Source organism: Myotis yumanensis, unplaced genomic scaffold (assembly GCF_028538775.1).
Source record: "Myotis yumanensis isolate MYYU_CA2020_CCGP unplaced genomic scaffold, mMyoYum1.0.hap1 SCAF_22, whole genome shotgun sequence".
NCBI classification, from domain to species: Eukaryota; Metazoa; Chordata; class Mammalia; order Chiroptera; family Vespertilionidae; genus Myotis; species Myotis yumanensis.
In genome coordinates, this window is record NW_027223773.1 from 1,306,832 (window position 1) to 1,449,964 (window position 143,133).

A 143,133-nucleotide genomic window follows, 5' to 3' on the forward strand; every position below is an offset into this window, starting at 1 on the left:
AGGCAGATATTTAGCAAGTAAACGGGGCATAGTAAATACACAGTCACTAAATTATGGCTTTTGGTTCCCGCGTTTCTTACATGTTCACATGTAGAGAAGCAATAAAGTTGAGTCTTTCCATGGCCTATGTTTGCACGAAGCAACGTGAATCCGAATGGGAATCGCCGATGACCGAAGCAAACGAGCAAACAAAAACAAAATTATTATTATTTTTTTATTATCTGGAGGCATCATTTGTAAAATGACATAAACATCCAGTCGTCGTCTGGACTTCATACGTTTAAAATCTCGCCATCAAAACGAAATTGCTGTACATAAAAAACCGGGAAAACAGAAGTATTATTTGGAGATCGAAGACACTGACATGAGTTTAGAGGAGACTAATGTTGGGAATTTTCTCCCTCATTTGACACAGGACAGGAAATCTTTTTGGGGAGGTTGGAGGCATTTTTGTTATTTTAAGACACGACGGGTAATTATTAACCTCTGCTTCAACCCCGAGTGACGATTGGACAACCGTTGTCCTTCAAACACAGTCTTCAACCTTCTTTTCCATCATTTTCCATGTGATTTCTTTTTTAAAATGTTTTTATTGACTGAGAGAGAGAGAGAGAGATCAAACGTGGATGTGAGAGAGAAACATCGATGGGTTGTCGCCCCGACAAACCCCCCCCCCCCCCCCCACACACACACACAGGAAGGAGGAAGGAGGTCAGGTGGCGGCGGTTGAAACTGGCCCATGTTTGGGGGCCGGAGGAGCCGCGGTGACCGAATTGGAGAGCAGGCGATGAGACGCGACAGCGTGTTGCACCGTCGAGGAGGCCCGGGACCGGAGACCCTGGGCATCAGGTGGACATGACCCTGTGGGTGGAGACGGGAGGCGGGGAACCAGGAGGGTCTTCGAGCAGGAGAAGGACAGCCTGGAAATGGTGGGTGCTCTGCAGAGAGAGAGAGAAAGACTCTACAGAAATACGCGTCCCACGGAGTTGGGAACCGAGACGAAGGTTTCTCCTGCAAGAGACAATTCAACGGGCAGAGCGTTTTGGCGCCCAAGTCGCTAACACGACGAGGAAAAGGCTTTGCAGGGCAGCGATTGAAGGCGTGGCTTCAGCAGGAGAGCAGCTCAGGGCGGCATGACGGCCGCTCCGTCTCCTCTGGCCTTGGACGGCGTCCCTGTTTGCCTCCCTCCGAACAACAGCCAGGATTTTCTCCAGGAACCGCCTGCGTGTGATGCACAGATCGCACGTAGTAGGACAAACTGCACCTCACAGAGCTTCGGGCGCTTTCTGGGAGTTGGGCGTCCTTTTCCGTGCCGTGGGCGAGGGCCGTGGTCGGCAAACTCATTAGTCCACAGAGCCAAATATCAACAGTACAACGGTTCGATTCCCGCTCTGGGCACAGGCCCGGGCTGCAGGCTCCATCCCCAGTGTGGGGAGTGCAGGAGGCCGCCGATCCACGATTCTCTCTCATCGTGGATGTTTCTATCTCTCTCCTCCCTGCCTTTCTGAAATCAATAAAAATAAACAAAATAGAAAAGAATGTTACTGGTCCCCTTGTATATTTCTCCGAGACAGTCCCCAAGAGGCAGTGCAGTTCCTGTTTTTAACGTCTTTCAAAATCATCTATGAAAGCAGCGCACGCGGCAACTCCTTTTTCTAACTGATGCTTTCACGGCTCATTCTAAAAAAACTTGAAAACACACACACACACACACACACACACACCCCAAAAACCCGGAGCTTTTCTCGCAAAACTTTCCACGTAAATTATTCATTTCGTTGAAATCTTCCATCCGTTGTGAGAGGGCCTTGGCCAGCACGTCGCCGCGTTTCAGATCTGGGAGGAGTTCTACTTCCGGGCCGAGCTAATGTGCAACCCTGGGGTATTGCCTTTCCTCTCACCAAAGCATGAAATCACGGCTTTCATCCAGGACGAAATGTGGAGGGCAGATGCGTTTCAAAGGGTTTAATTAATTATCTCCATTCCAGACCACCCAGGAGCGGGAAGTGGCGTTGGGGCTGGGTGCGTAACGACAGCTCAGAAGTAATGCGATGTCTGGTCGGCCCGACAATTTCCATAATTGAAGACCTCGGCAGACAACGTGGTGTGTGTGTGTGTCTGTGGCGGCCACCTGCCTACCTACCTACCTACCTAGGCTGAGAGGCTTGGCAAGTGCTGGGAGGCCCCGTTCAGGCCTGTGTCTGTCTCGATTTTATTTTCTAGGGCCAGAAAAGTTCATTTCTTTTTTTAAAAAATTTTTTAAATATATTTTATTGATTTTTTACAGAGAGGAAGGGAGAGGGATAGAGAGTTAGAAACATCGATCAGAGAGAAACATCGATCAGCTGCCTCCTGCACACCCCCTACTGCGGATGTGCCCGCAACCCAGGTACATGCCCTTGACCGGAATCGAACCTGGGACCCTTGAGTCTGCAGGCCGACGCTCTATCCACTGAGCCAAACTGGCTAGGGCTAAAAGTTAATTTCTTAACGTGAATCGCCTGTAAGATACTTGCCTTGGTGACATAAAGGGCCAAGTCAGTCATGGGCATGGCCTGAAGGATATTTTGGAAGATAAGGAAGAGATAACAGAAACTGGCCCTGACTGGTGTGGCTCAGTGGATAGAGTGTCGGCCTGTGGACTGAAGGGTCCCAGGTTCAATTCCGGTCAAGGGCATGTACCTTGGTTGCGGGCACATCCCCAGTAGGAGGTGTGCAGGAGGCAGCTGATCGGTGTTTCTCTCTCATCGATGTTTTTAACTCTCTATCCCTCTCCCTTCCTCTCTGTAAAAAATCAATAAAATATATTTTTTAAAAAAAATAACAGAAACTGGCCTGGCTCAGTTTGGCTCAGTGGTTCGAGCATTGGCCTGTAGGGTCTCGAGTTCGATTCCGGTCAAGGGCATGTCGTACCTCGGTCGTGGGTTCGATCCCCAGCCCTGGTGGGGGGGGGCGGGGGCGGGGCGGGGCGTATGGGGAGGCAACTCATCGGTGTGTCTCTCTCACATCCATGTTTCTCTCTCTCTCCCCCTCCTTCCACTCTGTGTGAAAATCAATAGAAAAAAAATATCCTCAGGTGAGGTTTAACAAAAAAAAAAAAAAAAGAAAGAAAGAAAGAAAAAGAAAAGAAAGAAATAATGAGGAAGACCCAGGAAGTCTAAAAGCATATCCAGCAGAAGGTTCCATAAATATTTACAATTCTCCAAATACTGTTGAAAAGCACTTCAGCCTCCACGTGTCCCGACGCTGCCACGACCCGAATACTCCATTTATACCGAGGGAGCCGGACCTGCTCAGGTTCATCATAGGTGTCACCTGAGGATCCCAAATAATCTTACCTTCGATCCAAATGTTTCTCTCCACGTAGTCACTGCCTAAACCCGCAGTTCTCAACCTGTGGGTCGCGACCCCCTTTGGCGGTCGAACGACCCTTTCACAGGGGTCGCCTAAGACCATCGGAAAACACATCTATAATGACATATTGTTTTTGTGATTCATCACTATGCTTTAATGATGCTCGATTTGTAACAATGAAATTGGGGGTCACCACAACATGAGGAGCTGTATGAAAGGGTCGCGGCATTAGGAAGGTTGAGAACCACTGTTCTACATAAATCATATGCATCTTTGGGAAATCCTTCGTGCCCCAATGTTCAGCTTTTACTTACTTGTAGGAAATATGGCCGACACGCTCAGGGCAAGATAACAAACCAAGAAAAATCCACAGCCACTTCAGCATAAAAATCTAACGTCGTCAAAAGGCTGGTCTCTCGCAGAGTTCAAAGGAGCAAAGGAGGAGAGACCGCGTCTGCCCCTTCGGCTCGAGTGGCCCGACCTCCTAAGATCTGAACGCCCCCCCCCCCCCCCAACATGTGCTCCTTATAAATTCGGGACAGTGGAGGCACTTCCTGTGCGGACACCCCTCCTTCCCCTCTGATCCCCATTTTCCCAGCCGAGGCTCAGACCACCCATGACAAACACAACATGACTACCAAGAGCTAATTTTCTAATGAAAACAGTTTGTATGCGAATGACATCTGCACGCAGCCTTCCCTGTCAAGCACAAGGTTGAGGCCGAGTCAGGAGTCTTAGCAGCGCCCAAGGAATCGCTTGCGTGCCCAGGATACAGACTCAGTGTGGTCCCTGTCATGGCAGTGGTACGTGTGGGGAGTGAGCGACATTTTTTAAAAAATGTGTTTATTGATTTTTAGAGAGAGAGGAAGGGAGAGGGAGAGGGAGATAGAAACATCCACGATGAGAGAGAACCACGGATCGGCTGCCTCCTGCACGCCCCACGCTGGGGATGGAGCCCGCCACCCGGGCAGGTGCCCGGACCTCCTGGTTCACGGGTCGACGCTCGACCACTGGGCCACACCGGCCGGGCGAGCGTTATTATTTTGGAAGGCGGCGTTCCGCGTTGACGACGTGGACAGGGAATCCCTGTCGTATGGATTCAAGTCAGGCAAGGCAGTCGCAGGACAGCGGCCGGGCCTGGGTTCTGCCACCAAGAAATGAGAGCAATGAAACGGACCCCAGGGGTTGTTGCAACGATTCACTGAACTCCTAGCAGGGGTGCGGGGAGCTCTAACCACTGCTCTGCTGATGTCCCCTCGGCTCCTGTGGGGTAACTGTGGGCGGGCGCAGTGAGTGGGGGGTATTCCTACCTCTAACCCGGGAATGAGGGACTGATGCTCTCTAATCCTCGGCTCCAAATCCGACAAATGCACCAGAGGCTTACGACGCAAGCGGATCCAATCATCTTGGAGTCACTGACACACCTTCTGGCTGCCAGTGTGTGGACGGTTTGCATTATGTGTGTGTGTATATATATATATATATATATATATATATGTATATGTGTGTATATATGTATATACTGTATATGTATATATGTGTATATATGTGTGAATATGTGTATATATGTGTGTATATATATGTATATGTGTATATATGTATATATGTGTGTATATGTATATATGTGTGTATATATGTGTGTATATTTGTGTGTATATGTATATGTGTGTATATATTGTATATTGTATATGTATATGTGTACATGTGTATATGTGTGCATATATGTATATATGTATGTGTATGTGTGTGTATATATAGCTGTGTATATATGTGTATGTGTATATATGTGTGTGTGTATATATATACCATATATGTGTATATGTGTGTATATGTGTGTGTATTGTATATGTGTATATATGAATATATGTGTGTATATATAGGTGTGTATATATGTGTATCTGTGTGTATATATGTATATATGTGTGTGTATATATATATATATATAGAATGACTTTTGGAAAATTATATTTCCTCTTGATCCTTACTTCTCGAAGCCCTCGGTTTGACTCCTCGGTTACTGCTGCCTTTTAACGTTTTCCCGTTATACCCCCCAGCCCCCCACCCCTGATTCTGCAACATGCAATGGTGCCTCGAAAAAAAAAAGTTAAATTCAGTCTCTCGAGTCACGCACGGACCATTGGGTCCGCGAGTTTAGAACTGAAATCAAGCTTCTTCCGACATCAGCATTAAGGGTTGGACATTATTCATCCTTGAAGGAAAAAGAAGGAAAAAAAAAAGCGCTGACTGTGCGCTTCCTTCCACACGTGACCGAGTTCCGCGGGGGCGTGAGCCCATCACTGGCTGTGTCACCTACAGAGTCACCGGGGGGAGAAAAACACAACACAACCCGCCCCCCCAAACCCCCAAACACGCTTTTCAGAGGAGCAAACGGGGGGATCCCGGTGGGAGCAGCAGGGCCGGGGCGCCAGCGAGCGGAGCGCGGCCTCGCCAAAGCCGGGCTCCCCGCGCCTTCCCGGGGCGCCCCGTCGCCCTGAAACCCACGGTCCTCCTCGCACCCGGAGCACAAACCCACCCGAGGGGGCGGGCCCCGGCGCTTTCAGTTTCAACTCCCCGCCAATCGGGGCGCAGGCAGCCGGGCCGGCCGGCCAATGGGGAGGCCGCGTGCCCCCCCACGTGACCGGCCGCCCCCGTCGCTCCCAGGCGCTGCTGCGATTTAGTTCCATTGAGAACCGCGGGGAGTGAAGTCCAGCCCTCGCCGGAGCCGGGGCGCCCGAGCGCGCGCGCGCGCGGGGGGCTGAGTTCCAGGGACTTCGGGGAGCCCCCACCCCGCCCCCACCCCCGCCACCTCCTCCCCGCAGCCCGGCCCGGGGTCCTGCACCTGCCCCTGCCCCTGCCCCTGCGGCGGGGCCCGGCCCGAAGCCCTGCCCGTCGGGGGGGACCCGGCACCGGCACCGGCACCGGCACCGATCTGGACCGTGTTGCAACCGTGAGTGCGCGCTCCTGTCCGTCCGTCCGATGCCAGGAGTCGGATGCCAGCAGCTGGGAACCTGTGCGGGGTCGCGGGGCGCGCTTTTTCCACGGGTGGCGGGGGGTGGGGGGTGGGTCGGGGGTGAGTGGGGGGGGGCGGGTAGGGGGCCGACAGGGGCCTCTTCCAGGCGCGATTGCTGCGGGTTGGATGGTGCGGGGGAGGGAGGATGGACAATGAACGCGGCCGCGGAGACGGTGCCCGGACGCCGCTCGCGGGCGCGGCTTTGTTCGGGAGGAAGCGCGGAGGCACGCGCGCACCCCTCTGCGCCCTTAGAGAGCCGATCGGACCCGCTCCCCCCGCCAACACCCCCCCAAACACACACACACAGACACAGACACAGACACAGACACAGACACAGACACGGAAGAATAAAAAGGCAAACTTTGCTGACTCCACGGACCGCAGCCCCGCCGGCTCCCCCCCCCCCCCCGCCCCCCGACATCTGACAGTTATTATAATGAGCGGCTCGGGGCAAAGAGTTCTCCATTCCTCCGAACAATGGCTTCGAGCCGCGGCGCTCTTTTTCTTTCTTTCTTTTTTAAAAAATTATAAACCACCACTTTGCACTTCGCCAGAACGAGGAGGTGGGGGGGGGGGCCGGGGGGGCAGGCTGGACGGGTGTCTGTCTGGGTTTTGTGCACAAAATGTGGACCCAGGTCCCAGGCAGGCGTGCAGGGCAGGGCGGGGTGGCCAGGGTGCAGACGGAGGGGAAAGACGAGCGTTTGGCCTTCCGTGGATAAAAAAAAAAAATTTATTTTTTTGTGTGGAAATTCCTAAAAGGGTGGGGTGCGGGCGTGGGGGTGGGGAGGGAGCACAGGAAGCTTCTTTAGGGAAGAATGCGGGAAGAATGAAATAATTCCGGACCCCATCTTGGCAGCAGGCAGGATGCTTAGGTGAGCATCGGAGGCGCCGGCATGCTAAGATTTATTATTATTATTATTATTATTATTATTATTATTATTTTTGCTGAGGTTTCAAACAGAAGCGACCGACAAAGAAAGCAGGTTTTTTGTGTCCTTTTTTTAAAAAAAAAAAAAAAATTGGGAACAAAATATTTTAGACATGACTGCTTCCTTTGGAGGTCCGGCCGGCCTCAGCGAGCCCTGCATGCATGCCCGCAGGGTGCCTTTCCTTCGGGAATCGCCCCAAACCTGCAAAAGTTACAGGATAAAGTCCCCGAAAAGGAATGAAAAGGCGGACCAGCTCGCGTGTGATTTTGACGGATGACGCCGCGGAGCCACAATAGCGCCAGCCGCCCCGAGTTGGGAAGGCAGCCTTTCCCGGGGGGCGGGGGGGGGGGGATGTGAACCCCCCCAATGATCCAAAGGGATGACCAGGCTGCAGACATCATCCCTCACCAGGGCTGCCCAGGTCTGCTCGGGGCAGGGCTTGGGGGTCCCCTGATACCCGGCCCAGACGCGGGGACCCTTTTTCGGAAAGAGGATCCGGACACCCATGTTCACCGAATCCCTGTGAAACACACCATTTTTTTTTTTCTTTGTCTGCTCTCCCGGCATCTCCCCTCCCCCTTCCCTCCCCCCCCCCCCCCCCGCCGTCGTCCCCCCCATCGTCCCCCCCACTCCTCCCCGGGGTCTGCAGACACCTGAAGGCCTGGCCCTAACGGTGCCCAGAGCCCCCGCCCGTCTGGCCTCCAGCCAGGCCCCCACCCCGCCAGCCGGCCCAGCCCCAGCCCCAGCCCCAGCCCCAGCCCCAGCCGGGCGCTTGCACGCGAGGCTGGCCCGGCCCACTCCCCACTCCCCTGCCTGCTCCCCGCCGGGGACGGGAGGCGAGTCCCGCTCCGACCGACCGCGGAAAGATTAAAGAAAACAATATCGCCTTTCTCCTGCCCCAGACAGCCCCGGGTTAACCCCTTCGTGGCCTTGGAAACCGAGACCCCTGCTGCGCCCCAGGCAGGTCTGGGGGCGGGGAGCGGGGGAGGGAGGGGGGGCTGCACCCGCGCGGCCGGTGCCCACGCCTCGCCTCCCTGGGGCAGAGGGTCTCAGCTCCACGGACCCCACCCCCCCCCGGGACATCGGAGGACACGCCGGCCGCGGGCCCGGGGGAAGGAGAGCGAACGTGCTGGCGGGGAAGTGCACGCCCGGTGAACTTGAGCTCGATACAATGTAGCAAAGTCGCGGGGCTGTGGCAACATTGTTGCAAACCTGGCAGGAGGCGGAGGGCCGGGCCGCTGCAGCGGGCGCTGTTTTCTTAAGCCTCTCTCTCTCTCTCTCTCTCTCTCTCTCTTCTCTCTCTCTCTCTCTCTCTCTCTCTCTCTCTCACACACACACACACACACACACACACACAGAGGCAAGAAGATCACTGTGTCCCCGAGAAGCCCGGGCGGGCGGGTGAGGTCATTCATCCCCGATAAAATTTCGCCTTTGTGGGCACCTCCCCGCGCCCCGTGTCTGCCGAGGGGGGGGGGGGGTGCGCCCTGAGGAAGTTGGCGTGTCCCTGGGGCGCTTCGAACCCCACGGGGAAATGCCGCTTGATGGGTCGCTTGCTCTGTGTTTCTGGGAGATGTGTTTGCGGGGTGGGCGGTAGGGGCCCGGGGACCCGGGTGTGGGGGGAACCAGGCGGAGTTGGGGGGTTCCAGGGAGACTGGTGAATATGTAGGTGGGGCCTTGTCGGGGTGGCCGAGTCTCAAAGCCGTGAATAGGATGGGGATGACTTGGGGGCTCTGGCTTGCCATTTTTTAATGCGTGTCGCCATTAAATCATTTTATTTTATTTTTGCCGTGAATTAAAGGAGGGGTCCCGTACAAATGATTTCAAAGCAGTGCTCCTCTCGTGGGCCCTGGGTTCAATGGCCCGTGGTTGGGCCAACATTGTACGCACTTGGGGTGGCGGTGGATTTATTTCAGGTCTATTCTGCGGGTCTTACACGGAACCGTTCTCTGCACGCGTGTTTAGATTTCTCGTGCTCCGTAGATTTAAGGCCACCGGGTTCTTTTACGAAACTCGAGTAGAACACAGGGTGATGATTTTACCCAAACACGTGGCTGTATCTGAGATATGCATATAACCAAGACACAGGACAGCCGTGTCTGCAGAATGTCCCTTCGTGGCCAGTTTTGAATTTGCAACTTGAACGATTCCTCCTTATTAAGAAATGGCCGCGCACGCTGACCAGTTCCCAGGTGCCAAGTATCTGGTACAGCATTTTCTCCACGTTGCCGTCTGCTCTGAAGGCTCCCTTTCTTGCAAAAGGATTAATTTTGCAAGGATTTTCGGGGCCTCTGTGCACGAGGGGCACCATTTTCACTTACACACACACACACACGCGCACACACGTGAGTGAGACGGGATTTTTTGCCGACGGAGCGTGCAGCGGCCGTAAAACACGTGAGAAGTGTTTTGTTCCTCTTCCCTGTCAGGTTCCTATTGTTGAGAACTTAAAGAATGGGCCCGTTTTGTAGTTAGAGAAAAAAAAAAATACCACCACGCTACACAAGTTAGGTGGCCTTCTGCGGGGCAGCAGGACAATGCGAAGGAATCAGGAACTCGGAGAAATGCTTGGGCCTGAAGCAATCGTTTCGACAGAAACCGCCCGCCCTCCCCCCCCCCCCCCCCCGCCCCCAGGCACCCTGGGGCCCTCGGCCCTCGGATGAATTATGTAATTGTTTTATCAAAGATCAAACGTGAACGAATGGTGGGCCTTAAATTTCACCTGCTTTCCCAAATCAAAACAAGACCGTTGCCCACTGGGGGTGGGGGAAGGGGGTGGGGGGGGGGAAGGGGGGGTACGTTACTAAAAAGGCGTCTTTCAAAGAAAAGGGGATAAGGCGCCCGATTGAAACCGTTGAACGACGACGTAAGGCCGATTCCCGGAACAAACGGCTTCTCAGAGCCTCGCGAGGAGGAACAATTTGCTCTAGTCCCCTGGCTCCTCCTGACACAATGGCGGGGGCTCATTCGAAAAGGCAGCACAAACACAGTCCATGTCCAAAAACAACCAGGGAGAGCTGCTGCCAGGGCTCCGTCCGATGCTAGAATGTTCCTAATTCGGTGACGGATTTCTCTGGAGACTTTAGTTCAAACGGCACTCTCGCTTAGCATATGTTGACAAAAATCATATATTCTTGTGCATGCGTGTAGTATAGTATATATATATGTAATTTATATATGTGTAATATATATATGTAATTTTTATATATGTAATATATATATATGTATATTTCTTATGGCCCAAAGTAATTGTTGGTATTGTATTATAACCAGAGGTTGTTTGTTTGTTTGTTTTTTTGGTTTATTTTTTTGGGGGGGCGCTTGAGCTAGAATATCAACGTATTTTAATACAATGAGATCTGGGGGGCAGTGCCAGCTAGCCATGTCTACGGTACACCGGCGAGGGCCAGGCGCAGGGATTGTGGCGAAATGAACACGTGAAGGATGTAATTCCTGCCAACGCCCCCCGGGCACAACACGGAATCCTATCGGAAGCCGCGAGTCCCATTTGGCGACGCGGAGAACAAAATACGCCTTCGACAGGCACCTCTGTTTCTGACCAGCTCGAGGCTGGTTTCTCAAAGTCAGCGTGCACTCCTGTTTTCTCGTTATGGGAGGTGAGGTCAGGGTGTTGGGTGTTTTTCCCAAACTCAGCCCGGAGGCGTGCGGCCTGAAATTATTTTGCGTCGATGCCCCCACCCGGGCAGGGACCGCAGGAACCTCACGTCTCCCTGAGAGGAGAAGGCGGGCCGGCTTGGTGGCCTCGCGCCCCAGATCGTCCCCTTCCAAACCCACACCCGGCATTCACGTCGCTGACACTGTCAACGCTATTTTCCCCGTTTTTCCCAGAGACCCCGGGGTTCTGGGGGAAGAGGGTTCTGGGCGTGGTTGAAGGTTGCGCTGCCTCACACTCAGCCCGCTCAGCCAGGCTCACTGACCACAGAGAGGGAATGGACTGTGGCCCTAGCCGGTGTGGCTCAGTGAGTAGAGCGCCGGCCTGCGGACCAAAGGGTCCCGGGTTCGATTCAGGTCAAGGGAACCAACCTTGGTTGCAGGCTCCTCCCCGGCCGGGGCCCAGGTCAGGGCACGTGCAGGAGGCAGCCAATCGTGTTTCTCTCACATCGATGTTTCTCTCTGTCTCTCCCTCTCTCTTCCACTCTCTCCCTAAAAATCGATGGGAAAATATCCTCGCGTGAGGCTTCACACACACACACACACACACACACACACACACACACGGGATGGACTGTGGATTGCACGTGGGGAGGTTTCCTGAGAGGCTTTCGGGACCTGTCCCCCCCTTACACGGATTTGGGGGTGATCTGGGGCACGTCTTATGGACCCCAAGCCTGCATGCAGTCCCCCCACAGATAACTCCCAGCCCAGCTCCCACCACGCGGACACGTGTTCCTTTCTTATTTAGATGAGACGGGTCCTTTCAATCACAGCTTTCTTCCCGACCTGCTTACACATTCCGGCGAATGAAATCAGCGCAGGCTTTTCGATTCTAATTGGCCATGTGCAGAGCAGGGGCGGGGGGCAGGGGGGGGTAGGGGGGGTAGGGGACTCGGGTGGGGGGGAGAAATCAGTGAGAGCTTTGTCAGGCTGGCTGCCTCAGTTGTGTCTTTGTGTTCTTCTCCTGCCTGGCCACGCTCAAGGCGTGGAAAGCATTCAGTGTAGATTCATATGGGCGGGCGGCCGGAGTGAGCCTCCACGCAGATGATTCCAGTTGGCTCTTCTGCCGTCTATAGTCTCAAGGAATCATCCTCATAAAAAGTTACCTCCCACAGCCTCATAAAAAGGCCCTCCCACAGCCTCTCACCAAGGTAGTGAGCGGTGCCTCGGTTAAAAAAATCCGTGAACCTGTGGGCCTCATGCTGGAATGAAGACGAGAGCAGGATGAGCCTAAATTTGTTTTCCTGGTCACTTGACCCGATAAGTCATCATGATTGGAAGATGCATGTAGTTTTATTTTTTAAAAATATATATTTTAATTGATTTCAGAGAGGAAGGAATAGGGGGAGAGAGATAGAAACATCCATGATGAGAGAGAATCATGGATCGGCTGCCTCCTGCACGCTTCACACTGGGGATCGAGCCCGCAACCTGGGCCTGTGCCCTGACCGGAATCGAACCTGGGACCCTTCAGTCCACAGGCCGACGCTCTATCCACTGAGCCAAACCAGCTAGGGCTGCATATAGTTTTAGATACACCGTGAAAAAAAAACAAAAAAACCAACACACCACTACCTAAAATTCTCGGTGCGTTATGTGTGTCGTCATAATATAAACAGGCGTGTTTTCACTGGGTACTTTCTTTGGGCTTAGATCTGTGAGATAAAGTCAAGAATTTCAGGCGATCGACACAGCATGGCTGAGCAGGTTGCGTCTGCGTGAACAGTGGGCACGGGGGTTTTTATTCCTTTTCTCTTCCTGACAAATTCTGGAGTCAGATAATTTCCTCCAGAGGGTGTTGCTGCAAAGAGTCAGAGGCGTTCTCTTTTTACACATTTAATTTTGGGGCAGTGCGAGTGTGAGAGGCAAACAAGCGAGCCTTCTGATACGACACCGCTTTGATGCGTAGAGACAGGGACGCGTACCATAGCTGCCTGTTTTAAAAATACAGAACGGAGGCAAGAAAAAGCTTCAGATAGCGTATGGGTGTCATCGAAAAGCCATTGGCCTCTGATTGGCCATCCTTTGCTCCTCCTTTTGGTAATTTTCTATCTCAAGGAAATCGACTGGTTGCCAAAAATAGGGTCTTCTCCCATCCAGAGCCCCCCTAGGGCAGATGTTTGAAAAAATGCATCTTATGACTGAGACCAAGTAGAATTTCTTTGCATCAAAACTACGCAAAAGCCCTAACCAGTGTGGCTCAGTGGATAGAGCGTCGGCCTGCGGACTGAAGGGTCCCGGGTTCGATTCCGGTCAAGGGCATGTACCTGGGTTGCGGGCACATCTCCAGTGGGGGGTGTGCAGGAGGCAGCTGATCGATGTTTCTCTCTCATCGATCTTTCTAACTCTCTATCCCTCTCCCTTCCTTTCTGTGAAAAATCAATAAAATATATTTTTAAAAAAATAGCTACGCAAAAATTGCCCGGCTGGTATGGCTCAGTGGTTGAGTGTCGACCCAGGAACCAGGAGGTCACGGTTACCCCTCAGGGCACTTGCCCGGGTTCCCCAGTAGGGGGCGAGCAGGAGGCAGCCGATCCATGATTCTCTCTCCCCATTGATGTTTCTCTCTCTCTCTCTCCCTCTCCTTTCTGCTCTGAAATCAATAAATATATATTTTTAAAAATTGATGGATCTTCCTCCCCCCCCCCCAGTTTTAAAAAAAACTACACAAAAAGTAAAATGCGATTGCTCATGGCATTCCTAACTGTGAAGGCATGTTCTTAAGTCACCACCATGTCAAGTCAGTTCTTCATAGACGTTGCGAAATTTGATTTTTTGAGATTGTCAGATAGACAGGGCGTCCCCCAACATGTAGACACACTTTGACAGCGGATAGCTCCATCTTGAAAATGAAATGTATTTTCATAAACACGGCCTTTATCATTATTCAAAGTGTGTGTATACATTTTGGGGGGCACGCTCTCTCTATCTGCGAAAAAAGTGAGCGCTCTCATCCCGCCATTAAGTCAGGCGCGTTGGTGAACACATCTCGTATCTGACGGTTCCCCCACCGGTTTGTGAGTGATGACAATCCACCGGGAAGACAGACGGGCGGCGGTCATTCAGCCCGTTCCCGTTCTGCTGCCCGGAATGAATAAATCCTATCGAGAAACCAAAGAAATCAAAGTATAAACAGAAAGCCCCAGGGTGGCACCGCCTCTAAGGGATTTCACGACACGTGCCCTTGGCTGAGGCTTGCTTTGGTCACGAGAGATGCTGATGAGCCCTGAGTCTCGCTAGCTCTGAAGGTAGGAGGCGGGGACGGATCTGGGGAAAACGGTAAAAATTGTCTCGGCGTCTCCCTCTCAGAGGGTTGCAGCTACACGGTTCGGAGCACACGGGTACCGACCGGGGAGAGAGAGCTCGGAGCCCCTCCCGCCCTCCCGTCCTGTGTGGGGTCTTGATCCAGCAGGACCAGGGGTCATCACGCGTCCTCCACGAGTCTGGGTCTGACACGTGTGGGTCAGACCCGCCGGAGCATGGCCACGCCTTCCTGTTTATCCTGATTCCTGGTGTGACCGGCATGCGTGGGGGTGGGGGTGGGGGTCCCCTTTCCTGTCCCGTAGGTGGGACTGTGAGGGTCAGTCGGAGACACAGGTCCCGGAGACACCAGGCCCCTTCAGCTCTCCGGCTCAACCCGTCTGTTCTCTTGCTCCTCCTGCAACCACCCCGCCTCAGCCCCCCTCCGTCCCCCGACAGCACACATCTGCTCACATCTGCTCACGGCCACCCCGTTTCTGCTTAGGTAAGACTTGGCCTCACCGTTAATTATGCAGCGATGGTTCCCAGTCACGACTGTGTGTGTGCGTGTGTGTGTGTGTGTGTGTTTGTGTGTGTGTGTGTGTGTGATTGTGTGTGTGTGTGTGTGTGTGTGTGTGATTGTGTATTTTTAAACGGCGAAGGGAGTGGTGCTCACGGGGCAGACGTCACAGCAGCGGCTTCAGTGCAGGGGCAGACGGCGTCCCGAAATCTGCCCTGTGGCCGAGGGGATGACGCACTCGCTCGCTCGCTCGCTCGCACTGAACTTGACCGGACGGAAGGACGGACGGAGCCGCCTGGGGTGGGGCCCTCTCGGAGTCACGCCTCCCATTTCCTGCGGGGAAGTTGCTGTTTCAACGTAAAGGGCTTCGTCGCCTTCAGCCGCGGCTGGAGGAAGAAACAAAGCCTCCAGATCAAAAGCGATTGTGTCCAGCTCTGGCTGGTGTGGCTCAATGGGTAGAGCACCGGCCCTCGGACTGAAGGGTCCCGGGTTCGATGCCCCCTCAACGGCAGGTACCTCGGTTGGGGTGCGTGCAGGAGGCGACCCTTTGATGTGTCTCCCGCACGTCGATGTTTCTCTCGCTCTTCGTCTCCTTCCCTCCCCTCCAGTCTCTCTAAAAAAATCAGAAATATCCTCGGGGGAGGATTAACAAAGAAAAGGGGGAGAGAGAGCGAGAAAGAGATCGTGTCCACAGTAATAAGAGAGTGTGAGTGTGTCAGACCCCCCGAGGATGTGTTCCCGTGGATTTTTAGAGCGAGCGGGAGAGAGAGGGAGAAACGGAGAGAAACATTGAGGTGAGAGAAACACATCGATGGGTTGCCTCCTGCCTGCGCCCTGACCAGGGCCCGGCCGGGGAGGAGCCTGCCACCGTGGTCCGTGCCCTTGACCGGAATCGAACCCGGGACCCTTCAGTCCGCAGGCCGACGCTCTAGCCACTGAGCCACACCGGTCAGGGCTCGGCCTCTGTTTCTGTTGCCGGCAAGGTGATCGCTGGGAGGCTGTGGGGGACCCTCAGCACCATTTTTTTCACCCGGGATCGGAGCCACGCAAACCCTCGCAGACGTCTCCCTTGCGAGCCACCTAGAGACGTCGCAGGATCTCTGGCTCACCCAGGCGGGGCTGTGGGTTGGGGCTGGTCTATGGCGGCCATGTCTGTGTGCTGAGCAGCCGCAGGGGGGGACGGTAGGAGCGCCACGTACAGTTTTTTCCAAATGCCAGGAGCAGGGGTGATGTTTTAAAAAAAATCCCGGGATCAGGAGGAACGGGAGTCCTGGGAGGAGGAAAATGTCACGGCGAGTGAGTTAAGGAACAAATGTGAAGCAGATTACAAACATGCGGGTGACCTGTGGGGGTTTCTTTTTTTCCTGCAAAAGTCTGCACAGACGATTGAACGTGTTCTCTGGAGAGATTGTAATCAACCGCTATTCAGATCATGCAGGAGAGAAGACAATTACAAACTAATTTCTTTTAAAAAATATATTTTTATTGATTTCAGAGAGGAAGGGAGAGGGGGAGAGAGAGAAACATCCATGATGAGAGAGAATCATGGATCGGCTGCCTCCTGCACGCCCCCCACTGGGGATGGAGCCTGCAACCCGGGCCTGTGCCCTGACCGGGAATCGAACCCTGACCTCCTGGTTCGTAGGTCGACGCTCAACCACTGAGCCTCTTATGATCCCTGGTTTTGGGGAATGAGGAGACCTAGGAAGAGGGGGCGAAGGAAGAAATTCCAGATGCCACAATGCCGATGGGCGGGGCCAGCATTCGAACCCAGGGCCTTCTCCGGCGCATCGCATGGCTTTTCCTCCCGCATGGCGCTGAGCTATGGAGTCGAGTGGGTGGGGGGAAGCATCACTGTAAGGAAGCGTTTGATGAGTGTAAGAGGGTATTGATCTCAGAAAGCAGGCCGCCGTATCGCACATTATCACGGGGGATGAGTTCCCTGAGGTGCAGCTCAGCTCTCGCTAATGAGTTCCGTTATTATTTTTTTTAATGTATTTTTATTGATGTCAGAGAGGAAGGGAGAAGGAGAGGAGAGAGAGATAGAAACACCCATGATGAGAGAGAATCATGGACCGGCTGCCTCCTGCACGCCCCACACTGGGGACCAAGCCCGAGACCCGGGCATGTGCCCTTGACTGGGAATCGAACCCGGGACCCTTCCGTCCGCAGGCCGACACTCTATCCACTGAGCCACACAGGCCGGGGCATGAGTTCCATTATATGATGAAGATCGAGATGCAGCACACATACATAAGCACCATGGGAAAGCCCTTTATTTTGCTTCTTTATGGGAAATTTCTGTCCAGCACTGGACTTTGGGGAGCTGGAGACTGGGTTGTAGTTCTAAGACCTTCTCATGATTCTTCAGACCTGAGCCACCCGGCGATTTCTAGATGTGAAAGTCTTGACTCAACTCGACTGCTCTCTCTCTCTCTGAAATCAATAAAAATATATTAAACAACAACAACATCAAAACAACCACCCTCGCCCTGACCGGTTTGGCTCAGCGGATAGAGCGTCGGCCTGCGGACTGAAGGGTCCCGGGTTCGATTCCAGTCAAGGGCATGTACCTGGGTTGCGGGCACATCCCCAGTAGGGGGTGTGCAGGAGGCAGCTGATCGGTGTTTCTCTCTCGTCAATGTTTCTAACTCTCTCTCCCTCTCCCTTCCTCTCTGTAAAAAATCAATACAAAAATAAAATAAAAAACAACCGCCCCCAGGATTCTACCAGATGCAGATCAAAGACAAGTCCCTTTTCTGAGGGGCCTCCGTGGTTTCACATTTATCACGGTAATTACCCTCACGCTCGCTCTCGGGGGGCTCGTCTGTTAGGATGAACCCCCTTTCTCAGAGAAGCCTGGGGGACAGGTCCCAGACCCCGGGCCCCAGAGGTCCAGCTGTTATGTCCTTGGCCTGCATTTCCCTTCTGCAAACCCAGGGGGCGTTGTGATCGGAGAGGCCGTAGGTAACGTCTTTGTGAGCATCGGGGAGAATTCCGGGCGGGGACTGAACGGTTCGTTAGCTTCATAGAAAAGTCACTCGTGTTGTCCGTGCAGGAGACGAGAGCGGTGGTTGTTAGCAATTCTTTGGATTTTTTTTTTTGAGCCCAGAACGGTAACGCGAGAATTCACAGCTGAGCAGTTTTACAAGGCGCGCTCTGAGGGGGGAAGGCTCACTCGGGGTTCGTGCTGTGGTCTGCGTGGCCTCGTGTGCAAATATGTGTGTTTAACCCGGTGGTTCTCAACCTTCGCTGCACATTAGAATCACCTGGGAATCTTTTTAAAATCCTGATTCCTGGGCCTCATCCTCCGGAAATTCTGTTTCTCTGTTACTCATGTTGTGGCCCCACCCCATCACAAAGACACAGAATTTCTGGAGGATGAGGCCCAGAAATCAGGATTTTAAAAAGATTCCCAGGTGATTCTAATGGGCAGCCAAGGTTGAGAACCACTGATTTACCGGTTAATAATGAGGATATTTGTCATCAAAGAAAACACAATAATTTCAAGAGAAACATCAAAAGTGCTTTGTTCAAAGTCACACCCGTCGCCAGCTACACATCCCCCCATCTTTCAGGTCATTTGTGGAGACCGTCCCAATAGAACTTTTCTTGTTTTGAGGCAGACCATTCAGAAACCCCATTGTCCACTTCTTCGTACGTGTTGAAGTGCTGCTCAGAAAGTGCGTGTGCCGTCGATCGGAACAAGTGGTCATCTGAGGGAGCAAGGGCTGGTGAATACGGCGGGTGGGTTCATACTTCCCAGTCAGGATCTTTTAACGTGTCTTCAACTGGTTTTGAAGTGTGTGATGGTGCGTCATCATGAAGCAACATTACTTTGCTGTGTCTTCTGGCCCATTCTGGTGGTTTTACGGTCAGAGCGTGGTTCCAATTGATTATTTGTTGTTGGGAGTGATCAGTATTAATGGTTTCAGCTGGTGTTAGAAACTCCTAATACACCACACCTTCCTGATCCCACCAAACGCAGAGCATTGTCTTCTTTCCGAAGCGATTTGGCTTTACAGTCGATGTTGATGGTTGACCTGGATCAAACCATGATTTTGCTCGTTTGGGATTCTCAAAATAAATCCACTTCTCATCTCCAGTCACAATTCGATGCAAAAAAGACTTTTGTGCCGTTGAAGCCACATTTTACTGATGACTTTTCGGTTTTCCATTTGCCTTTCGTTCAGTGGATGTGGCACCCATTTTCCTTCCTTTAAAATCCTTCCCATTGCTTGTAAACGATCGGGAATTATTTGCTGAGCAGCGTTTAAGCTTTCTGCGAGTTGTTTCTGAGTCTGACACGCATCTTCATCCAATAATGCTTGTCATCATTGGTCTTCAAGCTTCTTTGGTTGACCTGGACGGTCTTTGTCTTTCACATCGAAAATCATCCCTTTTAAAGCGTTTAAACCACTGTTCACAAGTATCTTGAGATGGAGCATGTTCACCATAAGCTTCCCAAAGTATGCGATCACTTTCAGCAGCACTTTTATTCAAAATAAAGTAATGAATTCAAATTTCCCACAAATGATCTTTTTTTCTCACATGCAATTCGACATTTTTTAAGCGTAAAAACATCTGTGATGTTAACACCTTCAGCAAATTTGACAGATGAAGTTTTGAAGCTTGCTGTCAATACAACACAATAACACACATATCAAATCGCATCTATATCAACATACGTGCGACTCCGTCTATTGAAAAAAAAAATCCGCATTAGTAACCGGTCCACCTGGTCCTTCGAATGCCGGAGCCCGAGGCCAGCGTCCATAGGTTAATCGTCGACGTCCATGTTTTCTCCCCAAGAATCTTCTCTGCCTCTTCCTCTTAGACCCACAGGAAGGCTCAGCCTCTTGACTCTCGTGTCCATTTCTTTCTCTTCTCCACCTTCTCCTTCTGGAAACGGAACCAGAATTTAATGCACATCGATGCCTGGTCCCTGCGACACTCGACATTCTGGCCAAGACAAGACGTAGGGAGGGTCCCAGAGAACCGGCCAGAGCGCCTGCTTCCTCCAGACCCGACTGCCAAAGAATCGCTGAAGTTCAGGGATGGAGTTCGAGGAAATGGCTATTTGGTTCTGCCGGGGTCTCGGGTCGGAAGGTTCCTGATCCCCTCGCCAGGAAGGAAACACGTTGCCCCCGAAGACCACGAATATCTCCCACGTGTAAGTGTCTGAAACTCATCATTGGCCGTAGGAATGTTTTCTCGTAGACGACAATCAAATAATTCCGCTTGAAATTACACATGAAGATGTAGTGACATGACAGCCCAAGATAAACGCGTTCTCCCTGTATCGTGTTTTGACAGCGAACTTTAGAATCTGCTCCGTTCACCGAGGAAGAGGTAATTATTGGAAGCGGAGTTCGCTGCACTGCGAGTAATTAAAATCGTGCGTCACGGGGCAGGGAAGGGAAATGGTGCCTGGTTTTGCTGACTAACGGTTGTCAAAGGAAGACTTTTTTTTTTTCTTATCTGAAATTATAATGTCAACTCCTGGGGCGAGTTGGCTCGATTACTGTTTATTGCCATGGAATTTACAAGAAAAACTGCAACACATACCCACACGGGGAGGAAAGCTGTGGTGTTGCTATTCAAGGAATCTTTTCCTCAGATATATTAATGGTAGGTAATGAGGAATGTGGAAGCCAATGAAGACACGGGATCTTATAAAAAAAAAATCGTGGCCCGGCTGGTGTGGCTCAGTGGTTGAGCATCGACCTATGAACCAGGACGTCACGGTTCGATTCCCGGTCAGGGCACAGGCCCGGGTTGCGGGCTCCATCCCCAGTGTGGGGCGTGCAGGAGGCGGCCGATCCATGATTCTCTCTCATCACTGATGTTTCTCTCTCTCTCTCTCTCCCTCTCCCTTTCTCTCTGAAATCACTAAAAAAAAAAAATTAAAATCTTGTTAAAAGGGTGTGTTCATATAAAAAAAGGCTCACAAAATTAAAATAAAATAAATTAAGTTAAAAGGCTCACACCCTGTTTGCATGAGCAAAAGCTACTCATTTAGGGAAAGAGGCGGCTGATTTGTGCCTGGTCCTCCGGGCACAGTCTGATGCCCACTCATCGCGCCCCAGTAGAAGGCGCGGAACACCCCGGGGATGGCGCATCGCGTGCAGAATAAGAACTCGGGATTGACCGGCAGCGGCTCCTAAGAGTTGCCGGCACCTCGTTCTACTTTTCTCTCACGGAGAATTCACGCCCCGTGCTTTTAAAGCCTCAATAGACCTTATGGTTTATCTGGAAGCGAGGAACATTCGACGAAATCCATGGTGCGTTCTTAGCTCCTCCACGCCGCCTGTCCGTCCGCCCAGGGAGGGCCTCAGCAGGTTGGGCCTTCTCTCGAGCAGCGTCATGGAAATGTCTCCTTTAAATGGAAAATGCACCGTGTGCTAAAAAGCGACTTTATTCTTCGCTGTGGACAGACTTCCTGAAGCAGCCCTGAACCCGTTTCTGAAGCTATCCTGGATGAAATGGGCCTGTGAGGCCACCCACGCAAACGCCGTGTTTTCCTTTCTAACATTAAAATGCGTAGCCCTAACGGCCCCTCTGGCAACGCCAATTTGATATCTTTGGAAGGAGGGACCCGTGTCCTGGGTAGGGAAGGAGGAAGAATATGAATTGCGAGGCAGTAATAGTTCACTATTTTGCTCTTACTAAAGGCAAAAAAATATATATATTTTTTTAAGGATGATTTTTAAAAATATACATTTTTAAAAAATTGATTTCAGAGAGGAAGGGAGAGGGAGAGAGAGAGATAGAAACATCCACGATGAGAGAGAATCATGGATCGGCTGCCTCCTGCACACCCCTTACTGGGGACCGAGCCCAAAACCCGGGCAGGTGCCCTTGACTGGAATCGAACCCGGGACCCTTCAGTCCACAGGCCGACGCTCTATGCACCGAGCCAAGCCAGCTAGGGCTAAAAGGATGATTTTTCTATCTAGGGCGTCTATAAATATTAGGAATGCAGGTTCCTGAAAAGCAAACAGGAACCAGAAAAGAGTAGGACAGGGAAGCCATTCTGCCTCCATTCATGCGGCGGCTGAAATTCACAGCCTGCACAGATGCCATGGGAGCCAGCACACGTGACGGTCACAATGTTTACGCAGGCCTTTCTTGTAACTTCGCTTTGTAAGTTTTAACTCTTTGATCAAAATATCGCTCCAAGCCTGGCCGGTGTGGCACAGTGGTTGGGAGTCGACCTATGAACCAGGAGGTCATAGTTGGATTCCCAGTCAGGGCACCTGCCCAGTAGGGGGCGTGCAGGAGGCAACCCGTCAATGATTCTCTCTCATCATGGATGTTTCTCTCTCTCCTTCTCCCTTCCCCTCCGAAATCAATAAAAATATATTAAAAATATCCTATATCATAAAAGGCTAATATGCAAATCGACCGAACGGCACAACGACTGGTCGCTATGACGCACACTGACCACCAGGGGGCAGACGCTCAATGCAGGAGCTGCTCCCTGGTGGTCAGTGCGCTCCCACAGGGGGAGGGCCGCTCAGCTGGAAGCCGGGCTCACTGTGGGCCTAAGCTGGCAGTCAGACATCCCCCGAGGGCTCCCCGACTGCGAGAGGGTGCAGGCCAGGCTGAGGGACCCCCCCCCCCACAACTGAGTGCACAAATTTTGTGCACTGGGCCTCAAATATATATATAGTTCCAAGCCCCATATTATACTGAGATTCACCTGTATATGTTTTTGCTGCCAGATCTCGTTTTTAAGAGATGAGCTTTATTTAGTACTTTTCTACTCCGAGTAACTTAGCTGAGCAATAAACCGAGCCAGATCTGGGTGTCCCTGGGGTCATGTCTCCGGACAACGTCACTCATAGAATCTGCACAGTCTTGATGGCAAACCGTCTAAAGGCCAAGTTCAAACATCACGGCGACCTGCCTGTTGGAAATGATTATTTTTAAATGTGTCGACCTTCACGGTTTCCGCAAGAACTGAGCTTTCATACTTAAAAAGGGGTCGTTCGTACTTACCCGTCTTCCAAGAATCCCTGCCTAATATTTTTAGAAGAATGCTTTACGTTTTCCACAGCATGACTTTGCAGACGGTATAATTATAGTACTCAACCTGCTGGGCTGGATTTTTCTATCCGTGAGGATCTAACCAAAGAGAGCTGTGGCGACGTTTTTATTTATTTTTTTGTAATTTAGGAATCATGAACATGCCTTTCTTTTTCACAAAAAGCCGACTCCGAGTGATCGCTATAATCCCAGTCCTCAACATCTGTGGTCCATCCTCCCTATTCAGCAAAAATCCCCATCGGGACGCGTGGAATTTCACCCCGTGAAGCCTTTGCGGACGCATCTGTGGACTCACTAAAAGTCTACCCTTGTCAATTACCTGCGTTTGCAATTGACAAGCCTCGCTCGGGTCCCTGTGCCCACGGGATGGTTTTCGTAAATTCACCTGGTGGGTCCCGACGTCCCCAACAAACACCGGATCCCGGAGCTGGGGCGCTTCCTGCTAGCGTGCCCTCACCCGTGTGTGCGTGTATCACATCGGAACCAAGGGAGCGTTTGTGATGGAACCTAATCAGCTCTGAGTATATATAACTCCTCTGCCTTCCACGTGTGTCTCCTGCAGATTTAGCTAAAGAGAGACAGTGGGTGGTGGTGGTGGGGGAGAGAGAGAGAGAGAGAGAGAGAGGAGAGAGACTTGGCTTTCATTAAGTAGGTCAGCGATGTGGACGTATACACTGCCCTTCTCCGTGGTCCAGCGTTTCGGTGTGACTGCTGGGCGCCGTGGGAGGCCATGCAGGTGTCTTGATCACACCGAACGCCTCCGATCTCATCCCTGAATTTAGTGCCTCGTGAAACCAACACCTCTCCTTGCTTCTGCCCTCCTTCCTCACGCGCCCATTCATCCTACAAAACCCAGGAATCAACGCTGGACTCCTCGTAGTTGTACGTTCCCCAGTTCTTGGCGAGTCACCTTTACAGTAGACATAAAACACTTCTTTTCGCTCGGAGGCTCAAGCCATTCATCCCCAAAGAGGAACTTGCAAGTTTAGCAGCTCGCTCTGTGGAAGGAGAAACACACGCAAAGTCCTCCGGACTCAGAGGGAGCTCGACGGAGCTCGAAGCAGAGGGACCCCGGACCCCACCAGCTGGTTGCTCTCAAGGTCAGACCCAAGGTCAGAGGGGCCCCGGTCCGTGATGCAACGGGAGGCCACAGACGCGTTCCTTCCCGCTCTGTCTGGGGCTTTGCGCACAAGTGGGTCCAGGGGCCCAGGGGCCCTTTGCATCCGCCTCATTAAGGACTTGCACCATTTGCCTATGATCTCATGAATATACTCCCCCCCACCCCCCACCCCAATACAGCAACACACACATGTACACACACACACACACACACGTCACCCTCTCTGCTATTCTCACTTCCGGAAGTGTGTGTGCAGCAAGGATGGCCTTCGACAAAGATCTCACCCTCATTTTTTCATAAAGAAAAGATTGTCCTTTTCCCCATGTTTCCTGGATCGTCGGGGAAATCGATATTCCAGGAGGTAAGGACTGTCTGCCAATGCACAACCCCAGGTCACTTTCGGGGCAGGGGGAGGGGTGGGGCGGGCGGGAGGGATGGCCATGGGAGGGGTCTCATCCCACAGGCCTGTGGAGGCTCCGCTGGTCGGAAGCCGCCCAGACCCGGGGCCTGGAGGCTCCCGTTCCCCTCGGTTCCCCGAGGTTTGTGGGGACCTGGCAGGGAGGCCTGGGCGGCGCCGGGGCCTGGGACCCCCACACAAGGCGCCTTTGTTCCCTGCTCGCCGCCGAGGGGACGTGACCCTTTCGCTTTCATTTGTCAGCGGCCGGCCGTCTGTTGGCCCCGCTTCCTGTCGTGAATGATGGGAAACAGGTTTTTCTTGAAATAAATCGGACACTTTTTCCACGCTCTCGTGCGGACCCTCGGAGGCCGGGGCCCGGTGCGTCCTTCCTGGGCGCAGAGGCGGCAACCGGGGAAAACGCCGTGCTGCCTCCCGCCCGCCACCAGCTGCTGATCTCTCCCAGAACAAGGAAAGGAAGAAAAGACAGAAGTGAAATAAAAAATAAATAAAAATCCGGCAGCTCCTGCTCGCATTCCTGAGCTCGGACAGAGCAGAACTGGGGATTTTTTTCCGTCGGCCACAACAATGAACGAACAGATCCCCGTATAAAGGTTGGACTCTGAAATACCCCCCAGGAATGTTTCCAGAAGCCGCTCAAACAGTGGCTAACGTAACACAGAGTCATGAGCCCGGCCGGCGGGCTCAGCGGTTGAGCGTCGACCTGTGAACCAGGAGGTCAGGGTTCGATTCCTGGTCAGGGGCACAGGCCCGGGTTGTGGGCTCGATCCCCAGTGGGGGGTGTGCAGGAGGCAGCCTATTGATGATTCTCCCTCTCCCTCTCAGAAATCAATAATTAAATGTATATTTAAAAGGACAATACTAAGATCTATCCTATATAATAAAGACCTAATATGCTAATTAGACCGAACAGCACAACGACCGTCTGGATGACCATCCGGATGACCTTCCGGACGAAGCCGGGCCTGCGAGGGCCGAGCCCCTTGCACGGACTTTGTGCATCGGGCCTCTAGTTCTAATAGAAAGCCTTTCCCGTAGAAGAAACATGTGGTCCGCCGTCTACCTCTCTCCCCGCCTTTGAAACAGCAGCCAGGGCCCTGGCTCACATGCGTTCGAATCACAAAGGAGCCAGCACATCTGGAAGTTTGAGAAGCAAAGTGACATAGTGAGAGGGGGCGGGCGGGCTGGGGCGGGGAGGGCGGGGGAGTCCGGATTAAAAAATGCAGATGTTGAACGCGACTGCCAGCCGGGCCCCAGGAACCAGAAGCCACGGGTGGAAAATTAAAATCGTCGCCTGGGCCCCGGCCAGGCTGAGCGAGACGGGACCGTAACCTAATCCGGAGCGGGGCGCCGCCCCCCCCCACCCCCGAGATCTGAAAAAAAAAAAGCGAGGTACCCCATGCCCTTGTGTAAATGAGCCATTTCCAGGAAATCTTTGTCCTTCGAGAGCAGGAATGGCCCGGACCTGCCCTCTCTCTGGTCACCAACAAGGGCCAGCCCTCAGAGTGTGGCCCTCGTCGGTGACAACCCCCCCCATCCGGGACCCCTCTCTAGGGCCCCCCATACTGCCGATGGGCACCGCAAAGCTGTGGGGCGGCTGCCAGGGCCCTCCCCCTCCCCTCCCCCCCTTCCCTCCCCCTCCCTCCCCCTCCGTCCCCCTCCCTCCCCCTCCCTCTGGTGCCCTGACAGTCCAGGTCCTGCCAGCACATGCCTGGGAGACAGAGACACCAGGGCTCCCCCGTTTTTTTCAGGGAAAACGGGTTTCGTGCGCAGAAGGCCAGGAGGAGAAGGGGGAGCTCAGGGGCCGGGCACAGAGGCGGGCCTGCACCCCAGCGCCTCTAATCCCAACCAACATTGCACCTAAAAGCCTTCCCTGGCTGCGAAAGGACCCCCAGCGCCAGCGACTTTCTCTTTGAGCTCCTGGCGAAGGCGGAGGGAGGATGTGAGCTGAGGGGAGAGGCGAATGCTGCCTCTGCTCGCGTCTCAGGCCCCCTCCCCGTCCCCCCAATAAAGGGGGGAGGTAAACACAGACACACACAGAACACACAACCCTATTGTAGCAAAGGCGTCAGCAGGAATCCCGCGGGAAACCCCCAATGAGTGTGTTTCCTATAAAAAGACTCCCCTCCAGCAGCCCAGGGCATCGTCAAGGGCGGGGCAGCGGCGAGTGGCTTATGGGGATGCACACCCCACACCTCAGCCTCATGTGGGCTGCGCTGGGAGCTCACAGCCAGGGCCGGCTGCTTGGCTGCCACCCCACGCCCGGCCGGGCAGAGAGGGTGCAAATGGCAGGGATGCGGACAAAGAGAGGGTGGTCCCCGCCAGGGACGGGCGTGCCTGTGCCAGGGCGGCTTTCAGAGATGAGAAGGGAGCCCTGGCCGGTGTGGCTCAGTGGATGGAGCGTCAGCCTGTGGACTGAAGGGTCCCAGGTTCGATTCTGGTCAAGGGCACGTGCCCGGGTTGTGGGCTCCATCCCCAGTAGGGGGTGTGCAGGAGGCAGCCCATCAGTGATTCTCTCTCATCATGAATGTTTCTGTCGCTCCCTCTCCCTTCCTCTCTGAGATCAGTACAAATATATTTTTAAAAAAGAGATGAAATGGGAAATATGTGGGAAAAGGAAAAATGAGGAGTTAGGGAATGAATTGGTAGCATTTCCACAAGCGATGGGAGAGAGAGACGGGAGGGGAGGAGGAAAGATGGGAGGGGAGAGAGTTTGAAGCATTAATTTAAAATAATCTGTCGTCCGGCCGGCGTGGCTCAGTGGTTGAGCCTCGACCTATGAACCAGGAGGTCACGGTTCGATTCCCGGTCAGGGCACAGGCCCGGGTTGCGGGCTCCATCCCCAGTGTGGGGCGTGCAGGAGGCAGCCGATCCATGATTCTCTCTCATCATGGATGCTTCTCTCTCTCTCTCCCTCTCCCTTCCTCTCTGAAATCAATAAAAACATATTTTAAAAACCCCCAAAAACATGCCTGACAGGAATAGAAGTGCATTCCCCAAAGACGGGAGACGTTCTATCAAACCCGAGAAGGTCAACGGACATAAATCTAAACAGTGTCTCTCACGGAATTGCTCTCACCAAACACCAGGATTCTCGAACTCATTCGGGAGCAGCAAGGGCACCTGTGGGCCTGTCCTCACTGAGACTCATCGAAAGGGAGAAACGCCCGCTGTCTCGGACTCGAGGAACGACAAGGGGAGAGCACCGTCTAATTCAGAGAGATTCATGAGTCTCTTTAGTGAAGTTAAATGATCAGAAGCAAACGCGCTTCATAGGCTGGGGAACAGAACCCACATGACTCTCACCGACGTTCCCATAGGCTTTCGTCCTTTCGAACCTTTTGCACGAGGGAAACGCCGCCCAGTGGAAACGAATCCTCATAATTAATTCGCACCGTGGGAGCCACCCAGCCTGTGCGTGTCAGCCTTTCGTGGGTCCGTGATGAGGGCGGGCCCCGAACCATGTTTTCTGGGGCGCCGTGGGTAACCCTGGAAAAGGGAACCTATAGGGTCCGAGCTGACCCTTGTGGATGGTCGGGTTGGAAAACATTCCCATTTGAGCAAGCGGTTCTCAACCTGTGGGTCGCGACCCCTTTGGCGGTCGAACGACCCTTTCGCAGGGGTCGCCTAAGACCATCCTGCAGATCAGATATTTACATGACGACTCATCACAGGAGCAACATGACAGTGATGAAGCAGCAACGAAAATAATTTTATGGCTGGGTCCCAACATGAGGAACGGTATTGAAAGGGCCAGAAGGTTGAGAACCGCTGCCTTAGAGGCTAGAGCTCCGTCTGAGCTCATTGGCCGAGCACGGCCTGGGATTCACGTCTTCTCTCTCCTTCGTTTCGGGCAGGGATTTGGCAAAATGACCAGCAGATGCGCCCAGGAAGCCGGAGGCGTTTGGATCCCCATCTTCGACGGCGTTGAAGGGAGACGCTTTGTCCCCAGAGAGGAGCGTCCCCATTGGGCCTGAACGTGGATGTGGCTCCGGTAGGTCCTTCCTCGTGGTTCCGTGGAAATTCTTTGTTCTCTCCACCACGGATCACTGATCCCCTCCCCCTGCCCCCAGTCTCCCTTCCTTTCCTTTGTCACTGACAGATGTCCTTTATATTTTTTAAATATATTTTTATTGATGTCAGAGAGGAAAGAGGGAGAGAGAGAGAAACATCAGTGATGAGAGAGAATCATGGATCGACTGCCTCCTGCACGCCCCCCCCCCCACTGGGGATCAAGCCCGCAACCCAGGCAGGTGCCCCTGACCGGGAATCGAACCCCGAACCCCGAACCCCGAACCCCCCCAGTCCGCAGGCCGACGCTCTATCCACTGAGCCAAACCAGCCAGGGCGGTGTGGCATGTGTTTTATTCCAGATGATTAGCTGTAGAGGTTCGTTCCTACCAGACGGCAAATGTGTGTGTGTGTGTGTGTGTGTGTGTGTGTCCTGCCGAGTCTTATACACAAACTACGACCCTCTTTTTCATGAAGAGAAATGAATCCAAAAGAAAACCTCCATGTTCTTCCCGTCGAAGCCACAAATGCCATGAAGCTACCCAGAGGGAGGCGTTTGAAGCTGACGCCTCACCCCTTTAGACCCAGATGTGTGTGTGTGTGTGTCTTGGGCACATGTTTGGGGCAGGACATCAGCACGGACTCACCTAAAATAACAATGGGTGGCGGGGGGCCTGCGGTGCTGATAGAACACACCCTGCTCTTCATGGGGCGGTCGCCACGCCGCTCAGATGGGAAACGGAGCCTCGCTCAGCTTCAGACGGGAACACAGAGCGGTTTCCCTTCGGGGCAGCAGCCCCCCCCCGCCCCCTCCCCCCCCGGCCCCGGATCAAAGGGGCCATTTCATCTGCCTCACGGCCGCCGACCCAGACATCTTCACAGGGTTCCTGTCTCCATGCCGGAGCTCACGTGTCTTCGATGGCATGTAAATTACAGCCTTCGGTGGCCCCCCCGTCAGAACACGTGTCACCTGAAGGGGCCCCGTGTTGGAACCTGTCGGGTCGTCCCAGCTAAAAGCGCCTGCTGCCGTGCTGGCCCTTGCGTCTCCCTGTCGCTAGAAAAATGGAGCCGGTGAGCTTTCAACCCTGGTTTGCGGGGTAAGCTGATCGAGCTGGTTTCTATTCACTGAATCATTTAAACCAGGCTGGGAATTTGTGTCTTTTCTTCTGCCCGATCCCCTCCATGTGTTGGCTTGTGTGTTGTTGTTGTTGTTGTTGTTGTTAATATATTTTCATTGATTAAATAAATAATCAAGGGAGACGGGGAGAGAGAGAGAGAAACATCCATGATGAGAGAGAATCGTGGACCGGCTGCCTCCTGCACGCCCCACACGGGGGACCGAGCCCACAACCCGGGCATGTGCCCCGACCGGGAATCAAACCCTGACCTCCTGGTTCATAGGTCGACGCTCAGCCACCGAGCCACGCCAGCCAGGCTAGAACAGGAATGTCTGAGTGTTGAGGTTTGTGGATGGAGTAAGGGCAGTTAGGTTAAAGGCACTAATGAGCGGCCGTAAAGAATACAGTGGGGCCTTGACTTAGGAGTTTAATTCGTTCCGTGACGGAGCTCGTTAAGGAGCTCGTTAACTCAAATTACTCTGTCAACCCAGAGCAAAAAATCGGCCGAGAGACGGCTGGTATCTCGGAAAAACTCGCTAGTCGGGACACTCGTAAGTCAGGGCCCCACTGTATTGGGCTGTATAAGGCGCTTTTTTTTTTAAAGACCCGAAGGTTTTCACACTGCGTTCAGAGATGCGCGGTTTGTGCCCAGGTGTTCGTAGCTGCCCGTGCCGTCCTGTAACATGCCTCTCGCTAAATCAGTCCGGCGTTCCATACGTTTAGAGATTTATATTTCGAGAACCCGTGTCTCCAAGTGTTGGCGTCTACAGATTGGGTAGAAGGCAAGAGGGGAAGCCATCAGGGGCTAAATGCAAACAAGCGGAATAGTTAACCGGCCTGAATGTCCGAATTAGCAATCAGCGCCGGCAAGTCCCGCCACCCACGTGTTGCTAGTTAAGTCTCCCGTGGACGCGCTGGGCCCTGGGCTCTTGTTCACGGTTAGGCTAGCAATCCCGCCAGGCCAGCGGTCGGCAAACCCATTAGTCAGCAGAGCCAAATATCCACAGTACGACGACTGAAATTTCTTTTGAGAGCCAAATTTTTTAGACTTAAACTATATAGGTAGGTACGTTGTTATTAACTTAATTAGGGTCCTCCTCGGGCTTAGGAAGAGCCACACTCAAGGGGGCCAAAGAGCCGCATGTGGCTCTCGAGCTGCAGTTTGCCCACCTCGGCACTAGGCCTTGAGCTCTTGCACACGGTTAGGCTAGCAATCCCACTCGGGGAAGATCTGCTGAGAAAATAGTTTTCGGTCGGCCGTACATTTCCACAGGGAATATTTCCCTCTGTTTCCAGGTTCTGATCTATTCTTCTTCATCTCAGATATTGGAAAGTAACTGAGCTGCTTTTGGAAAGAAAGGAGGGTGAGGAGGAGGAGGAGGAGGAGGAGGAGGAGGAGGAGGAGGAGGAGGAAGAGGATGTACCCAGAGGTTTAAAAAGGAGATAAAAAGTTTTATTTGTTACAAAATAGAAAGCATTCAACTCCTCTGTCTGGAGCAGAAGAACAAAGGAAAAAGCCATTAAGCCTCCAGCTCTTCAAAGGGACAAGGATGGAGGGTTATGTGTTGTGACAGATTGAGATCAAATGAATTTGCGGGGTGGGGGGGGGGGGCGCTTTGGGGACCTGGGAGGAGAGGTCTGGCTGGAGAGACCACGTGGCACCAGTGGTGACGCTGAGCTGGGGGGACTGCCGAGTTCTCGGTTCTTAAATGCATTTTACAAACAAACAAACAAACAGAAAAAGAGATTTTTAAAAAATTAGAACAGGGGCCTGGCCATCGTGACTCAGGGGTTGAGCATCAACATATGAACCAGGAGGTCAGAGTTCGATTCCCGGTCAAGGGCACAGGCCCGGATTTTGGGCTCCATCCCCAGTGTGGGGCGTGCAGGAGGCAGCCGGTCCATGGTTCTCTCTCATCATGGATGTTTCTATCTCTCTCTCTCCCTGTCCCTGCCTCTCTGGAATCAATACAAATACATATATTTTAAAAAGACTTGTTTTATGCCGTTTCAAGAGTAGAACATGGAATAAAACGTGTTCTCCCTCCGCCAGCTCCACCCGCCCATGGACACACATACACATACACACACACACACACACATACACACACACTCACTGTCCTAAATAAGAAATGCCACGTTATGGAAAAATATACTATTTACAAGTATATAAATACCCTGCATTTGGGGAGACATCTGTTTTGTATTTCTCAGAATGCCGTGTATATTTTTTTCCCATTATTTCTCTTAAAGTACTCCAGACCCACGACCATGGATGCACATCTAGTTTGAAACGTTTACCGTCCATTCAGGTAAGAAATCTTTAGCAACCGTAGAGCTTTAGAAAAATTGTACCTCCAGCCGGGCCGGCGTGGCTCAGGAATTGAGCGTTGACCTAGGAACCAGGAGGTCAGGGTTCAATTCCCAGTCAGGTCACGTGCCCGGGTTGCGGGCCCCATCCCCAGTGTGGGGCGTGCAGGAGGCAGCCCATCCATGATTCTCTCTCATCTTGGATGTTTCTCTATTTCTCTTCCTCTCCCTCCCTCTCTGAAATCAATAAAAATAATATCTTTTTTTAAAAAAATGAAACGGGTTGAACGATGAATCTCTCCACAGCTACGCTCTGTCCTGAAACTGTTCAAACGGACGAGAACGAAGACTGAACGCCGCCTCCTCCCCCTGCCCGTGTCCGCATCAGCGCCCACGCGCTCCATGTAGGTCACGGCGGCCGCGGGGGACGGGCCGGGGGCCGGAGGGACGGGAGATGCTCTAGTTCACACGCGTGCCCTCCGGACGGCCGGCGGAGGCGGTCGCTTAGATTACACACGGCCCGTCGCACGGGAGGGAGCATCCCCGCCTGAGACGGACAAGTTCAGCGGCCGAGTCCCCGCGGGCCTCCCAGAGGCACAGCTCACCGCCTCCTCCCGCCCCCCTGTCAGCTCGTGTCAGGCTGGCCGAGTGGAAAAAGTGCTATTCCGTGTATTCCGTGACCCTCTGGCTCGCGGCACAGAAATTGCTTTGGTTTATTTATGATCCACTAACCTTAAGCAGCACCGAAATGCCGGATGGTTTCCCCCAGGCCCGGGGAGGAGAGATCAGAACTAAAATAAACCTTACAATGACGCACAATGGTCTTTTAAAAAAATCCTATATAATAAAAGCCTCATATGCAAATCAACCCAACGGCGGAACAACCGGTTGCTATGATGCGCACTGGCCACCAGGGGGCAGACGCTCAATGCAGGAGCTGCCTCCAACCCGCAGGCCCTAGGCCAGCCAAGGCGGGTGCTAGCGGGGGGGGGGCCCTCCTATCGCCCCGCTGGTCGCCCCACAGATCGGCCCTGATCGCCTGATGGCCAGCCAGGCCTAGGACCCTACCCCTGCATGAATTTCCTGCATCGGACTTATAATATACATATCAGAGAGGAAGGGAGAGGGAGAGAGAGAGAAACGTCAATGATGAGAGAGAATCATGGATCGGCTGCCTCCTGCACGCCCCCCGCTGGGGATGGAGTCCACAACCCAGGCCTGTGCCCCGACCGGGATTCGAACCCTGACCTCCTGGTTCATAAGTTGACGCTCAACCGCTGGGCCACGCCGGCCGGGCTGTTCTTATTCCCTTTGGAAATGGCTTGAAGCTACTCTGCTGTTTGTCCCCGCCCCCCTCCCCTCCCGGCACCTGCAGGGACCAGGAAGTCCGCCGGATCCTGAGTCTGAGGTTTGCTTCAGTGAACATTCAACGCTGTCGGTGAGTTTGGAATTAAAGTCAAAACCATCGACCGTTGATTGTACCCTATGGCTAACCATCACCTGCCAACCTACCTACCTACCTACCTACCTGCTCGACGGCTTCCGAATCCGCCGGCCACAGGACACCCAAGCCGGGCCCGCCGGGCAGAGACGAGGTGGTCAAAGGTCACAATCAACATTCATTGCTGTCGGTGGGTTGAGCGGTGCGGTCGAGCTCACTGAACAATGAATGCAACTGTGGCCCCGTTTCCTCCGGCTCAGAAGACGCGCCGTCCGGAGGGAGAGCGTCAGGAAGAGGGTGGTCCTGTGGTTCCGGGTTTATTTCCTCATTTTCTATCGCATGTGTGGGATTTGAGGAAAAACGCCAGCGTTTAGACAAAGAGGAATGATAATTCTCTGCACTTCTGTGTGTTATAAAGAGAGAGAGAGAGAGAGAGAGAGAGAGAACTTTGGGAGAAAGGTTGACGTTTTGTGGTGGATCCGCCGCGTAACCGTCTAAGTTAGCGACCTCGGGGCTGTCGCGAAGGTTGAAGGAGGAGGCAGACGGGCATCTGAGAGTCAGTGACACAGAGGGTTTATTCTCAGAGCTCCACACGCAATGAGTTGATTCTCTCTCTTTTTTAATAATTTTTATTGATTTCAGAGAGGAAGGGAGAGGAAGAGGGAGAGAGAAACATCAGTGATGAGAGAGAATCACAGATCGGCTGCCTCCTGCACGCCCCCCACTGGGGATCGAGCCTGCAACCCGGGCCTGTGTCCTGATGGGGAATCGAACCCTGACCTCCTGGTTCATAGCTGGACGCTCAGCCACGAAGCTAAGCCGGCCGGGCCGATGGGTTGACTCTTTATGCGAAACAACAGCTACAGTGAACCCCAGAAAGGTAATGCAAGTCGGGGTGTGGGGGGGATGGAAAGGTTTGGGGAATGGTTCTAATTCTTTTCCCCGCCACATGGACCAGAAATGAAACGCGTGCTTTGAACTTTACAAGAGTTTAAAGGATTTTCTAGGGTTATTTTTGGCTGTGAGTGGTTCTTCTCTCCGATGCTGACTTTAAAACCCAGCGTTGCCCTGGAACTTAAGGTAAGAAAAATTCCTTGTTGGAAACAGATTTTTCTTTTATTTTCGTAAGGTTATAAATTATAGCCAGCCAGCGAGAACAGCGGCCATTTACTGAGCGGGCAAATTGGTATTTTCACTAATCCTTTCTTTTACTTCCACAATGCCGTGGCAATCATTTAAAATATATATTAATGTATTTATATTGATTTCAGAGAGGAAGGGAGATAGAAATATCAATGATGAGAGAGAATCATGGATCGGCTGCCCCCTGCACGCCCCACACTGGGGATAGAGGGCAACCCGGGCATGTGCCCTGACCGGGAATCACACCCTGACCTCCTGGTTCATAGGTCGACACTCGACCACTGAGCCACACTGGCCGGGCCTCGCTGGTTACGATAGAATCCCAGTTAAATAATTTTTCACGTACGCAGGCCTTAAACCGTCTGGAAGAACTGATGACACGTATTGTTTTTAAATCTTACAAACGGCCAACTAGCGACGAGCCAAGGAGCACAGAACTCATCAGGGGTTTTACCAGCTGCCCTAGGGCTGGCTCGGAGCCGGCGGCCGCCTGCCCCAGCCCGGGCCTGCTGTCCGAATGGCCAGCTCCAAGCCGGGCCGGAGCCCCCGGGACCCTCACTCCCTGTGCATTAATCCCTGAACCACATGGCATCGCCTCTGGGCGGTGCCCCGTCTCCCTGAGCGACTTCTCGCTGCACATTTGCCGTCAGGAAACCGAGCCGGGCTTGCCTGACCTCATCCGTCAATGATGAGAGAGAATCACGGATCGGCTGCCTCCTGCAAGCCCCGGGCTGGGGATGGAGCCCGCAACCCGGGCCTGTGCCCTGACCGGGAACCGAACCCTGACCTCCTGGTTCACAGGTCGACGCTCAACCACTGGGCCACACCGGCCGGGCAAAAGACGCCCCTTTAAATGGCCAAAAGAACCAGTTTATCTTTCCTTTTACTTACTCTCCACAAAAAGGCACAGCATCATCATAGACGTGAATATCGCCTTATTCTTTTCTGAGCGTCAGAAAGGCTTTGCGGAAGCGGGTAGAGTTTAAGCACCGCCCTGGGAGGGACCCCCAGAAGCCCATCTCGTCTCATCGTGGCTGTGTTTGCCGCCATTAGCGTGTTTTGTGCACCATTTCAGGCTCTGGTTCCTAAATGATACCTGCGCCGAGGAGCGGAGGGAAACATCATCTCAGTTTGCCGGCTCCCGGCTTATAAAACTCGCTAATGGGCAGAAATGGACATCAAAGCCGTTTCTTTCTTGGTGTGAAATTACAGGGCCCGCGTTGAAAAAGCACAAGTTTCCCTTTGAATCCGGGCAGCCCTCCATCCTGAGGGCCATAAAGTGGGAAAAAAAATAAAATAAAATAAGACAGGACTCAGCGGGAACTTGGGGAGTTTCGGGCTCATGAATGCGCCTCTATTTCTGACACAGCCCGTGTGTTCGCGTGAAATCGAGGGGCGTTTCAGGCCCGTTCGCGACTCGCAGAGCCTCTGCTTTCTCCAGCGAAGGCCGAGCCCCGCGAACTTGAACTTGGGAAGCTGAGCGTGAAGAGCTGGGTTGGCAGGCACTCGGGCGGTTGGCTCGGCGCAGGGCAACAGAGCTTTAGCATAATTTCGTGCTCGTTTGTTCAAAGGAAGCACAAATTCTGTTTGCTTTTGCCATGCAACCTGTTGGTGCTTTTCATCTGGGGGGAAATTGGGGGAACCCCAGTCTGCCCAGACGCCAGCGGCTCCCAGGCCCAGGGAGACACGGCAGCCTCCTCCTCCCCCCAGGCCACCTCGGGCGGAGGCTGCAGGGCGGTCAGCTCTGCCAGGACCTCAGCTGAACCCGGGTGCCAGCCAGGCCAGGGCTGCGGCGGGAGCCACGCTGGGAGCGCGGCCCGTGTGTAGAACGCTCTTGCTGAGATGGAACTGGGAGATCCGGGTCCTTCCCTTGAGTTTTTTTTACTTAACTTTTTTATTTTGATTTTTATTGATTTCAGAAAGGAAGGGAGAGGGAAGAGAGAGAGAGAGGAATATCCATGATGAGAGAGCATCATGGATCGGCTGCCTCCTGCACGGCCCCTACTGGGGATGCAGCCCGCCACCCGGGCCTGTGCCCTTGACGGGAATCGAACCCAGGACCCTTCAGCCCGCAGGCCCTCGCTCTATCCACTGGGCTGAATCGGTTAGGGCCCCTTAGTTTTGCAGATGAGAAGACTAAAGCCACGGGGTTCGGCCTGGCCGTTGCCAACCCCGATCCCTGCTGTCCCCCACCCCAGCCGGGCCCCAGGTCAAAGGCCCTCTGCCCTGAGCGAGGCTCTGGTTGGCCCCTCGGACGGCCTGGCCCTGTGAGGACCGCAGGAAGTGAGGCCGAGTGAGCCCTGATCTAGAACAAGTGAGACCCGTGCTTCACGCCGTCGTCATTCTGCGTGCGTGTCCTCGGGTTACATTTGGGGGCTCACCGCGGTCGGGAGGGACAGGGTGGGTGTTCGAGGGGGTGCTGACGAGGTGCCCATCGCTCTGGTTAAGAGCGAGCCCCGCCTGGTTCGGTGAACCTCAGGGTGGGAATGAGTGAATCCGAAGGGAGAGGCTGCAGAGGAGGGTGGGGAGGAGGAGGGCCTGGCCAGCACGGGGGGCGGGGGGCTCCCCCTCCTCTGAGACCCCTGGGAGGGAGGTTCCTCGAGAACTGGACCGACTCTGTGGTTGGGCTCTCGGCTCTCTGCTCTCAATGCTCCGTCGCAGGAAGTGACTCAGCACCCAGCCTCCAGGGAGGGGGGAGCCAAGTCTGGGCTGACTTCCTCCCTCAGGTCCCAAGGGGTCTGGGAACGAGGAGTGTGAGGCTGAATGTTGGGGTGATTCAGAGATCCGGGCCCCTAAGCGGGGTGGGTGAGAGACGGGGTACGGAGGAGGCGGGGGCTGGTGGGTTGAGCTGCGGGTTAGTAGCCAGTGGACCCACTCGTGGCTCCCAGGCCCACGGCACAGCAGCTGCGACCTGCACCCATTTCTACATCTGGAAAGTGGGGGTACCAGCCACCATTTCAAATATATATATTTTTTATTGATGTCAGAGAGGAAGGGAGAGGGAGAGAGAAGCATCCATGATGGGAGAGAACCATGGATCGGCTGTCTCCTGCAGGCCCCACACTGGGGATCGAGCCCGCCACCCGGGCCTGTGCCCTGACCGGGAATTGAACCTTGACCTCTGGTTCATCGATGGTCAACCACTGAGCCACAGCGACCGGGCCCAGTGACCTTTTGAGGGCGTCAGCCACGCCTGTAAACACGTCACCTCAGGGAACCGTCTCAGCCACCGGGGGGTCAGGGCTCTCCTGGCTTCCTGTTTACAGATGAGACCTGGGCCGGGGGTGGGAGGGGGGTTGGGGGTGTTGGGGTCAGAAGACCGTGCCAACGAGAAAACCTGAAGCTCTGACCGCGGGCTTGGGACAGCGCCTGGGGGACATGGTCATTGGCCAATTTTTATCCCAATTTTCAAGGTGCGAAAGGGAAGGTAAACACAGCTAAGGGCTCCTCCCAGATCACATGACCGTGTTGGTGGAACGAGACGCACCCTCCCAGGCCGGCCGGCGTGGCTCAGGGGTTGAGCGTCGACCTAGGAACCAGGAGGTCACGGTTCGATTCCCGGTCAGGACACAGGCCCGGGTTGCGGGCTCCATCCCCAGTGTGGGGCGTGCAGGAGGCGGCCGGTCCATGATGCTCTCTCATTGACATTCCTCTCTCCCTCTCCCTCTCCCTTCCTCTCTCTGAAATCAAATAACCTCCCAGCTCCCAAGACCTCCCCTCTCCCTGCATCCCACTTTCAGGCCACGGCAGCAGGAGGAAGAGCCCCCTGGCCAGGGCTGGAGTGGCCGGTCCGTCAGCTCCCAGAGGTCGAGCAGAGGTCGAGCAGAGGGCATGGACTCCCCCAGGCCTGGCCTGGTGCTTCTCCGAGAGGATGTTTTTGTTGTTCGGTGCATCTTCACGAGGGCAGCCAAGCGCCTCCCGGTCCCAGCGACCCCGGCAGCCCCGAGAGCCCCAGGCACGTGGCCTCTCCCTGCCTCTGTTTCTGGAGTTTCCGGGCCAAGAGGAAAACCAGCGGGTGTCGGATCGCACGTCGAACGCCTCCCAGACGCTGCCCATTCCAACAAGGGCTCCCGCCCAGAAGCCTTAAGTAAACCCGGGAGGGCGGAGGCGGGACCGCGTGCACGTGGTGTGTTCCGCGGGGGCCACGGGTGAGCCCAGAGATGCCGGGTCATCGGGGGACCCGGGGGCCTCTAACCGCAGACGAGACACCAGGCCTTGCGTCCTGAGTCTCTTTGTGGGTTTTTGTTGTGTGTGTGTGTGTGTGTGTGTGTGTTTACAGGGGGTGGGGGTTGTCAATACCCTACTTAGGAAAATAGAAAAAATACCTATGTCAAGAGGTAAGTGACTATTTATTTACTAGAGGCCCCGTGCACAAATTTGTGCACACGGGGAGGGGGGGGGGGGCATGGGAGATTGGCTGTGGGAGCGCACTGACCACCAGGGGGCAGCTCTTGCATTGAGTGTCTGCCCCCTGGTGGTCAGTGTGTCTCATAGCAACTGGTCGTAACAGTCGCTTAGGCTTTTGTATAGATAGACTAGAGGCCTGGTGCACGAAATTTGTTCATGGGGGGGGGGGGTCCCTCAGCCCAGCCTGCACCCTCTCCAGTCAAGGATGCCTTGGGGGATGTCCGACTGCTGCTTTAGGCCCGATCCCTCTCGCAATCCGGGACTGCTGGCTCCTAACCACATGCCTGCCTACCTGGCCACCCCCCAACTGCCCTCCTGCTGGCCTGGTTTCCCCCCAGCTTCCTCCCTTCCAACCTGCCTGGTCGCCCCCCAACTGCTCCCCTCCCAGCCTGATTGCCCCCAACTGCCCCCCTGCTGGCTGGCCTGGTCACCCCTCAACTGCCCCCCTGCCGACCTGGTCGCCCCCTAACTGTCCGGAAGGAAGTCGGACGTCCTGAAGATGTCCCATCACCCGGTCTAATTAGCATATTACCCTTTTATATAGATAGGTAGGTATTTTCAGGCAGAGGTGGGAGGCGAAGCCGTTTCTCCGAGGATGCGTGGACGGGCACAGCCGTCAGCAGAGAGAAGACGTGGGCACAGGAGAGGGAACGGCCAGCGCAGGGGAGACCAACTAAACGCTTCCCATGCGTGGCCTCTGTGTGTTCTTTCTTTTTTTAAGTCTATTGTGTCTATATCACACTTTCTGAAGGAAACGGGACATCCCCCCTCTTTTCAAAATAAATATCGCCCTGGCCGGTGTGGCTCAGTGGATAGAGCGTCAGCCTGCAGACCAAAGGGTCCCGGGTTCGATTCCGGTCCAGGGCACGGCCCTTTGTTGCAGGCTCCTCCCCAGCCCGGGCCCCGGTCAGGGCTCGTGCAGAAGGCAACCCGTCGATGTGTCTCTCTCACATCGATGTTTCTCTCTGTCTCTCCCTCTCTCTTCCACTCGCTCTACAAAGCAATGGGAAAGCATCCTCGGGGGAGGATTGAGACATAAAAATAAATAAAAAGTATCTGACCTGGTGGGATCCCGTCTTATTTCCCTGACTGAACGGCTCCCGTCCCACCTGGCTGATTCCCCACCACACGGTACATTAGACTAAAGGCCTCTGACCAGGGGGGAAGCTGGGGGCAGGCCCTCCTGGGCTCCCCGCTCACCACCCGCCCCCCTCTGCTCACCCCCACCCCCCGTAGAGAGACTGAGGGGCGTGGGCACATCCTGTTTGCTCACGTTGGAAATGGGGGAGATTCGGCCGGGAGTAGAACAGGGCTGGGCATTTACCTTTGAGCTGATGTTACCGTCTCATCCCAAAATTCACATGGACTTAGATGCTCCGGGACCTATGGACCCGGAGGTCAGGGTTCGATTCCCGGTCAGGGCACAGGCCCGGGTTGTGGGCTCCATCCCCAGTGTGGGGCGTGCAGGGGGCAGCCGGTCCATGATTCTCTCTCATCATGGATGTTTCTGTCTCTCCCTCTCCCTTCCTCTCTGAAATCAATAAAAATATATGCTTAAGAGCCCAGCACGTATGAACAGACCCTATAGCTGATCCACATAAGACACAGGCCCATCTGGGTAAATCCATCCCAGGGGTCTGAGCGCCACCTGGTGGCCATTCCACATTCCACGCTCAGTTCTCATGCACCTCCACGCAGACATACACCCGTGTTCAGAATATGACCCGATTACTGGTACTAATCCAGTCTTACCATTGTGGCATGAGATATTTTATATTTGAGTGTTTGGTAGGACACAGTGAATTTGTGTATGATTTCAGACGGATACTCTATTTGCTTCCGAAGATACATGAAACCCATAATTATCGGAATAATAAAGTGACATGAGAGGTCAGTTAATATATATAAAAAAAATACATCGGTGTTAACACCACTGTCCCAGAGAAAGCAGAAGTCAACCCCGGGAAAGTTAACGATTTGTGTTGCTTCATCATAATAAAATGTACACGTACATCGGTAAAATAAAACCCGTGTTTTCTCACCTTTGTGTTCAGCCGGCATTCATTCAGGAAGGAAATAAATAAATTTTTTGGATGAAAAAGGGGTCCTGGGCTGAAGTCTAGCCTCCTGAGACTTGTTTGTCTTCCTTTGTGCTCAGAGAGTTTGTCGCTTCCATAGCATTCGCTTTAAAAAATGTTTTAAAAGTTAACAACTTGGTCTCCCTCGAAGAAAGAAGAAGTTGGAGCTTAAGTTAACGATCATTCGTTTCTAGAAAGAAAAATTGCAAATGCATATGAAGACACCGTCCCGATGTCAGCCCTGCATAGGTACCTTCTGTTTCACGAATCAATGCCCATTTCATATTGCGTAATAAACAAGCAAAAATTAACTGGAGAGCGTTTTGGCCTGGTGCTTGTCACCCTCGCACCCAAACGCCAAGGAATTCATTTGTATCGTATAGAAAGGTTATACGCTTATGAAATCTGACAAAAGTTATTTTTAAAACTTTTTAAACACACACACACACACACACACACACACTTATTGTAGAGCGAGGGACACAACAGGTCCTGCAGTTGGGAGGGGGTCGGGCTGCCAGCTCGGGAAGATTTATTTCCCTGGAGCTTTCAGGGGTCATACTTCCTCTGACATTTTAGATGATAGATTATTGGGGTCAGAACTCTATTTAACTCTGAGAATTTGGACGCTTCTTCCAAGATTTCTTGAATAGTTTGTAGAAGAAAATGTAAATGTTGAACCAGCACGTGTAAAACCAGGCCAACGTTTCCACATGGCATTCAGTCACCACGAGAGGTTGGCTGTTGGCCGCAATGGAACCAGACCCTCCAGACCAGGCCTATTGGCCCCAATAGAATGAGAACCTCCTGCTCAGGGCTATTGGCCCCAATACAATGAGATCCTAATACCCAAGGCTATTGGCCCCAATAGAATGACACTCACGTGCCTAGTGCTATTGCCCGCAAACGAGACTCACTTGCCCAGGGCTGTTGCCCGCAATAGAATGAGACCCTCCTGCCCAGGGCTGTTGGCCCCAATAGAATGAGAACCTCCTGCTCAGGGCTATTGGCCCCAATAGAATGAGAACCTCCTGCTCAGGGCTATTGGGCCCAATAGAATGAGAGCCTCCTGCCCAGGGTCATTGACCCCAATAGAATGAGAGCCTCCTGCCCCAGTGCTGTTGCCCGCAATAGAATGAGACACTCCTGCAGAGGGTCATTGGCCCCAATAGAATGAGGCTCTCATTCTATTGGGCCCAATAGCCCTGAGCAGGAGGTTCTCATTCTATTGGGGCCAATAGCCCTGAGCAGGAGGTTCTCATTCTATTGGGCCCAATAGCCCTGAGCAGGAGGTTCTCATTCTATTGGGGCCAATGACCCTGGGCAGGAGGGTCTCATTCTATTGTGGGCAACAGCACTGGGGCAGGAGGCTCTCATTCTATTGGGGCCAATAGCCCTGAGCAGGAGGGTCTCATTCTATTGCGGGCAATAGCACTGGGCCCAATAGAATGAGAGCCTCCTGCCGTAGTGCTATTGCCCGCAATAGAACGAGACTCACTTGCCCAGGACTGTTGCCCGCAATAGAATGAGATCCTCGTGCCCAGGACTGTTGGCCCCAATAGAATGAGAGCCTCCTGCCCCAGTGCTGTTGCCCGCAATAGAATGAGATCCTCGTGCCCAGGGCTGTTGGCCCCAATAGAATGAGAGCCTCCTGCCCAGGGTCATTGGCCCCAATAGAATGAGAACCTCCTGATCAGGGCTATTGGGCCCAATAGAATGAGAGCCTCCTGCTCAGGGCTATTGGCCCCAATAGAATGAGAACCTCCTGATCAGGGCTATTGGCCCCAATAGAATGAGAACCTCCTGATCAGGGCTATTGGGCCCAATAGAATGAGAGCATCCTGCTCCAGTGCTGTTGCCCGCAATAGAATGAGACCCTCCTGCGGAGGGTCATTGGACCCAATAGAATGAGGCTCCCATTCTATTGGGCCCAATAGCCCTGAGCAGGAGGTTCTCATTCTATTGGGGCCAATAGCCCTGAGCAGGAGGTTCTCATTCTATTGGGGCCAATGACCCTGGGCAGGAGGGTCTCATTCTATTGTGGGCAACAGCACTGGGGCAGGAGGCTCTCATTCTATTGGGGCCAATAGCCCTGAGCAGGAGGGTCTCATTCTATTGCGGGCAATAGCACTGGGCCCAATAGAATGAGAGCCTCCTGCCGTAGTGCTATTGCCCGCAATAGAACGAGACTCACTTGCCCAGGACTGTTGCCCGCAATAGAATGAGATCCTCGTGCCCAGGGCTGTTGGCCCCAATAGAATGAGAGCCTCCTGCCCAGGGTCATTGGCCCCAATAGAATGAGAACCTCCTGATCAGGGCTATTGGCCCCAATAGAATGAGAACCTCCTGATCAGGGCTATTGGGCCCAATAGAATGAGAGCATCCTGCTCCAGTGCTGTTGCCCGCAATAGAATGAGACCCTCCTGCGGAGGGTCATTGGACCCAATAGAATTCTATTGGGGCCAATAGCCCTGAGCAGGAGGTTCTCATTCTATTGGGGCCAGTGACTGTTGGCAGGAGGCTCTCATTCTATTGGGGCCAATGACCCTGGGCAGGAGGGTCTTATTCTATTGGGGCCAACAGCCCTGGGCACTAGGATCTCATTCTATTGTGGGCAACAGTCCTGGGCAAGTGAGTCTCGTTCTATTGCGGGCAATAGCACTACAGCAAGAGGCTCTCATTCTATTGAGCCCAGTGCTGTTGCCCGCAATAGAATGATACCCTCCTGCCCAGGGCTATTGGGCCCAATAGAATGAGAACCTCCTGCCCCCATGCTGTTGCCCGCAATAGAATGAGAGCCTCCTGCCCAGGGTCATTGGCCCCAATAGAATGAGAGCCTCCTGCCCAGGGTCATTGGCCCCAATAGAATGAGAACTTCCTGATCAGGGCTATTGGCCCCAATAGAATGAGAACCTCCTGCTCAGGGCTATTGGCCCCAATAGAATGAGACTCACCTGCCTTGTGCTATTGCCCGCAATAGAACAAGATTCACCTGCCCAGGGCTGTTGCCTGCAATAGAATGAGATCCTAGTGCCCAGGGCTGTTGGCCCCAATAGAATGAGAGCCTCCTGCCCCAGTGCTGTTGCCTGCAATAGAATGAGACTCACTTGCCCAGGACTGTTGCCCGCAATAGAATGAGACCCTCCTGCCCAGGGTCATTGGCCCCAATAGAATGAGAACCTCCTGCTCAGGGCTATTGGGCCCAATAGAATGAGAACCTCCTGCTCAGGGCTATTGGGCCCAATAGAATGAGAGCCTCCTGCCCCAGTGCTGTTGCCCGCAATAGAATGAGACTCACTTGCCCAGGACTCTTGCCCGCAACAGAATGAGACCCTCCAGTCCAGGTCTATTGGTCCCAATAGAATGAAAGCCTCCTGCCCAGGGCTGTTGCCCGCAATAGAATGAGACTCATTTGCTCCGTGCTGTTGCCCTCCATACAATGAGACCCTCCTGCCCAGGGCTGTTGACACTCCATAGAAATCACAAAACACCAGTGTCTGATAATATTCCCGGAAAGAGATCTTCTGTGGAATCTCCCCGGGATTCCATGAAATCATGAATAGCCGACCACGTGTGCTGTCTTGCCGTGCTGGACAGAGTTAATCTCTTCCTTTGAATTGCATAAAGATCGGGTTCCTTTTATTTCGGACATTCGCATATCCTCTGAGCGACGGGAAGCATCGAACTGAAAACGCTCGGAATGTCTGTGGAGAGAAACTCCGTGAGCTCTCGCGACGGTGACGACACTTGTGGACTGGGCTGATTTTGACCCTTTTGAACGTCCTGCACTTAAATTGTGAACAAATATCTGGCTACCTCTCGAACGGACCGCGCTTGCTTCCCGTGGACTCGCTTCAAAGAGAAATTTGACGTCCGGTGATTTAATGCGACTCTCAACAAAGAGAAAGGTGCCAGGGCAGGTTTTATTTACAGAAATCATTTGTTTCCTTTGAGAAGTCATTTTTCTCAAATGAGTGGGAGCCCCAAGGAGAAACCTTAGACTGTCCTGGGGGGAACCCCACACCCCTGCACACACTCGGGGAGATTCAGGCCACAGGGGACTGCGTTGTATGGAGGGTCTCATTCTATTGCGGGCAACAGCCCTGGGCAGGAGGCTCTCATTCTATTGCGGGCAACAAGTCCTGGGCATTACAAGTTCTTTCTATTGCGGGCAACAGCACGGGGCTGGCTAGTCTCATTCTATTGGGGCCATCAGCCCTGAGCATTACAATCTCCTATTGCGGGCAACAGCACGGGGCAGGTGAGTCTCATTCTATTGGGGCCAACAGCCCTGAGCATTACAATCTCCTATTGCGGGCAACAGCCCTGGGCATTAGGATCTCATTCTATTGGTGGCAACAGCCCTGAGCAGGTGAGTCTCATTCTATTGGGGCCAATGACCCTGGGCTGGAGGGTCTGGTTCTATTGGGGCCAACAGAACTGGGCAGGAGGGTTTCATTCTAATCCAGGCAAAGCCTTGGGCAGGAGGATCGTTCTATGGGGGCCAACAGTCCTGAGCATTAGGATCTCGTTCTATTGCGAGCAATAGCCCTGAGCAGGTGAGTCTCTCTCCCTTCCTCTCTGAAATCAATAAAAATATATTTAAAATAAAATAAAATGATCATTGCAGACTTTCAACTAGTCACATCACACAGTTTTACCTGTAAGGAAATATTAAAACGTATACCTCTTTTCTGCAAATAGTTATTTGTAAACGATGTCTTGTGTAAAAATAAATATTTGTAAAAAAAATAATTTCTTATCGTGCATTATATGAAAAAAAAAGAATGGCTTGGGAGCTGAATTTTAAGAACTTTGAGAATTTTCTATCTTTTAGTCCCAATGAATTCTGGTACCAAAATTAAAACAAACTTTGAAAGGAACCTACCATGGTCTCTTCCTGCCCGATAAATCTATAATTCATGAGCCCAGGCCTTCTGTCTGAAACGGGACAGGCTGTATTAAGTTGGAACTTTCTGCTTCATTTTCCTGGGTTTCAGAATTCCTCATGGCAACGCCAAGGTTTAGAGAATGAATCGTTCGCATCTCGTGAGGGGTTACCTAGGAGAACAACTCCCTGTCACAGACGTGGGTGTGTGATTCCCGTAACATTTTCTTTTTTAAGATAAAAGTCAAAGACATAGATACTCCCACGATCGCGTGCAGGGAGCCCTCCTGGTTGATTCTGGCCGATTCGGATTAATATATATTTGCACAGAGTTCATGGGCCTCCTGCCCTTGCACGCAGCACCTCTTATGCAGAAGAAAAAAGAAATTTTCCCCAGCTTGCTCCTGTGTTAAAATAAATCAAACGTAACATAAAATGGACATAAAGCAGGCACTGTTGCTCTCTTCTGAAATCTATCTAGTAACACCTACCTAGACCAATGGTCGGCAAACCGCGGCTCGCGAGCCACATGCGGCTCATTGGCCCCGTGACATGGGCCACAAAGTTTCAATCGCACTGTATGTGCGTGCCCGCACGTGGTATTTTGTGGAAGAGCCACACTCAAGGGGCCAGTTTGCCGACCACTGACCTAGCCCAGCGGTCGGCAAACTCATTCGTCAACAGAGCCAAATATCAACAGGACAACGATTGAGATTTCTTTTAAGAGCCAAGTTTTTTAAACTTAAATGATATAGGTAGGTACATTGTTATTGACTTAATTAGGGTCCTCCTAAGGCTTAGGAAGAGCCACACTCAAGGGGCCAAAGAGCCGCAGGTGGCTCTCGAGCCGCAGTTTGCCCGACCACGGACCTAGACAATCATGCCAGGATCCGTTGCGAACTTTGTGGGTCTGATAAAAAAAAAAATTAGAAAGGGGATCCTGAGAAGAATGTGCGGTAAAGGCAAGAGACATGCCACTAGAATAGAAATGTTTTTTTAAATAAAAATAATAAACTCAGTCAGGAGAGAGAAGACACAGAAAACCAAACCAACCTGAACGCAGGGCGGAATTTAGCCAAAGAAGTTTTCTTTATTATTTTTTTGAAACATACCGTTACAGCTGACATTTTTTCCCTAGAACCTACGTAATGATTAAACTACAGATCTTAAAAAGAAACACCACCACACACCTTGACACCAGTTACACTGAGCTATAAACGTTAATGGCATCACCTATGTTTTATGTATATGTTTATATAATTCATTCAGGAACACGGAACACTATGCAGAACAAGAAAAGACCCGGTTTCCATTTTGTTATAACTGATACCACTGCCTGACCACAGTGCCAGCATTTGGGAAATTCAGACACCCTGTCACATGGGAATTATGCCTGGGCCACAGCATGATTACTCGTATCAAAGTTTCAGTCCACAGATACAGCCATGGGAGGTTTCGCCTGTCAAGAGTTGGCACGAGTACATTCGCACGATTTCCGTGTCTGTTCTATGGGTTGAAGGCACCCTGCATCTGTTTAGAGGTGTTTATATTTTTTTAAGCTCCATTCCAACACACGTATCATTTGGGGGGGACAAAAGAAACGAGTGAACAAAGTCCCACCTTATACAGAGAACTCGCCCTCTTGCAAACATGTAAACAACCCTATGGAGATAGGAAGGAAGGTTTGGCTGGAAATTCTTAAACTGGGTGAGATGAGCCAGCTGAAGAGACCGCGCTGACTGCTAAACTGCTAACATATGAGATAGAAGGTTTTCGGACAGCAATTGCGTGAACTTTCCTGTGGGAGACACACACACTTTTTTATGCCTATTCCTGGCAGAGAAACGGTGGATAGAACAGCGAGGACACCTTCAGGTCATTGGAGGAACACACGTGTTATTCTTGTGGCCCGCACACATTTTAGGAGGTAAGAAAATAGATGCTCTAAGCTAATACTGTTGGTAAAAATATTGTTTGTTTCTTTAAAAAAAAACACACACACACATCCAGGCTTCCCACCGTAGATGCACTTGAAATCCCCTCACCTCTCTCTCTGTCTCAAGAAACACCACCGCATACCCACAAGCAGACACTCCAAGACCATGAAGTTATTTTTGCTGAAAGAAAGAACTTTAAAATAAGCAGGAGACTGTACAAAACTGTCTTAAATATTGCGGTAGCACAACAGAAGCTCCCCACCAACACTGGTCCAAGGCCCCCCCCACGAATCCACTGGACACCGGCTGTGTCCTCCCACTTGTAGAAAAAGAGAAATCGCCTCGGGAGTGAGGTCTGGCGCCGCCCGGTCCGCGCCCCTCCTACGCGCTCTGGGTCAGCGCCGGGCTCTCGGGGCCGTTGGCCGCGCGGTCTGTCCCCGCGGGGCTGCTGCTGGGCTTGGGGTCGTCCTGCTCCTTGCCGTCTGCCTGGACCTTCTCGGGGGCGCTGACCGGACTCACGCAATTAGCCTCCGGTCTGGGTTTGTCCACTTCGTGATCGAATTCGATTTTGTCTTCTCGGTGGGGGTTCTTCTTTACTTGCCCGTTCTGGGCCGGGTAGGTGCTGGCGATGACGTCATACAGGAACTGGTACTGCTCCTGGTCGAGGAGAGAAGAAAGAAATTCGGTAAAGAACGCTCCTAGCCCGGCCGGCGTGGCTCAGTGGTTGGGCGTCGACCTAGGAACCAGCAGGTCCCAGGTTCGATTCCCAGTCAGGGCGCATGTGCAGGTTATGGGCTCAATCTGTGCAGGAGGCAGCCGATCCATGATTCTCTCTCATCGTGGATGTTTCTCTCGCTCCCTCTCCCTTCCTCTCTGCAATCAATAAAAATATATTTAAAAAGAATATAATGGTCACTGGTTGGATTCCCAGTCAGGGCACATGCCCAGGTTACGGGCTCGATCCCCAGTGGGGGGCGTGCAGGAGGCAGCCGATCCATGATTCTCTCTCTTCATTGATGTTTCTCTCTCTCTCTCCCTCTCCCTTCCAATAAATATTCTTTCTGCAGAGCCACCACAAATTGCTGGCAAATTCTAATCAGGTATCTTATATAATAAAAGGCTAATATGCACATTGTCCCCTCGGGAGTCCAACCAGGAGACTGGGAGTTCGATCGCTTGCTATGACGTGCACTGACCACCAGGGGGCGGCGCAGAACATGGTGGGTAACCAGCAGTGGTGGGGGAGCACGGGCAGTGAGGGAAGGAGGAGACGGGGAGGCCGGATGCGGGACCCTGAGATTGGCCCTGATCGCTGGCCAGGCCTAGAGACCCTACCTGTGCATGAATTTCGTGCACCCGGCCTCTAGTCTTATTATATTGCCAATAATTCACTGCGAAATATCATGTAAAAATGGAAGATGACATAGAGGAATAGCAAAGCGAATAAGAAGGAAGGGGAGGACAGGAGGCTAGGGGAAGACACGGCGAACATAAAAAGCGCAAAACACGTCAAAAGCCAAGGTGAGAGAGGTACTTACAAACGTAGGGACCATTCCTGGCCTGGCCTTGCGCAGGGATTTCACTACTTGGAAAACGTCGATCACGTCTTCCGTCTCGGCGCTTTCCAGGAGGTTAAACAGAGCACAGAACAGTCCTGTTTGCTGCGACCCATCTCTACAGGAAGGAGAAAGAATTTTAAAAAATAACTCTACATGTTATGGGAAAACATGATAACAGAATGAACATTAAAGAGAGCGTCCCCCGTAAATTTCACAGCGGCAAACCCGAATAAATGCCGAGAAGAGCTCAATTCTAGAATATTCGATTCTAATCGTCATAGTGAGGCTTTCTGAGGAATTCTTAATGCATTTCAGTGGATTTCCACGTCTCCCTTATTGTAACATTTCTATGCAAACATTTGACCGTAGGCCTCCTTCTTCCAATAGCGCTCTTTAAGGTGGAGATGAGGCATCTATCACAGACGAGGCCACCTGCATGAACCTGGACCACCCACCTGCATGAACCTGGACCACCCACCTGCATGAACCTGGACCACCCGCCTGCATGAACCTGGACTACCCGCCTGCATGAACCTGGACCACCCACCTGCAGTGCACCAGGACCACCCACCTGCATGAACCTGGACCATCCACCTGCATGAACCTGGACCACCCGCCTGCATGAACCTGGACCACCCGCCTGCATGAACCTGGACCACCCACCTGCAGTGCAACAGGACCACCCACCTGCATGAACCAGGACCACCCACCTGCATGAACCTGGACCACCCACCTGCATGAACCTGGACCACCCGCCTGCAGTGCAACAGGACCACCCACCTGCATGAACCAGGACCACCCACCTGCATGAACCTGGACCACCCACCTGCATGAACCTGGACCACCCGCCTGCATGAACCTGGACCACCCGCCTGCATGAACCTGGACCACCCACCTGCATGAACCTGGACCACCCACCTGCATGAACCTGGACCACCCACCTGCAGTGCACAGGACCACCCACCTGCATGAACCTGGACCACCCACCTGCATGAACCTGGACCACCCACCTGCAGTGCACCAGGACCGGCACGTTCTTGTGGTGCTTGCTCCCGTCCGCGGACTTCCTCCTGGGCAGCTGTTGCTTGAGGTCCCGGATCATGGAGACTAATTCCTTGGGCGCCGAGGGGAGCTCTTCCGCGCCCCAGCCGCTGTACTGATACTGGTACACGGTGCGGGGCTCTTTCCTCTAAAACCGGAAGCGGGGGGCACGTGAGCTCGAGGGCGGGGTGGGGGGCAGCCCCTGGACTAATTGCACAGTCACGCTCTCTGTGCCATGTCCTCTCCGGACACCGTGTAGACCTTTCGTTCTGAACTCGGGACCTCGACGGGCGCGCTGCCCTCATGGAGTCATTCGTGTCCATTGGGACACCAGGTTGTTTACATCAAATATTTACACCCCGACCCCGACCGGCGGGCTCAGAGGCTGAGCCTCAACCCAAGAACCAGGAGGTCACGGTTGGATTCCAGGCCAGGGCACATGCCCGGGGTGTGGACTCAAACCCCAGTGGGGGGGCGTGCAGGAGGCAGCCGATCCATGATTCTCTCTCATCGTTGATGCTTCTCTCTCTCTCTCTCTCCCTTTCCTTCCATCTCTCTCAAATGAATAAAAACATTTTTTAAAAAAGCTTTGCACCCCACGAATAGTTCATCTACCTTAGAATGTCTCAGCTCGAACACGCGGAGGGTGTAGGCTGAAGACGCGGTGGTGTCTTTCACGTGAACTTCCACGTCTCCGAATGTTTGCTTTCCTTCTCCCCAGTACTGGGCACAGGCCTCCTGGTTGAGAAAGAACACGGTTCCGTCACCCTCCGTCTCCCTCCGTCTCCCTCCGTCTCCCTCCGTCTCTCTCTCCTCGTTCCCTTCCCCCTGTTCCATTCAATGGAGAGGACTAATTGCGTTCTGACCCTGAAGGCTGAAAACTCGTAAAACTCTAACACCTACGTTAAGGACGGTGGGCACCCATCCAACCCGGGCATGGTGTTTCCCTGTGTGGGCCACTGGCACCTGGGAAAACCCGGGGGCACCAGGACACCACGGCACAGCCCTGCCGTCTCCGCTGTCGGACGTCGGCCTTCCTTCCTCCCGTCCACGCCCTTGTCATCGCCTCTTCCTAATGTGTGGCCTGAGCTGCTGTGGGTCATGACCTTGCCATAAGGCAGGTCTCCCTGCCCTTCCCGCGGCCCCCAGAGTAGACACTCCACGTCTTTGGGGCTTTGTCTCTGTGTCTGATGAGCAGCTCCCTCAACAGACGCGGACTGGACATCTGTCTACCCCAGCGGTTCTCAACCTGTGGGTCTCGATCCCTTCGGGGGTCGAACAACCCTTTCACAGGGGTCACCTATGACCATCGGAAAACACATCTATAATGACATATTGTTTTTGTGATTCATCACTATGCTTTAATGATGTTCCATTTGTAACCATGAAATTGGGGGTCACCACACCATGAGGAACTGTATTAAAGGGCTGCGGCATGAGGAAGGTTGAGAACCACTGATCTACAGGGTCGGACTCAAGAGACGGGTCCTCTCTTAGATGGTTCTCCACCAACTACCTTCCCCCAACGGCGGACACGATGGGCGGCCCTGCCTGCACGCCCGGGCCACTGACCAGCTGAAACAATTTAGACAAAGGAAGAGGTTGCTGCAAATGTAAACATATATCTCTATTAAAAAATCCCACAGCCCGGCCGGTGTGGCTCAGTGGTTGAGCATCGACCTATGAACCAGGAGGTCATGGTTGATTCCCGGTCAGGGCGCAGGCCCGGATTTCAGGCTTGATCCCCAGTGTGGGGTGTACAGGAGGCAGCCGATCCATGATTCTCATCATTGATGTTTCTCTGTCTTTCTCCCTTCTTCTCTCTCTTTAAAATAAATAAAAACATATTTAAAAAAATAAAATCCCATCCTATATAATAAAAGGGGAATATGTAAATTGTCCCCTCGACCGGGAATTCGACCAGGATGCAGGGCTGGCTGGCCAACTGCCTGAGGCCCCGCCCCCTGGCCAGCTCTGCCCCCGATTGGCCCCCCACCCCCTTATCGGGGGCGGGGCTTCCGGCCAACCTCATATGTCCACCCCTCCCACCGACCAGCCCGCGATCGGCCCCCACCCGTGCATGAATTCGTGCACCAGGCCTCTCGTAAAAGATAAACGTGCAAACCTGGTCTCCGTTCTTCAGTTCTGTCAGCATGACGATGACTTTGACTTTCCTTTGGAAGACCATCTGCCAGAAGTCCCCGATGGTGTCCTTCAGGGGCCCTTGGGCCGCAATCATCACTTCAGGTTTCCAGTAACTCTTAAAAAAAAATGGGGGCTCCGTTACTAACTGACAAGAGCAGCGGGTTCCGAAAACAACCATTTGGAAACACAGCCATTTACTACGCATATCAATGCTGCTACATAAAAATAGTGAGACTCTCAGGCCCATGACATAACATGTTATCTATAAGCAAAAGACCTATTAGCAAGGTGATACTGAGCTGAGCATGTACAATCAGGTTCGGAACATCCCTCACAAAACTAACCAGTTCTCCTTCCCAAAATGCCTTGTGTTTTTTTTTCTAAAAAGGTTAATGCGGTTGTAAAAGGAAATCGCATAAGCGTTTCACAGGATCTTCGTTATGTCTCTACTGTATTGGTGTCTATTATACAGTCTTAAGGTGGCTCGCCATTAAGTTAATAGTCTACGAACGGGCTTTAGGAAAATTTGGGAAGGAAGTAAGTCCAACTTCGTAGATATTCCAAAAGCTTTTACTGAATAACTAAAGGTTTCTTGTTTGAATTTTCAGTTTATTGAAAAGGCATGTGACACGGACGCACCGAATAATTCAGAGGATCTGATGAAAAGTTTTTAACTGTGCAAATATGCGAATTTGGATTGGCTTACAATGTGGGAATCGGAGTAAATACAACCATTTTCAAATCCTTGCATTTGCTCACATTCTATTTTTCAAATGAATACGATTAGAGTTGTGTTTGTCATAAATGGCAACTAACAGCGTTACTACTTAAGACAGCTTGCAAGGTTTCAATATCTTTCGGCCTTGCAATAAGTTAAAATATAGTATTAAAAACGGAAAGTTTCATGTCCATCAACGTATCATTATGGCTAAGCTCTTCATTCTTTTATGAAATCCCTTAAGGCCCGGCCGGCGTGGCTCAGTGGTTGAGCATCGACCTCTGAACCAGGAGGTCACGGTTCGATACCCGGTCGGGGAACATGCCTGGGTTGCGGGCTCCATCCCCAGTAGGGGGCGTGCAGGAGGCAGCCGACCAATATTCTCTCTATCATTGATGTTTCTATCTCTCTCTCCCTCTCCTTTCCTCTCTGAAATCAATAAAAATCTATTTAAAACATAAATAAAAAAAATAAAATCACTTGAGAATGGCCATAATAACATCGATGGAATGTTTAAAGGGCCAGATTCTGGGCTCTGGAGACGGGGGCGCCTACCATCACGAACGAGGCGTTGATGTATCTGCCCGTGTCCTCGGTGTCGCTGTCGTCGTCCGAGGACTCGTCCGACTCGTGCTCGCTCTCCTTGCTCATGTCCAGCTCGTGCCGGAGCTGCACTCGGTTGAAGTCATCTGCGCACGAGAAATTAGGGGTAAGTCTCCCTTCAAACTGTCGCCTCTCTGCTTGGTGGCCACGTGGAATCGGAAAGCAACTGAGAAGCGACAGGCCGCCTGGTGAAAATGTGCTGATCGATCAGCAGATTACAAAACAGAAATCTTAGAAAGCGAAGGCCCCAAACAGGTCCCAGGCAACATACCTGGGACATGATTCAAGGTTAAACCACACACAGAGGTCGTAACTTCCCATGTGATCACTCAGTCTTAACACCTACACCTGAGTTTCCCATGGGACATTAGCATTCTGCTTGATATAAATTAAAAAATACAAAAATACGATAATAAAATACATGGCTTAGGGGAAAACCTATTTTTTTCTATTGTATTCTATTAACAAATAATTAACATGTCAATGGAATCAGTATCTCCAATAAGTTACTATTTAATAAAAAAAATTTAGTTCTAATTCCTCCGTTTCTTCATTTAAAGCCATTTAATAACCCGGTCAAATGATCTGATGACCGACATCCCCATCCATTTCATATTTTCCACGGCATTCACAAAGAATTTTCCAGAAACGAACTGGGCCAACCATGCCCTGATCCGACTTATTTGGTCTTCTAATTTATTACCTGGGGTTATGTTTTCTCCAGGTCAGTTTTTAAAAATGTTTTTATTGTGGACAGTATTACAGATGTCCCCCACTTCCCCGCCCCTGCTCAGCCCCTAGCCACCCCTCCCCAACCCCAGGCCTTCACCACACTATTGTCTGTGTCCATGGACTATGCATGTAAGTATCCACGTTCCTTGGCTTATTATTTTAGTATATTTAACTGAATTAAATTATAGCCCTCCCGGATGTGGTTCTAGCACTACGCTTGCAGAGCGGAATTCAAGTCTTGAAGACTGTGCGTAGTTTCATCGGTGAAACTGGATGATTGGCAGTTGACAGGGTGCTATCCACCCGCAGCGATAAGGAGGGAGAAAAAGCAAGTCGTCGTCACTCCTGCCCAGTTACCCTCAGGGGAAACAGCGGAGATGAACGGAAGGTGAGACAGACCCGGTGGAGAACGTGGCCCCCGTTCCCCTCCAGCGTGAGAGGTGGCACCTCCCCGACACCCCACTTCCGAGACAATCGGTGGGAAGAAACCAGTGGGCACAGCTGACCCCCCAAAGTCCATCACGAACGCCTGGGGCTCAAAGTCGTTGCTAGACCTTCGCTTTAAATAGCCTGTTGACCAGTGTGCGTGTGTGTGCGTGTGTGTGCGTGTGTGCATGTGTGTGCATGTGTGTGTGTGCATGTATGTGCATGTGTGTGCATGTGTGTGTGTGTGTCATCAAATCCCAAAGAGCTTACGAGTCTCTGACACAAAGACGACGACGATGACATGAGCCACCTACACGGGATGACGGAGGACATCCTGTTTTTGCTTTTGTTCTCCTCCCGGTTCCCAGCGTGCTGTGTCCTCCAGCTCCTGTACGACGGGAGTCTCTGTGGGGAACCAAACAGAAGGGGTGGGAGCTGTGGCCTCGGTCCCGGTGGCGCCACGAACCTGGGCCAGGCGCCTGTTTCAAGGCGAGATGCTCCGTGGCCCTGGCAGCCAAAGTTGTGCTTCTCTACTGTTACTTTTTAAAAATATATATATTTTTATTGATTCTAGAGAGGAAGGGAGAGGCAGAGGGAGAGAGAAACATCCATGATGAGAGAGAATCATGGATCGGCTGCCTCCTGCACGCCCCCCTACTGGGGATCGAGCCCGCAACCTGGACCTGTGCCCTTGACTGGAATCGAACCCGGGACCCTTCAGTCCACAGGCCTATGCTCTATCCACTGAGCCACACAAGCTAGGGCTCTACTGTTACTTTTAGCCTTTACTGTAGACCAGCTGAGTGAGGAATGGTGGACAGCGCTGGCTGTAGAATCAGATTTCTACGTTTGAGTGAGTCTACCCAGGGGCTGGGTGGTTCCCACAGCATGGGAAGCAGCACCCCAGGGAGGTCATCTGTACGCATCATCATCGTCATCATCATCACCATCACCGTTATCACTGTCATCATCATCATCATCATCATCATCATCACCGTTTTCACTGTCATCATCACCATCACCATCACCATCATCATCATCATCATCACTGTTATCACTGTCATCACCATCATCATCATCATCATCACTGTTATCACTGTCATCATCATCATCACCATCATCACCATCATCACCGTCATCATCATCATCACCATCATCACCATCATCACCATCATCACCATCATCACCGTCATCACCATCATCACCATCATCACCATCATCACCATCATCACCGTCATCACCATCATCACCGTTATCACTGGCATCATCACCATCACCATCACCATCATCACCGTTATCACTGTCATCATCATCATCATCACCATCATCACCATCATCACCATCATCACCGTCATCACCATCATCACCATCATCACCATCATCACCATCATCACCGTTATCACTGGCATCATCACCATCACTATCACCATCATCACCGTTATCACTGTCATCATCATCATCATCACCGTCATCACCATCACCGTTATCACTGTCATCATCATCATCACCATCATCATCACCGTTTTCACTGTCCGTACCTGGAATTCAGCCTCCAGTGGGGAAGGCTCGCTGGGCGGGTCCCTCTTCTTCATGTTCGACAGGTAGGGGTGGAATTCGGACAGGCTCACTTCCGTCTCTCCAAACTGGTTGTACTCGACCAAGGCCTGGTGGATCAGGATGTACTGTGCCTACGGTTTCACGGACAAACACAGGTCGCGAGTGAATCTACGGTCTTATCCATCCCATTGAAATAGTTACACTTTCCTCATGGGGGGGCGGGGCACGGAAAAGAAAACGTTATCTCCAACACTTAAATATTCTGGAAGTTGTTCTCATAGTTCTTTGGAATATGAGCACGTTTCATCTCAGACATGTGCCCTGACCGGGAATCGAACCTCGACCTCCTGGCTCCTAGGCTGATGCTCAACCACTGAGCCACGCCGGCCGGGCCCAATATTTGGATCTCTTTAACGACCACCGATCCCATCACCAAAAGATGGAGGTCAGGCAGCGACGGAGAGAACAGAGAGGGAAGGTGAGGCCGTACCTCCACCTGGACCATCAGGCACCTCTGCCGCCGCAGCTTGACCACGTAACCGTACACGTCCACCCTGTTCTCCGCCTCCAGGCCCTCCAGCATGGCGTCGATGCCGATGTAGGTGCCCGTGCGCCCCACGCCAGCGCTGGCGACAGAGACACAGCAGGGGAGGCGTGGTCCCGGCAGGGCAAGGGGTGCCAAGGCGACGGGGGTGAAGCAGAGGGAGGAGTGTGAGTGGATGCACCCAGGTGGTCCCCGGCGTGGCCGTGGCCCAAGGGTGGATGCCCGCCCCGCCCTGGGGGGTCCCCCGGAGGCCCCTCACCTGCAGTGCACCAGGATGGGGCCGCTGAAGAAGTTGCTGAAGGCGTTGACCCTCCTGCGCAGCTTGAGGAGCAGGTGGGGGTCCTCGGGCACCCCGTGGTCCGGCCAGCTGGTGAACTGGATGTGTGTCACCTCCCGCCCGGCTATCTTCTCTTTTTTCTAGTCGGGAGAGAATATGTTCTTTGAGCTGATTTTATTTTTCCAAAGCAAAATAAATAAATGGAAGGTGGTGGTGGGGAGGGGACCCAGACAACAGTTCCCATGGAATTATTCTTTCAGCCATGGTTGCATTATCTTTCTTTTTTTTAAAAAATGTATTTTTAATGATTTCAGAGAAGAAGGGAGAGGGGGAGAGAGAGAGAGAGAGAGAAACATCCATGATGAGAGAGAATCATGGATCGGCTGCCTCCTGCATGCCCCCCTACTGGGGATCGAGCCTGCAACCCAGGTATGTGCCCTGACCGGGAATCGAACCGTGACCTCCTGGTTCATAGGTCGACGCTCAACCACTGAGCCACGCCGGCCAGGCTAAAGTCAGTTTTTAAAAACCTATTGATTTTCAAAGAATCAAACTTCCTAACATCAACTAAAAGGACAGTTTTTTTCCTGGCTTTGCAAGTGGCCTTTAGGGATAAGTCGATTCTCAATCTTCCAGGATTGTATTTTTGGACAAACAGTACGAAGACAAAAGCGACGTAGTGAAACGAACTCACGTTGGTGATGGTGAACTTCTGGATGATGTAATCTGGGCAGGTTTTGTACTCTGTGACCTTCACAAGGACATCTCCGTACTCCCGGGCGCTCTCCTCCATCGATGGCCAGTACTCTGCACACTTGTTCTGCAGGTTAAAATAATCACGAACAATTCCGGTTTTCAAAACCGCAAGTATTCATGATTTTTTAAACATTCTTATATATACACTAGAGGCCCAGTGCACAAATTCGTGCACAATCGGGGCTGGCTGGCTGTGGGAGGTTGGCTGTGGGAGCACACTGACCACCAGGAGGCAGCTCCTGCATTGAGCGTCTGCCCCCTGGTGGTCAGTGCGCATCATAGCGACCGGTTGTTCGGTTGGTTGGTCGCTTAGGCATGCATGCATATATATATATATATTTTAAATTGATTTCAGAGAGGAATGGAGAGGGAGGGAGAGATAGAAATCTCAATGATGAGACAGTATCACTGCTCGGCTGCCTCCTGCACACCCCCAACTGGGGATCGAGCCCAAAACCCGGACACGTGCCCTTGACTGGAATCGAACTAGGGACCCTTCAGTCCACAGGCCGACGCTCTATCCACTGGGCCACACCGGCTAGGGCCCAAGCTCCGTTATGTTTCAAGTATTCACAGGGACTTGCGAAACGGGCTCATAGAACTTATAACAATACTTCCAAGAAATGGGAATCACATTTAAGCCCAGCAGTTAAGCATTGACACTGCATTCCCATTCACATATAGGTGCATGTGGACATCTAGGTACAAATCTGAATTTTTTTTTTTATACGTAGATGAAACGTTTTGATCCAGTGTTCCTCTGATTAAAATAGGGAACCATCTCTCAGTCACCAAGCAGGTGACCGTGGCCTTTGGAAATGGGACCCGTCGCTCTCTCTTCCCAGCACCCACCCCGCCCCCCCGCCCGAGTCATCGGGTCCTTACCCTGTTCCCTTCTTCGCACCGAGTGACCATGACAATGACAGTGGCTTTCTGTTCCCAGATCATCCTCCAGAAATCATCCACGGTCTCCTCCCTGGGACCTAGGATGGGGACACATGCAACCTAAGACACCCCTTCTTGAACACACCCCAACACGGTGCCTCACAGAGAATCGGGGACTGTCGGTGGGTTACCTTGTGCAGCAATGTACTTCTTGGGCTCCTTGTAACCCTGTGCAACAGACACAAAAAAAGGCATATTGTCAACCGAACGCCCGGTCCTTCCTTCATGTGCAAAATCGGGGGGAAGAGAGGGCAGGGGAAGGACGGTATTTTGCCACTGTTTCTCGGTTGCAAATTTCGCTGGGCATTTCCAATCAGCGAGGATTTTAATAACTCATCCAGGCATTGGACTGGGCTAACCGTGTCAGGTGGCATTTACAAACAACAGACATGACTGGCGTGTGTCTTTGCTCTGCACCCAAAAAATGTTGCCATGGCCAAGAAGGAACGGAAGGCAAAGGGCCGAGGACAGGATGGGGAAGACAGACGTCCCCTAACCCTGGCCGTGGGCGTTGTACTCACATCGATGTAGCTGGCGTTGATGTAGTTGGACCCTGCATCTCCGCTGATCTCCGACAGCTCCACACGGTTGTAGTCATCTGCCCGGGGAACAGAAACAGGAGTCAGTGATGAAGAAGCAAGTCAACGCTGGAGGACCATTTTGGCTCAGCACGTAGAGCACCGGCCTGTGGACTGAAGGGTCCCCGGTTCGATTCCCGTCAGGGCACATGCCCAGGTTTCCTGCTCCATCCCCAGTAGGGGGCGTGCAGGAGGCAGCCGATCCACAATTCTCTCTCATCCTTGATGCTTCTCTCTCTCTCTCTCTTTCTCCCTCTCCCTTCCTCTCTGAAATCAATAAAAAAATATTTTTAAAAAATACTCAAGAACCTAGGAGCCCACCCGTCTAGAAACCCCGCTCTCAGCCCCCACGCACAGGGCAGGATGTCCACGTAGCGGTTCTTGTTCTGATTGAAGGACTTCCGAGCCTCCTTGATGGGGAACTTGCTGAAGACCCGAGGGATGCTCTGAAAGAGACCAGGACCCCTCGGTCACGGCAGATTCAACCAGAACGGTCTCCCCGTCGTCGCCAGCGACCGCCTCTGTGGCAGCGGGGCGGCCTGGGCCACGTGTGCTTTTCTCACCTGAAATTCGGCCAGGAAGAGTCTCCCTTCGTCTGCGATCTTCCTCTTGTACGTTTCCAGCAAAACGTCCGCGTGGATGGGCTCCACGTTCATCAGCTGTTTCTCATCATCTTGAAGCAGATGGAAGAGTCAGGACCCGCCAGGGGCATGGCTCCCTCTCAGAGGGTCAAGCGCATCGTTACGTCTACATCTTAGGACTTCAACCCTTGCTGGTTAAGTCAGTAAATGCAAGCGTTGTCATCGTCTCTACCGAGGAGGTCCGGGTTACATAAAAAGTGTTGTTTTCTTATTGAAAATGAATGGATTCAGCCCGGCCGGCGTGGCTCAGGGGTTGAGCGTCGACCTAGGCACCCAGGAGGTCACGGTTCGATCCCCGGTCAGGGCACAGGCCCGGGTTGTGGGCTCGGGGCCCAGGGTGGGGCGTGCAGGAGGCAGCTGGTCCATGATTCTCTCTCAACATGGATGTTTCTCTCTCTCTCCCTCTCCCTTCCTCTCTGAAGGGATTCAAATGTGTCGGGAGCGTAATTCATCTGTTAAAAAAAACGGCAAACTTACCCCTTACAACCAGCTCCTGTTCTTCATCCAAATTGCTGGGGAAAGAAGAAACGTACATTTCTATTCTGAAACGTAGCAGCAGGTTGGCTCTCAACTCATGTTTAATAAATGTGTCACAGGAAGGAGGGCATGGAGGCAGAAAAGATAAAAAGAAGAGAGGCGAGGGGGGCGGGGAAGTGGACCGGGGAGGGAAGAAAGAAGAACGGGAGGCGGGGAGGAGACGATGGAGGAGGAGAGGAGAGGGGAGCAAAGGAAAAACGAGGAAGGAAAACATACCAGCGAAGGGCTGCCTGCTCCCCTCAGAGAAGAGACGGATTTGTTTGAGTGTAAAACGCTTGTTTTTCATAAAATCTAGCTGCCCTTGGCCAAGGGCATGCATACGCCTTCCCAGGGCCCACCTTTCTTTGGTCCTGGCCATGCCTACATCCCTCTGGCCCACTGGGCACGGAGATGAATGTACTTTTCGTTGGTCGTTATGGAACGGGATCCATGCCGTCATCAGCGAACGTAGAAAATGTTGGTATTTGATATAAACCAATGGGACCAGGCTCAGCGGTGAGCTGGGCGTCACGCGGCCTTGTCACTTGTCCCTTCCTCTGGTCCCCAACTGGCCTCCCCGGTGGGCGCCTTCCCCATTCTGACTATTTCAGTATTTCTTTCTTTCTTTTTATTTTCACTTTGACATCAACTCTTACCTGGACCTACTCTTGTGCAGGTCGTAGATTTTATAGAGAACGACCATGAGGGCGATGGATGTCACAATGATCAGAAACACCAGGAATCCGATCAGGGCTTTGGAATTATCTAGAAGTGAACCAGAACACGCGGAGAGCGGTTACGGAGAGCACAGAGTTCGCCGGATTCTTTGAATCGTCACCTTCAGAGCGCGACACTTTCATCACGTTCTCATAATAATAATGACAACATATTCAGAATGAGACCAAGCACAGGACATGCCCCGTGTTGTGAATTTTGCCGATATTATTCAGATCCGATACAGACATTTTAGGAATATTTGCAAAGCATTATGTCCAACAAAAGGCTTTATCTAGAATATTAAAGAAGTCTGACAATTCAATGATAATAAGACAGGCAATTCCATTTTTTAAAAAAGGCAAAAGAGCCCGGCCCACACAGCTCAGGGGTCGACACCTATGAACCAGGAGGTCACGGTTCAATTCCCAGTCAAGGCACATGCCCGGGTTGAAGGCTTGATCCCCAGTAGGGGGCGTGCAGGAGGCAGCTGATCCATGATTCTCTCTCTTCATTGATGTTTCTCTCTCTCTTTCCTTCTCCCTTCCTCTTTGAAATCAATAAAAAAATATGTTTAAAATACACAAAACAAACACACTTTGCTGCTAACAGGAACAAGGATCTGACATATAATCATTATTTAATAGTCTATGCAGGTTAATCCGTTTATGAATTATTTTATGAAATCAACAACCCTTTCATCATTGAATTTCTTAATTTGCATTTAAGAGATTGTGTTTTAATATGACGCTCGTCTTTTGGGGCAACTTAAAATACTATGTTTATGAAAAATGTAATTTAAATGTTTAATAGTTAAACATGATATGAATGTAAACTATTCAAGCATGGTAAGTTTTAATATATTTTAAAATATTAGTATAATAAATAGCCAAGTAATGACTTACAAGATGTTGATTTAGAAGCACTTTTTGGATGTCCATCATAATCCCCATTGTGGTAGTAAACCTGAATATCCGTGATAAAAGAGAAAATAGTTTTCTCATGTAAATTTTATATATCATAATGTAACATATACATTATTTCTCATACAATGATTTTTTAAATTTTTATTAAGAGTATACTGGTTATCTTGAATTTAAAGTTGAAACTATAAGGTTATGTCAATATCTTATGAAATATTGTTAAAACGAATATATTTAACAGTGAACAAGATATAAAGAAATCTGAGCCCATTTAAGCCATAATGCAAGTTATAATTCACAAGAGTAAAGAAACCCAAGGAATAAAACCTAGCAAGCACACCAACACATTCCTAATTTAGAGTTAAATTCCCTAATAAGAGGCTAATGTCTTGGCGTTTTACTTAAGATGGAAATATCTTCCATGTTGTGTTAACAAGAGCTATACATAACAAGCACACCATGCCCTGGCTGCTTTGGCTCAGTGGATAGAGCGTCGGCCTGCGGACTGAAGGGTCCCGGGTTCAATTCCAGTCAAGAGCACATGCCTGGGTTGTGGGCTCGATCTCTAGTAGGAGGCAGCCAATCAATGATTCTCTCTCATCATTGATGTTTCAATCTCTCCCTCTCCATTCTTTTCTGAAATCAATATATGTGTGTGTGTGTGTGTGTGTGTGTGTGTGTGTGTATACATCTAGATTTTATGAAAAACAAGCGTTTTACACTCAAATAAATCCGTCTCTTCTCTGAGGGGAGCAGGCAGCCCTTCGTTGGTATATATATACACACATATATATGTGTGTGTGTGTGTGTGTGCGTGCGCGCGCGCATAAACTGAAAAAATAAAATGCACACAATGATGATCTAGGAGAGACCAAGATGGCGGCGTAGGTAAACACCGGAGACCGCTGCCGCAAACAACCATTTCAAAAATACAACTAAAAGACTGAACGGACATCACCCAGAACCACAGGAAGGCTGGCTGAAGAGAGACTCTACAACTAGAAGGAAAGAGAACAGCAAATCGAGGCTCAGAGGCGGCGCAGTGTGGAAAATACAAAGGTACCGAGGTGCGCGCGCAAAGCGGGCTGGTGGCTGAGGGCGCGGTTGTCGTTTTCTGCCGGGAGTGAGTCTCAGACTCTGGGCTCCAGATCCGGGCGAGTCTCTAGGGACCCAGACTCAAACGGGAGAAGCGGGATTATCCGGCATCAGTTGGAACCTGAGGGCAGCTTTCTCTCCGAGGTTTGCAGCGGCTGCCGGGGTTCTGAGAAGCAGAGCCTCTGGGAACTGGACTGAGCGTGGCCATAACTGCTCCCTCCGCCCGCCCTGTTGATCCCGCCCCGCCCAAAACCTGCGCACAGCCATTTGCCGATTGCCTCAGGCAAAGGCTGGATTAGCGCCTCCCCAGAAGGCAGACGTTTTCCACACAGCTGATTTCCACAGCCAGCCGGCCTGGTGGTCAAACCCCTCTAGTGTTAACTACAACAATTAAGGCTTGGCTAGAACAAGACTGCGCACAGAGACCACAAGGGGGTGCACCAAGAAAGCATAAAAGATGCAGAGACAAAAAAACATGACAGAAATGGAGGATATGGAGCTAAGAATCGCAATTTTGAGGGCTTGCCATAAATTTGTGCAGAGCCTCACGAAAACTAATGAGACCCTCGATGCTACGATAAAGAAATTAGAAAGTAAGCATACACGGACTGAAATAAAGAATATTATACCCAATAGCAGACCAGAGGAGTACAATAATCAAACCAAAGATTCGACAAAAAACACCCAATTGGAAAAGCAAAATGAAAAAAGAATCCGAAAGTGTGAAGATAGTGTAAGGAGCCTCTGGGACAGCTTTAAGCGGTCTAATATCAGAGTCATTGGAGTGCCAGAAGATGAGAGACAGCAAGATATTGAAAACCTATTTCAAGAAATAATGGCAGAAAACTTCCCCCACCTGGTGAAAGAAATGGACTTACAGGTCCAAGAAGCGCAGAGAACCCCAAACAAAAGGAATCCAAAGAGGACCACACCAAGACACATCATCATTAAAATGCCAAGAGCAAAAGACAAAGAGAAAATCTTAAAAGCAGCAAGAGAAAGAGGCTCAATTACCTACAAGGGAATACCCATACGACTGTCAGCTGATTTCTCAACAGAAACTTTGCAGGCCAGAAGGGAATGGCAAGAAATATTCAAAGTGCTGAATACCAAGAACCTACAACCAAGATTACTTTATCCAGCAAAGCTATCATTCAGAATTGAAGGTCAGATAAAGAGCTTCACAGATAAGGAAAAGCTAAAGGAGTTCATCACCGCCAAACCAGTATTATATGAAATGCTGAAAGGTATCCTTTAAGAAGAGGAAGAAGAAGAAAAAGGTAAAGATACAAATTATGAACAACAAACATGCATCTATCAACAAATGAATCTAAGAATCAAGTGAATAAATAACCTGATGTACAGAATGAACTGGTGATTATAATAGAATCAGGGGCATAGAAAGGGAATAGACTGACTATTCTTGGGGGAAAAAGGGGTGTGGGAGATGCGGGAAGTGACTGGACAAAAATCATGCACCTATGGATGAACACAGTGGGTGGGGAGTGAGGGTGGAGGGTGGGGTGGGAGCTGGAAGGAGGGGAGTTATGGGGGGAAAAAAGAGGAACAAATGTAATAATCTGAACAATAAAGATTTAATTTAAAAAAAAAATCAATAAAATATATTAAAAAAATAAAAAAAAAAATAAAAAAAAAAAAAAATGATGATCTAGACTAGATCAGTCAGATAAAGGGAATATATTGATATCCTATTGAAGCTCAAAAATATTCTGACAAAATTCTTGCTTGAAACCGCTGTTGTTAGCACCAGGGGTGAAAAGTTTGGAGTCAAACTTTCAAGACTTTTGGGGTGCGATGGGGTCAGACCCCAGAGCTTCCCGGGGCCCGGTGGGCGCTGGCCTCGGTTATGGGAGCTCTACAGAGCCATCGTGACGACCGGGATCAGAGCTCCGGGGGGGAACAGAAATGGCCGTCTCACCTTGAAGGTGTACTCTGTGGAGTAGTGAAGATCCGTCACGTAGAAACTGCACTCTTTCTTAGACTCACTTTTAACCACGGTGCCCCCTGTTAGGACTTTCAATCTGTAGTCACGGTCGTTGGGGCCATTGAAATGTTTCGGCGGGGCACAGGTCACCTCCATGCTGTTGTCGGACACGGCCTTCACCACGACGTTCTGGACTTCGCTGGGCGCTGTCAAAAGGAGGAAAGATGGGTTTTTTGTGGGGTCCACGCCTGTCTACGTTACTTGACACTCGCCGCACGCGTACAACAGAAGCCGTTCTAGGTGTCCGCATGGGGGTGGGGGTGAGAAAGTGACCACAGTCCTTCCGTGAAAACAACGGTAACAACACGTCTGAGAATAAATCACCGCTTCATTCGGGCAACAGGAGCGCACGGGTTGTACTGGAAGCCTTGGGCGTTCATGGCTTCCCGTAGGGACAGAATGGAGAAGAAGAAGAAGAAAGGAGAGGAGAGAAGAGGACAGGAGAGAAGAGAGGAGGGGAGGGGAGGGGAGGGGAGGGGAGGGGAGAACAGGGGAAGGGAGGACAGGAGAGGGGAGGGGAGGAGAGAGGAGAAGAGGGGAGGTAAGAGGAGGGGAGAGGAGAGGAGGGGAGGGGAGGATGCTGGGAAACCGAAGGCCTGCGTCCAATCCACATCCTCCTTCCTGGATGAGCTGCCATTGTCCTGGGGGCTCCCACCAGGCGGGACCCTTCAGGAGCAGCTGCTACTGGTCTGTTTCCTGCGACGTCACAGAAACGCAGGACCCGGACACATGCGTGAAGCTCGAGGCCCCGGACTCTTTCGACCACCAGCTCAGTGACGCTGAGGACATCACGGCCACCCCAGCCCAGGACAGGCCTCCTTCCCGAGCCCGGCGCCAGTGGAGCTACCGTTCCCCTCGGGGCGGGTGTAGCTCTGGCCCCGGAGACCATGGAGGCAGCGGACAGGTGGCGAGAGCCAGAGGCCGTTGAAAGGAAACCCCGAATGGACGATAAGACGCGGACAAAATACTTGGAGGAGCTGCTCAGCCGGATGAGCAGAGGTGAATGCTCTGCGAGGGGGACCCTACCATGTGCCGATGGCACTTACTCCTCCGGATGACAAAGAAAGCCACAGAAAATGGGTTTTTAATCTAAGTTGGAGAGGCACCTTACGGCCCGAAATCTTACACGTTGTCCCGGTGAGAAGCCCTCACTCATGCTTCGTGGTTTTTTGTTTTGTTTTGTTTGATCATGCTTATGATTCTGTCTGAAGAACACAGAGAACCCAGGGAAAGTTTTCAAATTATTGTGCTTCCAACGATTATACACCCGAGATGTAGAGAAAGGGGCCTGTCATTGTCCTTGCCAAACGAAGCGTGAAGATAGCTGCACCGTGTATTAAAACACACATGCTTTGCTCCGTGCCTTTCATAGGAAAAAGAAAGCATTGAAACATAGAACTTACCTGCTGAGGCTGTTTGAAATGTACATGTCCCAGTAGGTCCATTACGTTGTACTCTTCCAATGACATAGGCGTATATTTTTACTTGATAAGTTGTATACGGGTTCAAATTGTTCCAATTATATTCTTCCTGATTTTTATTCAGGCTGAAGCAATTTTCGGGACCTCAAGGGAAAAAAATGGAAACTTTTAAGTCATTACAGGTCAAGATTACCACGTATTTCATCTGGTGTCTACACGCAGTGATTTCTAGCCAACTACAAACGGAGGGACTGAGAAATCAATACATCCTCGCTGTTCAGAAGTACATGCGATGACCAGCAATTGTACCGAACAGATTCCATCGTCCTAGACAAACTCAAGCGTTCACACCTCACGGCTCCAGAGATTGAATTTGGCACGGACACTGTTTAAGAAGTTCATCGCGAAGAGGGCCTTCCTTCTGGGCATACCATGAACGCCGTGAGCTGTGAGGTTTCAGAAGGATGGTATTTCTAAGCCAGCCTTTTCTCCTAACGCTGGGACCCCCTGATATCAGCTCTTATGTGGATTTTAGGTGCCAATCCATCTGGTCACGAATATCCAGGTCTACTCGACAGTGAGCAGACGCGGGTCTAGAACACGGCCCCTGGGGTCCACTCCCTCCACCCACTCTTAGCGCTTTCCAACTCCTGATTTCCTTTTCCCGACACGGAATTAAATTCTATACAAATTACCTGAATTCAACTGATTGTAACAGAGAGTAAAATTATGAAAATCACTTGAAGGAGATTCCCAGGTAGCCCTTCCCCGTGTTGCATTGACAGATTTACAGGTAACATTTGAAGGCGGGCCTGGAGCTGTGGAAAAAATGAGAATAAAATATAAACCCGAAGCTACGTGGGAAAGACTCTTCGTATTGTGAGCATGCAGTCTGAATGGCCATATTTTGGTTAATCCTGAATTAATAATGACATTTTTTATCATTTTAATAGTATATTTTTATTGATTTCAGAGAGAATGGAGAGAGAGATAGAAACATCCATGATGAGAGATAATCATGGATTGGCTGCCTACTGCAGGCCCCGTACTGGGGACCGAGCCCACCACCCAGGCATGTGCCCTTGACCGGAATTGAACCCTGACCTCCTGGTTCATAGGTCAATGCTCAACCACAGAGCCACACCGGCCGGGCAATCATGACATTTTTAAAAAGACAGCTGGTCATATTAAATCTGCTTTAGAGATCACTCAACAGAATCACATGTCCCATGGACCGACATTCCACTTGCACACATTAGTGGCAGCCGTGTCTGAGGGTCGCTGGGTGTACACAGAATATCTATCATCTTTGACAGGCTGCCCGGAGTCACTGTGTGGATCCATCGAGCACGGATCTCATCAAATATATGATCAGGTGTGAGCTACATCCCACGGTCACCACCGACCGTATCATGGCGAGTTTCACTGCCTAATTATTAGCCGGGTCCTCGCCGGTATGGGCCCCGGGTTCGATTCCGGTCAAGGGCACATGCCTGGGTTTCGGGCTCCTCCCCAGCCCGGGACCTGGTCGGGGTGAGTGCAGGAGGCACCCCATCCATGTGTCTCTCTCACATCGATGTTTCTCTCTGTCTTTCCCTCTCCCTTCCACTCTCCCTAAAATTCAATGGGAAAATATCCTCGGGTGAGGATTAACAAAACAAAAAAATAAAAAAAGGAGGGGGTGTTGCTCAGAGGGGAGGGGAATGAACTGGGCAACGAGTGAACAAGCATCTCACTAGCTCACGGTCTGTTCCCGCCACAAGCACACAACAGCAGCAGCAGCGGCAGCAAAAGACCTGACAGGGGTTGGGGTGCCCTGCCTGTTATTTCTAAATTCTACTTCAAATGTGGATACAAGAGACAAGGACGTTTCCTGAAACCCTTTCACCAAATCTATCCCATCCGTTTCTGCGGCCCTCAAAGAATCACGGGAACATAAAAAGAAAAGAAATATTACAGGTACATGTAATATACTCACGTCCAACATCTGTTTGAATAGTCTGGATTTTTTCAACAACGAGATGATTTCCATAGAATACTTTTGAAGAACAAGTGTAATTACTGTGGGGATCAAAGTGTCCATTTTCAAACTTCTTATTAGTCGAAGTAAAATTTCCTGAAAGAAGTAAGTATTGCCTGTGAATATCTGACGACAATGCATTGCATTTAACTTTCTTCCGGGATCTCGTATTTGTAACTAACACCCATCAGATTGAAAACCCATGCGAGTCGTCAAAATAATACATAAAAGATCCTGAAAACGACTAAGACGGCGCCTCCCTTTGCCACGCCCGATCTTAAGGAAAAGAGGAGGAAGCAGAATGGATTTCGGGAGCGTCCCTGACGGAGCCGATGGCGTTAGTTCGCGGTTGGTTCTCAGTTCAGAACGGAGGCCGCCCCAGTCAGCCGTCACCGAACGGGTATTTTAGGTGATTTTTTTCTCACCGGTCCCTCCTAGGCCTGGGCTTTCCTCCGGCTGTGTGTGCCATCCCACAGCCGGGCCCCATCCCTGTGACAGGGCGAGGGCCACCAGTGGCACCCCCATCCTCTGTGCCTGTCTGTCTCCCCAACTGTGGCCCAGCAGATGGCTTGATGTAAAGGGAGGGAGATGCCAACTCAGTCGATTCCCGTAAACAGGACTGAGAAGGCGCCCCATCATTACTCATCACAGAGCAACGGCATCTCCATGGTTGCTCCTCCCCCCGCCCCCCAACAGGAACCCAAATCCAGGTCCCTAGAACAGCGGTTCTCAACCTGTGGGTCTCGACCCCTTTGGTGGTCAAATGACCCTTTCACAGGGGTCGCCTAAGACCATCCTGCATATCAGATATTTACATGACAATTCATCACAGTAGCAACATGACAGTGATGAAGTAGCAACGAGAATAATTGTATGGTTGGGTCACAACATGAGGAGCTGTACTGAAAGGGCCAGAAGGTTGAGAACCACTGGGCTAGAAGCTTTGCTTGTGAATGTCAGTGGGGGAGGGGGGGCTGGCCCAGGGAACGCGTGAGTCCTGGGACCTTATGATCACTTCCCTTCTCCTTCTCGCAGCATCTGCGTCGTCATCATTTTTCTTATAACCCCCTTCTCTGTGCCTGTGTTTAACATTTGCCAAGAAAATGGCTGTGACGAACCGGACGTCTACTATTTCAGAAGTTATTTTTCAGGGGGAGTGGTTGTCTATTTTGTAAATTGGGGTGGTATAGAGAGTACAACGATTTGACTCCAAGCGATGAGAGAGAGAGAGAGAGAGAGAGAGAGTAGAAAAGAAGGAGAAGGAGGAGGAGGAGGAGAAGAGGAGAAAAAAAGAAACAGAGAGAGAAGGAAGGAAGGGAGGAAGGAAGGAAGGAAGAAGGAAGGAAGGAAGGAAGGAAGGAAGGAAGGAAGGAAGGAAGGAAGGAAGGAAGGAAGGAAATAATTTTCTACCACAAAATTTCTCTAATGGGCCGGCTAGTGTGGTTCAGTGGTTAAGCGTTTACCCAGGAACCTGTTGGGGGCTGGTGGTGGTGGGGGCGGGGGGTCATAGTTTGATTCCAGGTTTCGGGCTCAATCCCCAGTGTGGGGCGTGCAGGAGGCAGCTGATCCATGATTCTCTCTCATCATTGATGTTTCTCTCTCTCCCTCTCCCTTCCTCTCGGAAATCAATAGAAACATATTTCTTAAAAACATTTTCTGAAACATGCTGTATTCTTACCACACTGATGGCGGTACTTAATTTTATCTGTGTGACAATCCCTCATTACTGTGTCAGTTATGGTCCACTGTAAACAAATAGAAGTGTCGGCTTTTTCCGGGTCTACACATTCATCTAACCGGAAATTTCCAGGGCCTGTCAAGAGAAGATAGAAACAGGTGATTAGCATTTCGTCCTGTGTCTCCTGTGATCAGGGATAGTCACTGACCTCATCCTCACGACATGGACCTTCCCAAGCACTGAGGTCACTTGGGGCAAAGTCGACACTTGGGGTGTTTTTTTGTTTGTTTGTTTCTTGATTATTGTTTGTTCTTTTTTTTAAAACATCACACATCTTGGTAGCTTTTTATTTAGAATTTGTGCTCCTGGCGGAAAACAGAACGCAAGCAATCGCCCAGAAAAAAACCCCCTGCATTTTCACATATTTTTTAAAGAACGCCCGGCACGTTTTGTTTCCGTATTTATATCTTCAGTGTGTTTTTCTTCATTTGCCCTTTGATTTTTTTAAATTATTATTATTGAACGATGATCACACAGAGCACGCAGGCTTCCCCTTGGGGAGTGTCTTTTTTTTTTTTAATTGCTGTTTTCTGTTTTAATGAATCATGTACTTCAATACTATGTAGAGAAAATACCTTTAAAAACTTTTTTTTTAAAAGAAAAACATCAGACTGAACTCCTTAAATGAACTGACGGATCACATTGAATTACTAAGTGACAAACCCCTAGTGCACCCCCGTTTTGTTCAGAGGGCGGAAGCTCAGAGGGAAGGCGGGGAGGGAGGGAGGGTGGGAGGGACCAACCAAATGTAGGCATAGATGCATCGCCCATGGACAGACAGTAGGTGCTGAAGGCCTGGGGTGGGCTAGGGGGACCAATGGGGGGGAGACAAGGGGAGACATAGGTAATACTTTCAACAATAAAAATTTTATAAAAAAAGATGTGCTTCAGGGCATTGGGCGGGGGGGAGGGGGGCACCTCAGGCGCCTCTCTGGGCATCGGCTTGGCAGCACCACCTGCCCCATGGCCCTCAGGTGACTATAACCCTCCCTCCTTGTGTGAAAGCAATTCTGTTCTTACCACAAACATCCAACCCTTGTCGTTCATTCCCTTCACGGTGCTCCAGACACACGTGTGTTTAAAACGATAATCAGAGCACCCAGGCTGGCAGCTCAGGCGGTTGGAGCATCGTCCGCCCACCCAAAGGCTGTGAGTTCGATTCCCAGTCGGGGCCCATACAGGAGGCAACCGATCTCTCTCTCTCTCTCTCTCTCTCTCTCTCTCTCTCTCATAAAAAAAAAGCATATCCTCTGGTGAGGATTGAAATATTTTTAATAAAAGGATAAATATGCACATGTATGTATTAATGACTCGAATGAAGTGGAGGAGAAAGCAGAATTCTTGTGGATCATAGCTCGGCGGGGTGAGTCCGATCAAATCCGCCCGAACCACTCAGGAGAAGAAGGGCGGGGAGGGGCAGGGGGAGACGGGGAAGGCGTGAACGGGTCCCTACTGCTCACTCGCGACCGACTAGCGTCCTCCCCCTTCTGCCCTGTGCTCCCGGGATGGCTCCATACAGGAAAACGAACTGTTTTCGTCAATAGACGAGGAGTGATCGATGGGTATTTACCTGGTGGTACATGTAATTGTAAAGTTTTAGGTGGATCCGCACATGAGTCATCAGATATTGTAACATTGATATTTTGGCATTCCCGTAGGCCATCGATGCTTTTGTTGCTACATCTCTGCTGAGGTGGATAACATTTCAATTCACCATCAACATCTACTTTTGCATGAAATCTTTCAGTATTATCATCATACTGGTAGGTCACTTGGACGTTCTCAAATTTTTCACCTGAAGAACATGACACGGCGAGATTATTTTATTTTTCAGAGCAAACACACCTACATTAAATGCAAACTCCTTAGCTATCCCATCGCTGGCAAATCCCCTCCGCACCGCCCCCCCCCGTCCCGTCCCCCCGAACATGGAGTCAGAGGAACCCCCAGCTCCCCCATGGCTCTCTTTCCTCTCCCTTTGCAGCTTTGCTAAGGACCCCGGCTGGGAAGTTCCCATGTTTCGGGGGGATAGGGGGTGTTATTAGGTTAATGTCTGTCCTGCTCTCTGGACTGTGCACCTCATGAGAGCAAAGGCCAGTCCGTTGGGATCATCGCCAAAAACCCAGGTCCTCCCCCAAAACCTGTCACGAGTCTGGAGGCTCAACAGTGACTGGTTAAACTGGTGACCCAGTGGGTGATGCGTCTGACAACTTTGTTTTCTTGTTTTACAATTTCCTTTGCCTTCGAACACAGCCTTCTCGATGTTCTGTGTCTCCAGACGTGTGGAACATTCATCCTTTGGGGACCCCAGGCCTCATCCTTCCCTGACTTATGTACCTGACTTCATTTTAGTTATTTGTTTATATCAAATTTACTGGGGGTGGCGTTGGCTAATAAGATTATATAGTTTCGCCCGGCCGGCGTGGCTCAGTGGTTGAGCGTCGACCTAGGAACCAGGAGGTCAGGGTTTGATTCCCGGTCAAGGGCACGTGCCTGGGTTGCAGGCTTGATCCTCAGTGTGGGGCGTGCAGGAGGCAGCCGATCCATGAGTCTCTCTCATCATTGGTGTTTCTCTCTCTCTCTCTCCCTTCCTCTCTGAAATCAATACAATTATATATTTTTTTAAAATTATAGAGTTTCAAGTGTCCAATGCTACAATACCCTCATGCACCGCTGGTGGGTATGTAAATGATACAGCCGCTGTGGGAAACAGTATGGAGGCTCCTCCAAAAATTAAGATGTCCAAGTCTCCTGCCCCTTCCCCCCCAAGGACGCTGGCTCTTAAGATTTGGAGAGAATCACAGCCGGGGTTCTTGCGAGCGTGGCCCAAAGAATAAAACCATTAAAGTGCTTTTCGGAAGTGACACAGCTCTCCCCGGGGAACGCAAACTTACCACATGGCTGCTTCGTTGTCGTAGGAGCTGTAATAGAGGGGAAAAAAACAAACACATTCACGTTAGAATTCCTCCGCTACAGTCACTTGGGGGCAGGGATGGGGGTCCTGCAGAATCTACCGAGTTAGGGCTCACGGATCCCACCGGATTCGAAGCACGTAGGACAGTGACTGAGCTCAAGACGTTCAGATGCGATCAACGAGAAAGAGTGGGTTCCCTAACACGCTTCCGTGAATCCACCCAATTATCACCACCACTGCGATCACGTTACTATTAAAACATTTGCGGGCACACGTGTCACTGTGGCATGGCGACACACAGCCCAAACGTACTCAAGGGCCTCATCCCTTGATTTATCTCTCCAAGTAGAGTTACATCATCACTAGGGGCCCGGTGCACGAAATTCGTGCACAGGTACGGTCCCTAGGCCTGGCCAACAATCAGGGCTGATCGGGGGCCTTCGGGCTGCCGACCGGGGCCTGCCTTCTTTCTGCGCCACCCCCTGGTGGTCAGCGCACGTCATAGCGAGCGAGCGAGCGAACTCCCAGTCTCCCGGTCGAACTCCCGAGGGGACACTTCGCATATTGGCCTTTTATATAGAGAGATAACCCCTGGACACGTTTGTTGGGGGGAGAACAGTCAGAAACTAGGCAAGGGTGGCTTCATTCTCCAGCTCGGCCGTGGTAAGCCCTTTCCAATAAGTCGCTCTCTCAACCAGTTGAGACGCATCTCGTGTGAACGAAGGAGCGAACAGGACCAGGTGGGAATGTGCTTGGAGGGGTCTTTGAGCTGAAGAATCGGTGGGAGGCGGTGGCCTCGCAGGCTCGACCCCGGTGATTGCGGACAGGCCCCCCCCCCCCCCCCTCGGTGGCCGGCTCGCTGTACCCTGGAGGTCCCGCCTCTGCCCACGTCCCAGGCTGTGTGGCTGGAGCTCACGCCTCCACCACGCATCACCTGGAACACCCAGCTTGTTGATAAAATTGTTTTTTTTTCTCACACCCACACCTCACCCTACTCTTAAAGAGGCCTTCATCTGTTTGCAGACATGTTCACCAGGAACATGACTCCTGGGGGTGCTACTACAGGGACACAATAGGTTATTGCATCCTCCGAATTCTCTACACCCTTCCCTGGCCTCATCTGCTGCCATCCCCGCCCTCGGGTCTACGACCCTCCATTGAACCCCTCAACGAAAGGGCCCTCCCGTGAGCGTGTCCCGGGCGGGGGCGGGTGCCGTGGCTGCGTGACTGGGGGTGAGGCTGTCACCTTCGGTGGTGGAAGGGAGGGTGAGGCTTGTTGTAAGCTGCTGAGTGGATGTTGTTGGGTGGGTTGTGGGGGCCAAACCTGCAAGGAGATGAACAGAAGAGTGAATGTTAACGCATTTGCCAGGTTGCAGGGCGAGGGGGGAAGACTCTTGAGCAAGGAGGGGTCTCCTAGGCACCTCATCTTTATGAGAGGGGGGCTCTTAAGACTTGTTTTCCAATTAAGATCATGGACCAAAGATGAGAGAGAACTGACAGTCCCATAATCGGAACGCAGCATCGTGTCAGTTGAGAGCCAGGAATTCATTGCTGGCTGGCGTTCTTACCTGGTGTGCGACCCTCATCCTCCGCCCTCCCCCTCCGCTACAATTACTAATCAGGATGCCCGCTACCCTCTTGTGCTTTCCATGCCCTGCCAGGCTTTTTACACCCTCCGTCCTATAAGAAGAGAACGAGTGTCATTGTGCCCATTTCACAGACGGGAACACTGAGACACAGAAAGGCCCAGTCCCCTGAGCCGACGTCGGCTACGAAGGTCGAAGAGGCTGGATTTGCTTCCGGGGCCTGCACGACCCGAGAGGCTCTTACCTTCCTTCTCTGCCATGAACTTTCATAATAATAAGAAGAAAACAGAAAAACGCGCCCGGAAAAAGCTGCCTGGCGGGAGTTCCTCTTGCCTAACGTTCCGTATCAACACGCAAACATGCGTGACGCGGGAACCTGCCCGCAGCCTCCGGCGTGACGGAGCGGAGTTCAAGGTTAAGTTTCCGATTCATTATCATAAACCCAGACCCCCCCACCCCGACCCCTGGCGCCGCGGTCCGACCTGAGGAGTTGCTGGTGCTGTTGGAGGTGTGTGTGGGTGAGGCAGCGGGGCTGCTGAGTGCGGGGCTGGTGGTGGCTGCGGCCGGGACCGCCATGGTGTCTGCAGGAGAGGTGCCGGAGGTGGCCGGCACTGTCGGGGCACCTGCAATCAGAACGGCCGTCAGCTCTGTCCCCGGCCCTGCCGCCCCCGCCAGGGGCCAGGCAGCCAGCATGGCCGTGGCCGGGATGCGTGAGGCCGAGCCACGCCGCCAGCCACCCATCCCTCCTGTGGGCCCCGCAATAGACGCCTCCTGTGGAGCGAGGCGGCCCTGCAAGGCTGCGGGAGGGACGGGCGTCAGGGCTGGCAACTCGGAATCTAGGTGCTTCATCGCCAGAGCCCACATTTTAAAGGAACCTGGCCTGGCCGGCGTGGCTCAGGGGTTGAGCGTCGACCTGTGAACCAGGAGGTCATGGTTCGATTCCCGGCCAGGGCACATGCCCGGGTTTCGGGCTCCATCCCCAGCGTGGGGCGTGCAGGAGGCAGCCGATCCATGATTCTCTCTCACCATCCATGTTTCTCTCTCTCTCTCCCTCTCCCTTCCTCTCTGACATCAATAAAAATATATTTAAAATAAAATAAAAAATAACAGGACAGGAGCCAAGGGAAGGCTGGCCATTTGGGTAGCTTCACCGGGAAGCTGCAACTTTACACTCCCCAGGGGTCCAACAAAGGGGAGACAGACAGTAAAGTGGGGGGGGGGGGGGTTGAGGGGGGACAGGGGCGGGATTAAGGAAGGTGCTCGCTGTCACTCACACCTGAGAACGAAGGCCATCGGCCACTGCGAGCTGGTGAGGACTGGGGACCCTCACATCCCTGAACAGACGCTCGCTCTCTTACACTCTCTTACCCTCTTGGTTCCTCTTGGCACCCGTGGCTCACGGCTCACGCCTGGCCTCCTGGCACCCGCCCACATGGCCCACAGCCACGCGAACCCCACGCACAGTGGGCTCAGGGCCTACAACCCGCCGGATGCTGAACGGGGGAAGGGCACCCCACGGGGGAAGGGCACCCGGCCACTGGCTCCGCCTCTCGCCGCCCCGAAGCCCCAGCTACGCTTCGCCAGGACTGGACTCGGGGTGTCATTGCACCCAAATAAAAATCACGCGGTCCCCCTGGGAGCGGCTCAGATCCTGAGAACCCCACCCCCGGCGACACCCAGCGAGGAGAGGGCGCCCCCACTGCGTCCGAGGCCACCTCCCCCCCGAGCAGGCGGTGGCTCCCCGCACCCCGTCCTTCAACACGTGCCCCCGAGTGTGACCCGCCAACCTGCTGTGCCACTGCCGCCCGGAGCCCCGGTGCGTGAGGGTCGGGGGGCCGTGCTGGGTGCCTGCGGGTCTGTGGGAAGGACAGGCAGCTGCGTGGAGGTGGGTCCTACGGGGAGAAAGGGACACATTCCATCAATCAACATCCCCCACGCCGGGGGCCCGGACACAGGGCAGGAGGGGGCACAGCGCCCACGGCTCTCATCGCCAACCCGATTCTGAACTGACCCAACCTGCTAACCCCGTGTCTGCCCGCATGTAATTATTTTAGTTAATTTTTTTTTAAATGATACAAATGGCCCGGCCGGCGTGGCTCAGGGGGTTGAGCGTCAACCTATGAGCCAGGAGGTCACGGTTGGATTCCCGGTCAGGGCACAGGCCCGGGTTGCGGGCTCGATCCCCAGTGTGGGGCGTGCAGGAGGCAGCCGATCGATGAGTCTCTCTCGTCATGGATGTTTCTCTCTCTCTCTCCCTCTCCCTTTCTCTCTGAAATCACTTAATAAAAAGTAAAAGACAAGTTCCCCTCCTCCCATCTCAGGTGACATGGGTGCCCACCTGCCACGTCCATCTGACTGGCATTTCCCTGGGGGCTCACGGCTGTCCCTACGGTAGGAGCCCCGGCTCTAGGCGTTGGCGTGGCCGCCGGGGGGCTGCTGCTCTCGGGCTCGGAGGTGCTTGCGGGTGAGAGTTGCGTGGTGCTTGCGGGTGAGAGGGAAGCTGTGGGCTGAGCCTCGGGCGTCCCTGTGACATCGTGGGAAACGGAGGAGGAGGAGAAGATAAATAGGTGAGCCAGGCCCCAAGACCTCCTCGCACGGGAGTCTAGCGACTTCCCCGTCCCCGGGCTGTGTGAGCAACACAGAGCCACGCGTGTGTCCATGCCCACGCCATCTTACGGGACGGGGCTGACGCATGTCAGGGCTGGACTCACCTTCTTCATTCGTACCGCCCGCCGCACGATTGATCGGGGAATCAATGGTGCATTTTCAATAACGGTCACACTTAAGGGGAGCGATTTCCTTTTCCCCCAGTGCCACCTGAGGCTTCTCTCTGATTTTGCACGCAGTAGGTGCGCATTTATTTTCCCCAAATGCAACCTGAGGCTTCTCTCTCATTTGGCACATAGTAGGTGCGCATTTATTTTCCCCAAATGCAACCTGAGGTTTCTCTCTCTCATTTGGCACACAGTAGGTGCGCATTTATTTTGAACTTAAATTGAACTTGTCCCAGGCTCAGGATGCTTGTCAAGACAAAATTCAGGTGCGACCGTCGAGTTTGGAAATAATTTAGTACAAAATGCCCGGAAAGTGTCCAAGTGTTTCTCTGGACGGAATCTGTGCCTTTTACGTAGAATTTTGTTTTAAAATTCTCTCTCATTTTCTCAGGGAATTCCTTACCCTGTTTTTAACTATAACGCTTCGTGATCGGACTCGATTTCTCTGGAGTGCCGACCTTTTAAAAGAGATTGGAATCCTGCCCCGAGTTTAAGAAAAGCTTACACGCCATAATACATGCAAATAGCAATGTGTGTGGGAGGTTCCCCCAACGGCCTGTCTTCTGAGCAGACGTGTGAGGAACGGGAGGACGTTCAGTTCCTGAGAGTGCGCCCTCACACAGGGATCCCATCGGGTCGTGACGGAAAAACTCTATCAGCGTTAAGTATATAAACTTGGCAACAACAAAATAAAATCAGCAAAATGGAAAGATGCAGTCTTACCAGCAGTAGGAGGAAGAGGAGTAGGTTGGCCATTTACTGCAAAAAAGAAAAAGAAAAAATCCTCAGAAAGTCTCAGACTTCATACATAGGTAAGTATTCGTTAGATGTATACATATATGTCTCTATATGGACATGTGTATATATATATATATAAGTATATATATGTATTTCATATATATAAAATCTCTGTCAGTTAACATTCACAAAATGGCTATTTTCAGCACCTTTTACCACAACGAAACCCCATCCCTTCTCTTCACGTTCTCTTTACGAAGCCCAAGTGTGTCAAAACTACGCTCTACGTTTTTGAATTCTCAGGTAAAAGAAGAAAAATAATAGGATAAAGGGGAGCTATGGGGATTCATCGCAAGCCTGCGAAAAACTTGGGCGAGTTTCTCCCCAGCGCATCATTTATTTGGGGCGGGGGTGGGGAGGGTTGATGATTAGTTATTGAGTACCTACTGCGCGCTAGACAGTATGCCACCTTCTAGGGATGTCATATGACCAAGATGGAGCAATTTCCTGCCCCAAATCAGCTCAGTTCAGTATGGAATTTAGACCAACACCAACTATAAAAACACGGAGAGTAATTTAGGCACCAGGCCCCGGCGAGGAGGTTGGATTTCTCCGGAGGGACGCACGCCGCTGGCTCTGGGATGCGGAGGAGAAACCTGATGGTAGGTTTGACGGCGGAGAAGGAAATCTGCCCCATTGCCCGTCCCGGCTCCATCGCTAACTCCACGGACCACTGCGCTCAGTGGGTCTGGCTGACCCCCACCACACCACGTAGGGAGTGTTTTGTAAGAAGGAATGGAAATCCGCTAAGTCTTTACGATGGAAACGAGAAAAAAAAAATGCCGGGGCCATGAAGACGCTGTTTCTTTTTCAACATCAGAGCTGTGACTGCGAGAGGAAATGGACCAGAGGTGCTCCCGTCCGGTAGACACGGCCACATGCCCTCAGTGCCTGCCTCCGGGATAGGAAGAGGATGCCAACTGGTTACAACGGGATGCGTCGTTATAAGGAAAACATGCTGTGACGTTATCTGAATCCACATTTTGAAAAGGAGGGCGCGAGAACAGGATAGTCCGTTCTCTGCATATCTCTATCTTTACCCATCTCTACCTTTACCCATATATCTCTATCCATATTATCTTTATCTATATCTACAGTTCCAGTTGTAGCTACATCTATATTTCTGGCGGCCATGCCTCCATAGTCAACATTTCTCCAAGCCCTCAAATCGCTAAGGCAATAAAACATAATCCCTGGGAGGAAAAAAACAATATATAAAGATAAATCCCATTTTCCTTTCTTCTGTGTTTATGGCGACTTCCCCTAAGGGCTTCTCCGACAGAATATGCATTTTCTTTCACAGGCATTTATCTCAGACCCCGGCTCCGAATTCCTCCACCGAGCTATGTCAAAGCACTGGAGCCTAGCCTACTTTTTATTTCATTTTCTTCACAGAGTAAATCACACACACACACACACACACACACACCCCGCATCACAGTTTAGGACTTAAGCGGCTTGTTCTCATAGTTGCAAAACCTTTATCACAGTCACATCTGTTATGATACTGAGTCACACTATACAGACATATGCAAATTACTGAGGCACTCAACATTGCAGAAGCACACTAAAATAATTATTTTTTTTTAAAAAAAATGCGAGCCACTCCCAAAGTGAAGCCGGCACCTGGAGGTAAGATTCAGGGGCTCCGGCAACGTGAGGTGAAACAGCAACTCGACTTCAATAAGCCATAGCCACTGAACTACACAGTTTTTTAAAAATTTAGTTTTGTGTTTTTCTTTAATATAAAAAGTAACTGCAGGTCTCCAACGAGGAGCGTGAATACCAGGCGTGGAATAATAAAGAGAAGGCATCCGTATCTCTAACAGTATGAGCCGTGTTGAAAGCTCTCTGACCTTCTATAATCGCACCGAAAGATTTAATAACACAGAGCGTGGGAATATACTTGGTGTTTTTATATATTATCCTTCGGCAACTCTTCTAGGGACTTTAAAAAAAAATAATATGTGGCCCTAACCGGTGTGGCTCAGTGGATAGAGCGTCGGCCTGCGGACTGAAGGGTCCCGGGTTCGATTCCGGTCAAGGGCATGTACCTGGGTTGCGGGCACATCCCCAGTGGGGGGTGTGCAGGAGGCAGCTGACCGATGTTTCTCTCTCATAGATGTTTCTAACTCTCTATCCCTCTCCCTTCCTCTCTGTAAAACATCAATAAAATATATTTAAAATAAAAAAGAAAGAAAAGGAAGATATCTCAAAAAAAAAAAAAAAATGTGCTGTTTTCTGGACCAAGGAATAATACCTAACCTATTCCAGTGGGTGGCGCCATCACACCAAAAATCCGTCAGTCATTCGCCAGCCGCCTCTGTCCCAGCTGCAATGCTGCTGAGGCTGTTCAGTTCCAGATGAAAATGCGGGTAACTGGGCGCCTGACCTGCAAACGCTGCGTTGTCCTGACACACGTCCGGGGCTGAGCTCACCTCGCCCGCTATGTTTCGTTTACAACTCGGAAGGTTCCAGCGCCTCTTAATCCAAAGCCACCTGGAAGGCAGGCCCCCGAGTCCCCAGCACAGACTTGAGCGAACCTGGGGATTCCTCCCAGTGACTATGGCATTTCAAAAGATGCCCTCGGCCCTTCAATATCACCTTCCCACCCTGCCCCGTCCAAGAGAGAAACAGAATGCCATTGCCAGGGGGTTTAAACCTGTCGGGTTCGACAGATCTAAGGAAAGCACGAGGTCAGAGGGGTGGGGTGACACAGATGAAATAAATGCTGGCTCTCAGCATCCCCCATGAAAAAAAAATGCAGAAAGGGCCCCGGCCGGTGTGGCTCAGCGGATAGAGCGTCGGCCTGCGGACCGGAGGGTCCCGGGGTCGATTCCGGTCAAGGGCATGTGGTTGCGGGCACATCCCCAGTAGAGGGTGTGCAGGAGGCAGCTGATCGATGTTTCTCTCTCATTGATGTTTCTAACTCTCTATCCCTCTCCCCTCCTCTCTGTAAAAAATTAATAAAATATATTAAAAATAAATCAAAGGAAAGGGGTCCACTTTTACGCACTCCGTAAACCTGATCGATGGTCCGCAGACAGCCGGCCCAACATGCCACATGCAATGACTAAGTATTTGTGCAGTGAGTGCTCTGGGCAAGTGACCAGCTCTTATCTGGGCTTCAGAAAGCCAGAGAACCGGTCTTCCCTCCTCCTCTCCTACCCCCAAGCTGGTTTATCAGTGAAATATGATAATAATAGCACCATTATAGCAGCGTTATCATGTACCCGGCAGATGCAAATCTCTCCCCCTGCGGTTCTGCATGTAAACATCCCGCCACCCCATGCGTCGGCCACGCGTTTTCCTACTTCATAGGGAATGACCGAGAGACTGAAAGAGGTGGGTGTGCGGTGCAGTCACAGGCCCCGGAAGCGTTAGACGCAGAGGACAGGGTGTCCGATGACAATCCTCTACTTCCTGTTTATGGGAAAAGGTTGGTTGTGTTGTCGTCATGCCCGGGATCCTGCGGATATGACAGGTGATCGTTTCGGACACTTCGACGCGCATAGGAACAGAGCACGCTGCATCTGTGGACACGGCGTTCCTCTCATAGACCCCATGAGCCGGAAGGCCTTTCTGACTTTGTGCCTTTTGGAAAGGAAGGCCCGTGATCTGCAAGCCCGCTGGTCACCGCAGAATATCAGCAACCCTTTTTGGGGTCTTGGCTCTTATACACTAACTAGAGGCCCAGTGCATGAAATTCGTGCACTCGCGGGGGGGGGGGGGGGCCCTCAGCCTGGCCTGTGTCCTCTCGCAGTCCGGGAGCCATCAGTCGGACATCCTTAGCGTTGCCATGGAAGCTGGAGAGGCTCCCGGTACCATTCTGCTCCCCAGCCATGAGCCCGGCTTCTGGCTGAACAGAGTTTCCCCTGTGGGAGCACACGGACCACCAGGGGGCAGCTCCTGCACTGAGCATCTGCCCCCTGGTGGTCAGTGCATGTCACAGCGACCGGTCGTTCCGCCGTTCAGTCGATTTGCATATTAGCCTTTTATTATATAGGATGGGCATCCAAGGAACGCCAGACCGAGGCCGCAGACAAGAAAGACAGAGACTGAGAGGAACAGAAGAGAAACTGAGTCAACCCAGGAGCAGAAGGAACCCCCAACTGGTCAAATATGCATCAAGCAGCGAAAACGGCTCGATTATATTCATCCCTTGAACGTGCGTGTTTGCGTAGCGCTCCGGTTCCTCCAGGGTAGAGGTAAGGGCATAGCGAAAGGACTACACCGAATCCCTGTGCCGGTGCCGAATGGCTTTCCTGGTGTCATCGGTGCGGAGAATAATTTTTACGAAGGAATAACCAGCTACCGTGTGGACGGCGCTATGCTCACTAAGTCTACCTATGACGTGAGTCATTACAGAAACCCTGCAAAGTGAGTCCACACGTGAAGACTCAAAAAAAAGAAAAGAAAAGGAAGGAAGGAAGGAAGGAAGGAAGGAAGGAAGGAAGAAAGAAAGAAAGAAAGAAAGAAAGAAAGAAAGAAAGAAAGAAAGAAAGAAAGAAAGAAAGAAAGAAGAAAGAAAGAAAGAAAGAAAGAAAGAAAGAAAGAAAGAAAGAAAGAAAGAAAGAAAGAAAGAAAGAAAGAAAGAAAGAAAGAAAGAAAGAAAGAAAGAAGAAAGAAAGAAAGAAAGAAAGAAGAGCTTTGACCACGGTGCTCGCCCAGGAGGCTGCTTGCACCGCTCGGAGCTCGGCGGCCCGGCCTGCTCTGCGGTCTCTCCTCCTCCCGGTGCTTCTGTTTTCTTCTTCTGAGTCTTGACAGGAAAGGAAGGGGTGTGGCTCTTGAGGTTAAGCTCGCAGGCGCTTCCACATGGTGCAAGGGGTTGCCATGGCGCCAGCGGCCCCAGTGCTACCTGGGGTGAAACCACAGTGTCTCCCGCTGAAGGTGACCCCGTCACGTGAGACTCCGAGCTGCGTACCCAGAAACTGAATGTCAGGGTCTCTTGTTTGTTTGTTTTTTGTCTCAATGAAAGTGCATTTCAAAGAGAAGGGCGCCTGGCACGAGGGGGATTCGCTTCACTTTGGAAACTGTTCATTTTTAATATATATATATTTTTGTTGATTTCAGAGAGGAAGGGAGAGGGAGAGAGAGAGAGGCAGAAACATCCATGATGAGAGAGAATCATGGATCAGCTGCCTCCTGCACGCCCCTCAACTGGGGATCGAGCCTGCAACCCGGGCATGTGCCCTTGACCAGGAATCGAACGTGGGACCCTTCGGTCCACAGGCCGACGCTCTATCCACTGAGCCACGCCGGCCAGGTCGGGAAACAGTGCATTTTGAAAAGCCTGGGCCCATGATATTTCCATGGAAAAAGAAAATGAAACCAATCTTGTCTTCAATAACATTGACAAGGAGCCCTCTCATTGGCCAGCAAGGAAACGGGGGTGATCGATGCCAGCATGGAACTTGGAGACAACAGATAACAGAGGGAAAAGCAGGGAAAACGTGCTTGAGAATGGAGTTCGCGTTCCTTTGACCTTAAGATGATGAGACGGCCAGAGTCAAGGCCAGCCTACGTCACCGCGGAGCAGACCCTTTTGTCGCCGCATATGGGCATGACTCCCTCCCTGTAGGATGTAGCGCATCAGGTCCTTTGCAGACGAATGTCCTGAGCTCAGCAAGCCGAGTGACTTCCCCAACATCACACTCCGGTCTCTCGAAGATAACTCTCTGAGCACGGACACGTAGGACCGTGTGCCCCCTTCCCATGTTACCACGTGACTATGCCCAGATGGTGACAACTTTCCGCCTTGCGTATGTCTCCCAACTGTCTTATTTTTTTCACGAAAAATAATGGTTTCATGACACAGCAGATATTAGAAGAGTGTATGAACCCCATAGATTGTAAGTCCTGGGGACGGGTAGCTGTGAAACAGGACAACCTTTGGGAAGCATTTAGCGCTTCCTCGCGTGGGAGCCCGCTCAGAGGAGATCATCCCTGTCTTTGTCATCATCGCCATCGCGAGCGTCACCTTTGACACTTGACCTGTGAACTCTGCAAGGCACTGGCGATAGAGTGACCCTCGTACCCTACACAGTCTCCGGCTTATGGGGGATAAATGATAAATATTGGCGGTCTTCATCTTAACGCTGGTGCCCGGGGTCTCCCATGGTCACACAACTCTGCACAGCATCCTTTTGAAACTCATGGTAAGCTGTGACATGTGTCAATCTCGTCGCATAAGATGGCAATGCGTTCCCCGTTGGCATGTTCACGTGCCTTCGCATCTTCACACACGCCTATGTCACGGCAACGAAGAGCGGAACACGAGACGACCGCCAGCAGGAGCCGAGCCCTGCGCTGTCCCCAGCGTGGTGTGCGGTCCAGCCCGGCCAACAGGACCTTGTGGGGGGGAGAGCACATGGGTGACCTGCTTTACGTAGAGACAGAATCATCCTACCAGTGTTTGGAGGGGGCGCCAGGAGGGTCAGATGCTCACAGGACGCACAGCAGGTACGTTCAAGACCGTTCATCCCTCCGCCTGTCCACGTGGCGGCCGTCGACAGTCACAGCTTTCAAAGGAGCGTCTGGAATCCAGGCACAGCTACAGCGATCTTGAGATGTTATCGGGGCGGAGTCATCTATTCGTTTCATCGGCGCACTCCATCGCCTTCCGTGTTGAATTGTGAGCTGGGGACGGGTCTCTATCCGCCAGGGTTTTTGCATGTTTTTCTACGGTCACGCACTGTGCGCTGGGCCGGGAAGAGGAGACGCTGGGTCACTTTCCCAGATTCTCGTTGTCAGTGGGCCCCTCGGCGGGAACGTGCTTGTCTCGTTGGATTCTGTGCTTTCTCACGTTCCCCTCAAACTTCCCCTCGTCCCTCGGACGGCTTTGAGGAGGCCTTATCACAAGCAGAGCTCATCTCTGTCCGCGACAGCTGTGTTCACGGCCAGGGACACCGATCTGAAGCGGGACGTGACCGGCTACAGCAAGGCGAGTGCGCGGGGCGGTTGGGAGTGTCTGTAAGGAAATAGGTGATCGCGGGCGTCCGTGGAGGGGGATCTATACGTGAATTTCACAGAGAGGCCGATGCAGTACAGGGAGGAGAAACCACGCCCTGTGCTAATATAGCAGAGTGGACACTTCGTCCTTAGGACTCACAGATCTCTGCTGTGAAGATTAAGTGACACATTATTGGTGATCGTATTGCAAATTACCCAGCCCTAAGAAAGAGTTGGTTTGAATCATAAAGTTCTCACCCTGTGTGTGGCTCAGTGGGTAGAGCACCAGCCTGCACACGGAAGGGTCCCAGGTTCAATTCCAGTCAAGGGCACATGCCTGGGTTTTGGGCTCGATCCCCAGTAGGGGGGCGTGCAGGAGACAGCCGATCCATGATTCTCTCTCATCCTTGATGTTTCTATCTCTCTCTCCCTCTCCCTTCCTCTCTGAGATCAATAAAAAATATATGTTAAAAAAATAATAAAGTTCTTCGGAAAGTTACCCAGGATTAGCATCTGTGTTCAAGGAAGAGCTCCAGAATCCGATTTGTAAGTCGGACACGCCCAAGTTCTAGGACATTCTACCAAATATCTGACCGGGCAGTCACTCTTCTAAAGTTTCCTGATCGTGAAAACCAAGGAAAGACTTTAAAAATCAGAGGAGACGAAGGAGACGTGAGGGATTATCCCACGTGGCAGCTGGGATGAGCTCCTGTCGCAGAAAAAATGGCCTTGGAGGGAGGGCTGGGGACCTGGAAGTGGGTGTTTCTTCGTTTTGGCCAATGCACTGCGGTCAACATCAACATGAGAGGAAGCTGAGAAGCAAGGGAATGGGAAGGGGCGTGGCCGCTGCTGTCGATCTGAAATTATTCCCCGATGAAAGGTTATTTTTAAAAATCTTGTATTTATAGCTCAGAGGAAGATGAAGTAGCTTTTCTTTCATTTCCAAACTAGAGGCCCGGTGCACGAAATTCGTGCAAGGGGCTCGGCCCTCGCAGCCCCGGCTTCATTCGGAAGGTTGTCTGGACGGTCGTCCGGAAGGTCACCCGGACGGTCGTTCTGCTGTTTGGTCTGATTAGCGCATTAGCTCTTTATTATCTAGGATAGAATATTTTGGGGGATGGGGCCCCGCTCCTAGCTCCTCTGACCGATGTTTGCAATCATCAGGATGAGATGGTGCAGATCATCATGACTCAGAAGACAATGCCATAGACATGGGTCCTGCCTAAGGAATCATAACATGTCACGATTGGGAGGGTTGGTGGGTGGGACAGAGCTTTCCTAACCATCACACCATCCATGATATTTTTAAAAAAATACATTTTAATTTTTTTCAGAGAGGGAGGGAGAGGGAGAGAAACATCAATGATGAGAGAGAGAGAGAGAGAGCCATGGATCAGCTGCCTCCTGCACGCCCCCTATGGGGGATGGAGCCCACAACCTGGGCATGTGGCCCGACCGAGAATTAAACCGTGACCTCCTGGCTCACAGGTCGACGCCCAACCCCTGAGCCATGCCGGCCAGGCTGTGCATACGTTTCTATAAAATTTACCCCACTGCGTCTTCACCTTTGATCTGAGCCCCTGCAATGCTCTTCCCACCAACACCCAGGTGGCCAACACGCCATGTCTGATCTTTGCCCAGCGTCTCTGGAAGGCCATGCAACCCCTCTATCGGCCAGTCTCCCACGGTGATGACGACACGTGGATGGCTGTCTCCTGCCCTCGGGGGGGGGGGGGGGGGGGAGCGACCCGCCACATCCCTGTCATTTTCCGACCTTCCCTCGCTCAATCTGCAAACAAGTAGGCCGCCTGCCCTCTCCCTCTCCCCCGTGTATGTTCATTATCATACTCTCTCCTTCCATGTACGGCCCCAAGTGCCCATCATACGGGGACTACCTATCCGAGCCTTAGGGTTCAGATTCTATCGACCACCTGAATATCTCTCCGAGCATTGCAGCTTCCACCGACATGTGTTTCTCCACATTTCTGTGGCCTGTTGGGAACTGCTGGGTTCTGGCATGGGTACGTGTCTCGCCCCACGAGTGGAGAAAACGGGTTTGGGGGGCCGAGACCCAGACTGTCTTTGCTGTGCTCTCTCCCCAGCGGGGCCCTCCCTGCTTTGTGGTTCGGATGCGCTCAGTAACAGCTGGAATGTGTGAGCGAGTGAGTGAATGAACGGGTGAGCGTCCCTACCCTTTGCTGTCCATCAACAGCGCAACCACGCCAACATCTCGGCTTCCCAACCCCATTTGGCCGGAGACGTTGGCGTCTTGCATCACCACGTCTATTAGGAGACAGAATTATTCCCGTCTGAGGCGAGCGTACGGCGTCCCTTTGATCTCTGTACACGGGGGAGCCTGTCAGATCAAATGGCCTCATTCAAACTCAACCCCACAAAGTGCCGACCAGCTATGGCAACCGGCAGGCGCCGTCCATGCTCCCAGCATCGCTTGTCTGTCTTTGCCGGAGAGGCCGGGAGGCTAGAATATGTGCTTTCTCAGCGCCTCCCGCCCTCCCCCTAAAGCAACGCGTGGCCGTAGGCTGTATTTCTGGCCAACGAGGGCAGGCAGAGTCTCTGCGGGAGGCTTCCATCCCAAATAAAACAAGTCAAAGGTTGCCAGAAAAACAAGAATCCCTTGCCACTCGGCCCTTCCTTCTCCTCTCGCTGGAATACAGATGAAAGGGCTGGATCGCTGCAGCCGCGAAGGGATGTGAGAGAGCTAGCATGGCCAACGCCAGAAGAAGCGGGTGGAAGAGGTGGGCCGTGGTGCCAGCCAGTCAGGAACGGACTTCCTCCCAGTCTCTAGCGTGTAGCTCCTCCTCTTTTTTTTACAATATATTTTTATTGATTTCAGAGAGGAAGAGAGAGGGAGAGAGAGAGATAGGAGCATCCATGATGAGAGAGAATCATGGATCGGCTGCCTCCTGCACGCCCCCTACCGGGGATCAAGCCCACAACCCGGGCATGTGCCCTGACCGGGAATCGAACCCTGACCTCCTGGCTCTTAGGGGGACGCTCAACCCCTGAGCCAGGCCGGCCGGACTCTTCGGCCCGTTTTGATGTCAAAACATGCTCATCGCATCTCTAGTGAATAATGAAATGCACTCCCTGGTGAAGCAGGATATTCAAACGATTTATGAAACTGCCCAAAAGGCTGCAGGGAAGTCCCCAATGAGCCCCACCCCCACCCCCCTTGTCCTGGTTCCAGTCCCACTGAGACGCAAAGATCCTCTCTGGACTGGGGTGGGGGGTGTGTGTGCAGGAATCCTCTCTTGTCCCGATGGGCCCCAGAGCAGCAGCCTTGGGGGGCTGGAGGGAGCATCCGTCTTTCCCTACGGATCCTAAACCACCCTCTGAACGCTACGCGTCACCGTCTAAAAAAACGCTGACCACGCCTCTCCTCCAGGTTAGACCCCACAGAGCACACGGAGGCCTGGGCAGGCACGTCCTTGACCCGCAGGGTGGCGGCTCTCAAGGTCACGGGGCCTCCGAGGGGAGCTCTTGTCTCTCCCACACGCTCTGCTCCACGAGTGACTTGACTGTTAAAAATTAGCCCCGGACGGTTTGGCTCAGTGGATGGAGCGTCGGCCTGCGGACTGAAGGGTCCCAGGTTCGATTCCGGCCAAGGGCATGTGCCTTGGTGGCGGGCACATCCCCAGTAGGGGGTGTGCAGGAGGCAGCTGATCGGTGTTTCTCTCTCATCAATGTTTCTAACTCTCTATCCCTCCCCCTTCCTCTCTGTAAAAAGTCAATAAAATATATATTTTTTTTAAAAATTACTAGTTGGCAAAGGTCCAGGCTGGTGTGGCTCAGTGGGTTGGGCTTAGCTAGCCCGTGCACCAAAAGGTAGCTGGTTCGATTCCCGGTCAGGGCACATGCCCAGGTTGCAGGCTCGATCCCCAGTACAGGAGGCAGCGGATCGATGTTTCCCTTTCTTTTTTTAAAGGTATTAGTTTGTTTGTTTGTTTTTTTTAGAGAGAGAGAGAGAGTGGGAGAGAGACAGAGAGAGAGAAACATCAACATGAGAGAGACACATCGATGGGCTGCCTCCCACACGTGCCCCAGTCAGGGATCGAGCCTGCCACCGAGGCACGGGCCCTTGACCGGACTCGAACCCAGGACCCTTTAGTCCATGGGCTGACGTTCTACTCACTGAGCCAAACCGGCCTGGGCCGTTTCGCTTTCACATCAGTGTTTCTCTCTCTCCCTCTGCATTCCTCTCTCTTTTAAAAAAATCAATTAAAACATCTTTTTAAAAAAATTACTAGTTGACAAAAGACAAGAAAGCAGGTGATTTCTGCAGGGAGAGGGTTTCTGCGCGGGCCCAGGAGGTGGGTCCGGGCACCGGGGGAGCCTCGCGGGCTCTGGACCCCGCTCCTGAGGGAGGCCGCTGGGGCTGGTGCCCCCCACAGGGCGTCTTTCAGCCTCTGCCTGTCAACCCGGCGACTTCTCCGGCCGCCACTCGCTTCCCAGCCGCAGCAGAATTCACACCGAACAGCCAGGCGGACACTTCCCTTTCCGAAGGGGAAGGCGCGGTTTGCTTTCTCACAGCTGCTGTCTGCAGGGAACAAGGGAACCCCCGCCCCCTCCGTCCCATCTGAAGAGCCACAGCCGAGCGGATCAGACACAGACGCGGATCGGAGTGCAAACCACCCCAGCTCAATGCGCTTCCCTCCTGCTTATTCCGGGAGAGTCTTGCTACTGGTGGGACACCCCTTAGATGAGCTACAGTAAAGACATGGGGGGGGGGGTAGGGAGGAGAGGGGGTGTTAGCTCCAAAGCGTCGAAAATATTTATTGCTATTATTGCAACAGGAAAATTGTCCCCTCGGGGTCCTCCTGCTCTGTCGGGAGGCAGGGAACCTGATGGCAGGCAAAGAGGAATAAGAAGAAAGAGAACTGAACAAAAATAGATACAGAGGCAGAGCAGCAGCGAACAGACTGTCAAACTACAGCGGGAAGGCCGGGGAGGGTTGGGGCGGGGGTTGGTAAGAGATCAACCGAAGGACTTGTATGCATGCAGATAAGCATAACCAATGGACACAAGACACTGGGGGGTAGGGGAAGCCAGGGGAATGTCAAGGGGGAATAAAGGAGACATATGTAATACTCTTTGTAATACTTTAAGCAATAAAACAAAATTTTTTAAAAAAAAAAGAAGAAGAAGAAAGAGAATAGCCCTGGCTGGTGTGGCTCAGTGGATAGAGCGTCAGCCTGTGGACTGAAGGGTCCCAGGTTCGATTCCCAGTCAGGGCACATGCCTGGGTTGCGGGCTCGATCCCCAGTAGGGGGCGTGCAGGAGGCAGCCGATCCATGATTCTCTCTCATCATTGATGTTTCTCTCTCTCTCCCCTCCTCTCTAAAATCAATAAAATATATATTTTTAAAAAGAGTAAAGAGAATAATAACAGCCATGATCATCACTGCTGACATAGATTCATACTTTCTTATTTTATTGTTTTTAATGTACATTTTTATTGATTTCAGAGAGGAAGGGGGAGGGAGAGAGAGAGAGAGAGAGATAGAAACATCCATGATGAGAGAGAATCACAGATCTGCCGCCTCCTGCACGCCCCCTACTGGGGATCGAGCCTGAAACGCGGGCATGTGCCCTTGACCGGGAATCAAACCCGGGACCTCCTGGTTCACTGAGCTGCACCAGCCAGGCCGGGCTGGTCAAACATTTCATTAACTCGCCCCGAATGCCTTCCGCTGTGTCTGGAAGCTCTCGTGTCCCTCACAGTATTCCTACCCCAATAGATGGCTCCCTCCTCCTTCCACCACCACCCCCGCCCTCTCCCGCTGCACAGAGAGTTTAAGCTCATTTCAGGAGAGAAAGGAACCTGGTGGCCAACAGTGCTCCTCGGAACTGCCGTTTCTAAAGGAAGATGAAAAGGTGAGGCCGACTGTGATTCAAATGGCACCTCCAGCGGCTTGGCCAGGCTCCCTTAATGGAGTGGAAGGAACGCCATTCAGCGGGGCTCGGAGGAGGCAGGTGCGCCCAGCGGGACGGGGCCGGGGGAATTCAGATCCACACAGAGGACTGGAGTCTGAGTTCAGCCCTGCCCGTCGGGCCATTGTGAGGGGAGAGCGATCACAGACTTGGGAGTGGGCTGCGCTGTCCAGGGGCAGGGACCTGGGGCGTGGGGCCCAGAAGCTCCCGTGGCAAGTGGCTGGGGCCACGGACACGCGGCCCCTCCGTCCCCCCCCCCCCCCCCCCCGTGACGGCGCAAGGGACACAGGGCGTCCTGACAGCATCTCAGGATGTGGGCTGGACGGGGAGCCCTTGGGGTTCAAGAGGAAAACATCACCATCCCCAAGTCCTACGTGGACACCTGGGGGAGACAGGGACGGAGGAAAGCGTGTGAGCGAGGACCGGTCCGTGTGTGCAGCGTCTCTGCTGAATTTAAAGGAGAAGAAAAGGCCCCGGCCGGTGTGGCTCAGTGGATAGAGCGTCGGCCTGCAGACTGAAGGGTCCCGGGTTCGATTCTGGTCAAGGCCACATGCCCAGGTTGTGGGCTCCATCCCCAGTAGGGGGTGTGTGGGGGGCAGCCGATCCATGATTCTCTCTCATCATGGATGTTTCTCTTTCTCTCCCTCTCCCTTCCTCTCTGAAATCAATAAAAATATATTTAATAAAAAAAAAAAAGGGAAATTCTTCAGGGCCTGGAGTTCTATTTCGGAATGGAGTTTATTTTATTGTTAAGGCTGTTTTCGAAGGAGCGTGGAGGCTAAAACATTTGAGGGCCACGGTTCCAGCCACGCTGGAGGAGATTTCGAAACCACACATTGGTACTAACTTGAGCTGCTCGCCACGAAGCGAAGCGTTTCTTGTCTTTTTGTTAAGGTGGCCTTTAGAGAGTATTCAAACGGGGGTGGGGGGCTGTGTGTGAAGGGGGTGCAAGCATGGGCGTGCATGGCCCCTAAGTTCTTTTTCAGCTCCGGTTTCGCAATGCCCTGCGGAAGGGATTGCAAAGGGGCCTCGCCGAGGGTATGGTTCTCACGAGGCTGGTGAGAAAGTCAGCAGAAAGGCCTGTGGTTGTCGGGAAGGCGCGAGCGGAGGATGCCGGGGGGGGGGCACCCCGAGCCCCGTGCTGGCGAGGGAACGGTGAGGACCAGGTGCTCACTGCCAGGTCACCCACGTTTCACAAGGGGACCCCTTCCTGGGAAGACGGAGACTGGCTACCATGGTGGTCCCCCCCATCTCCCCTTCACATTCTAGACACAGAGAGTTCAGAGGTTTTCAGAGAGAAATGGGCAGGAACACGGAGGTTCCTGGTCTGGACGATGTCACAGCTGACACCCTGGGGGCCTCCTTTCGCTGTCCTGGTTCTACCGTTTGTGTCAACTCTGAAGCTAGAGACTCCGAGCCTGTCCCAGGCAACTTCTCACCAAACTCTAAACAGCTGCCCGGAACATACATGGGCAACGCGTGTGAACGCAACTTACAGGAGAGACGCCAAGCGATGGTAGGGACATGAAACACACACACACACACACACACACACACACACAATGCCAACCAAACGGCGTGCAATTCAGAAATTTTGAGAAATACCTTGTACCTATAGGAGGAGCACTTGTTTGGAAACAATGAAAAAAAAAAGAAAAGAAAGAAAATGATGATTGAAGCGCCAGCAAATGTATGTAGAAGGAAACTCATGTGTATAATTACTAAGAACATATGTGCTAGGACACAGTATGTGTCCAGTGGTGACTGGAAAGAGAATCAGGCAAGGTCAAAGGGCAAGGTCACAGTATGTGTCCAGGCAAGGTCACAGTAGGTGTCCAGGCAAGGTCAAAGTGCAAGGAGCCGGTACGTCCTTCCCAGAGACGTAAGACTCACGCAGACACCCCCTCAGGACTATGTGTCTCCACGGTCCGTCCGCATCAGCCTCTGGGTCTAACCTTCAGGAAACAGAATCTCAAGCTCTCAGAGCGTTCATTGTGCTTGAAAGAGCTCGGTCCTTCATTGTAAGTTCGTCACTAAGAATCGTGAAAAGGTTGAAGGATCCGGGAAGGCAATCCTTGCTCTCATTGGCCACCACGAAGGCAGAAGGCAGAAGGCTGCCTCCCCGTGCAGTCCTTCACTGCTCGCTTCTGCAAGGTAGACCAGGTGGCTTGTTCAACCCCACATTCCCAAGTGGTTGGGGTAAAACAAACAAACAACTTTCTCTTCTAAAAACTGACTCCAAAGCAAAGGGAGAATGGGGTTTCTTGAAGAATTGTTATGAGCCCAGCCGGTGTGGCCCGGCGGTTGAGCTTGGATTTACGAACCAGGAGGTCACGGTTCCAATCCCGGTCAGGGCCCAGGCCCGGGTTGTAGGCTCCATTCCAAGGGTGGGGCATGCAGGGGGCAGCCGATCAATGATTCTCTGTCATCATTGAAGTTTCTATCTCTCTCTCCCTCCCCCTTCCTCTCTGAAATCAATAAAAAATATATATATATTTTTTTAAGAAAAGAATTTTTATGAAAAACAACCACAAAACTACGCTACTCTTTCTAAAGTCTTTGCAGGGGGCATGAATGATCATGATTTTCAAGAAACTAGCGCATATGAAGACCAGAAGAGAAATTCCATCAAGTCCTGTTGTGTGTGTGTGTGTGTGTGTGAGAGAGAGAGAGAGAGAGAGAGAGAGAGAATTTCCATTATGCCAGGTCACAAATACCAAAGTGTTAACCACCTTTTTGGGGGTGAGAGAGACAGGAAAGGGTGGAAGAGGCATAAAAAAGTGTCCCCTTCGTCTGCAAAAGATCCAGAAAAGCTTCGTAACATGAACCACTTCCCAGCCACCCGTCCTCCCTGCCCATGTCCTTCTGTCTCAGGAAGTAAAAAAAAAAAAAAACACAACAAAAAACAAAAGTTTTGTCAGAATATTTCTCAACTTCTGCTTCTGTTCCGTCAGAACCCGGAAGTAACGAGACAGTTAAAAATGAAAATTGTTCATTTTTTTAAAATGACAATTAAATGTTCTTTGAAATCCACAACACTTGGTGTACTTCATTCAGGTGCGTTTGGGATTTTCGGTGACTATTAACCATGAATCTATTTTTATTCAAAATGAAAACCTAGTTTACTCTTGGCAGCCTTTAGCTTAGCTTGGGGAAAAGTAAAATCACCATGGCTTGGCTCCAATAAAAACAGAAAATGGTAAGGCTTATAAAGTTGGATTCCAATAATCATCATCATCATCATCATCATCTAACGCTTAGTAATCTAGTGACAGTATTCAGTATCAGAAAGGGTTCTGTTAAAGAGAGCTCGGTCCTTCATTGTAAGTAGAAACATCCATGATGAGAGAGAATCATGGACCGGCTGCCTCCTGCACGCCCCACACTGGGGATCGAGCCCGTACCCCGGGCATGTGTCCTGACTGGGAATCGAACCCTGACCTCCTGGTTCAGAGGTCGACGCTCAGCCACTGAGCCACGCCGGCCGGGCCAGGAAGGGTTCTTTTCTCCAAGAACATTTCATCCACCAGTCAACTTGGGAAAAGTTAATTTTCGGAAAGATTAACGATCAACATTGCGATTAGGAAAAAGACCCAGCTACTTTGCGGGCTCTCGAACCAAAGGTGGCGGGTATCGGCCCAAAGCCCGCTCTCCCGGGAAAAGACGCATCGTGGTGTCTATCCCACGGCCTGTGTACAGCCGGTGCACGAGGACCAGAGCCGTGTCCTGGTGGAATTCACGTGTTCCGTCCACCCAGGAAACGGATCTCCCCCTGCAAGCAGGATTGCTCTCGCTGGCTCCTGGAGGCTCTGCGCCTGGTGAACATCACGCTTACTCCCCCGTAGAGGTCGGCCTGCTCGCACGAGGTCTAGTCACAGGATGTGGCTGCCTCAACTTTATCTCCATCTGGCAGAGCCTGAACAGCCTATCGGGGCGCTCGGCTCCCACTGCACAGCCACCCTGCTTTCCCCGGCCGCCTGCCCCCCACCCCTCCCCGCCTCCTTCCCCTCCCCGCCCCCCTCCGTGACGCGCATTTCTCGTAAAACCACAAGTCGGTCAACTTCCTCAGGGAACTGGCAAGGCCCGGCGACCAAGGGACCCTGTGGTGTGCGGCCCGGTCCCCGGTGGCTCTCGGGTCTGGCATTGTGATGATCAGACAAGAGTGTCCGACGACCCTGCGTGGCCCAGACCCTGTGTCTACACGAGGCTCTCACTCACCGTCTACTTGCAGGTGTCTGCACCCAAATGGGGGGGGGGGGGGCGGGGGATGAGGGTGTGGGAGCAAAAGAAAGCAGCCACAGTATCTTTTCATTGAAAAGCAGGCCAGGAAGTGTCTCTCTCTCTCTCCCATGTGCAGAGGATGAAAATACCTGTATGACCTTTTTTATTTATTAAAAAAAAAATTACTTATTTCAGAGAGGAAGAGTGAGGGAGAGGGAAAGATAGAAACATCAATGATGAGAGCGAATCATGGATCGGCTGCCTCCTGCACGCCCCACACTGGGGATCAAGCCTGCAACCCGGGCACGTGACCTCGACTGGAATCGAACCCAGGACCCTGCAGGTCACAGGCCAACGCTCTATCCACCAAGCCACGCCAGCTGGGGCTCTATGACCCTTTGTCACCGTGAAACACTGGCTATTTGTCCTAGTCAGTCTCATCAGAAACAGCAGCCCCCCACGTGGGAATGGTCTTGAAGGGAAACCTCGCTCTGATTTGGAGGGAGACCCATTCATCTATGACACAATGACCAAGCTGTGCTCTGGGTACGATTGGCAAACATGCAGGTAATTCTTCCATGAGAAAAACTCATGCCATGAGAGATCAACCAAAGAATTGTGTGCATATAAGCATAACCAATGGACACAGACAGTGGTGGTGAGGGGGGGCGGTCGGGGAGTTGAAGGCCGGGGCTCGGAGCAGGGGAAGGGGCAAGGCTGGGAGAGGACAGTGGGGGGGGGGGGGGGCGGGGGCGGGGGAAAAGGGGACGTATCATATTCTAGTTTCTGCAAGGTAGACCAGGTGGCTTGTTCAAGTCAACATCCCCAAATGGTAAGGCTTTCAATAATAAAGAATTTTTTAAAAAGAAGAAAAAAAAAAACTCCTGCCATGACAAGAGAACGAATTTTTATATTGTTTTGTTAAGCCTCCTTGGAGATTAACAATGAGATATTTGATATCTCATTGCGACTCCAACATTCTCCCCTGTGACTATCTTTGATATGTGACTCTAGGTTTCTAACCATTGTATGATGTCCCCCCCGCTTGGGTCACTGTCAGTGGTACCCAACCAGCCCCGAGCCCAACAGCACAGAGTGGGTGCTTTCTGACAAAGTGTCCGTAGGTGAGTGATGCGACTAGCTCACTAAATGACCTCAGCTATGCCAGCAGCTCTCAAGGAAGGAGGTGGGAGCTGCCAGTTTTGCCCTCAGGAGGCATCTGGCAACACCTGGAGACAGTTTGGGTTGTGATGCTGGAGGGGGGGAGGGAGGAGGGAGGAAGAGGTGCTACTGTGTGTAGCTTACAAAGGCCAGGGCTGCCGCTAAACCTCCCCCAACGCACAGGCCAGCCCATCGTCCAGCCCCAAATGCCCCTCCGGCCGAGGCCGAGAAGCTGGACGAAGCCGTTCACGCCCCTGATCGAGGGGGCCGAGGCCTGAAGGAGGCGAGTCACTTAGCCCAACCCCGCTCCTCAGCACCGAAGTGGAGTGAGGGAGGGAGTTAGGGTTCAAAATTCGTCCCCGAACATCGAAGAGGAGACTCACTTCCTTGCATCAGACAAACGGGCAACAAACACGAGGAGATGCTGGAGGAATTCTGCCCCAAACCGCCTCCTCTGGGGTGTGACCTGGGACAGGGCACTAAGTATCTCCGAGTTTCCGTTTGTAAAACAGATGCGTTCAAAGAGACGATTTCTAAGGTCTCTTTCTTGTTCCCTAAAATTCTATCACCGTGGACAGCATGATGCTTCCAGGATGGTGGTCTCCAGATCTCCGAATGCCTTGTCTCCCTTTTTGAACCGCTTCCCTAGGGATCCAAACCCAGGTCAAAGCAGGAAATACTGCTGCTAATTAAAAACAACAACAAGCCATGCCTGGAGCGACACATGACTGTCAGTGAACAGTGAAGAACAGAATCAAGCTGGAATTTGTTGCCTACACATACAGGGACCGGAGTGAAGGCATGCTCGTTGTCTGTTGTTCTATTGGGTAGACCAGTTCTCCGGCCCTTTGGTATCCTGTGTACACAGTAACCTAGGCCAGTGATGGCGAACCTTTTGAGCTCGGCGTGTCAGCATTTTGAAAAACCCTAACTTCACTCTGGTGCCGTGTCACATAGAGAGATTTTTTGATATTTGCAACCAGAGTAACACAAAGATTTATCTTTTTGATATTTATTTTATATATTTAAATGCCATTTAACAAGGAAAAATCAACCAAAAAAAATGAGTTCGCGTGTCACCTCTGACACGCGTGTCATAGGTTCGCCATCGCTGACCTACGCTGACTGCACACTCGCAATATGAAAGCTCTAAAAATGAAAGGAAATCGGCCGTGCGAGCAGCAAACTGTTGTCCCTGAATTGCAGAGGTCCGGCAGGTACCATCTGATGATATATCATTTCCTGGGATAAAAGTTTCCCAAAGTATTCACGGGTCTGTAACTCACACTTAGCAAGTTCGATAGGGTAGGCGAGACAAATTTGATCAGTGTTTGAAATTTTTCATTTTAACACTCCTGTGTTTCGACTGAGAGAGGAACCAAAGTTGCTAGTTACGTGCTCTATTTTTCAGATTGAAGAAGAGTTTAGACCCTGGCTGGGGTGGCTTAGGAGGTAGAGCCTCGGCCTGAGGACTGAAGGGTCCCGGGTTCGATTCTGGTCAAGGGCACGTCCCTCAGTTGCAGGCTCGATTCCTGGGCCTGGTGGGGGTGCGTGCAGGAGGCAACCAGTCAATGTGTCTCTCTCCCACATCGATGTTTCTCTCTCTCGGTCTCTCCCCTTCCCTTCCACTCTCTCTCAAAATCAGTGGAAAGATATCCTCAGATGAGGATTAACAACAAGAAAAAAGAGTTTATTAGACGGCTACAATTATATAATAGGACACTAGACAAAAGGAGAAAATATACTACGTATAACCCTTGTGTACAAATTTGGGGGGCACCGCATAACCCGTAAGTCCTCAGTTTAAATCCCCTTTCATCATAAAATAAAGGAATGAAGTTTTAAATATCTCATTACTTTATCCCACTACCTAATTTTTTTTTTTTCAACCAGAAGAAATGAAGCTATCATTTTATGGATTGTTTGTGGGTTGTTGTTGTTGTTTTTTTTTTAACCCAGAAAGAATTTTAATCTGACCCATGTGCCATCATTATTGTTAACCTGTGGACGTTTTAACAACATTTCGATGGATCTTAAATCAATTAACACGATAAAGAAAACCATCTGCGGCCCTAGCCCTTCTCCGAGTGGCCCTTATGATCGGTTTTTTTTTTTAAAGGGGGTTTAACATGTACTTAATTAAAAAGGCCATTGAAAATTCCATAATTCATTGTGTGCGACCGCGGCAGATATTAACATCGCGTCGGTTTTATTAAGGAACCCAATGCCTGTGTCTCGGCTTGAGGGGCTTATTGGGGGGAGTCGGCGGAAGGAACCGCTTTCTCGCCCATCAAATCCAGATGCTCAGCCCGTAAAACAGGGGCTCGGAGTGAGGCGGCTCCGGGCATCCGAGCTGCTACCAGGACCTGAGGTTCTGTCACCGCAGCGGAACCTCCCGGGCCGGGGAAGCCGGGGGCGGCCTGTCGGCGATGACGCTTGCCTTCTGTCTCCCAGGGTCTCTACCAGCTATTCTCTGAATTAAACATGGGGTGGGATCATGGGTGGCTTCCGATAAAAGGCACAGGAATTTGTTTTTTCTTTGTAGAAACAGTATCAGGTAAGTATTTTGATCGCAACCACAAAGGTGCCTTTGTAACCAAAAAAAATAAAAATAGATCCGTGTTAAGCACTTTTAAAAAATATATATATATTTTTTGATGTCAGAGAGGAAGGGAGAGGGAGAGAGGGATAGAAATATCCATGGTGAGAGAGAATCATGGATCAGCTGCCTCCTGCACGCACCCTACTGGGGATGGAGCCTGCAACCTGGGTACGGGCCCCTGACCGGAATAGAACCCGGGACCCTTCGGTCTGCAGGCCGACGCTCTACCCACTGAGCCACACCGGCCAGGGCAGGTTCGCAAGGCTTTTCTCTCCTGAGGACTCACAGGCAGCTAGATGTTTGTGCTTTGCAGTCAAGCCTGCTTCCTGGCCGGCTGACACCAAGGATGGTGTCCACAGGGTGATTGTCTGGTTCCCACACTCTGAGATGCTGTGGGCAATACATCGGTCCCTCCCTGCAACCCCCCCCCCCCAACCCCGGTCTCTGGAGCTGACACAGATGTTCCTAAACTGCTTGATGTCCTTGTGAAAGTTAAGCGGGGCCGGAAGCGAAAGCAGCGGGACTTTCTCATGAGCTGAGCTTTTCTTTAAAATATTTTTTTATTGGTTTCAGAGAGGGAGAGAGAGAAACATCAAGGACGAGAGAGAACCATGGATCGGCTGCCTCCCGCACGCCCCACACTGGGGATGGAGCCCGAAACCCGGGCCTGTGCCCCGACCGGGAATCGAACCCCGACCTCCTGGTTCATAGGTCGACGCTCAACCACTGAGCCACAACGGCCCTTTGTCAAAATCACAGGGAACTGGCCAGACCTCTGATGCACCCCTTGTTCAACATCAGCAAGACGCCATCATACAGAACGGAGTATCCGTCGTGTTTAGGTTGCTCAGTCTTTGGATGCGACCACAGCCCTGTTCTCCTCTCTTCCATCCAGCGGCCAACGATGGCTCAGGCCGTCACTTCATCCACCGAAGCGTTAGAAGCCAAAGGGACGAGGGAATGGAACGCAGTGGAGGCGAGGCGATGCGCAGGGCGCGTGGGACGAGCTCAGCGTCCCCCCGCCCTCCCCCTCCCTCCTCCTTCCCCAATGTGAGGACCTAACATGAGAACCAGGAACACTCCATGGGACTGTTCCCTTTTAGGGTGTGACCGGCAGGACGCTTCATGGTAAGAGCCGGGGAGCCGGGGAGCCCGGGAGCAGATAGATTTATGGCGGCAGAGTCTGGGCTGGACTCCATAATGATTTGTAAACAAGTTAAATGAGACCACATTTCTGTCCGAGATTGAGAACAGGTGCCTGGCACATGGTAGCGGCCCCGCTTTTCTTATTAGCTGACTGTTTCTCCGATTAACTAGCTACCCGTTAGGCCCAACACAAGTTGCTCCACATATACATCTCCTTTAAGAAAACCTGCCACTCGAGAAATTAAAATTTTATATACATATGTCCGCCCCCTCCCAAAAAAAATCCCCCATAAATCTCTGTTTGTGTACTGTGTCATCATCAAGGCTACTGGGTAGCCTACTAGAAGCCCAAGTGATAACCAATTACTTTTCAGATTTCTGAAAGAAATGAAAGGTGTACAATTGGCTTGAGAAAGAAGAGTTTCAAGTAACTCTCCACAAACTTCCCCACCTGTCCACGTATTGGCTTCAATAGAGTCTTTAAATACTTTTATCAAAACAAAATATGTATCACAAGGGACTCGGTAGAGCATTCATGCTTGTAGATATTTTTTAATTAAATTTTTAATCATTGGGCTCTCGATATAGTCCACATAGCTTTTAATAAAACAAATTATTGTGTTATGCCTCTCTCTCTCTCTCCTTTTTTCTTCCTTTTTTGTTAATCCTCCTCCGAGGATATTTCTCCATTCATTTTTAGGGAGAGTGGAAGAGAGAGGGAGAGACAGAGAGAAACATCGATGAGAGAGAAACACATCCATTGGTCGCCTCCTGCATGAGCCCCAACCAGGGCCTGGGCTGGGGAGGAGCCTGCAACCGAGGTACATGCCCTTGACCGGAATCGAACCTGGGACCCTTCAGTCCACAGGCTGAAGCTCTCTCCACTGAGCCACACCAGCCAGGGCCCCTTTCTCTTTTTAACAGCTAAGCCGGCGATACCTGTGATATTGAATGTTTGCGATATCAACATTGAAAGTTTGATTTCTGTATGGAATTCCCCGGGTTCCCATCCTAGGCCGACAAGCGTGCTGAGCGCCTTCAAGGCCACCCAATCCCTTGTTCCGCATCTGGAGCAAAACACTGTTCTCTTCCTCTCCGGCTCTCCCCTCTTTCTCCTCCTCCCTTCTCCCCCTGACCCCTCCACACAGGACGTGGGCCCGGGCTCAGCGAGAGCCCCTCGTACGTGTCCGTCTAGACGTGCTCCTACCCCATCACGCTCGGTCCCCTGTTGAGATCCCCCTGCACACAGTGGCCTGCAGACCTAGGGTTCCGGTGACGTCTGGGCCTCCCTAGTTGGGTGTCTAAGGAGGATTCCAGCATCAAAGTGGACAAGGCACAGCCCGAGGGCCTGGCCCTGGTTGGGGTGTTTCCCATCCCAGCTGCTCACTGGGAAGCAGGGAGCCGTTCTAACGTCCTACTTCCTGTCCACACAGCAAGGTCTTGCTCCTGTGTCACCGGGTGCTCTCGCTCCACGTCCACCCCAGCTCTCCCTCCCACCCACCCAGCTGCCTCCCAGCTGCTCGCCTGGCCCTGGACTCATTTCCAACGTAGCCGCCCCCTCCCAGCAGCCCGGGGGGAGTCCCATCTCCTGTCCTGGCAACTGCTGTGATGCCCACTGTACAGATGAGGAAACTGAGGATCTGAAAGGGCGATCCCTCGTGTTTGTTGCTATTTTATTCAAGATGGAAATAAAACCAGGTGGTTGTCTACCTAACACGTCCCCCACCGTCTCTTCCCAGTCCACTCTGGGCGGAATGCAAACTCTATCCATTTCCACAAGGCCTGGGGGGGCCTGTCCCCCTTCCCCCCACCCCTCCACCCCCCGCTCATCTCTCCAGCGTCCCCACCCACGCAAGACTCAGCCTCGACCCACGACCTACAGGCACCTGTCTCCGTGCTGGGCCGGGAGCCCGCCAATTTTTTTGCTTTTTTTTTTTTTTTTTTCTGAGGGGCCTTTGCACCTGCCACTTCCTGTTCACACAAATCTTTACATGTCGTCAGCTTCGGGGTAGCTTACCGACACCCCTCCCAAGAGGGCTTCCTGGGCCACTCTGTTTAAAGGGCCATTCACCCTCCACGCCCCCAAATCTGGCCTGTCCCCCACCCCAACCCCTCACCCCGTTTCGTGGCACAGCACTTCCGGGATCTGAACACTTCTTGCTTATTTATTTGTGGTGGTTTTTTTTATTTGTTGGTCGGTTTGTTATCTCGCTTGCTAAGCAGTGAGCTCTGTGAAAGTTGGTGCTTCTTCTGTTCTATTTACCAGGCGTCTGCCCTTCAAATAGTCCCGGGCACACAGTCGTGTGTTGAATCGACAGCAGTGGAATCAAGAAGGCAGATCCTCTCATGCCATTGCTACTGGGGTTATGCCCATTGTACAGAGAGGGAAACTGAGGCTCTGACAGGGAAATCCCTCGCGTCTCCTGATGGGAAAGCCCGGAAGGGAGTCCGGGGAAGAGGCTGAAGATGGCCTCTTCAGGCCGTTAAACACAGAGCTTTGTCTGCAGCCGACATTTCGAGAATCATCTCTTCAAATTACTTTCCTTAGTTCCCTGGCCCGTTTCCTTTGCTCACCTACTTCCCTCCCATCACTTCCTCTCACAGCCAACACTCGAAACCGAGACTTAGGCTCTGGGCCTTCCCCCCCCCCCCCCCGCCCCCCCCCCTTAGCCATCATGTACCTCCATCATCCCTACCCTGTCAATAAGCAAACTCAGAAAATGGAAACGTGGTCCCTGAAAAGTGGAGCGACGTGGAGGGCTTATTAGAAACAAGTTCACCTCTTCGTGTAGAAAAACAGAAGAGGATTTGGAGACCTAAGTCTTAGAAGTGAAAGTAGAAGACAGGGCCTAACGTATCTGCTTGGCGACCCACATTTATCATAGCAACCAAACAGCCAGCACGTGTTCCCTCTAGTTCCCCTGCAGAGGACAGCGGGCGCGTCCCCGAGTGGAAACCCGCCAGCCAGCTCCCGCCCGACTCGTGGCCTAAGCCTCTGGGTGGCTGCGCGGAGGTGACCCGGTGGCGGTAATTTCTGGAATAAGGTGAGAACCTCGTGTGTTTTCCACCATCAAAGTGTCCAGCAAATGTCAGATGACTTCCCTTGGACTTCAAAAGGCAGCCGAGGCACCTGGGCGCCTGGCTCTCGCTTTAGGTGACATCAAAGGCCGGGGGGGGGGGGGGGGAGCGGGGGAAACCCGTGCTTCCCATCGGGGAATTCAGCTCGAGGCGGACTCAGGCCTGGGCCGCGTCGACGCCTCTTCGAGATGATGGCAGCGGCCACCTTTGCGGACGAACGTGGCACCGGCGTTCACGGTCCGGCCACGTGGATCGAGGATGTCTCCTCGCTTTTCACGAGGGGCAGGTGGCCTTGGCTGACGTCTGTCTCGCTACGGCCATGGAAGAGGCCCCGTGCACCCTAGTCCACCCATGTAGCTAATCCGGGGGGATGGGGCTTACATGCATGTTGCACACAGATGGCCTTGGAGGAGGGACTCTCCACCCTTCATCCTTGGTGTTGTTTGCCCACCATCATGAGGTCCTGGACGCAGTCCCCTGGCTGGTGAGGCCCACGAAGAATGCTGAGCAATCCAGTGGAAGAACAGACCCGGGGTGAACCTCAGTCCCCATCCCCCCACATCTCACTCCTTATCGGCTGGTGGGCTTGAAACATTTCTGGGAAAGATCACCCCGAAGAGTGAGGGGTGTATCTGTGCGCGGATGTGTGGACTGTTTGACATTTGTGTCCAAGGAAATCTTTTTTCTTTTCCGTTGAAATCACAAAACCAACCCAAACGAAGTGGGGCTATTGGCCGGCTCCTCCTCCTCCCGTCGACCGCCTTTATTTATAAATATCTAATAAGTATTTATGAAATATCAACTAATAACCAGGGACAGGAAGCCGGCACAGTGAATCTGGTGGGGACAGAGGCCTTGGTGTAGTCTGGCAAGAAGACAGTGTGTTGTGTGTTGTGTGCAGATTGAAAGATAAGAACTTTTCTGTGTAATTTCTGAAGATTGAGAACATTCATGCTAATCTGTTGCCAAAAATATGACTAGGTTGAGGAGACAGCTTACAGGGGACTTGAAAGATTTAGAGCCTCATCTCTAAGCAGCCCCTACCGCGGGAGATTGGAAACTCGACCACGATGAGCGTGGGATGTGGTATTCACAGCTCACAGGACACGGAAAACACTCGTAAAATGTTTGTGCACAAAATGAGTCAGTGAGCAAATCGGCAGGTGTAGCTAACCTGGCGACGTGAGGCAGAAAGTCGTTCGGTGGTGGGTCTTGGGAATCTGTGAACTTCCCATGTTTCTCAAAAAAACAATCATGGTTTACTTAGAGAGAAAAAAAAAACTTGAAATAGTCAATGTCACACAGAGCATGTGCTGCGAGAGAGAGTAAGAGCGAGGGGAAGAGAGAAAGAAAAACAAAATGTTAGCGGGGATCTTTTTCCTTCTAGTTCCTGAAGTTTTCTACCCTGTAGAAATGTTACCATGAGCAATTCCATTAAGTAACAACAAAGGGGCAGAATTAAAATCGGTTTTAGGAGCCGTGAAGTACTTGCTACACCCAAGGTTGGGTTATACTGTCAGGCCATCCATCGGTTCGTTCAACTAACAAGTTGAAGGGGCTCATGGGTAAAGAGACCGATGGCCCCCACGTGAGCTCCCCAGATGACCACCACCTACAGGGACCTGCCACACGGTGGAATACTACGCAGCCACGAAAAAGAAAGCGCTCTCACCGTTTCCAACAACAGCATGGAGGGACCTGGAGAGCATTACACTAAGCGAAATAAGCCAGTCGGAGAAAGACAAGCAGCACCTGACCTCCACTCAGATGTGGAATCTAATGAACAACACAAACTGATAAATAAAAATAGATCCAGAGACAGAGAAGCATCGAACAGATTGTCAAACCTCAGAGGGAAGGTGGGGGACGGTGGGCGGGTGGGAAGAGATCAACCAATGAACTTGTAGGCAGATATGCACAACCCATGGACACAGACAATAGGGTGGTGACGGCCTGGGGTGGGGGACTGGGGCGGGCTGGGAGAGGTCAATGTGGGGGAGGGGGAACTATGGAATACTTTCAACAATAAAGATTTTTTATTCAAGGGACCTGCAACGGTATCGTTCACAGATCATCACGGCGGACGCCTCCATCCGAGAGTAGTCATCATCGTCCCCATTAAAAACAAAGACAGCGGCAAGAGCGATCCGCACGCCCAACTGTTTGGAGACAGAAATCTATCACAGTCTCAGGAAAAGGCAAGTTAACGACAGGAGGCCATCATCCGGGTCACGGCGAGGTGGCAGACGGAGCTGGGGGGCGGGGAGGGGCTGGCTTAGAAGGCGTGTGGAGGCCCTGTAACCGCTTGTATTTGTTCAAAATGCAGAGCCCGACTCATGGTGACTGGACACCCTAGTTCGGCCCCGCCCACCCCTGCACATGGAGAACATTGTGAACTCATTATGTTGATTCTTCTCCTTATTTTTTGCCCCAAATTTTGGTAGGAAGTTGGCAAGGGTGTGTAAGCGAATCCGAAGAACAGCACAGCAATGAATAAGAAGTAAAATCTAACAATTCCAGGAGGCAGCCGATCCATGATGCTCTCCCATCATGGATGTTTCTCGTCTCTCCCCCTCTCCCTTCCTCTCTGAAATCAATAAGCTTTTTTTTTTTTTAATCTAACACTCCTAGACTCTAAAGCAGTCCTCTAGGTTTTCCTAAAGTGTCCATGGGCTGAGAGATAACCAGAACTCTCATATCTCAACATGAATCTTGCTCATCGCTCTGAATTGCAAAATGAATGTTACTGATACCAGTGTCAACCCATAAATCAGAGACCGGGTAATACTGCCAGCGCTAACGTTGGACAAAAGTAAAAAAAATAAAATTCTACATAAATTCCTTTTTTTGTAACATTAAAATGCAAAAATAAAGAAAGAAACTAGCAATGGCAAAAAAAATGCATACGAGACATGTTGTTTCTGACTACATAGGAGAATTAAAACCCTTTTGGAAAATTAAGATCTGTGTTCTTTGCCAACTAGAATTACACGTGTGCAAGTCATAGCCATAAAGGAAAATTCCCAGAGGCGTACGCCATAATCAGTCAGACGATGTGGATAAAAATTCATTCATAAATTTAATAGTCATTATAAACATTCAATGAAAATCGATTTTGTCGAGCCTTCGTTCGGGAAAATAAAAATAAAAATAAAAATGGAAAAAACTGGTCATGGTCTAATCAGGCTCCGTATTAAAAAAAAAAAAAAAAAAATTAAAAAAAGAAATACCCGGGAATTAAATGGGCTTCGTAGAATTGTTTTTCTGTGGAACTTGTCCTCGAGGAAAACTCATAAATGTTGGAATAGTCTCATTAAATGTTTATTTTCATAAAAATCTGACTCAAAAAAATGGAATGAAAATTATGGGATGCAGGTTTGCTCCCGCCCACAGGAAGCCGTGGACGGAGGCAGGTGCAAAGGTGAGTCTCGCCTTTTACAGCCACGGGCCTGGGGGGGGAGGGGTGGGGGGGATAATGACACAGTCGGGGTGGGAGAAAGGCCAGATTTCGGGCTATTGGTTCAATCAGAACCGGTACGAGTTGTGAAAGGGGATGGACTCGCAAACTACGTAAGTGATAGAATCCCAGACTCTCCTGAAAAACCCTAAAACAGGGGAGGAATCCAAGTTAAAGAATCCGAAGACCTTGAAGGGAGCACCCCTCGGCCACAGAGCTGCCACTACCTCCTGGAGCAGCGGTTCTCAACCTTCCTCATGCCTCGACCCTTTCATACAGCTCCTCGTGTTGTGGTGACCCCCAGCCATAAAATTATTTTCGTGGCTACTTCATCACTGTCATGTTGCTACTGTTATGAATCGCCATGTAAATATCTGATAGGCGGGATGTATTTTCATGGTTACAAATTGAACATCATGAAAGCATCGTGATGAATCCCCAAAACAATATGTAATGATAGATGTGTTTTCCGATGGTCTTAGGCGACCCCCGTGAAAGGGTCGTTCGACCCCCAAAGGGGTCGCGACCCACAGGTTGAGAACCGCTGCCCTAGCTGGTTTGGCTCAGTGGATAGAGCGTCGGCCTGCGGACTGAAGGGTCCCAGGTTCGATTCTGGCTTGGAGGCTCTGGATAGACTGAAATGGAAGTAGCCCGCTGACGTGTAAGGAGAAGAAAGCAGAGTGAAGCTTTTAGGCCGTCTTTGGGTATTTTCTCATGTAAATATCGGTGAGGGCCTGGTAGACAGAAATCGAATCGTTACCATAATTCTTATTCCTGTATATTTCCAGATCATGAAGAAATAGACTCTAACCATGTCATATGCCAAGTGAACACCCTGCAATATTTCATTTTTTTCCCCTTTGTCCTTCCCTAAAGAGTCCTATCGCTACGAAAGCAAAAGTCATAGCGCTGATGATCCTTCGGGGACCGGCAGCCAGGATGGGTGTCTGTTACTGACGAAGCTGTGTAGCTGGAAATTGCATTTAAGCTGGGATTCGGTTACATTTCCCTTCTGGTTGTCTCCAGTGTGAATATTCCCACGGACGCATGACTGCAAAGAGCAGAGGGACCTCTTTCTGGGCACCCGGTGCCTTCCCTCCACGTGGTTGGCGCTCGGGACCTCGCCTCCACCAACTCTGTGCTCCTTCCCCCAGGGGGACCCATCAACCTGACCACAGTCTCCGCTCCGGACCAACTCGGACCGGCCTCCCTGGTCACCTCTCCCATCTGTCCTGGGAATGGCCCTCGCCAGTTCCCGGGGACTCCACTCTCTTGTCCCCCCTCCTCCTCCTCCTCTTCCCCCCCCCCCCCTCCTCCTCCTCCTCCTCCTCCTTCTCTCCTCCTCCTCCTCCTTCTCCTCCTCCTCCTCCTTCTCCTCTTCCTCTTCCTCCTCCTTCTCTCTTCCTCCTCCTCCTCCTCTTCCTCTTCCTCCTCCTCTCCTCCTCCTTTCTTAGAATCCACAGTTTTGTCCAAAGACACCCATTCCTTTTTCCAGCGCCTGCTGAGGCAGGCAGGTCCGGGTGACACAAAAGAAGGCATAAGCCGTCATTTCTACTTCCAGGGGGGGTCCCGTGCCCCCCAAAGCCCTGAGTGTAGGTAAAAATAGTAACCATACCACCAGCAGCTTGAAAGAGCGTGTGAAACAGGCCAGGGAAAGGGGCAACCGGGCAGCATTGCACGGGCGATGCTGGTGGCGGGAGTGACCAAGGAGAAGGCGGGGGAGGACACAGGACCTAGAGCCTCCGGGCCCTGAGGAAGGGAGTGGACAGGACCCGGTGTGAACAGCCTGAGGCTCGGGCTGAGTTCATCGGCCAGAAAAGAGAAAACACAGAGGTCCCCAGCTCCTCGCTCCCCCACGAGCCCAGCTGCTCGGCCACGAGTGTGGAGTGGACGCCATTCAGAGATTATTAAAAACTAAAATCAGCCCTGGCCGGTGTGGCTCAGCGGATAGAGCTTCGGCCTGCAGACCCAAGGGTCCCGGGTTCGATTCCAGTCAAAGGCACGTACCTCGGTTGCAGGCTCCTCGGGCCCTGGTCATGGCATGTGCAGGAGGCAACCCATCGATGTGTTTCCCTCACATCGGTGTTTCTCTCTGTCTCTCCCCCTCTCTTCCACTCTCCCTAAAAATCAATAAAAAAAATATCCTCGGGAGAGGATTAAAAAACAAAACAAAAAACCCACAATTCCAACATAGCAAAAGAATTTTAAAAAAAAACAAAAAACTAAAATCACAAAACTTGGGAGCAAATGCAACAAACTCAGGAGGTAGCTACTGCCCTGCCTTTCAGAGGAAAGGAGAGGGGTGGGAAGACAGATTGCATTATAAGGATCTATTTTTTTTTTCCAAACACAAAACAAGATTAAATTTAGAAGAGCAGGCAGGTTCCTCTGCTCAGAGTCGAGTCTGGAAGTAGGGAATCGGGGGTCACGAATGAGTACGAGGTGGTGACAAGGAGCTCTGAGCGCAGACGATACAAAGAGAAATGGCCAAGAATCGAAGCCCCCCTCCCCGGGACCCCAATTTTTAAAAGTAGACAGATCACTAGATCAATGGTAGACTGATCTATAACACACATAAAACTCCAGATAAACATATATGCATCACACAGAACCAGTACCCTTCACGCACACATATGACCCAGCTCAATTCGCCACCCTGGCCCTGTGCTTACGTCGAACAAGACATAAAAATGAGAAAAAGGCCCCTAACCCCACCTGACCCTTCCTCTAACAAAATGCACTTTCAATGCTAGCCATGCTAAGGGTCGCCCCGCCCCCCCCGGGCAGGTTTTGATTACAAAAATATTTTTTTTAATTGGTGAATAACCATGCACCCCACATCGCTAAACTGCAGAGTATTTAGAACTTCATGGGGCTGCTTAGCAGATGAGGTGGGTGATGTGCCCCGAGCGCCCGCGATGTGCAAGGCCAAGGACGTGGGTGCAACGTGAGCTACTTCCTTTCGACGGCGATGGATGGAAAAATGAAGAACTGGGCCCCGGAAATGAGTGCTCGCTGATCTGACTCAGAGCTCGCTCGCTCGTCCCCGCACCCGCACCCCCACCCTGGGCCCCACCGTTAACTTAGACATTTTCAACCAAAACCAAGAGTTTGGACTTTCAGTTTTCACGGCAAAGGCACCCACCGGAGAGGCGCCACACTTCTGTGCAGGACGCAAGCCCGCGTGGCTGCTGCCCCCAACACAGTTACACGTTGTTGTATTTTAGGGGTGAAATAGCATCGGAATCGTGCCCGTGGATGTCTCTGGACTTTTGGTCCTATTTCGTTAGGCCTTCGGGGTACACAACGTACATGTGCTACCCGGGAGCCTAACACGCCCTACCAACACTGGATGCAGATTTCACGCAGTTAAATAAGACATAGCACCTTTGTTGCTGATAAAGAGACATATTCAACTCAAAGCATGAGTAACTTCCCAAATGAGACCCACACTCGCCAAATGCCTTTCAGAACTTAAAAGCATGATCATCAAGATTTGCAGATACAGATGGTTAGACCTATATTCCCCCTCCCGCCCCCCCAAAAAATAAGTATATATATTTCAGGAAGACTATCAACACCTTTTAGAAAGATGTCTGCTCTCCATACTTATGTGAGCAACTGACGTTAAACTTGAACCTCCAAAACAAATCTATGCATATCTACCCACTTTTGTCTCGCATAAGGGTTGAGAGGTTTTTAGATCATTTTTATCCTCTGATTTTGATTGCAAACTCAAACATGTTCCTTAACGGGAAAGTCCTTCACAGACTGGGTTGGGTTGGAATTTCTAGGGGGGGCTTGCCCTGCGGCCAGCCGAATATTTCCGAACCCCTTTTAGAAATGCTTCGAAGCCCTTCTGGAGTGGGGCTTGTTCATGGGAAGGGACTCCGGCGTATGAGAATACACATGTGATCACCCTATTAAGGCTCTTCTTCTTTATCACTCGTTTTTGATTATGTGAAGCAACTCGAGAAGGACGGTAGCTAGCAAACGTTGTCTGTACTAAGACAAAACGCCGTCCCCGTGTAAAATCACTTCAGTCCGTCTCTGCAGTCACACACACACACACACGCACACACGCTCGCACACCGCTTCCCACCGTCCGGGGCCACACAGAATAGAAACTGGCAAATGCAACCAACTCAGGAGGCAGCTACTGCCCTGCCTTTCAGAGGAAAGGAGAGGGGTGGGAAGACAGAACTCCAATAAAATAGAAAAAGATTTTCAAAGTAAAAAAGTGAATACCGACAAGCAACATTTTTTAAAATAACTTTTTTTTTTTTTTTTTTTTTTTTGCTTATTTGGAATTTCTACCAAAAAAAAATATGTCTATGTCCTTTCAACAACAAACAACAACAAAAAAACAGCTTTAGGTACGACATCATAAGGAGCAACATTAAATATCCATTTGGTAGCTCCGTTGAATCATCAACTGACATGTATTCAGGACCCGAACTGAAACTGTTCAGAAAATGCTCCTTCCATCGACCGAGGAGGCTACAGAGATTCTCAAATGTCAAAAGGTCCCCGACATCCCATGGGTCACATTTTCCTAAGGACCCTCGCGTGGGCTTCATTGTTGGGGGGTCATATTATCATCTCGCCGCCCAGATCCTCACACCCACCCATCACCCAGGAAGGGCGGTGGCCCCCTACGAATCTCCAAAGCGAGTGAGCAGCACAGCGACGCGTAAGGACGGGTACGGAACCAAGAACTTGATCTCAGACACCTTCTGGGATAAGAACACGCCAAGAGGTGACATTTTCCCACATGGCCACGGCCATTCTCTTCCACGGCCACCGAACAAAGGCGGCCACAAAGCCCATTGCTATTCATCAACATTTGAGGAAGTGGCCTGCTGGTCCGGAAAGTGGGGGTGGCTACGTGCAAGCGAAGGCATAGCATGACTTTAAAAAAAAAATGCATTTCTTGTTAAGAGGATAAAAATTCACTTATTTGAGTCCTTAACGTGTCCTTGGGTTTCATACACGGACACCCAGGCCCGTGCGAGGGGGGAATGACAATGGCCTTTGTAATACCCGGGCACAGTCTGTCAGCGAAGACTCGTCCTTTTAACTTGTGATTTTTTTTTCATTTTTATTTTTTGTCCCTTAAATAAGTAGGCATTTTTTTTTTTTTTCAGCAGAAACCGTGGCTTGGGTCTCAGCGCGAGCCAGGGTCTGTCTGGGCTCGGACAGCCCTGGCCATCCCACTCCCTCCCTTCCGGTCACTACCCCTTCACTTGTTCCTACGTCCGTCCGTGTCTCAGACCGATGCCCCCCTCAAGCAAACGCTAGGTGAGGAAGTCGTAAGAGTCCCGGGTACTTACCTTGCCCGACGATCCCGGCGTCCAGACAGACACAGGCCAAGGCCAGCAGCTTCAGCCACAAATCCATGGTCATTATCAGGAGATCGGCCTGTGGCCCAGCATGCGTCCCTCTGCGAAGGGGAAGACAATGGTTATCGCCGGGCAAGTGCGTCCCCCGCGGAAACCCGGTGACAGAGACGGGGCGCGGGCGCCTACCCCTCGCGGATGTCTTCTCAGACCCCAGCGATTTCCTCCTCTGCCGCCCCGAGAACGAGCCGCCCGCTGATCTCCAGGGGCGGTGGGTGGTGATGTCAGATTCGGTTTCACTAACTTCTCCAAAAGCGCGGCCCCGCGGCCTCTTTGCAGGAAGTCAAGAAACTCGTTCAAAGCCAGTGCGACAGGCATCTCACTTCCTCGGTTCGAGTGGCTCGGCTGGGGGCACAGGCCTTTGGGGAGATTTTTGTCCCTGCAAGGAAGATGGCCCTTGAGTGTCCAAGTGATGCTCCTTCCCCCCAATATTCATTCCTGTTGGAACACACCGTATCCTCCCTCCTCCCTCCTCCCGACCCCCCAAATAACCAATCATTTTCTTACCCAAGAGATGATGGTGCAGGTGGAGCATGGGCGGGTGGTGGCAAGGGGATTCGTTAGTAGACAAGACCTGGATTTGATTTTTACATGACCACGGGAATCCTATATAATAGAGAGCTAATATGCTAATTAGACCAAACAGCCTGTCGACCTTCTGGATGACCTTCCGGACGACCTTCCGGATGAAGCCGGGGCTGCGAGGGCCGAGCCCCTTGCACGCATTTCGTGCATAGGGCCTCTAGTGGATCAATAATTACCTATTGGTTAATCCTGCCCCATTAGGGCATAGGAAACCCAGCCATGTGACAACTTGAACACTCAAACCATCTACCATGCAAAGGCCCGCTGCGAGCTTAGCAGGGCCGCCCCAACGCTTTCCCTGATCCCCTGGCGGGCCCCAGGATTGAAATCGGAACTCGCATGCCCGACAGCAAATCCTGCTTCAAAAAATTCACGCTTCCGTGACTTGAGATATTATTCCCTGTTGAGGAGGGAAAGACGGGCAAGAAAACTCAAGATCGGTCTCTTACAAAAGCTCACCCTTTCCCCCCCCCGCTCAGCAATACTTCCCAGCCCTTTTCATTAAAAGAGACAATTGGCCCTGGCCGGTGTGGCTCAGTGGCTAGAGCGTCGGCCCGGGGACGGAAGGGTCCGGGGTTCGATTTCCAATCAAGGGCACCTACCTCAGTTGCAGGCTCGATCCCTGGTCGGGGTGCGTGCAGGAGGCAACCAGTCGATGTGTCTCTCTCACATCGATATTTCTCTCTGTCTCTCCCTCTCCCTTCCACTCTCTCTAAAGATCAATGGAAAAATATCCTGGGGTTCAGATTAACACCAAAAAAAGGAAATAAAAATAAACAAGAAGAGACAAATGAACATACAAGGTTCTTCATGATTCTGATGGGGTGCCTGGTACATCCCTAACAGTGCGTACATATATTTATTGAAAAAGGACGGGTATTATGGACCCTCACAGTTCCAACCCGTGTTTGAGGGTCAACTTTAGCTCCACAGCCTCTTTCTTAAGATACATTTGCAGTGGAAAACCATCCAGGGGTTAGCTCTATTTTTTAAATATATTTTTATTGATTTTAGACAGGAAGGGAGGGAGAGAGAGAGAGAGAAACATCCATGATGAGAGAGAATCATGGGTTGGCTGCCTCCTGCACGTCCCCTACTGGGGATGGAGCCCACAACCCGGGCATGTGCCTTGAACGGGAATCGAACCGTGACCTCCTGGTTCATAGGCCCACGCTCAAGCCCTGAGACACGCCGGCCGGGCCAGCTTGAACATTTTTGAGCAAACACTTGTGTTCACTCAGCTCGCTGCTCCGGCAGCGACCCTGACTGGGGAGAAAGCGGGTGACACCCCATCTTTTAAAGGGGAGTTGAGTCTATAAAATATACTCGATAACAAGCCAGGGACAGGGGTGCAGACGCCTTAAAGAGATGTAAAACGGCCTTTGAAGACCACGGCTCTGAAGACACAGGAAGAATTTAGGGCAGCGGTTCTCAACCTGTGGGTCGCGACCCCTTTGGCGGTCGAACGACCCTTTCACAGGGGTCGCCTAAGACCATCGGAAAACACATAGATAATTACATATTGTTTTGGGGATTCATCACTGTGCTTTAATGATGTTCAATTGGTCACGATGAAAATACATCCTGCCTATCAGATATTTACATGGCGATTCATAACAGTAGCAACATGACAGTGATGAAGTTGCCACGAAAATAATTTCATGGTTGGGGGTCCCCACAACATGAGGAGCTGTATGAAAGGGTCGCGGCATGAGGAAGGTTGAGAACCACTGATTTAGGGGGTGCAATTCCATTTGGACCTCCGTCTGGCTGGGTGGGCACACGTAGGAGAGACATCCACTCCCACCCCCGACCCCCACCTCCACCCCCACCCCCCACTCCCGACCCCCAGCCCCACCCCAGCGGCTCAGGATCGATCCATCGGTAGTGAAAACAGACTAGTAAACAAACAATTACAGTGCAGCCTGAACACTTGTGTGGCCTCCGGGAGGAAGCGATCCACCATGGCTGAGTGGCCCTCGGAGGCCAGGTGGGGGAGGGGCAGGCACACCTGCACGAGGGTTCCACCCAAACACCTAGTTTGAGAAAGGGAAGGGCCTGGGTTTCACCACATCACAGTGGGAGGGAGGGAGGGGTAGGCTCTTGGATGGGATCCTAAAGGGTTAGATTTCAGCTTGGGGGCCGGACCATCAGAGCACCCGGGTCAGGGAGGAATAGGATGATACATATTCTTTCCTCTCTCTCTTTTTTTTTTTTTAAAAACCCTCCCTCGAGGCTAATTTTCCATTGATTTTTAGAGAGAGTGGAAGAGAGAGGGAAAGCCAGAGAGAAACATCCACCGATGTGAGGGAAACACACGGATGGGTTGCCTCCTGCACACGCCCCGACCAGGCCCCGGGGTCCATGGAGGAGCCTGCAACCGAGGTCCGTACCCTTGACCGGAATCGAACCCGGGACCCTTGGGTCTGCAGGCCGACGCTCTATCCACTGAGCCACACTGGCCAGCACAATGACCTGGATTCTTCATCAATCCTTCTGCCCATGGCACAGGGAGGTCTTGCTTGAGTGTGGGGACAACAGTGGTGACCCCGTGATGGAGGCCAGGCCGGAAGGAAGAGCCGGGGGCGGGGTGGGGGGGGGGGGGGCGCGGGCAGGTGGTAGGGACCAGAAACAAAAGACAGAAAAGACGCCTCATGGAGGACACATCTGGGGGCCGCCAGTGGGAGGCGGGTGTGGGGGCTGCGGGTCCAGGCCCAGCTCTCCCGCGTCTCATCTCGCCTGCTTCCCACTTCGCCTGCTTTGCATTTCACAGACGCTTCCCTTTTCTCCTTCTTCTCTGCGACCCACTCATTTCCATTTTCCCTCAAGAAAACAATGTGCTTTAAACAATGAAGAAACCAAACAGGAACTAGACGCGTAGATACAGAGAACACGCTGATGGTTGCCAAATGGGGAGGGGGGGGGGGAGGGGGGGGAGCAGGGGGAGGGGGAGGGTAAAAATATAATGAACGAATAAGAATATACAACTTGGCCCGGCCAGCGGCGTGGCTCAGGGTTGAGCATCGACCTGTGAACCAGGAGGTCCCGGTTCGATTCCCCATCAGAGCACGTGTCCGGGTTGCGGGCTCCATCCCCAGTGTGGGGCGTGCAGGAGGCAGCTGATCCATGATTCTCTCTCCTCATGGATGTTTCTCTCTCTCTCTCTCTCTCTCTCTCTCTCTCTTCCTCTCTAAAATCAATAAAAATATGTATTTGAAAAAATATATATATACAACTTGGTAAGATCTCATGTTTTTTAAATTCATCATCTTTATGTCATGTCCCTTCTAAGCAACTTTTGGCTGATATATTCTCATTCTCATTCTCTCTCTCCCTCTCTCTCTCCCTCCCCTCTCTCTCTCCCTTCCTCCCCTCCCCCTCTCTCTCCTCTTCCCCTCTCTCCCTCCCTCTCCTCCAAGCACTCAGAATGCATGCAGTGACATAACTCCCAGGAGAGAGGAGAGGGGGTGACCTTGTGCTTAAGACACCGCCCCCCCCCCAGAGCAGTGAGGGCGAAGGGGAAGACTCCCCAACCCCAAGCCCTTGCAGGGCCAGCTCCCTGTGCAGCAGCTCCCCACGCGGCCCCCACACAGGGCGTAGGAAGTGGCACCTTGGTCTGCGAGCTGAGAGCAGCTAGTGCAGGGCTGGGTGTCACCCCCACCCCCACCCCGGGGCTGCCTCTGATGTGGGCGGAGATGTGCTCACCCCAGATGCTCTGCTGGCTCCTCCCTCCCCCTCCCTCCCCTCCCTCCCCCTCCGTCCCCTCCTCCCTCCCAGCTCTGCAGCTGCAAAGTGCGGGCCCTGAGCCCTGAGAGGGGCCATGGGGACCTACAGAACCAGAGGCGTGGTTGGCAATGGGGGTGGTGGCTCCTGGGAGCAGGTCCTGGGGCGCTGGGGGCACCCCCTTGTTGGTGACCAGCCAGCCTCCACCCTGCTGCCCGGGAGGGGGGCCGGAAGGCGCTCAGGAGGCCCGGTTCCCCTTCTCACCGCCCCTGCTGCAGCTTGGCCTCCTGGGCTGCCCTGCAGGATGGCTGGGCTCCTGAGGGGACCTCTTCCACTGGCTGAGGAGGGCGGGTTGCGGGGGACACACAGCAGCCCAGGGTTCATCGTACAGGTGGGAGGCGGCTGAGCTCCAAGGTCAGAGCCGGGAGCTGAGCTCAGTGCCCGGTCCGAGCCCCACCCCACCCCCCCAGGTTGCGGTTGATGCGCAGGGGCGGTCGACCTTTCACCCGGCAGCAGGTGAGCGTTCCCATGGCGATGACATGCATGGCGGGGAGAGCAGTTCCTCCCTCACACACATCCCCGCCCTGCGTCATGCGTCCATCCATCCCTGCTCCAGACAAGATCCTTTCTCATTTACACACAGAAGGGATGAACTACCCAGCCGGCCGGCTCCGTGGGTGAGCGTCGACCTATGGACCAGGAGGTCATGGTTCGATTCCAGTCAAGGGCACAGGCCCGGGTTGTGGGTTCGATCCCCAGTATGGGGCGTGCAGGAGGCAGCCGATCCCTGATCCTCTCTCATCATGGATGTTTCTCTCTCTCTTCCTCTCTGACATCAATAAGAGTATATATATATACACACACTAGTGGCCCGGTGCACAAAATTCGTGCATAGCGGGGGAGTCCCCTCAGCCTGGCCTGCACCCTCTCCAATCTGGGACCCCCCTCGGGGGATGTCCAACTGCCGGTTTAGGCCCGATCCCTGAACCGGCAGTCGGACATCCCTCTCACAATCCGGGACTGCTGGCTCCTAACTGCTCACCTGCCTGCCTGATTGCCCCCCTAACTGCTCCCCTGCTGGCCTGATTGATGCCTATCTGCTTCCCTGCCGGCCTGATCGCCCCCCAACTGCCCTCCCTGATAGCCTGATCGCCCCCAAGGCTTCTATTGGTATAGATATACGTATATAACAAAGAGATCACATCGAGACAGAGAGACAGGTAGGCAAAGAAAACCGTCGAATCCTAACTACTGGGGCCCCTCCGTGAGGTCTGGGGGGGGGGGGGGGGTCACTGTCCAAGCCTTTTGATGTTTGTTTTTTTGAGTTTGATCGCACGCACTTCAAAGGAAGAAGACATGTCACCAACCTGCACATTGACCTCCGGGGCTGGGCCCCCGCGGTGGCCTGCGCTGGGCTGGGAATCGCCCGCTACGCGAGGACTGAGACGCCACACTCTAGAGAAGAAGCGTGCACCCCTGAGGGAGGAAGCAGAGGCCTACGTTACGGGAGAGGACATTCACTTCCAGATACACATTCGTGGGCGGACTCTTCATCCGCCTGGGAAAGGGTGCCAGTTGAGAGACCTGGAATCTAGTCTTTTATTTAAAACTAGAGGCCTGGTGCATGACATTCATGCACTCGGGGGAGGGGGTCCCTCAGCCCGGCCTGCGCCCTCTCACAGTCTGGAATCCCCTCAAGGGATGTCTGCCTGGGGACCGGGCCTAAGCCAGCAGTTGGACATCCCCCGAGGGGTCCTTAGCGCTGCCGCAGAGGTGGGAGAGGCTCCCGCCACTGCCGCTGAGCTCGCCAGCCATGAGCCCGGCTTCTGGCTGAGCAAAAAGATTTTATATGCCCGCCCATGCTTTGCACAGCTCCTGCATTGAGCATCTGCCCCCTGGTGGTCAGTGCGTGTCATAGCGACCGGTCGTTCTGCTGTTTGGTCAATTTCCATATTAGGGTTTTATTATATAGGATGTTATCTATTGATGTTTCTTTAGAGAGAGAGAGGGAGAAAGAGAGAGAGGGAGAGGGAGACACATTGATGTGTTTGTTCTACTCATCTGTGCATTCATTGGTTGATGCTTGCATGAGCCCTGACCGGGGACCAAACCTGTGATGTTGGTGTATCAGGACGACGCTGTAACCAACTGGGCCACCCGCCCAGAGCTGCTAGAATCTCGTCTTATTTCTGTTATGAATTAGCCGAGGGGTCTCTGCAAATCGTACAACTTACCTGAGTGAGCATCAATTTCGTAATTGTCAACAATTCTTCCCCTGGAAGAAATAAAGGCAAACATGAGTATCTGAGGTTTAAGGGTTCAGAAATAGAGGTGAGCCCAACCAGCCACCGCTCAGGAGTTAAGCGCTGACCTATGACCCAGAGGTCAAGGCTCAATTCCCCGTCAGGGCACATGTCCGGGTTGCGGGCTCGATCCGCAGTCTGGGGTGTGCAGGAGGCAGCTGATCCAAGCTTCTCTCTCATCATGGATGCTTCTCTCTCTCTCTCTCTCTCTCCCTCTCCCTTCCTCTCTGACATCAATACAAACATTTTTTTAAAAATAAAAGTTTAATAAAAAGAAGAAAGAGAGGTGAACTTACTCTGATGGGGAGGTTTCGGGGCCCCGGGCTTACGGAGGCCTCGTTCAAGGCCCTGGGAAGCTGTGTCCATGGTCTTACGATTTCATAAAATTGGGAAAAGGGAGATCTTTCGGCTCCTTCTGATGAAAGGGACCGACCAGGACATAAAGCGTTCGCCTCCTGCTGCGAAAGGGGAAAGCTAGCCAGGGAGCGAGAGGAGATGGGGCGAGGAGGTGACGGGATGCATGTTCGAAAGACAAGCCTTTCGTGAGAAAGTGGGCATTTTCCAAAAATAGCCACTATTGTTTCTCAAGGAAAAAACACATTTAAAAAAAAAAAAATTCCTGCCAAGTAATAGGAAATTCAGTTCCCCAAATGACCCGATTCTTCCCATCCAGCTGAAAGCCTGCCAGAACGTGGTTCCCCAACGCGTCTGTTTCTCTCCCGCATCATTTAAATCCTTCCCGCGAAATTATAATAGCCCGGTCATCACCATGGCACCGTCTTTGGAAAACAGCGTGTGTTTGAAAACGGCCGATGCTGGGAGATTAAACGCTGCAAGTACCGGTGAATCGTCTTCTTGGCTTTCAAATTGTTAAAAGTGTTTTTGGCAAAAATGCACACTATTCACGTGTCGTTTGTTCAAATTATTACAAAAGAAGGCTTGGGGATCCACACCTGATCACTTTACGTTGGTAACGTCTTTCCCTTTTCCATAAACACACGTCTACAACATCAGTTAAATAAATGGGTCGTGTTAAAAACCAGCTCTTCACCCTGGACGGTGTGGTTCAGTGGATAGAGCGGCGGCCTGCGGACTGAAGGGTCCTGGGTTCGATTCTGGCCAAGGGCACGTGCCCGGGTTGTGGGCTCGATCCCCCGCAGGGGGCGTGCAGGAGGCAGCCAATCCATGATTCTCTCTCATCGTGGATGTTTCTATTTCTCTCTCCCTTTCCCTTCCTCTCTCTGAAATCAATAAAAGTATATCTTTTTAAAAAACAAACAAACAGCTCTTTAATTTTCACAGCCAGAGCTGCCGTGTACTTCACATGACGTGACATGTGTCGATGGGACAGGCGTGAGGATTTCATGTGTCACGTGAGGCCCTGTGCTTCTACCTGCAGAAGGCGGAGGGGGGCGGAGCGCAGCTCTCACAGCAACAAAGACGCATTGACAGGGTGTCAAAGGGGCTGTGATTTGGGAATTGGCCACATTTGGCAGAAAAACAAGCAGCCCTTGTTTACTGTCGCCTTTCCAAACGCCGCAGAAAATATAAACACCGACACGTAAGCACATGCGTGCTTTGCGCACGGGTTGCGGGTCCACGCCGACCCTGGGCGCCTCCACCATCCGCCAGGAACGCGGCCAGGCGCGGGGAGCTGTGCATTTTACAGGCTCGGGACCTGCCATGTTGCCCAAGAAAGCGGCGCGCACACCTGACCTCGAGATGCTTTTTATATCTGTTTTCCTAGATCAGTGGTCGGCAAACCGCGGCTCGCGAGCCACATGCGGCTCTTTGGCCCCTTGAGTATGGCTCTTCCACAAAATACCACGTGCGGGCGCGCACGTACAGTGCGAAGTTGACTTAAAACTTTAAGTTTATTATTTTTTTTAAATACATTTTATTGATTTTTTTACAGAGAGGAAGGGAGAGAGATAGAGAGTTAGAAACATCGATGAGGGAGAAACATCGATCAGCTGCCTCCTGCACATCTCCCACTGGGGATGTGCCCGCAACCCAGGTACATGCCCTTGACCGGAATCGAACCCGGGACCCTTCAGTCCGCAGGCCGACGCTCTATCCACTGAGCCAAACCGGTTTCGGCAAGTAAAGTTTATTAAGTTAATTTTAGGGAACGTTGTGGAGTGAAAGAAGGTGTAGTATCAAGGATGGAGAAAGGTCTGTTGAGATGGTTTGGACATACAGAGAGGATGAACGGAAGGAGATGGACGAAACAAGTCTACAAGACGAGTGTGGATGGGAGAGTTGGAAGGGGTCGACCTCAGCGAACGTACCTCCATCAGATTGAGGACGTTTTTAGCAAAGGCCAGCTTAGGAGTCCCCTAACTAAGTGAATAACAATGGACCTACCTATACAGTTTAAGTTTAAAAAATCTGGCTCTCAAAAGAAATCTCAATCGTCGTGCTGTGGATATTTGGCTCTGTGGACTGATGAGTTTGCCGACCACTGACTGGCCTAGACGGTTTTCATTGCAAATCCCTTGCTTCTCTATCCTCGACCTTGCGATATGAACATACAAGCAGACGCGTAAAAAGACGGCCGCGAGACAAACGCAGGATGCTCACTTAGCTTTTGAGTTTTGAACCAAGTGTCCCGAAATGATCAAATCCCAGGTTTATTCGGAGCACCTGGGACTTCAAAATGTGACACCGCGATTACGACACAAAGGGGTCTAAATGCGACGGTCCCGACATGCTAGTTCAAGCAGCCGCATGTCGGTTACATGTAGTGACTCCTTCATGGATGAGCTCCTGGGATTCCTCCATTTACATATGGAGGCTGACAATCCCGGGTTTTGTTTATTACTCATAACTTAACGATCGTTAAACTACCTTCCTGTTCTGGACAGAGAGGTGGTCATGAACAGCTGAGATGAAGTAGGTGTACGTTGGAATCAGTTCTCAACGCATCTCATATTCAAGAAATATAACGGGATGATCTCTGAAAGGGCCAGGACGCTGGAAGCAAAATCTCTTGACTCTCAGCGTTATGATTAACTTTCCTTAAGCAGATGGACCCTTCACTTGACATATTCATAGTCCATCTGTGGTGAGCGTTGAGGTCCACCTACGTCCTTGACCTTGAATGAGGCCATGTGGCTTAGCCTCAGCGCCGTAGACATTAGGGCTGGGTAATTAACTCTGGGTTGGAGGGCCTGTTCTGTTAGCAGCCTCCCGGCCTCCTCCCACCAGAAGCCAGGAAGAGCTCCCGGTTGCAGAATGATCCCATGGTGGCCCGGGACCTGGGGGATGGGGGCAGAGGAGGTAAAATTTCCCCCAATGAAACTACTGAATTGGGCGGTAGGGATTTCTTACAGTGAATGAGTCACAATGGACACAGCACCTGCTCGCCTAGCATTGACTTATCACCGCTTTGAGCTCACACAGGCACACGGCGGCATCCTTTCTCTCCTTTTTCCGTCGCTGGGAAGCATGGCCAGGAGAGAAAGGGGGGGAGATGCCTTGTTATCAGGGGAGGAGATGGGGCAGGAACAGAATATTGGGGACCAGCTAGGATTGCAAGAAACGGGAGTCCTGCTCTGTTAACCGCGGCGGTTTGGTTCCGGTTAAAGGAGGCACATTCTAACCTGGCTGGGAGCTGCACGCGGGACCTGGGAGCGCACCTGGGAGGGCTGTGATCATGGAAAGATGAACAACCTTGTTGCAGAAGCCAGAGCTGCCAGTTCCTGGGAGACCCACAGGCCTTTGCAGACCCTCAGCCCTTTGCAGACCCCCAGCCCTTTGCAGACCCACAGCCCTTTGCAGACCCCCAGGCCTTTGCAGAGCCGCCAGCCCCTGGGAGACCCACAGCCCTTTGCAGACCCACAGGCCTTTGCAGACCCACAGGCCTTTGCAGACCCCCAACCCTTTGCAGACCCACAGGCCTTTGCAGACCCCCAGCCCCTGGGAGACCCCCCCAGACCTTTGCAGACCCACAGGAGTTTGCAGACCCTTAGCCCTCTGCAGACCCACAGGCCTTTGCAAATCTCCAGACCTGTGAACTGCCCACTTGGCAGACCCTTTGCCTGCTTCCCCACATCATCCTTGTCCTTCTCCCCAATACAAGCAGCTGCTGATGGTGGGAGGGGGGCAGAGCAGGTGTTTGTGGCCAGCCTGCTGCTCTCCCATGGTGCCAGCAGGATTGGGATAAACGCTCAGTGACTCAATTCTGTGTCTGCTGAGTTGGCTCAAATCGAGACAGGCAGCCCGGACCCTCTGATGGTCCGGTCACAACAGCATTCAAATGCACCACGTGGGGAAACACCCACGGGCATGGTCCCGGGTTCCATGGTCCCTGGAGGCTCTCCACCTCCCACCTCCGAAGCATACAGATGCAGAAGTCGGTAGCTTTGCGAGCTAAGAGGAATGAATGGGTTTCCTAGGATCCCAAGGGCCTGTGTCTGGAACAGAACATTGACTCTGCTCCCTGGAACTCCCCCAGGCCGCCCCCCACCCACGCCCTATCCCGGGGGGGTGGGGCCCTGATGTCACCCCGAGTCCTGCAGCTCCCCGTAGAAATGTTAATGAGCCCCGGCTCTGAGGCACCAACCACTCCCCTGCTGGGGCCATGACCTCCGGCGGCAGCTTCTGCAGGGAGCTCAGGGCTTCGTGGGCTGTTTCTAATTTAGTCACCTCGGAGACGGAGATGGAGACAGGAGCCCTCAGCCTCGCGGGCGGCCCACCTTCTCCGTCCCTCGCACCCCCTCCCCGTCCCCAGCCCGGAGGAAGTTGTCCTTGTAAAGAACAGCGCCCAGTTGGGGAACTAATGAGCTCCACGTTGCTTGACGCACAGTCTTGCATTTTTTTTCCCCCTTGAAAAGGCACTTTGTGTGAGTGCTCAGCCCCAAAACACCACAAACACCCTCCCCCGGTCACCTCCACAGGAGAGAGAGAGAGAGAGAAGGAGAGAGAGAAAGAGAGAGAGAGAGAGAGAACACCCCTATCCACCGGCCCACATGGCGTGAGCAAGAATCAGAACTTAACTCGGTGGCGTCTCTCAGATGTTGAGCCCATTGGCTTCCATGCCATGTTCTACCCAATCCAGTCAAACGCCTAAGTCCAGAAAGCTCGTGCCCCCTAATTAAAGAACTAATTAAAGCTCTCCCCCTCCCCCCCCAATTTAAGACCAGGCCTGGCCATCCTGGGAGTGTGCTTAGTCAAGTCTGCCACCTGAACTCAGGGTGTCCAATACCCAAGTGTGTTTTCAAAGGCCCCACAGAAGGGGCCGTGTCTTAACCTCATTACTTGAGTCTTTAAACTCGAGGGCACAACATAGGGGGCCTTGGGGTTCTCCAGAGAAAGGGAACCAACAGGCTATCTATGAAGGCCACCCCCAAAGTCCTAGCCAGAAAGCCCTCTGCTTTCTTGGGGGCCCCGTGGGTGTTTCATTTTTATTTTTTTTAAATATTTTGTTATGGATTTCAGAGAGGAAGGGAGAGGGGGTGGAGAGACAGAAACGTCAATGATGACAGAGAATCATTGATTGGTCGCCCACACACCGGGGATCAAGCCCACCACCCAGGCATGTGCCCGGATCAGGAATCGAACCGTGACCTCCTGGTTCATAGGCCGACGCTCAACCACGGAGCCACGCTGGCTGAGCATGGCCCGTGGATGTCTTAGAAGCACAAACCCACTGGAAAGCTTGGAGCATATTCTGTGGTCAGTAAGGAAGACTGGCCCCGACAAGAAGTCTAGGAACGCATGTTGTCTGCGCTTGGCCACCAGCGTGTCGTGCCTTTAATCAGTGGTTCTCAACCTTCCTAATGCGGCGACCCTTTAATACGGTTCTTCATGTTGTGGTGACCCCCAACCATGAAATTATTTTCGTTGCTACTTCATCACTGTCATGTTGCTACTGTGATGAATTGTCATGTAAATATCTGATATGCAGGATGTATTTAGGCGACCGAAGGACTTGTATGCATGCATATAAGCATAACCAATGGACATAAGACACTGGGGGGTAGGGGAGGCCAGGGGATTGTTAAGGGCGGGGGGGGGGGGGGGAGGAGACATATGTAATACTCTTTGTAATACTTTAAGCAATAAAACAATTTTAAAAAAAAAGAAAGGGTCGTTCGACCGCCAAAGGGGTCGCGACCCACAGGTTGAGAACCGCTGCCTTTCATCAACGCATTGAACGTCGCTCCGTGCATCGTCCCCAGCGGTGACGCACGAGGTCTGGCCCTTCTAGGTCTACAATTCACGTTCTGTGTCATCTTTGCTGCTGTTCACACAGCCTCCGAGGACCTAGCGTGTCAGGATGTTAGGCAATGGCGTTTCATAAGAAAGAGCGAGAACAAGTGAAAACATCGCCTTGGCTGATTGCGTGTTTACATACACGCATACCCCGTTGACAGCCAATTACTTCACGTTGTACCAGGAAATCGCTCCTTCTGTTCAGAGAAAGGAGAAGCTGGCGGCCCACCACCAGGCATGGGGTCACCACCTCCATGGGGTTCCCGGGTAAAACACAGGACATTAAGAATTGTCACTCATGTCGGATATACTTAGACTTTAAACTGTGCTATTCGTTCACAAGTCAAATGTAACCCGTGTCGCTAGCTGGTGTTGCTCAGTGGATAGAGCGTCAGCCTGGGGACTGAAGGGTCCTGGGTTTGATTCCAGTCAAGGGCACATGCCTGGGCTGCGGGCTCGATCCCCAGTGCGGGGCGTGCGGGAGGCAGCCCATTAATGATTCTCTCTCATCACTGATGTATCTCTCTCTCTCTCTCTCTCTCCCTCTCCCTTCCTCTCTGAAATCAATAAAAATATTTTATTTTATTTTTTTAAAAAACGAAAGAGCCGAAACCGGTTTGGCTCAGTGGATAGAGCATCGGCCTGCGGACTGAAGGGTTCCAGGTTCGATTCTGGTCAAGGGCACGTACCTGGGTTTCGGGCACATCCCCAGTAGGGGGTGTGCAGGAGGCCGCTGATCGATGTTTCTCTCTCATCGATGTTTCTCTCTCATCGATGTTTCTAACTCTATCTCTCACCCTTCCTCTCTGCAAAAATCAATAAAAATATATTTTTAAAAAAAGGAAAGAGAGAGAGAGGAAGGAAGGAAGGAAGGAAGGGAGGAAGGAAGGAAGGAAGGAAGGAAGGAAGGAAGGAAGGAAGGAAGGAAGGGAGGGAGGAAGGAAAGAAGGAAGGAAGGAAGGGAGGAAGGAAGGAAGAAGAGAGACAGAAAAGGATTAATTAAATGAGTGAATAAACGAGCACATGGTATTTAGAGGAGATACTGGATATGTCACAAGTAATTATCAGCCACAGAAGGAATCTAACACATTCCTCCTTCCCTATCCCCTGCTAGGCAGACAGCAGGCTCAGCCCTGAGCGGAAGCCAGGCCGGGTGACTCGGGCCCCGGAGGCAGCAGGCCGCCATGAAGCGTGGGCACTAAATCACAGCCGGGCAGCTCATTAAAACGGCGTTGTCAGGCTCAGCGAGCCCGGAGCCAGAAGCCGGAATCCCAGAATGGAAACAACGAGCGGACGGACGCCGGATGAAAGAGGAGACGCAGAGCTGGAGGAATCCCGGAGGCAGAGGGAGGGATGGCGGCCGTTCTGTGCCTGCGGGCCATGGCCCTGGCCTTCCACGGGGACGGAGGGTGGGCTCTGCGGCTGACCGCGCCCCAGGAGGAAGAATGGCCCCTCCTCATGCGTCAGCCAGAGGTGGTGCTGATTCCTACCTCCCAGGGCTGGTGTGAGAATTAAACAGAAAGTGTCTGCAAAGCCCTAGAGCAGCGGTTCTCAACCTGTGGGTCGCGACCCCGCTGGCGGTCGAATGGCCCTTTCACAGGGGTCGCCTAAGACCATCCTGCCTATCAGATATTTCCATGACGATTCAGAACAGTAGCAACATGACAGCGATGAAGTAGCCACGAAAATAATTTTCTGGTTGGGTCGCAACATGAGGAACTGTATTGAAAGGGCCAGAAGGTTGAGAACCACTGCCCTACAGTGTTGGCCTATGGACTGGAGGGTCCCGGGTTCAATTCCAGTCAAGGCCACATGCCCGGGTTGCGGGCTCGATCCCTAGTAGGGGGCGTGCAGGAGGCAGCCGATCACTGATTCTCTCTCATTATTGATGTTTCTCCCTTCCTCTCTTAAATCAATAAAAATATATTTTTAAGAAAAGGTGTCTGCAGAGACTGTAGCCTAGTCCCTAACACATACCTCTTGTTAGTAGGAGGCCCTGACTCAATTTGGAGAGGTAAGATAATGTAAGAAATAATTTTAAAACACACACACACACACGGGGCCCTGGGTAGGGTGATGGTATTTATCCGTCTGCTTAGACCATTTGGATGTCAAAAGCCAAGGGAACAAAAGATGATTAAAATGCAGAAAGGTAGCAAAAGCACTCACAGGGCCTTTGAGAACTGGGGGAGAAGGGAAAGGAGGTGTGTCCCCCAGAAACACGGGCGTAAAACCAAACAGGTCATTAACAGCCATCACGTCCGGGCCCGAAGTAACGGAGAGCCACCGCGGGCACCGCGGGAGCGTCCGGGGCTGGTTCCCAGGGGACAGATGGGCACCCATCCTCCCCTCTGACACCCGGAAACATACACGGAAACTCACACACACACAGTGTGAAACTCACACACACACACACACACACACACACACACACACACACACTGGCTTCGCTCTTCCTTTTTCTCAACAAGACAGGAAGCCCTCAATACCCTTAACACAGGCGACCACACCCAGGGTGCCGCTGAGCACTTAAGCTGCTAGTTAGTTGCTAGTTAAGATAGTTAGACAGACAGATAGATAGATAGATGATAGTTAGATAGATAGATAGATGATAGATAAGACAGATGATAACTACATTCTCTATACCCTAGATATTTTTAAAGTGCTTTTCCTATATCAAATCATTTCATCTTCACAACGCTGCTACTTGACAGCTGGGGGATCGGAGGAACAGAGAAGTTAACTAACTTCCCCGGGGATGTGGAGCAGATAAAGGGCAGAATTCAACTCAAGAGCAGCGCTGGCCCACGTCAACATACCAGCACCCACGCACGTCATTCCGAGCTTTCTGATGCTCACCTGTTAGAAAGTAAAGAGAAGGGATAAATGAATTCTTCCACGTTGCTTCGTACCCGGTACATCCAAAATATTATGTCAACGTGCAACGAATTAAAAAAAAAAAACGACGAACGCGACATTGTTACGTGTTTTTATGCACGCTGCGTCCTTGGAATCTGTCATCTAATTGCATGTGTACCAGTCACAGGTCACGACCTCAGTAGGCAGGTCTGGGACGTGGCTGCCATGGGGGCACGAGGTGGTTCTACTGTCTGGACATTTTTGCTTTATGCTTGACATCGCTCCACGTCCGGCTTCAACATGGTGCGCCTCGATGATTGGGTGAGTGGGTTTCGCTTACGTCAATACCCTCAGCGTTGCCAGAACCGGTTTGGCTCAGTGGATAGAGTGTCGGCCTTCGGACTGAAAGGTCCCGGGTTCGATTCCGGTCAAGGGCATGGACGTTGGTTGCGGGCACATCCCCCGTGGGGAGTGTGCAGGAGGCAGCTGATCGATATTTCTCTCTCATCGATGTTTCTAACTCTCTATCTCTCTCCCTTCCTCTCTGTAAAAAAAAATCAATAAAATATATTTTTAAAAAAATACCCTCAGCGTTAAATAATAATAATATCGCCTGCGTTGACCTCAGAAGGAGTCTCTATGCACAGGGGCTGGGAAGTTCTGCCTGCGTTAGACGCGAATGGGAGCCTACTTTATGCAAATGAGCGCCACCCACTCCGGCCGCTCACCTCTGACCCTGAGCCTCGGTTCCACTCTGCAACATCCAGCCCCCTTCTCCCTCCGTCCCCCAAAACTACCCGTGTCCTTCTGCTTGGGGCTGTGCAGCCCCTCCCGCCCCAGGACGTCTCCCAACCACCTCTCCTTTCTCGTGCCAATTCCTAACCCAGCAATCTACTTGAACTTCAGGGGGGCGGGGGTCATGCAGGCTCCCCGATATCTCTGAACACCCTCCTGTACTAATGCTCTCTGACGTCCCCTGTGCTCAGCCACTGCTTTGGCCGAGGAAAGAGGGCATCTTTGGAGCGAAAGTCGCAGAACGGGGCGTGTCCCAGACGCCAGAAAGAGGGGCACGGGGGCGGGAACTGGCCCAGGGCAAAGGCTACGTGACACAACTGCGTCTCTAGGTCTTGTTCTTGGCACCGTCTCTCTGACACCTTCCCTCCCTGTCACGGAGGTTTCCTGAACATTCTCCAGGGTCACCGGTGAGTAACTCAATCCTGTTCCTTCTTCCCTCTCCCACCCCATAAAGGAGGAAGTAGGCTAAAGGAGCATTTGGGGCAGCCCTAGAATTCTAGATTTAAAATAGCCCAGCAAAGGGCAGCCTGGGTGGGGGTGAGGAGGTGGAGCGGAGGGGAAGAGCAGAAGAAAGAGGAACACCACCCCCTCCTTGCCTCCCCGACAAGCGTTTCTAGTAAGAGAAGTTATGGGCGGATGGTGTGCAAAGCAGTCTCGGTTCTCTATGCGACGAGCCGGGAAACACCCTCTGCCCCCAATCTGGTGATGTCCTAAGTCCCCCGGGAGCCATCGTTACCCCCACCAGGCACAGGGGGTCCTCCAGGGACAGCCTCAGCCACACCTCACCCACGGTCCCAGCATTTGGGAGCCTCAATCCCATTTACCCTCAAGAAATCACCTGGGAGGGATTCCAACTCGAGCTCCCCCGCCGATTCCCTGGACAGGGTGGCCAATGGGCAGGAGAAACTAACTCAGGGGCTGGCGCCGATGGAGGAAGAGGGGCCAACGCTGTGGTTCTCCTCCCGGGCTGCCATGAGGGACGGATAACGCGGTGTCGTGGTCCATCTGAACCAACGGGGTGTTTGACACCCTCCAGGAGCTCCATGGGGACGTCCTGCAGACCATGACTTTAGACGGGGGAGTGTTGACCCCAGAGAAAGAGACGACACGGCAGAGCTAGACAAGTCCCTGCGATCCCTGGTGTGTGTGGAAGTCGAGTAGGCTACCTACTGCTTGGAGGTGTGGCCTCTGCGTCAGCCAACAGCCAACGATAACAGCCAACGTTTCCTGAGCGCGGACTACAGGACGTGCCTTTTTCAGACTTGATCCAACTTCACCTTCATAGATGCTCACGGCACAGGGACTCTTCCGTCCACCGCACTGTGTGGATGAGGTGAAGTAACTTGCCCGGGGTCTCCCGACTTCTCAGTCCCTACGCTTGACCTTCCCTCACAGTTGCTTCTCTAAGGCCCCACTCGGAGGGCAGGAACGGGAGTCTGACGCAGGTATCCACCAGGTCACCACAGCTCAGGCCCTGGGCACCCTGTGCTGAAGGCTCACAGGAGGGTCCGGTCACCAGGACCGAACCGAAGGGAGCGGGACGTTGTGACCTCCGTCGGGAAAACGAAAGTGGAAGTTGAAGGGTCTCCTCTATTCCTGGGAGTTGGACCCTGGTAGAAGCCATCTGGCAAAGAATTTGCATCATGTCACCCTAGCTAGGTCTACATTATTATTTTTTAATATATTTGCATTGACTTCAGAGAGGAAGGGGGAGGGAGAAACATCCACGAGGAGAGAGAATCATGGATCGGCCGCCTCCTGCACGCCCCACACTGGGGATCGAGCCTGCAACCCGGGCCTGTGCCCGGACCGGGAATCGAACCGAGACCTCCTGGTTCATAAGTCGATGCTCAACCACTGAGCCACACCGGCTGGGCGTGACAGTTTGAAATAGAGCAGCGTCCGTTCAGATTTCTCACAGTTGTACTTCATGGGAAAGAAGGTGTCTGCGTGATTTAAGAAAAAAATGTTTGGTGCCCCCTATGTGCCAGGCACCGCTCCAGAGAGAACCACGAATGAGGCGCCATCTTTATCCTCAGAGGGCTATCTGGTTTGGCTCAGTGGGTAGAGCATTGGCCTACGGATTCAAGGGTCCCAGGTTCGATTCCGGTCAAGGGCATGTACCTTGGTTTCGGGCACATCCCCAGTGGGAGGGGTGCAGGAGGCAGCTGATCGCTGCTTCTCTCTCATCGATGTTTCTCTCTCATCGATGTTTCTAACTCTCTATCCCTCTCCCTTCCTCTCTGTGAAAAATCAATTAAATATATTAAAAAAAAAAAAAGATTGGAGTTCATGGTTTTGAAATACCTAGAAGTTTCGGGCCTGGGGGACAACAGGAATGAATCTCCTGTGATCCCAGCTATGATGCGGGTCCGAGGGCTACACCAACACGGACAAAAGAGGAAGGATCATGGCAGTGCACCGAGCGGAGGTGATGACGGAATAAGAGGAAGTCTGAGTAGAAGCGAAACTTCAAAAAAGAGAAACCAAAAAAATATATATATATGTACACAGAGCACTGGCTAACTTTTAATTATAGCTATTCAAAACATTCAACGTTCGATTTCTTTTCTTTTTTTTTTCCCCCAAGTTAAGTACAAGCAAAAATCAGAGGCATTCCTGTGTGATCCTCTACCGTCGAACCAGAGGACTTTTTCCAACGAGCACCGATTTTGTATTTAAGATTTTGTCGTTTTCATTAACTATTTTTTTTTTTTTTTTTTTTTTTTGCATTTTGCAGGAATAAAACAAGGAAACATATGAGTATTTAGGAAAGAGAAACGAAGAGCAGGGGCCAGATACACGCCATGCTGATTCGGATACTTCCTGTTTTACAAAGTGACTGTGAGTAATGCGTCCATTTCTCTATTTCATCCAACAAACACATCTCTTCTAACCCTTAAGAATCTTTATAAAGATGTACAACTGAAGGCTCAGTTCATCCTTGAAAATTATAATGATCACCTCATATTATTATAGATATTTTTTAAAAATATGTAATATTTTAAAATATCTTTTCATTCTTATTTTTTAATATCTTTTTATTGATTTCAGAGAGAGAGAGAGAGAGAGAGAGAAACATCAGTGATGAGAGAGAATCATTGATCAGCTGCCTCTTGCATGCCTCCTAGTGGGGATCGAGCCCACAACCCAGGCCTGTGTCCTGACCGGAATCGAACTCGGGACCCTTCAGTCCACAGGCCGATGCTCTATCCACTGAGCCAACCCAACCAGGGCTATGTATATATGTTTACATGTACCAATCGCGGCCTAAGACGGGCTGCACTTGAGCCTGAAGAACCTCTCTCCCCTTCACATTCACATCTGCTCTCACGAGTTAGGATGTGTGTTTACCGGAAGCCGTCTGCTCCAGCTCTACCAAAGATTGTCGTGGCCCGATAAAAATTAAACTTTCCCAGCGGACTCGATGGGAAGGTAAAAAGAAAGGAAGGTGGTCCTTCTGGACAGATTTGCTAGGGGCGATGCGCCCTTAATGGTGGGAGACGTTACCTTCACAGCCACCCGCCGATGCAGAGACTGAAGCTGGGTTTTACGGGCGAGGCCACAGAGGGGTCCTTTGGGGAAGCGACAGTCTGTGAAACTCTAATATGCTGATCATTTCGGAGAGGGGGCGGGGGGATGGGAGAGGGGGGCGGGGAGTCTTGGCCATAAGTCAATAGATTCGCTTATCATGCCGAAGAAAACTTTTATTTTTTCATTTTTTAAAAATATATTTTTATTGATTTCAGAGAGGAAGGGAGAGGGAGAGAGAAATAGAAACATCAATGATGAGCCCTGACCGGTTTGGCTCAGTGGATAGAGCATCAGCCTGTGGACTGAAAGGTCCCAGGTTCGATTCCAGCCAAGGGCATGTACCTGGGTTTCGGGCACATCCCCAGTAGAAGGTGTGCAAGAGGCAGCTGATGGATGTTTCTCTCTCATCGATGTTTCTAACGCTCTATCCCTCTCTCTTCCTCTCTGTAAAAAATCAATAAAATATTTTTTTTTTTAAAAAAGAAAGAAACATCAATGATGAGAGAGAATCATTGATGGGCTGCCTCCCGCACACCCCCAACTGGGGATCGAGCCCGCAACCCAGGCATGTGCCCTTGGCCAGAATCGAACCTGGGACCCTTCGGTCTACAGTCTGACGCTCTACCCACTGAGCCACACCAGCTGGGGCCGAAGAAAACTTTTAGAGACGTGGCTAGGATGTCTGATGGTTCTCCCCGGCGATCAACTAGCTCATTTGTCTGCTCACCCCTGGATCACACGCCCTGTCTCAGAACGAGACCCAAGGCCAACACCGCGTAACGCCATTTCAGTGGAACCGCAAACCTACAGCTCTGATTCCCTGATTGCTGATCCCGTCCCGCCCTGATGGCTCCCTGGGACTGGGACACACAGCACAGCCAGCGCGCAGGGCCATCCTTACCCCCAACCCCACCCCCAGCAGCTCCTTCCCAGCCCCTGAGGTCTGGGGAGGAGAGGGAACAGCCCCCTGGCCCATCTCTGTGCACCGAGCCGGACGCTCCCTCGGAGCCCAGGCTTGGTCACTGTGTCCCAGGCATCACCGAATCACTCGAAACCAAGAAAACACCCTCCACCTACAACCGCCCAGACGAGGACCAAAGAAAGGCCCTGTGGCTCCGGAGAAGAGCCCGCGGTAGGTCCCTCTGGGGGAAGAGCGGTGATGACCCTCCTTTTCAGAAGGAGGCTCAGCCCCTCCGTCACGCGGCCCTGTCCCCTGAGGTCCCTAAGAACGACAGTGCCGGCTCCCTCACATCCGCCTGACTTGTTTTTCTGGATTCCACCCTTGGGCTCCCCTTGGGGGCCGGCTCTCCCTCCGGCCCCAGCCGGCCACCGGGGGGAACAGAGAGCCGTGTTTACAGCTCCCGCTGTTGACACCACAAGCAGAGCGGCTGGTGATTTCCAGCAGGATAAGCCGCCCCGTCCATTCCCTTCCCGGAATCCACAGAAGCCGCCCGACTGGACGGGACGGCCGCCACCATGGCCAGCCAGTCCCAGGGCATCCACCAGCTCCTGCAGGCCGAGAAGAGGGCCAAGGACAAGCTGGAGGAGGCCAAGAAGAGTAAGTCCCCCTCTGCCTGCCCGGGAGGGACATGGCATCAGTGGGCACGGGGAGCCGTGGGGTGGGCATGGGCCTCAGCAGCAGGTCAACTCGGTGCCCAGCCCTCTTGAGGTGATGACACCATGGCCCCAGGGCTGTCATGGGACAAAGGTCCCTCACTCGGATCCTACTGAGCGGCTGTGAAATGCTCATGGGCGTGGAAGTTACGGAAGCCCGGGCTTCCCGGTCTCTGCAACTTCCCGAGGGCCCCACGCGTGTCGCAATCCTGTGAAAGGCGTGAGAGAGAGAGGACTTGCAGATGGAAGTCTGTGACTTGCAGAGGACACTCCGGGGGGACCTACCCACCCACCCTCAGCGCCCTGCCCGTTTCGGTAAAATTATGATAATGCCGCTCAGGGCTCTCTCTCTCTCTCTCGTCCTTCTCTGGATGACTTTGAATTTCCGATGTTTCATAATATTTCCATTTTATTCTCTTTTTCTTTTCTTTTCTTTTTTTTTTTTTTAAGCCTCACCCCAGGATATTTTTCCATCGAATTTTAGAGAGAGTCGGAGGGAGAGAGACAGAGGGAGAGAAACATCCACGTGCGAGAGAGACACATGGATTGTGGATGCCTCCTGCACGCACCCCGACCAGGGCCCCGGGCCGGGGAGGAGCCTGCCACCGAGGCACATGCCCTTGACCGGAATGGAACCCGGGACCCTGCGGTCCGCAGGCCGGCGCTCTATCCACTGAGCCACACCGGCCCGGGCACCGTCTCATTTTTCTAACTTTCTGTTGACTGGGCCATGCATCCAGGTTCTTGCCCATAGAACCTTCTCAGTCAGTTTCAAGCCCCTTCCTGGTCACTCTCATAGCCAGGAATGAGGGACCACTATTGTTCCCATTCTGTGGAGGTGGAGACTGAGGGGCCATCATTTGGAAAAGCTCATAACTCTAAAAATTAGACAAGAGTGTGCCGGGCACTCTGGGTAACGCGTGTCTCATTGAATCCTCACGTGAACCCTGGTCACGAAAGGGGGAAGGGAAGCCTAGAGGAATTATTGCCCAAGTCTCCAGACGGGAAGTGGTGGGGGCAGGGCCTGGGTGGGGTCTCGCTTCCAGGCCAAGATCCCAACCACCACGCTCCCCCAAATGCCCATCACCTCTGCCGTGAGGAAACCCCGCGTCACGAGTCTGCACCTCGAATGCAGGCTGCGTGGGCCGACGCCCGTGTTCTTCCCACGCTCCCGTTTCCAATCATCGCTTGATCTACAGTCACTTGTGTCGCCCTGGCCGGTGTGGCTCAGTGGATAGAGCGTCGGCCTGTGGACTGAAGGGTCACAGATTCGATTCCCAGTCAGGGCACATGCCCGAGTTGTGGGCTCGATCCCCAGGGCGGGGGGTATAGGAGGCAGCCGATCCATGATTCTCTCTCATCATTGGTGTTTCTATCTCTCTCTCTCCCTCTCCCTTCCTCTCTGAAATCAATAAAAATATTTAAATTCACGGTCCAGCCAGATAGAGGCCATGCCTTACACTGTGGCTGTTGTCACTCTTTGGGTGCGTGGGGTGACGGGGCAAAGGGGACCCCACAGAGTGAGCTGTAGTGTCCGGAACGGGAGGTGGGACAGTAGCCACCACGCCAACAGGCGGCCAGTAGGGGCCACATTCAGTTCACTGGGGTTCAAACCCCAGGTAACCATTTTCCTTTCTTTTTAAAAAAATATATATTTATTTATTTCAGAGAGGAAGGGAGAGGGACAGAGAGATAGAAACATCTATGATGAGAGAGAATCATGGGTCAGCTGCCTCCTGCACACCCCCAACTGGGGATCGAGCCCGCAACCCCGGGCATGTGCCCTTGACCGGAATCGAACCCGGGACCCTTCGGTCCACAGGCCGACGCTCTATCCACTGAGCCACACCAGCCTGGGCCATTTTCCTTTCTTAAGACGAATGGATTCCCTGAACACTCAGCAAGGTGGGTGCCAACCACGCAAGCATGAGGCCTGTTAGAGGAGGAAAGGAAGGAGGAAGATACGGAGACGAACTGGCCCGCTCGGCCATTCATGTTTCTGCAAAACAAACTATGCAAACGATTGCAGGACGGCCCGGCCCCTTCTGGGTGGCGCAGGGGGAGGACTCCCTCCCCCTTTATTCAAATGTCCCGGCCACATTGAAAACGCCCGGGACAGAACAACTGGTTTGAAGAGGCGACCAAGGGTGCTAACCTCGCTTCCTCAGGACGGAAGGAATGAAAGGGCAATCGATGCAAACAGGAGCCTAGAGGTAACCCGGGAGCCTCTCCCTAATCAATATCACCAGGTGACTCAGGTGGTTTTGACCAGTTATTTCTCCCTTTTCCCAGTCACGGGAGGAGAAAGGTGCTATGAGCCACCTAAGTTGTTCAGAAGCGGGGAGCGCTCCGAACAGTCTAGCCCAGTGGTCGGCAAACTCATCAGTCCACAGAGCCAAATACCAACAGTGCAACGATTGAAATCTCTTTTGAGAGCCAAATTTTTTAAACGTAAACTATATAGGTAGGTACATTGTTATTCACTTAATGAGGGTACTCCTAAGGCTTAGGAAGAGCCACACTCAAGGGGCCAAAGAGCCGCCTGTGGCTCGAGAGCCGCGGTTGGCCGACCACGGGGACCCTAGCCTCAGCTTCCACAACGCGGATAAAGGCCAAACACCATTGCCTTTCTCCAGCATTGGAAGGAACACACTCCATGATTAATACACACATGTCCATCGTATCTGCCCGCAGCTGTCAAGTACCTGGGTGACTTTTTTCTCCGTCTCCGTTCATGAATATTCAAGCAGATACCCCACCAGCCACAGAACACGCTCCGGAAAAATATTTTGACTTTCCACAACTCACCTCCGCGCCCCGTGTCCCAGGGAATGTCCGTCCGTCGGTCTGTCTGTCCCCGGCTCCGGCCAGGGCGGGCCGGGAGCCAGCCGCTATCTGACTTAGTTATCAGCTGTAGGAGCTTACAGTGACAACTCCACTGACCTCACCCATCATATGACTCTCCAAGGCCCCCGGGCGAAAGCAAGCCTTACTTTCCCTACCTGGGGCTGTGTGAGCATCTCTCGTGTTTCACTCCTTTTTCTTTCATTCCCTCCTTTAATTGAATAAGTATTTATGGGAGGGGGGGGGGGCTATTTGCAAGCCACGGTGAGCTGTATACGGATGACAAAGTCTAGGCTCTTCCTTCAAGAATTTCCCAGGGAGATAAGTGTATAGATGAGAACGGGGAAGAGAGAGAGGGAGAGAGAGAAGGGAAGAATGTCATGGGAGGGTCCGATAGCCACCGCTTTTATAGCCCCAGAGGTTTCACTGTATTTTTCCCCCAGAAAGAAATTCATTTGAAATCTGACATGTAAGAAGGCCAATAGAGACTCGGAATGAAAACCCGTGAATGAGGATAGTGAGCGCCATTTAGAAGGTCTAAGGTCACCGTCTCTTTCTATTTTTTTGTTCATCCTCACCTGAGGACATTTTTCCCATTGCTTTTTTAGAGAGAATAGAAGGGAGGGAGGAAGTGGGGGAGACAGACAGAGAGAGAGAGAGAGAGAGAGAGAGAGAGAGAGAGAAACATCAATGAGAGAGAGACACGTCGATTGGTTGCCTCCTGCATGCACCTGGACCCGGGGCCGGGAATCGATCCTGCAACCCAGGTACATGCCCTTGACCAGACTCCAACCTGAGACCCTTTATAGCAGACTCCTGAATATATATATATTTTTTTTCTTTTTTTTTTTACTTTAAAAAAGTTCTTTATTGTTGAAAGTATTACAATGCCCCCCCTTTCCCCCCACTGACCCCTTCCAGCCCGCCCCCACCCCCTGCCCCAGGCCCTCAGGGGTGAAGGCCTGAATATATCTTTAAAGGAGAAAGACGGAGACGGAGGGAGAGAGGGGGAGAGGAGACTACAAACAGAGCCATGCACATGGTAATCATTTTAGAAAAACACGAGATGAATGAGGTGGCCGTGTTCATATGTTACGCTGCAAAAATAGGAACGCATTCCACCAAGGAGGCCGCCTCAGATCTCCGGAGCCGCCGCCTAATACGGTGTGCGGTGTACATGCCTTGCCTTGAGGAATACCGACCCGATGGGGAATGGGCTGCTACTGACTCTCAAGACAGTCACCAGCCACTGAGAGAGACAATTTGGGGGGGGTGGTGGTGGGGGGGGGGGGGGGAAGGTGGGAGTGGACTGTACACAGGGTTGAAAAGCTGGGGGTGAGGCCACAGAGTCCAAAAAGCTTTGGCTTTTTTCTTAAAAAAAAAAAATGTTTCTTTATATAAACGTAAGTTTCTTTGTAGACGTCATTTCGCATCTCGGACCTTCCATCTTTTCTTTGTGTAAAATGAACCCACGGCCAAGGCGTTTCGAGGGCCAGAAAACGGTATCTGAGATCGGAGATGACAGACTAAATAGCTGGGCTTTCTCTAGTCCTCCCCCGAGGATATTTTTTTCATTGATTTTTAGAGAGAGTGTTGGGGGGGGGGGGGGGGGAGAGAGAAACATGGATGAGAGAGAGACACATCGATTGGTTGCCGGCCACGCGTGCCCCGACCAGGGCCCGGGATCGAACCTGTAGCCCAGCTACGAGGTGCCTTTGATTGGGAACCCCTGAGCCAAGCCGACCAGGGCAATAGTCATGTTTAATATTCAAACTACGTACTTGTGTATTACTATAAGCAACAGCAGTGGGAGTCTGGAGTAGAACACTCTGGTTTCATTCTTTTTTTTTTTTTTTTTAACAACTGCTGCCAGTTCTGAGTCAACTTTTCCTGTAACCAGAGAGACCCGGCCTGTTCCAGGAAGATGACTGGAAACGCTCAGATACCTGCCGGGCCGGTGCGGCTCAGTGGCTGAGCGTCGACCTAGGAACCAGGAGGTCACAGCTCGATTCCCGGTCAGGGCACAGGCCCGGGTTGCAGGCTCCATCCCCAGTGTGGGGCGTGCAGGAGGCAGCTGATCCATGATTCTCTCTCTTCATGGATGTTTCTCTCTCTCTCTCTCTCTCTCTTCCCCTCTCCCTTCCTCTCTGACATCAATAAAAATATTTTTTTTAGAAAAAGAAAAGCTCAGATATTTGCTTTTATTTCCTAATTGTGGATTACATTATATGTTTAGCTGCTAATCAGCATTACCGTCTAGACTTTATTTTATTTATTATTTTCTTAAGATACATTTTTATTGATGTCAGAGAGGAAGGGAGAGGGATAGAGAGAGAAACATCCATGATGAGAGAGAATCATGGATCGGCTGCCTCCTGCACGCCCCACACTGGGGATGGAGCCCACAACCCGGGCCTGTGCCCCAACTGGGAATCGAACCGGTGACCTCCTGGTTCCCAGGTCGACGCTCAACCACGGAGCCACACAGATCACACACTGGCTGTTACAGGAACACAAATTCGTTTTTCGCGGGTCTCCAGGACGCCAACCACGCGTCCTTTTTTTAAAAAAAAATCAGCTAATTGCCTATTTGTTCCCAAATATGCACTTTCTTCTGAATTATTTCCACCAGCCCCTGGATTTAATCAACCCTGCGCCGCGCAAGTGCATGCCGGGTTCAGGAAGACATGGCTTTTAACAAACTCGTAAACCAGAAGTGGTTCTGTGAGAACTCGGCGGCCCTGGCTTCTGAGGTCTGTGGGCCTATAAATACCCCTCCTTCCTTTACGGCCCACAGACAAGTGGGCGACTCCAGAGTATTACTGGGCTTTCATTTCTCCGAGGGAGTCACCGTAAAATCGTAACCACAGACATTTCCACCGGCCAATAAATGCCCTGTGGTTATATTCCACCCAGGAGCTACAGAAAACCCCTTACGGTATATATACATATATTTCTTTTAAATAAGAAAAGTGCAGCCCTAACCGGTTAGCTCAGTGGATAGAGCGTCAGCCCTGGGACTGAAGGGTCCCGGGTTCGATTCCGGTCAAGGGCGTGTACCTTGGCTGCGGGCTCGATCCCCAGGAGGGGGTGTGCAGGAGGCAGCTGATGGATGTTTCTCTCTCATCGATGTTTCTAACTCTCTATCTCTCTCCCTTCCTCTCTGTAAAAATCTATTAAAAAATATTAAAAAAAAAAAAAAAAGTGCAAGGAAAGGAGAAGCCACGGAAAGACCCGAGAAGCCGATGAATGAGATAAAGTGGCTCCGGTTCCTGCCGACGTGTCGCCTGCCCCAGCGTTTGCCGTCGGAGGGAAGCACAGCGCGTTCCCTGAACGGGGGGTGGCTTTGTCATAATATTTAACAGCACCGAGAAAGGTGTTGTTTGTTTTCTCCTGCGAGTTAGAACAGAATCAACAGGGTGCTTGGGAGCAGGTAGAAACCGCCCAACGCCTGAGTCGTATTTAAAGCTCTGCTGGCCCGGCCGGCGTGGCTCAGTGGTTGATCATCGGCCTGTGAACCAGGAGGTCTCCAGTTCGATTCCCGGGCAGGCCACATGCCTGGGGTTGCGGGCTTGATTCCCAGCAGGGGGCGTGCAGGAGGCAGCCGATCCATGATTCTCTCTCATCATGGATGTTTCTGTCTCTCTATCCCTCTCCTTTCTTCTCTTTAAAAAAAAATTAAAAATGGAGGGGTGGGGGCAGCTGGGGAGAGGTCAATGGGGAGGAAAGGAGAGTTATGTAATACTTCACACAATAAAGAATTAAAGTTTTTGCCCTGGCCGGTGTGGCTCAGTGGATAGAGCGTCAGCCTGCGGACTGAAGGGTCCCAGGTTCGATTCCGGTCAAGGGCATGTACCTTGGTTGCGGGCACATCCCCAGTAGGGGGTGTGCAGGAGGCAGCTGATCGATGTTTCTCTCTCATCGATGTTTCTAACTCTCTATCCCTCTCCCTTCCTCTCTGTAAAAAGTCAATAAAATATTTTTTTTAAAAGAATTAAAAAAAATTTTTTTTAAAAAAAAAGGAAAAACTGTCAAAAATAAAATAAAAAGCTATGATGCACGAGATAACCCCGTTTTCTAAACCAAACATCAGAACGTCTGGCCTGATGAAGCTACAAGATCTTGTAGGAACTTGGTGACCAAATATCGTAGTGTCACATCTAAAATCTGACCCCTGGTGGTCACCCCACGTGTGGCACAGATGGTGTTGAAAAAGAACAGAACTCCTTCTGTTTCTCATGCTTAAGAAGAAAGAGGTCTAATTTTTTAAAAATATATATATTTTTTTATTATTGATTTCAGAGAGGAAGGGATGGGGAGAGAGACAGAAACATCCATGATGAGAGAGAATCACTGATCGGCTGCCTCCTGCACGCCCCACACTGGGGATGGAGCCCGAAACCCGGGCCTGTGCCCTGACCGGGAATCGAACCGTGACCTCCTGGTTCATAGGTCGACGCTCAACCACTGAGCCACACCAGCCGGGCCCTCCATGAATCTCTAGTCCATTCATTATACAGTGATCGGGAAGCAGCTCACAGCTCGCAGGGAGAGAAGTGGAAAAAGCATCTCCAATCAAACACCATAAGGATTCTTAAAATCAGAGCCCTAAGAAGCCGGGCATGGAGGGCCCAGGTGAACGCGGGTGGACATGGGCTCCTCAGCTACGTATTCAGGAAACAGTCCTCGGGGTTCCAGCTCTGCCCAGTATCGCCCACCCTGGCCAAGGGGGTCCGCCCAGGCTCCCAAGGAGAGAGAAACGGTGTGAAATGGACAGAAGGAGGAAGGCATGTCCCTGAAGCAGAAAGACCATCGATTTGGGGGGAAACACGCATTTTCATACAGTTCAGCGTTTCTTTAAGGCTTTAATGATCCCAGCGTGTTAGAACCTAACCCCCCGAGGGCGGTAGTGCGGGGAGGGGGGGGGGACACAGCAGCAATGAATAGGAGTCTATAACCGCCCCCCCCAAACTTCCTCCTGTTGCCCCAAACGTCACGTGCCTGGCTAATGATCCCCAGGCCACGGCGGCTGTCTGCGTGGCCGGCGAGCTGGCTTCGGGCTTACACCTTCGCTCTTCATAAAAGCAGAGCGCGCTCCCTAAGTACACTCCCCGCCCTCAAACACAATCGCTTTTATAACCACTTTCAAGTCCCCCATCGAGGAGGCTACTAGAAAAAAAAAAAATATATATATATATATATATATATGTATGTGTATATAAATACTTTGATGTGCTGGGGGGTTTGCTTAATCAGACAATCTGGAGGGGAGGAATGGCCAGGAAAAAAAAATCTCAATAAAAGGCTTTTAAAAGCCGTTAGTGGGTTTGCTGGAGTCTGAGCTGCCTGTCTGGGGCCGCTGGAGGCCTGCCAGTGGCAATGGGGTCCCGCCGCCGGGGCCGGAGGACGCCTGGCCGGGGACCAGGACAGAAAACGGGACCAAATAATGTCTTTCCGGGGAAGTGACAGCCGAAATCTGTCCTGTGGCTGTAACTGCTGTGAGGAGGGGGGAGGGGAGGCGGGGAGAGAATATATTTAAACGTGTTTGTGGGAAAGAGCGTAGTCGTGCCCACGTTCTAAAGAATCCAATTGAAAAAAAAATAGGTGTTTTTAATATCGTTGTTTTGTTTGTTTTTTATATATTTTTATTAACTTCAGAGAAAAGGGGAGAGGGAGAGGGAGAGGGAGATAGACACATCTATGATGAGAATCATCGATCAGCTGCCTCCTGCATGCCCCACACTGGGGATAGAGTCCGAAACCCAGGCATGTGCCCTGACTGGGAATCGAACCGTGACCTCCTGGTTCATAGGTCGACGCTCAACCACTGAGCCACACCAGCCGGGCTAATAGAGTTTTTAGTGAAGTTTGCATTCTAGGGAAACGTCATAAAAAAATAATAATAATCCAGCCCTGGCCGGTTTGGCTCAGTGGATAGAGCGTCAGCCTGCGGACTGAAGGGTCCCAGGTTCGATTCCCGGCAAGGGCATGTGCCTTGGTTGCGGGCACATCCCCA

At 51.9% G+C, this 143,133-nt stretch overlaps 2 protein-coding genes across 6 annotated transcripts in view; one reads left to right on the top strand and one right to left on the bottom strand.

Annotated features, from left to right (window-relative positions):
* Positions 1-46,778: 46,778 nt before the first annotated feature.
* PTPRC (protein tyrosine phosphatase receptor type C) lies at positions 46,779-112,762 on the bottom strand. 5 transcript variants are annotated; one of them, XM_070401424.1, is made up of 32 exons: positions 112,576-112,762; positions 78,600-78,635; positions 77,441-77,626; positions 76,890-76,994; positions 75,585-75,725; positions 74,763-74,840; positions 73,497-73,523; positions 72,173-72,397; positions 70,543-70,677; positions 68,823-68,960; positions 67,540-67,662; positions 66,827-66,988; positions 65,358-65,569; positions 62,306-62,366; positions 61,343-61,451; positions 60,648-60,682; positions 60,093-60,202; positions 59,885-59,975; positions 59,473-59,549; positions 59,083-59,119; positions 58,892-58,989; positions 57,945-58,070; positions 57,233-57,390; positions 56,920-57,055; positions 56,411-56,560; positions 55,187-55,277; positions 53,667-53,800; positions 52,374-52,508; positions 50,864-50,986; positions 50,218-50,396; positions 49,187-49,322; positions 46,779-48,305 (listed from the first exon to the last, which is right to left on the bottom strand). In XM_070401424.1, exons 1-32 carry the CDS (start codon positions 112,646-112,648, stop codon positions 48,030-48,032), a joined length of 3,903 nt encoding a protein of 1,300 aa, XP_070257525.1. In that variant the 5' UTR covers positions 112,649-112,762; the 3' UTR covers positions 46,779-48,029. The 5 variants fall into 5 exon arrangements, with proteins under 5 accessions (XP_070257525.1, XP_070257526.1, XP_070257527.1 ...); XM_070401425.1 differs by lacking the exon at positions 77,441-77,626; XM_070401426.1 differs by lacking the exons at positions 76,890-76,994; positions 77,441-77,626.
* Positions 112,763-134,069: 21,307 nt separating this feature from the next.
* The window catches only part of ATP6V1G3 (ATPase H+ transporting V1 subunit G3), a 10,890-nt gene continuing 1,826 nt past the window's right edge, over positions 134,070-143,133 (top strand). The window contains exon 1 of the mRNA XM_070401326.1: positions 134,070-134,217. Coding sequence (XP_070257427.1) covers positions 134,136-134,217 — 82 coding nt within the window. The 5' untranslated portion in view covers positions 134,070-134,135. The remainder of the gene's footprint in view (positions 134,218-143,133) is intronic.

What these genes read in the sequence shown, in the direction of transcription:
- PTPRC (XM_070401424.1), bottom strand. Translation starts at nt 112,648, where the DNA reads ATGACCATGGATTTGTGGCTGAAGCTGCTGGCCTTGGCCTGTGTCTGT. An exon ending in GCCTGATGGTCCAGGTGGAG is followed by an intron (nt 56,561 to 56,919) that starts GTACGGCCTCAC and finishes GTGAAACCGTAG; the next exon opens with GCACAGTACATCCTGATCCA. An exon ending in AACTGAAGAACGGAGACCAG is followed by an intron (nt 50,987 to 52,373) that starts GTTTGCACGTTT and finishes TTTCTCAACCAG; the next exon opens with GAGGCCTGTGCCCAGTACTG.